The 121,641-nt window shown below is 45.7% G+C and overlaps 7 protein-coding genes and 1 long non-coding RNA gene across 10 annotated transcripts; 3 read left to right on the plus strand and 5 right to left on the minus strand.

Annotated features, from left to right (window-relative positions):
- The first annotated feature begins 3,392 nt into the window (after positions 1 to 3,392).
- Positions 3,393 to 13,470, plus strand: ldlra (low density lipoprotein receptor a). The gene is made up of 18 exons (XM_030089443.1): positions 3,393 to 3,500; positions 7,467 to 7,592; positions 7,683 to 7,805; positions 7,888 to 8,268; positions 8,352 to 8,474; positions 8,574 to 8,696; positions 8,839 to 8,958; positions 9,124 to 9,249; positions 10,035 to 10,206; positions 10,295 to 10,522; positions 10,599 to 10,717; positions 10,830 to 10,969; positions 11,058 to 11,199; positions 11,985 to 12,128; positions 12,217 to 12,492; positions 12,589 to 12,666; positions 12,757 to 12,920; positions 13,006 to 13,470. The coding sequence occupies exons 1-18, from the start codon at positions 3,437 to 3,439 to the stop codon at positions 13,060 to 13,062; spliced, it is 2,706 nt and encodes a 901-aa protein (XP_029945303.1). The 5' UTR covers positions 3,393 to 3,436; the 3' UTR covers positions 13,063 to 13,470.
- An 8,095-nt stretch (positions 13,471 to 21,565) lies between these two features.
- Positions 21,566 to 22,976, plus strand: dynlt1b (dynein light chain Tctex-type 1b). 2 transcript variants are annotated; one of them, XM_030090047.1, is made up of 5 exons: positions 21,566 to 21,614; positions 22,057 to 22,098; positions 22,455 to 22,578; positions 22,657 to 22,734; positions 22,835 to 22,976. In XM_030090047.1, exons 1-5 carry the CDS (start codon positions 21,573 to 21,575, stop codon positions 22,903 to 22,905), a joined length of 357 nt encoding a protein of 118 aa, XP_029945907.1. In that variant the 5' UTR covers positions 21,566 to 21,572; the 3' UTR covers positions 22,906 to 22,976. The 2 variants fall into 2 exon arrangements, with proteins under 2 accessions (XP_029945907.1, XP_029945908.1); XM_030090048.1 differs by having other exon boundaries at positions 22,455 to 22,548.
- Positions 22,977 to 24,876: 1,900 nt separating this feature from the next.
- Positions 24,877 to 30,394, minus strand: kat2a (K(lysine) acetyltransferase 2A). The gene is made up of 18 exons (XM_030090350.1): positions 30,148 to 30,394; positions 29,791 to 29,914; positions 29,533 to 29,678; positions 29,336 to 29,425; positions 29,075 to 29,256; positions 28,782 to 28,973; positions 28,591 to 28,697; positions 27,719 to 27,823; positions 27,479 to 27,615; positions 26,795 to 27,003; positions 26,519 to 26,645; positions 26,207 to 26,317; positions 25,973 to 26,116; positions 25,775 to 25,889; positions 25,667 to 25,703; positions 25,524 to 25,587; positions 25,348 to 25,432; positions 24,877 to 25,199 (listed from the first exon to the last, which is right to left on the minus strand). The coding sequence occupies exons 1-18, from the start codon at positions 30,361 to 30,363 to the stop codon at positions 25,006 to 25,008; spliced, it is 2,385 nt and encodes a 794-aa protein (XP_029946210.1). The 5' UTR covers positions 30,364 to 30,394; the 3' UTR covers positions 24,877 to 25,005.
- Positions 30,395 to 31,609: 1,215 nt separating this feature from the next.
- Positions 31,610 to 40,714, minus strand: rab5c (RAB5C, member RAS oncogene family). 2 transcript variants are annotated; one of them, XM_030090352.1, is made up of 7 exons: positions 40,579 to 40,708; positions 35,542 to 35,550; positions 35,229 to 35,470; positions 34,081 to 34,232; positions 33,767 to 33,889; positions 33,572 to 33,665; positions 31,610 to 32,983 (listed from the first exon to the last, which is right to left on the minus strand). In XM_030090352.1, the coding sequence occupies exons 3-7, from the start codon at positions 35,392 to 35,394 to the stop codon at positions 32,856 to 32,858; spliced, it is 663 nt and encodes a 220-aa protein (XP_029946212.1). In that variant the 5' UTR covers positions 35,395 to 35,470; positions 35,542 to 35,550; positions 40,579 to 40,708; the 3' UTR covers positions 31,610 to 32,855. The 2 variants fall into 2 exon arrangements, with proteins under 2 accessions (XP_029946212.1, XP_029946211.1); XM_030090351.1 differs by having other exon boundaries at positions 35,229 to 35,550; positions 40,579 to 40,714.
- A 2,645-nt stretch (positions 40,715 to 43,359) lies between these two features.
- Positions 43,360 to 57,189, minus strand: kcnh4a (potassium voltage-gated channel, subfamily H (eag-related), member 4a). The gene is made up of 16 exons (XM_030089073.1): positions 57,074 to 57,189; positions 52,765 to 52,998; positions 52,553 to 52,684; positions 52,338 to 52,471; positions 51,028 to 51,280; positions 49,672 to 49,829; positions 48,478 to 48,685; positions 47,686 to 47,880; positions 47,409 to 47,608; positions 46,399 to 46,648; positions 46,098 to 46,312; positions 45,960 to 45,998; positions 44,850 to 45,208; positions 44,681 to 44,760; positions 44,433 to 44,509; positions 43,360 to 44,307 (listed from the first exon to the last, which is right to left on the minus strand). The coding sequence occupies exons 1-16, from the start codon at positions 57,147 to 57,149 to the stop codon at positions 43,360 to 43,362; spliced, it is 3,558 nt and encodes a 1,185-aa protein (XP_029944933.1). The 5' UTR covers positions 57,150 to 57,189.
- A 2,939-nt stretch (positions 57,190 to 60,128) lies between these two features.
- On the minus strand, positions 60,129 to 60,893 carry hcrt (hypocretin (orexin) neuropeptide precursor). Its single transcript, XM_030090354.1, has one exon. The coding sequence runs from the start codon at positions 60,652 to 60,654 to the stop codon at positions 60,322 to 60,324; it is 333 nt and encodes a 110-aa protein (XP_029946214.1). The 5' UTR covers positions 60,655 to 60,893; the 3' UTR covers positions 60,129 to 60,321.
- Positions 60,894 to 64,017: 3,124 nt separating this feature from the next.
- Positions 64,018 to 121,257, minus strand: LOC115387573 (inactive phospholipase C-like protein 2). Its single transcript, XM_030090349.1, has 6 exons — positions 120,461 to 121,257; positions 83,059 to 85,545; positions 77,476 to 77,679; positions 75,479 to 75,554; positions 70,104 to 70,213; positions 64,018 to 65,828 (listed from the first exon to the last, which is right to left on the minus strand). The coding sequence occupies exons 1-6, from the start codon at positions 120,755 to 120,757 to the stop codon at positions 65,397 to 65,399; spliced, it is 3,606 nt and encodes a 1,201-aa protein (XP_029946209.1). The 5' UTR covers positions 120,758 to 121,257; the 3' UTR covers positions 64,018 to 65,396.
- LOC115387578 (uncharacterized) lies at positions 64,028 to 76,670 on the plus strand. The gene is made up of 3 exons (XR_003931395.1): positions 64,028 to 64,106; positions 73,732 to 73,737; positions 76,657 to 76,670. It is a non-coding gene; the product is annotated as an uncharacterized LOC115387578 (long non-coding RNA).
- Positions 121,258 to 121,641: the final 384 nt, after the last annotated feature.

Consider the following 121,641-nt stretch of genomic DNA (forward strand, 5'->3'; position numbering starts at 1 on the left):
TTGTGAGAAAAGCTGTATGGCTGGAAGAACCAGAAAGAGGCGGAGGAGACACATATCAGGGAGGTCTGAGGTGGTCTGCTCCCTGAAGGGGGGAGGGGGGGGGGGGTGACTCAGCTGCATTCTGCCCTCTGATTCCTGGATTTCCTGGACGTGCGTTTGGGTCAAGGACGAATTGCAAGATTGAATCCGACAGTTTTGGAAATCGTTCAGTGTTGGACTCGTTTCCAGCAGAAGCCTGGAAATTCCTCATCAGTTCTTGTTGGAAGCAGCTCGGCGTGCAACGTGTCTTCCGTTAGACGAGAGGTTCACGTCTTCTGTTTCCACGAAACAAACGTGATTGTTCAATAACAACCCGTTGTGTCACAATTCAGACAGATCACACTGCAGAATGAAGCCAAGTCCTCAAGACTTTCAGAAAGCAGATTGCAAACCAGCTGCAGAAAAAGTTGTAAGTTGTAAATCCTGGAATATAAAGTTCTTGGAAAGCGTGTTCATTTCTCTTTTAAATGAAGAGATTTGTAGTTAACATGCATTTGTGGGATGAGCAGCAGAGCTGATTCTGAAGGTTATAATAAAAACAATTCACCGAAGTGTTTGAGGTACGTTTCTTAAGGAAAGGTAGAAAAAGTTCCCCTTCCTGTTTGTTGGAGTGTTTTCTGAGGCTCCCTCTTCAGAACCGAACCCTGATTCCTCACCCAGACCTGCCTGCATTCTGATTGGCCACTGGGCTGTTTTAGTGAAACCTGAAAAAAACCATTGACCTCCTCGTCATTCTAGTAGTCACTGATAGAGCTGTGGTCAAGACCTCCGAACCTCAGACCAAGACCAGAGCATTCAAAGAGCAACACAAGACCAGGACCCAAGACGTCTCAGGTGGGTGTGTCCACAAGTGTTTGGCTTCACTGTGAGATTTTGGTGACTGAGCAGATCTGCAGCCTTTCAGAGACAATCATTCTCAAATGGGAAAAAGATACTTGAGGTAAATGTCTATCTGGTAAATACATATCCTCCAGAATCATGTTGTCTTTGAGGATTTTTAAACATTTTCTGGATTCCCTTTTTCAAAACAGAAACGTTCCTCTTTGCCTTTAAGGTTTGACCGACGGAGAACTTCCTCATCATGTGTCTGCACATGTGCACCAGAGAGACTAAGTCAGCCTGTAAGCAAACAAAAATAACATTTTCTAAGACTTATGACCAAATCCAGTTGTCCTGGCTGATTTTGCTTTGATTTGTCTGAACAGTTTCTCTCATCTGAGCTCCTGAAGCTTCGAACTGCTTCAGAGGATTTGAAGGATCTTGGTTCCCCTTGTCATTTGTTTCTTTGTTGCATCGTCAAGTAGGAACGTTTTCTCATGGATCATCCATCGTTTTATTCATCTTATGATGAAGGGCTGGACCAGCTGGTCAAATGTTGGTTCATTCTCCACAATCCTGTTCGTCCAGACTCGGGTTTTTGTTGTGAATCGAGGCCAAACGGGTCTGCAACGGGACCTGACATGTAGGGCAGTGGGTCCCCCGGGGGCCAGGATTGGGAAACCGTGTCTTTCCCGTCAGGGTGGTCGTTCAGCTGGAGCGTACCAGTCAGGCGCCAGACTTTAACCTGGCCGAGGTGGCGAGGATCGACCCGAAGAGCGCCGTCCGTCGCGGACCTTCAAAACGGGGGTAAACAGAGTCCTGCGGCTGCGGAGCGCGTGACGGGGCGGATGTTTTGTTTGCCACTCCGAGAATCCCTCGTGTGGTCAGCTCAACTATGACTCCAAATATCCGATTCGCTGAACCTCCGACTGTTTATCCTGACCAGTCAGCGCCGGGGAAGAAGCCGAGCGTCACGTGTGGAGGAGCGGGAGCGGCGTGTTTACCCTGAAGGAGCTTGAACCCCACTAAGGAGCCTCCGCTCTCCCTCTCTGCAGAGATCAGTCACAGTCTCCTTCACTTGAAAAGTCCGGACACGGCTTTCAGTGGTTCGACCTGTTCAGGGATGTTGTTTTCAAGCGTTATCTTGTGTTTTTTATCTGTGTGTCTCAACTGGTGTCAAGCTCATTCAAACTTGCAGATCCGTCAGAGTTCAGGAAGTCGACCCGGCAATATAATGTTTATGAGCTGCGGCTGACAACCAGTGAAGGTGATATTCAAAAGGCCTGGATGATTACTTTACAGTCCGCTTCTTGGAAAATTCACACACCGGTCACTCTTTGTTTTCTCTGTGTGGAAAAAGGTCGTTGACTCGATGTCGTAAGAGCAGCACTGTAAAAGAAAAACGGCTTTGTGCTGAACGGCTTGTTTGAATGTTTTGAGGTGAACTGGATTGTAAAACACTTCGTTTGGGGGAAATGTTCTGTGAATCAAAAATCCGGGATTATGTAATTCTGTTCAGTACTCATACATTTTGTGACAAAAAGTTGTATATTACATAGTTTTGATCAGCTGCCATTCCTCCGCCTCCTTTTCTTCACATTTTGTCTAATATTGCAGATTAAAATGTAAACCTTGAACATGAAGTCTGTTCTCCACAATAAATAATGCATAGTTTTCTCACTTAAGAAAAAAATCAGCATTACTCTTGAGATTCAAGATTTAGATTGAAGGAAAAAATCTTGTTCTATTAGTACTTTGTCTCTTTATTTATTCTTTTTTTTTTCTAGTAGTAGAACTCAAAGTCTGCGAGTGGTGTTTTATATCTGTAGACATTCAAAAGTGTGAATGGGGCTCATGTTTTTTAAATATTGGATATAATATGAGCATAAAGGCATGCACCATGTCTGCTGACTGCTCTTTATTACATTGTTGTGTGCATGTGTGTGTTTATATGAGGAAAAGAAAGAAAATATTTTTGTTTTCAAATCAAAAATTAATGGTGACAACAAGCCATACTGATATATGAATGGTAAAAATCCTGAAAATAACTGAATATTAAATCAATAAAGTTTTGACTAAGTCATGGATTTGTTATTCGAATTATCATTATTAGTTCAATTAAAGTTAAACTAACTGAAATAATGAAAATGAAGGGGGGGGGGAAATAATGAAATGGGCTAATTCTGGGGTCTCCGCCTGTAGAGGGGGCGTGGATCTCCCACCCACAGTGTGTGTGTGTGTGTGTGTGTGTGTGTGTGTGTAGGGGTTAACTCCGCCTCTCTCTTGTCGCGGCTTCAGAAATCACACCACTGCGTTTCCCCGCCCCCTTCTCCCCCGAGGCCCCGCCCCCTCCTCTGGAAGCCCCGCCCCCCCCGCTGGACCACATTGAAATGGCTGTGATGTTGTTGTTAAACAGTACAGTGCGCCGCAGCCCCCCTCCGTCAACACATCACCTCCACCTCCAGGAGCAGCATCTCCGCGTCGCAGCCCCGCCGACCCGCCGCTTCTACCTGAGCACGTGCCAGAGGAGCAGGACCCCGGAAGACCGCCCAGGCCCAGCTGCTGCCGGCAGGACAGCATGACACCCCCGACTTTTTACTCCTCACTGCTGCTCCTCCTCTGCTCCCTCATCCTCCACACAAGTAAGTCAGTCCTCCACTCCACTCCTTCCCCCCCGGAGCGCCAGGAACTCCGCCGCGCGTGCAAACGCACGCACCATCCTTCAATAAGGCGCTTTAATAATTGGCCCCATTCAGCAGACAGCTCCGGATGCAAGGTGATGAGGAGGAAAAAAAAAAAGAAGGAAAAAAAAAAGAAAGGGGGAAAAATGGGGGGAGGGTGCAGATTTTTTTTTTTCTTGCAGAAAGTAGGTCAGATCTCCCCTCTGTCCCACTCTCCCTTTTTTCTCTCAGGGTCACATTTCTAGGAAAAGTGCTCACTCAGCCTTCTAACAACCATGCCATTTTTTTTTAACTCACTCATTCATTTTTTTTTTTAATGGTTGCAGCTCTCTTCTCAGTTGCAAGCGTCTTTTTTTTTTACCCTCCCCTCACTGGCTTTTTGAATGGAGCTGCATGTTTGGTGCCTTTTCATGTACTGGCGCTCAGCTTTGTGCAGCCAATGAGGTTTGAGCAACGTGAATACAGTCTGGGTGTTCGGAAAAAAGGATGTCAAGCAGGGAGAGGAGGGCTCCTCTCAAAAGCCGGTTAAAAAAAAAAAAAGTTGCCATTCATAATGTGGGAACCAGACTACAATGGGGAAAAAGCTCAAACATGGCAACATTTCAGAAAGATTGCATCAAGCTGTATTTTACAGGTGCACAGATTGCAGGAGGCCCCAAGTGCCCCCCCCCCCTCCCCCCTAAATCCCAACCCCTCATTCATATACAAATACAGACATTGTCTTAAAGCACATTCCTCTAAGTTTTGGTGGCACGCTGCAGCCGGATGCAGAGCGGCCGTCAGACCTGTTCCCAGTGGGTTCTGGGAAGCTGGTGAGTGGCGAGACGTGTTGGGACTGGTCGGCCGTTCACGTTTCCCACACCGCACAGGCAGATAGGTATCGCATCCAGGCCTCCCGTCTGGATGGGAAATCGCTGAATACTGCAGCATCCAGCCTGAACTCCCAGCTCTATGTTTGGTTAGAAACTGCAGTCACTCTTATCAGTCCGTCTGCTGGTGCCTGGTGTGTTATTACTTCATTTGACTTGTTGCTGGGATGATTCAGAACTGCCTGCCGTGATCCAAATTTTTCACCTAGATTCACTTCGGTAGATTTCGCCTCGGGGCGTTTTCCTCACGATGATGTAAAAAACAAGTTTCAGTTTATTGGAACGGTTTGTTGTAAACAATTAAAACTGTTCTGATGATTTATGCCTCGAGTTCACCTGTTAGAAAGCATTTATGTGAAGGCATCAGTTTAAAGTCAGTCAGCTGGATTGTTACAGATATTTTGAAGTTTTCAACCTGTCATTCAAAACATTTGAAAGAAGTTCAGGACTGACAGATTTCTACATGCACTGGCTGTTTTGTATCAGTGAAGTTTTCCCATTTATCTGGAAGATGAAGAATCCTTTCTGAAAGAGTCAATGATTTTCAAGCCCTGTTTGAAAATATTTCGCTGCGTGGTTGAGACATATTTTGAACTAATTCGATGTAGAAAGAAGTAAAAAAAAAAAAAAAAAAAAAGAACACCAGCAGGGAGGCCTGCTTGTTATTTTTCTCTAATTCGCCCAGAATCAATACGGCTGCCATTCGGTGCAGTTTGTCTCTGGAGGTCTGAACTTTAAGCCCGGTGAGTAAATATCCAGTGTGAACCCGGGTTTGGGTAACTAACACGTCGACAGTTTTCATGGAATCACAGCCGAATCTATCAGACGAGCCTGACATCACACCTCAAGGTTAAATCAGCCACTGGCGTTTTTTCGAAAATGACTCGTTATCGGCTTCAGAAGCTGAGTTTATTGTCGTGTAGGTGACATTTATCTTTATGGTGAGGGCCATAATGCACCTCCTCTCACGTGTGATCATAAAGCTGATTAACGTATAGCTTACTGGAAAAGCAAAGCTTGCAGGGGCTGACGATATAGAGCCCTGATTTATTTACAAACTACATGTGGAGCATTAACCATGACGGGCGGCAGCAGATGCTTGAGGCCTCTGAGATTTTCTGTCCCGTCAGATGAATTCATCCTCCGTTCTGAAAATGTTGCACATAAATGTTTAAAATTGAGGTCAAAGATGCTTCGTCTCAGACCTGCTGACTCAGGTAATGAGGATGATAATTAACAAGCTGCTGGTGGGATTGTAGTTGAACCCCCCCCCCCACCCACCGGCCTCCTGTCAGAAACAGGTGGCCGTCCGGTGCTGTCGGCCCCCGGGGGCCACGGCCAGAAATGGCCTCCGGTACTGTTTCATGAAGTGGCCGCTTCTTTGATGTACAGTCTAATTGGTTCTTCCAGTTCAGCAGCTTCATCGGGTCCATTAAAGATGGGGGACTCGGAGGGGGGGGGTTAGGGGGGCTTCTCTCTGCCTTCCACCGCTTCTGCTGTTAGGGGCCGTGACGGCCGGGAAGCCGCTTCCCCGTTGTGATCGTGACCCCGTCTTATCAGCTTCCTGATACCAGCAGCTCCAACAACTTCCATAGGAACTCCACATATCTGTGTTGGGGTTGTAGTTTAACCGTCGGTTTGGCCTCTTTAAACAAGCAGGCACGTGTCCATGTTTCCTCATGCGTGAGCCATGGCGGAGTGTGTAACGTTGCAGCTCGCAGCCACACACTCCTCTGGACCCGTTTATCATCCTGCATACCTTCGCTGAAGGTTTCCCTCCTTAGAAATATTTCAACTGTTGGATGATTTCACAGGGTTTTTTTTTGGTTTTTTTTGGACACATTCCTGGTTCCTATAATCCAGGGTTCTGCACCGCGCGGCTCTAGAGCCACTTGAAAACTTCACTAACTTGTATATAAACAGATTAATTTAAGAAAAGTCAGCTTGGATTTCCAAACTTTCCAAAATGTAAACTTACCAAAAAAAAAATGTCTTAAAATATATAAAGCTGCAAAAAATGCACAACATGAAGGCTTAAACTACCAGAAAAGGCAAAGGTGAAAAACAACTGGAAAGCTGTAACAGATAAAGTGGCAAAATCCAATAAAATTGGAAAAGAGCTGCTAAAACTGCAACAAGAAGACTGTTTTTTTCGTTGCAATCTAAGTTACTGTTTTTTTTTTGTATGACAAAACTATATACCGTATAAAAGGTTGGTTTTTGCTCAGAAAGGTTGCAGTGATGGGTCATCGTGTCCTGGTGAAAGCAAACTGGTTTGAATACACACCGTCTGGGCTGCCGGTGTTCGGCTGAACATGTGATCAACTCCAATCGTTTTCTCTTAGTTACTTCCTTTTGTCTTTTTTGTCCTTTCACTAAGATAAATGTCTCTTGGTCTTTCCTCCTTTAGAACATTTGAACTGTTGGATGGTTTTCCACCTACCCGACTCCCAGACGGGAACACGCACTGATGGGCATTATTAATGTACACTCAGGGTTGTTGGGTTTAAATAATTTACTGTAATGTCTCTGCCCTGGATCTCATCATCTCCACGATGTGTCTAATCCCACTTGGTCATTTTCTGTGACACTAGGTTGTTTTTTCCGAGTCAGAGCTGTTAACTTTGCCATTATGAGTGCAGGGATACACATTGTAATGAAAAGGCGGTGACGATATCAGTGGCCTTGTGTTGAACGATGGTTTGTAAACAACTGATGTCATGGTCATGTGACCTTTGAAAACCTCCAGCAAGAACAAAACAAGTTGACCGATTGTAACAAAGGTAAAAAGGAAAAAGTTTGCGAGCAAAGCTGTGTCCTCAGAAGGCTTGTTTGCACATCGTATCGTCCAAATCGAATCATCACTGCCACCGCCGTGACTGCCTTTTTGGGACATTCAGTCCAGGTCCATCAGGTTAGTGGGGTTATGCCCACACTTAAAGGATCGTTAACTCTCCTTGTTGTACTGTATTTGCAGTGCGACCAAGCTAACTGGGTAAAATCATCACCACTGAATACCAATTGAATATATGGTTTTGCTCCAATCTTTCTGTCACAGGTGCATTAACATCATGTCGGACGAACCAGTTCCAGTGTTTGAACAGGAGATGTATCACAATGAGATGGATGTGCGACGGTACAGATGACTGCGGAGATGGCTCCGATGAACTTCCTGCTAACTGCTGTGAGTATCCAGCTGAGCACTCCATATAAATTCCACAATGTGAGGATTATACTCACTTCTCTCTCTCTCTCCCTTTCTTTTAACTTCTAGTGACCAAAACTTGTAGTCCGACACAGTTCAGCTGTGGGGGCCGTCTTAACCAGTGTGTGCCGAAAACTTGGCGTTGTGATGGAAAAGCTGACTGTGAGAACGGAGCCGATGAGGACGGCTGTGGTGAGTGGTGCTGCTTCTCTCACAGTCTCTTTAGCTCTTAACACCCGTCTGACCGGTCTCATCTCCGTCTCCTCTGTCTTAGCGGCCAAACGGTGCCAAGCCTCAGAGTTTCGCTGCGGGAACGGCCAGTGTGTGTCCTCCTCCTTCGTGTGTGACGATGAGGCGGACTGCGACGACGGTAGCGACGAGGCCTCGTGCCCGCCCGCCACCTGCACCGCCACATCTTTCCAGTGTAACAACTCGGTTTGCATCCCACGCCTGTGGGCCTGCGATGGCGACTCCGACTGTGCCGACGGCTCGGACGAGTGGACCCAGAACTGCGGCTCGAAGGACGTGGCCTCCACCCCCGCCCGCCGGTGCGGCCCGCTGGAGTTTCACTGCGGCAGCGGGGAATGCATCAATGGGAACTGGAGGTGCGATGGAGGAGCCGACTGCCACGACCGATCGGACGAAGCCAACTGTGGTAAATGCAAGTCTTTACCGAGCGCTTTTGCCGTTTGCCAATAAGCTGTCCTTCACTTCAAGCCATTGTCGCCCGCCCTCTAGCTCGGGTCACCTGCCGTCCCGACGAGTTCGAATGTGGCGATGGAGTCTGTATCCACGGCAGTCGCCAGTGCAACCAGCATTATGACTGCGCAGACATGAGTGATGAGGTCGGCTGTGTTAATGGTGCGAGTCTCTTCTTTCTACCATTGGGGCATCGAATAAACTGCAGAATGTCTAATGGGTGTTGGAAGTTTTTTGATTATTTGTGTGTCTACCATGCAGCAACCCATTGCGAGGGTCCCACCATGTTCAAATGCCGCAGCGGGGAGTGCATTAACATGGAGCGGGTGTGCGACAGGCATCGGGATTGCAGGGATTGGTCAGATGAGCCTCTTAGGGAATGTGGTGAGTACAGAAGCTCCCAACTGGTAACTGTCTGGATAATTACTACTTCTGTGTACTTTAACTAGGGTGCTAGCAGCCTGAGAATGCTGGTTTTGTCCTTGGTAGGGGGGAAAAAAAAAATGCTTTTCTTCTCCCACTTCAGGCGCCAATGAGTGTGTCTTCAACAACGGCGGTTGTTCTCACACATGCAAAGACCTGAAGATCGGCTATGAGTGCATGTGTCCCTCCGGATACAGGCTCGTTGACACTAAACGTTGTGAAGGTACATCGCTTATTCACCACCAGTGACCCCCTCCACATGTTACTCTTATCTAATCTTGACTGAAATTACCAAATGATTCTAGTAATCTGTTTACTCTGACTCAAGCCTTTTCCTGTCGAGCACTGTGACTCACGGTTTGTTTTTCTTTTGGGTTCCCTGAATCAGATATCGACGAGTGCGCCTACCCAGACACCTGCAGCCAAATCTGCATCAATCAGATCGGCAGCTATAAGTGCGACTGCGAGGAGGGTTATCAAGTTGACCCAGCGACCAAAGCCTGCAAGGCCATCGGTAAACATGGACGCTCTCTATTACTCCCATGTGGTTATTTGTGAAATGATGTAGCCGTCAATCAAATGCCTGCTGGAACTATCACTTCCATGCACGTCGCTCTCTTATAAACAATAACGAGTTGAGCTTGAGCTGCATCTGTGTTGACTCAGAAAGACTGAAATGTTGATACTGTTTGTTTCCATTTGTTGACATTGTTTATGGCCATTGGTGGGGTTCTCATTCCTGGTCATCTAAACCAAGTGTGCAACCATTGCCTTCCTTTTAACCCGTGAACAGACCCATACTAACACCATCTCAATTGACACAAATGATCAAGCGAAGAGATGTGGAACGGCCAGTAAAAGTATGGACTGATCATCCTGAAATAATGACCAATACCATTCATATTGATAAGATTCGCATTTCACAAAGAACATGTTTATTTGTCTTTGCATACATAAACAACACTGTGAGAATGTAGGCGTTGTACCAAAAGACAAACAGACACAGTGTACGCTGACGTTGCTGGCCCGTGCTGTGGCGCCTACAACCTGAGAAAAGTATTGGGAACATGTGTAGGTGTGTTGGCTGTGTCAGCAGAAACAAATATACACAAACTACACCTCCAGAGTTACTTTGGCAATCAACCAATGACATTTGAAGTCTTTGATCCTGAGACCTTTGAGCCCGATTCATTGGGAAAGAAGAGAACAAGTTAAAAAAATCGGTGGGGAAAATAAAAATCTTTTGAACAGTTTGGAGACAGATAAATAGATTCAACTTGTCTGCATTGATTTCGTCAGGTACCATTGCCTACCTATTTTTCACCAACCGTCACGAAGTACGAAAGATGACTTTGGACAAGAGTGAATACATAAGAGTGATCCCCCGTCTCAAGAACGTCGTGTCTCTCGACATGAACATGGCCGGCCAAGAGATCTACTGGTCAGACATCTCTCAGAAAAAGATCTACAGGTGAGCAAGAAGAACATCTTAACAGAAAAATAAATGTGTTTCGTGTCTTTCATTCTTATTTAATTCCTGTTGTCTCTTGAAACCCCAGAACTTCGATGGATTCAGCCGACGATGCCACTCACCACCACATCGTGATCGACACTGACATCGACGCCCCTGAAGGCATCGCCTTCGACTGGATCCACCGTAACCTTTACTGGACGGACAGCGTTCGCAGTACCGTCTCTGTCGTGACGGCAGATGGCGACCGCCGCAAAACTCTCTTCAGCCAGGGATTATCCAAACCCCGCGCCATCGTGGTCGACCCCCACAGCAAGTAAGCAAACGGCAGGTACGATCCAGAGGGGTCTGCTTGTCTGAGCTCTTTAATTTACGTCTTTCTCACTTTCCAGCTTTGTGTACTGGACCGATTGGGGAAATCCTGCAAAGATTGAGAAGGGAGGCCTCAATGGAGGAGATCGCTCTGCTCTGGTCACTGACAACATCGTCTGGCCGAATGGCATCACACTGGGTAAACTCCGGCGTCACTGCCTCGCTGCTCTCAAGCTATCCATCCATGTGAGCATAATTTTCAGGTCTGTCTTGTTGACCGTCGCCTCCTCCGTTGCCCTCCTTCCTCCCAGACCTATTAAACCAGCGGCTCTACTGGGTGGACTCCAAGCTGCACACGCTCTCCAGCATCGACGTGCAGGGCGGCAGCCGACGTACCCTCATCATTGACGAGCACAGCTTGGCTCATCCGTTAGGAATCACTGTGTTCGAAGTACGTATATCTTCACTACCTGATCTCCGTCGTCATCTGAATGCACGTGTGAGCCGTTGCTTAATCTCTGTTGTTTCTATGCTTGTAGGAAAAAGTGTTCTGGACGGATGTGAGCAACAATGCAATCCTCAGTGCGAACAGGCTGACGGGCGACGGCATCACACCAGTGGCCGAGCACCTCATGTCTCCAGAAGACATCATCCTCTTCCATAACCTCAAACAACCAGCCGGTAAAGATTAAAAAACAGAATATTAGAAATACGTGAGCACTTTTGATTCCCTACTCGTCAACGCAGTTGTTTTTATGGGTTTTGTTGTGCTGCCTGAAAAACGGCCTCTCCTCAGCACGGACTCAACGAGCATAAAGCATGCCAGTAAATGCATCACTTGGGAATTTTTGAAGAAAAATGCAGTTGCTCACATATGGCCTTAAGGGGATTAGGGACGCTGCCGGAGGCCACGTGTCAACACGGACTAGTTTCCTTTTATCCCCTTCTCCAGTTCATCCATGCACACTTCCAATCGGCTGTAACTCCAACTCTCATGGCTTTGCATTTTTTAGTATTTCCAAAACCACATTTAGAGTTTTGCACACTCAATCAAACTAGATGTTGGATTTTTTTTTACCAGTGGTGATGTTGATCTCATGATCACGTTTGTAGTCTTCAGTGGTGTTCAGGTGCTTTCGACTACATTAATGCACTGATCCAGCCTAGGGTGGCCAGGTGAAGGCAGGGTACACCCAAAACAATTCACCTGTCCCTTGTAGGGTAAATGCAGGTAAATAGACAGGCACACCTAAAAAATCCACTCACACTCTGACAGGAGGTACCACAGTCAAGTCAAGTCTTCCTCAGTCACAGATTATACTTTCTGCTACAAATCTAAGAAAGCCATTGGTATTCCGACTGTCCAGCTGACTAAATCCTAAACATATTATCCTGGGTTTATTCTGTGCTGCAAACAAATTCTGAAAATATAAAGTATTTTAAAATCTTTGTATCTCTTGTTTCAGGAAGGGATTGGTGTCAGGTGTCCAATGGCGGTTGTGAATTCTTATGCCTGGCAGCTCCTCAAGTGGGCCGCCGCCCCCCCAAATACACCTGCGCTTGTCCAGATAACATGATGCTGGCCAGGGACATGAGGACATGTGTGCCTGGTGAGTGAGTGTTCAGTGCATCAGTGATGAGAAAATGATGGAAGTTGTTCCTGCCTCTCACCCGTCTCCTCTTGTTTGATGAAATCAGCTGAGGCGACGACCGAGGCTCCCGTACAGCCTCATGTGGCCACCACCCGGCCCCCTCGCCTGCCGCCGGTACCCCCCAGTCCCGCTACGTCTCGGACCACACCTAAACCCGAGGTCCGCACCACCACCGCCACGCCCGTGCTGATCACCACCACTGCCGCCCGGCCTGCGCGACGCACCACCAAACCTCCGATCAGGAGGACCACGGCAGAACCAACAGTGCCTGCCACCAAGCCCCGGTCCCAGACCACCACCCAGGCTCCCGCCACTTCTCCAGGCAAGTGGCCATTGTTCTGCCTCCCACTGGCTTCTCTGATGCAGCTCAGTTCAGTTGTATTATGAACACCCCCCGTTGCGTTTGCTCGTCCTGCAGATCTCCAACATGGAAAGAAGGTCGTACCGCAGACTGCCTCCAGCACCCCAATAGCACTTTACATCGCCTTACCTTTGGGTAAGTACTTTATGCAGCTGCTAATTCTCCAAAAATAACCGATTATATGGAGCTCAGTGACTCTAAGCCCCCTTCTTTTCCATTTGATAGCAGTCGTTTGTCTGCTGGTCGCGGGTGCTCTGCTGCTCTGGAAGAACTACAGGCTGAAAAACACCAACACCATTCACTTCGACAACCCCGTCTATCAGAAAACCACTGAAGACCAAGTGCACATCTGGAGAAGCCACAGCATCGACGGCTACGCTTATCCAAAAGTATGCCTGTCAGAAGAGTTTAACTCGGTGCTAATCTGTGTTTAATTCACATTTATAAACGTTCTAACGTTTGCTTTCCTTCCAGAGACAAGTTGTGAGCTTGGATGAAGAGGAAGATAATCCCGCCTTCACAGAAAACTGAAACAACGGGGAGGAAAGAGGAGGCTCATCAATAAGCTACCTTTAACGTCTTTTAGGATTTACCTCACACAGCACACAGCTATTGAAGACAAAGCCTGAATTTGACAAACCGGACATGGGAAATCCTCAAAAAGCTTTATACAGTGAAAGAATCAGGGTGGAACTGAAAGGAAGTTGTAGTTCTGTCGTTTCTCAGTCTAGTCAGTGGTGGACATTTTATATTTAAACATAAATCTTAAAGAGGTTAGATCCCTCAACTTTTTTTTACCTTCTAATTGTGCTTTTCCATTTTATATTTCTAGCGCTGCTCGGCTAGTGGACAAGGGGCTTAACTGTGATACAGATGCTGCTGGATAATTTAAAGGTGCTGTAGGCAGGATTTTGCTAGTCAATGCTAATTTTTCTGTGTTTTCTTCGGATTAAATGTTAGAGTATCCATTGATAATCCTTTAGGAGTGTAGCATAATTGCACTACCGTGAGGGCGCAGCGTTTCCATCTGTCTCTGTTCTGAGCTGAAAAGGAATCTCCACAGCTCCAGGTATCTTTGACCAATCAGAAGAACCCATGAGGCTCTAACCGTGATTGGTCGAGGCGCGTTCGTCGCACGTTCTTGTGGGAGGGGCTTAACTTGCGTAAGGGCGTGATGTCAGAGAAAACAGGACCGGATTGGCTGTGCTGGGTTTCAAATGGCCATCTTAGATGGGTGAAATCGCCATCTTGCTTAGGTAACCCTGGGCAAGATGGCGGAGATGCGGAATCCTGCCTACAGCACCTTTAAGTGGCTTCAAAAGCCAGAAAATACTTCCCCTGTGTTTCACTTGAGCTATTCAGCAAAAAATGACTCATTTCATACAGTTCTTATTTTCCAATCTTAGAAAAGAAAGAAAAAATCTCTTGAAATATCTCAGTTTATTCGGGAAGGTATTATTTTAGCTTGCACTATTGATCATTTGAAAGAAAAAAAATAATTTTTTAAACATGATGGAAAATAGGACGCCTGCGATTATGAAAGTAGTCCCAGGAGGCATTAGTGTAACACCAGGAAACTAAGTAGTTTGAAAGTTCCATCCAGTTTAGGGCTCGAGCGGGTGACGTCACCCCGCAGTGCATTGTGGGATTTGTGCCGGCAAAATGGTGATGGTTAAGTGGACTACACTTACATAGCGATGTCAGACTCTCATCCAAATATGAATGAAAGAGTGTGTTACGTTCTGTGACGCATAGTAGGCTGCTAGCATGAGGCAAGCTAGCTAAAGGCAGGAAGTGGTCATACGGATCTACTCCGCTGATCTCGCAAATATTATCGTGGTACTGAGTCTTCAGCTTGTCCATCCATGTTTTTTCTTTGGTACAGTCCATTTTTTCAATACAGTTGAGTGTCTCTCATAACACGGTGTGTAGCAGTGTGCAATGTAAACAACTGCTGTTGTCCGTAAAAATGGCGACCGCGGTCCACAATGCATTGTGAAATGACACAGCCTTTTGATCCCTTTAGGTTTTTTCCCCCATTGCTAAGCTAAGCTAATTCCATGCTTTTTTGTTGATACACAGACTTGATAGAGGTTTTACACATTCCTAAAATTATTTTTTGTTTTTCACAAATAGTGTGATTAGGACTAAAGGAAGCCTAGAAACAGAAATGATGTGCCATGTGGTAGGTTATTTTTACTTCAGATTTGAAGTTAGCCTACGCTCTATTAGCGCGCTAACTCAGCAGAGTATAAACGCTGGAAAAGGAGCTGAATGGGGGGAAAACTATACAGTTAACAACATATTCTTCCATTTCAGAACTCTAAAACAAGTAGTAGGTGTTTTCTGTGGTTTTGTGTAAAACTGTTCTGGTTTGCACTAGGAAGAAGAAATCCGTTATTTCCAGTCTTGAGCTTTTTTTTTTTTTTTTTTTTTTTTTTTTTTTTTGCTAATCTGTGAATAGTAACTTCATATTCAGACTACAGTGAATAAGAAAAACAATTTTTTTACATGAATAGATGAATGTCGTCTCCACAGTGAAACCAACATGACCTCAATACGTCCAAATGAGTGTAATTTCTAGTTTTAGCGCCAACGTCTCTGCCTCATTACCAATAATCATTTTTCAAAGGGACCTAAACCACAGCGTGTTGTGTTTGTGCCTTGATGCTCTTCAGACTCCACATATCCACATGTGGTCTGGGGCTCCTCCAGCAGCTGCGCGTAGTTTTCGGCTGGGCTCTCCTGATTTGTGATCGGCAGCAGTCTTGGAGATTTTTTTTTTTCTCCTCCCCCGCCTCCCGTCCTCTCAGGAGGCGCAGCACATTCCTCAGGACCCGAAAAGCTTTGATGCAGCCATGTGTGGCCAATAGAGCCGTGTCCAACGCTCGGTACCGTGCATATTTATGTGCTCCCTCGGGTCCGTCTCCCCTTACACCAACCAGCGTTTCAGACAAAAACATTGCCATGTGCCCTACTGTATTTCCTCAGTCGTAAACATGGACTGTTTTCACACCGTTCTGTTGATATTGCTGACAGACCTGTGCCTTCAAAATGACATATTTTGTTCTCATGATCCCGTTGGTGCTGTCGAACTTAGCAGATTTGTATAAAGTGTTTGCCTGTTAACTACTGTTTTAGCTAAAAAGGACATTTTTGTGAGTAACTTTCAGGTATTGAATCGGATTGCTAAGTGCTAGTGAGGTTGTACAATACGTTTTGTTTTTTGTTTTTTCTCACCAACATCGCAGATCAAGGCTGTAAATATAATGTTCATAAATGTACATATTTGTTCTTAACTGTTTGGTTTTTTTTTTGGGTCGTGTTTGGAGTTGTTTTGGCATTTGTAAACCTCAGATGCTTGGTGTATATAAATAAATGCTTCTATTTATTATAGAATCAATATTTTGGAGTCTTTTTTTTGTTATTAAATGCCTTCTTGTTTGAGGTTTTCCACTGCACGCTGTGTGGAAATCCATTCTACCTCCCTCTGCTCGTCCTCTGTGTGTTATTATTGCAGTCGGATTGTTTTTGTATGGAGGTCGGATCAGTAACATGAAGCTTGCTGCTACTATTTTTTTCTCCCCCTCTTTCCTTTTTTTTTTTTTCTCTCGGGGGGCTTTCTAGGAAAGGGGTCCTCTTGAAAACGTGACCTTTTCCATGGAAATGCCGACGTCACAGCGGAAAGAAGAAAACACCAATTTTTCCCAGAAACTCTCCAATCGCGTGAGATCTCAAGGAGGAGAACGATGAAGAAACATGAGAAACAGACCGCTTTTCCATGATTTTAGTTCCTGAACATATGAATTTAAGACAGTACAGATTACTTTGCTCATTGTAAGGAACACTTTAGAAGGATTTGCTGGAAATATGGCCACAGATAGCCTTACATACTTAATTATAAAGCACGAATGTGGTCAAAGTGATGTTTCGCTTCAGAATCTGTGTAATCAATCATTAACGTGTACTCGATGAGCTGTGGAGTTATCGCTGCCTTTGTTAGGCAAGATGATTGAAAAGGCAATTTTTAATGTTTTTATGGCAGACAACAATTACTTCAATGGTTTTCAGTCTGACACTGCACGTATTAAAGTGCTGAATGACATCTATGTGAGCAGTAAGCCATCTGGAGCTTCAGTTTTAGTGTTTTTGACCACAACATGCTGCTTGACAGACTTGAACAATGGTCAGGAATTTCTGGCAATACAGTGAATTGGTGTAAACTGTGCACATCAATAGGTAATTATGAATTGGAGCACATGAAAACCCTTTGGGGTTCCTCAAGGCTCCATCTTTGGACCTCTTTTATTAAACATCCACATGCTTCTTACTCCTGGGGTATTGCTGTCTTGATAAAAGCAGTTATAATTGTTGTCCATCTACCATGTGTACAACAACCACAAGGTTATGATGGCTACACTATAGTTGTGACTAATATTCCCCTGCTTTCACACAGTTGTTGAGATGTCTATTGTTTTGGATCTATTGATTTTGGTGGTGACATTGAGGAAACTCTGAAGAGGAACAAGGCACAGTATCACCAAAGTTGTTGCATAATGTTCAATGATTTGGCTGTTGAGGCACCTGCTGTTAGCACCACAAGACTGAAGGAAAGAACCAAACCCTAACGCACAATTATATATCGGACTGATGGTGCCTATGGGATGTAAACTTTTTGCCCTTATTGTGATTCTGGAATTGATATACAGTACGGCAGATGGAAGCCAGTACGTCTTTGGTTCAAAATTCTGATTCCATTTAGTCCAAAATGTATGATTTCAAACCGGAACTTTTTTTGTGATTTCATTGAGAAGTGCAATGTTCCTGTTCACCATCTTGAAAAATGGCCTCCATCTTGAAATTTTTAGGTGACTAACACAACTTAATAGCTTAACCAATAAAATTAAGAAAAAAAACTAGGTTAATTGTTTTTCTCCCAAAAAGGGCCAAGATCAGCGCTCATCTTGACTCCATGTCGCTGTCAGAAATCTGACTCAGACTCAGATCCAGATCAGAAGTGAGAGGAGCAGAAGGGAAAACCTAAACGTACAGTCAGTCGAGATATGGAAAACTGTATTCTATATTTGACCTTTAATGATCTACAGACACTGTGTGACCTGTCCGTGTGCTTCAACCTGTCACGTGTGGAGGTTAACGTGCTGCTGAAACACAGATAAGAAAACCTCGTTTTGAGAAATCCGCATAATGAAAGATGTTTGATTTGAGCGGGCGAACGTCTCCTGGTGTGACTCGGACACGTGTCGCCGGCTTGTGTTTGTGCAGACGGCAGAAAACGCCTGTTTGTCAAATAAAGCTTTGGTCTCTGAGCCCCTGACAGCATTAATGATTGATCCCAGCGTGAGGGGTCATGTTCGACGGACTGGATCGCTCTGCCTGCCGCCGCTGGTGACGAGTGGGGTAATGCTGTCTTCTCCACTGCACACGTGTTTACGCACCTGAGAGACATGTGAACTGTTTCAGAGAAGCAACTTTTTGAGGTTTGCATAACTGTTCGTCGCAGAATAACAGGTTCCTCTCATTTCAGCCAACAGTGCTCCGGATTGCTGGAGCCCACAGGGAGAACATGCAAACTTTATTACCTACAGATTACACAAACCCATGCAGGCCGTTCCCTCTGGAGCTGGGTGAAGATTCATCTTCTCTATTTACCTGATCTGTCAATACACAGCTGATCTTTGCTCAGATGATATTTTTCAGAGAATAACCAGTCCAGTTATAAAAGCCAGACAGCTTCAAAATATTTGTTAACTTTATACATATATACATAAAAAAAGAAAAAGCTGTAGTTTCTTGACTGTGAACTCACAAAATCTGTCATTTGGTAAACTGCAGATTTTCTTTTCTTTTGGGGTCATCTGAGGATTGTTTGGAATTTTTTTTTTTTTTTTTTTTTTTACCTCCCAACTAAAAATGTTATGCAAATTTAGAAGAAAAGGGACAGGAGAGAAAATAATGGTGCTGTAAATCTCCAGAGTGCTAGATGATCAGACAACAGTGATCTGCACATTAAAGACACACATTAAAGATCATTTCTGTTAGTTTCAGCTTAATTTAAAAGTAATATTTCTACATTTTCAACCCTTTAGTGTTGTTTTAGACTTTTAAAAGGTTTAATTCTTAGTTTTAGAACATTTTAAAGTCTATAAATAATAAAATCTTTCAGAAAACCCACTAATGTGAGAAAAGCTGAATGAATAGAGCAAAAATGGCAGAAAGTTAAATCTTTTAACCAGTTAGTGTTATTGTGTTTATTTTATTAGACTAAAGATTTTTTCCTTAGTTTTCATACATTATGTGTAATTTCTAATAAAGTCCAATAATTATACCAACAATTTGTCACATATTTTGTATGAAGTCATAGTTTGTCAAAGTACTTCAGGTAAATTTAGATTTATTTACATTATTGCAGTATTTCAGGCTTCTGTGAAAACAAGATAATGCTGATGATACTGACAATTGACTGACTGCAGCGGAAAATGAATGAAGCACTTCTCCTTTAGTAAACAGGATTTTAGTAAAATAGTAACTGTTAAACGATATGAAATCTGATGCTTGGCTCAGTTATCAGGACACAGAGATGGCATCTCTGCAGATTTTTTTTATTGATTTGCATGTAAAACAATGGTGATCAAGTCATATTTGTTACAGCATTTACAATAACGCACAAAAAAAGTCACATATTTCAACTTGAAGGCCTATTTACGACGTGCTGCTGGTATATCGAGCCTGTTTTGTCTCGTAGCGCAGTACAAGTTGCCACCACCAGATGGTGTATTGAGCCACTTAGAGAAACAACTGAGGGAACATGACACAACAATAGATCAAAACCTGACTTAAAGTAGCTCAGTACCGCCACCGGATGTGCAACAGAGATGTCACTTACAATTAACATTGTGGCCCTGAGAAAGATAAAATAAATTCTGTGCTTTTACTCTCCTGATAGCTTCATGTGCTTCCTGTTATTGGCTTCCCCGAGATGAGCTCAGGGATGAATCTGGGGTTAAAATGGGGCAACAGCCACAAGTGAAACATCAACACTGACACAGCAAAACAAGTTGGAGCCCAACATTTCATAAACTTCTGCAAACATATCCAAAACTGGTTTGAGCGGGGCACAACGTCTCTGGATCCTATAGGACCTGCAGCAGGTAAACATCCCCTCTGACAACACTGGTTATTTGCAGTCCTACTGTAGCTGACGCACTGATGCACAGCCGACGTCAGCCTGATTTCTGAGGTCAGTGTGTGTGTGTGTGTGTGTGTGTGTGTGTGTGTGTATGTGTGTGTGTGTGTGTCTTCAAACAAGCATGTTTACAGTGTCAGATTCATGTTATTGTTCTCAAATACAGCTTCCATTTGAGCTCACTCACAGAAGGACATGTCCAGAAATGAACTAAAACCTGATCTTACATAAGTTATTTATTTGCCTTCACTGTGCAAATTCACAAAATGACCTTTATATTCTGACCCCAGCATTGGTAAAGTGGACCTCCATAGGTACAGGAGCTCCCTCTAGTGCTGAATGAAGGAACAACATAAAGTGAATGAAAGTTGTATAAAGCTTGAGATGGAAAGAGGAAATTCCTTTTTAAGTATTCACTTATATTCAAATATACAAACCTTAAAAAACAAGAGATGCAATCATGTCGATCTACGGCATCTCCATTTTTGGCAAAATGAATAAATAAATAAATAAATAAAAAGATATTGCTCAAATACGCACTTACAGTACATTTTGAACTTTAATACATAAAAAAGGCGAACAATATTACATACAACACAATAAACCCTGAACAGTTTAAGTTCTAACTCATATTTATGGAAGATACTGGTAAATTGTACCAAAAGCCCATCCAGAATTATTTAAACCCTTATCTCATTTATAACCACAGGCGGAGAGATTTGGATGCTCTTTGATTTTGTAGAAGAAATTCAAAAACTGAAATTGTTGATTTTCTAAACCATTTCGTGAAACAATTCATCCCATTGATGGACTCCAATAAATGTATCAAAACTAATAAGAAGACTCCCACTGAAGTGACTTTTTATCAGTTAAACCAGGAATTACTTTTGCAACTGCTGCCAAAGTAACATGTCACTGGTCTGAACAAGGTTGGTAGTTTGAAACCATTTGATCTGTGCAGATATGTGTTTACACCTGTGCAGACTGTCGTCAGGCTTCCTGGAGCTCTTCCTGTGCTCTCCCTTCAAGACTGAGGCCGCAGAGCAGAAGCTCACAGTGAAAGAATGACTTCCAGCTGCCAACTCACGTCAGAATCAGTTCAAAGTTGTCTCATCCAGGTCACGGTCCAACATCTGGAGATCAAAACACTGAAACGTCTGAGTAACCAGACAGAGAGTAAATCAGGACGAAAGGGAACAGAGACAAGATGAACAAAGCAAAGCAGGAGTGTAAAGGAGAACAGCACACGTGACGGCTAAATTTGTTTGACAAAGGAAATAATCCAGACAGTGTTTGTGCAAACTGTGAACTTTTCCACCAGCAGATTTAAAATCCAAGTAAATTCAGATGGAAAATAGTGAGTAAAGTTAAGAGAATATATCTATTGTGAATAAGAATGTGCATCATTCTGGTATTTCTATAATATTGGCGGAATTTCTGTTTGGTGATTCACATAATAACATTCTGTTGGAGCCTTTTGCTTTAGAGAAATTAGCAGCCGATTAATGGATTAAATTCATTTGAAAATAAGGAACATATGTGGACATTCAGTGTATATGGCAGCAAGCTTAAGAAATCAATCATTCATCTGTTTCTTCATTTCTTTTAATTTCCCAACTGTTGACGAAAATGTCAACAGGTTTGGAAAAAGAATATCACATTTTCATAAAGAATTTTAGAACAAATTGTTTCTCTTTTGCATATTAGAGGGTTGGATTTCACTACATGGCGATACTTGGTTAGTATATTAATTCATCACCTACGATTCTTCATGTTTATGTTTATTCAAGGCTTTCATTCTGAAGTTTTCCCACCGGAAGTGTTGTTCGTCTCGGCGATGCAGTCTTTAAACATGGCTTTATTTCAGGGAGAAGAAGAGGTGGGTTTAATACCAAAACACGCGTATTACCTATGTTTTATGCTCCCTTTGAAATACCAATGAAAATATCATACTGTCTTTAAAGATCTTCTTTTTATCAGAGATTGTAATGTCGGCTAATTAATTTTTTTTCTTCGGAAAGTATCGTTGAAGAATGACTGGTGTTTCGAATCAACTGGTTTCTGTGTTAACTGATGACCGACTTTTTTGAATCCGTCCTTGCTGCCTAAGAACAGAAGATATTGAAACAAAACTCTCTAAAGGTACACTACTTAAAACTTTATTTTAGATGCAGTTGAACAGAGTTTTCCAGGGCAGCTCGGGTTTTTAACATCTGCGGTCGCGAGCGGACGCTAAAAGGAAGTCGGTCACCATCTTTCATGGACTCCATTTCATCCACAACACCATTCCGTTTTCAGCAGTTCTGTTCTTCATTTCACAGACTGCGTTCGTCGTCGAAGACGTTAGAGATATCATTAAAGAGGTAAGCAGACATAGAAGGGTTCAAGCCGATCCATAAAACTTGAAGACAGCGGTTTAATTGCTTTTAGTGTTACTGCTACTGCGTGTTTGGTGACTGGACGTTGCTATAGACGCATGGACCGTTGCTAGGCACATTCTCCTTTGTAGTATAAACAATTCACCGCCATCAAACATTTTAGATTAAAGACTAAAACTCGCATGTAGTCACATAACATTTGCACACATTCAGTGACAATGATCCCTACAGATGATCACATTTTAAGTGTGTACTTGGCCTGTTCGAATCTGACATTGTGTGTGTGTGTGTGTGTGTGTGTGTGTGTGTGTGTGTGTGATTGTGCATAAATCTATGTTCAGTCAATAGAAGCGACCATCGGAGGAAACAGCTACCAGCAGAGCAGAGTGAACCAGTGGAGCTCCAGTGTGGTGGAGCAGTGTCTGAGTCAGCTCAGTAAGCTGGGAAAACCTTTCAAGTACATTGGTGTGTGGACCGCTGCCTCAAAGACCACACACAGTTATGCTCTGAAGAAACATCACCCACTTTCCGTCTCTCCTCTAGTGCACTGTGTCATCATGCAGAAGACTGGAGCAGGTCTGCAGACGGCCGCTTCATGCTTCTGGGACAACACAACTGATGGTAAAATCTAAATATGAACTTTCACTGAAAAACTGCAACATGTATATCTTCAAAAGCAGGTGAGAATAAAACAATCTGGTTGTGTGTTCTCACCCAACAGGAAGCTGTCCGGTGACTTGGGAGAACGAGTCGATGTTCTGCATCGTCACTGTTTTCGGTCTGGCCATTTGAGCGCTGTGGAGAGGTGGAAACACTTGGCTCTGCTGCCTACTGTTTGATACCAGTGTATATTTGTAATAAATAACTTTTTAATTCTTTATATGTCCATCAACATTATTATTTATCTATAATTTGGGGTCAGGATGTCAGGATACAGCAGAAAAAATTCAGAAATAGATGGAAATGTAACAAGTTCACATCAGATCAGATCAGAACGCCCAGGGGTCAACAATGGCTCTGTAACTGTTGTGATCCTCAGGGTGTCTCTGGAAAATTGTAAATCAAACTGAATACCTGATTACATTTAAGTGGTCTTTTATTTTCCTCTACATTACTGTTTATGTATTACTGGCTGCCATGCAGTGTCTCAAACCTCCAGCAGAACAAACAGCTGTTATCTCTGTCTCTGTGGTTCACAGTGAAAAAACACGATTTTAATTCACTGGTTTGATGAATTCAAAATTTAGAGAAGAAAAAGATTGGAAAAGAAAGCAGGAGCTTACAAAAATAGTGACAAATTGCTAGTTTTCCCATTGAGTAAAACTGAAGTCAACTTTTGTCTCGTCCCTCTGTAGTTGAGCTTATTTTTCATGTGGCCCATCGGGGGAATTAGTTGCAGACTCTGGTTCACATGAATTGTGAAAAAAATTAAACTGGCTACATACACCACCAGTGAGAGAGCAGTGAATTCAACAGATGTGTTATTCATCTTTAAAATCTAGAAATTCATGTAAGTTCATTCATATTATAGTGAAACTTTTGACATGTCAAGAAGCCGTGAATTTTTATGTATATATAAAAAAAAAACTTTATTGTCATGAACAGTTGTACAGTTACAGTGAATGGCGTTCACACCATAACTCGACTGTATCGTCCTCAAACCGCTGTGAAGTTCACTCACACTGACCTTTTAAAGAGAGTTTGAAATGCAGCATAGGTAGAGAGAGAAGGTGAACGACGTGAGAGGAGACGACCCTGAATAATGCAACACTGACGTCACTTCAACTCAAAGCTTGTCATGTTTCAAGTACAAAATCAACACACACCTGCACGCACACACAGTAAATGAAAATATATTCAAAAAAAAAAAAAAAAAAAAAACAGGCTCAATCAGCATTGGACACTGCTTCCTGGAAAGAAGAGGATGCATCTCAGGAAACACATTGACACCAAACCACTGAACAAAAAAAAAAAAAACAGTTCAATGAAGAAAGAACAGAAATGTTAATAATTACACCGTGAGAAAACCCTGCGACGATGGTGACTAAGAAGTGACTGTAAACCGTCGCTCATGCATGAACATCCACTGCAGCGTGAGTGTGTGTCGCAATAAATAAACCGTAGCCGCCGCCGTCGGACTGCTGGTTAACTTCTCTGTGTTCGGGTCACGGAAAAACTAAAAGTATCCAGTAAACATGAAGTGGAATCAGTGCGATGTCGTGGAATAAAAACCTGCAGGTGGAATGGTACATAAACATGTGCATTTCCGTTTAAGGTATAAATAAGTCTGCATCATCTGTCAACAGTTACGGCTGGGAAATGACCAAAGTACATCAACATTAAAAAAAAAAAAAAAAAAAAAAAAAAACTTTTAAGGGCTGAAAACAATCAGAATGGATGACTTGTTGGTTAATTAAGTGCTGCCCATCGTTTATGTTCGGAGGACCAATCTGGATGTTTCTGGTGAGTCTGGGATGTTCAAGTGTCTGTCAGTAACGGAAGGCAACGTGGCTTTAGGTCCCGAGGTCCGGCTGGGTGTGTGGAACTACACTACGATGCGCGGCGAGCGCCGCCAGGCCGATCACACCACAAAGCAAGGAGCACATTTACCGTGAGGACCCGTCACTTTGGTACACTCAATGAGGCGCGCGCGCGCGTGTGTGTGTTTGTGTGTGTGTTTAAGCTCATCCTTCTCTGAAATGGACAACATGACAAACGATGACTCATCCAAAACCACATTTTCTTTTCTTTGTTGATCTTCAACATTATTATTTTTTTAATTATTTCAATCACTTGAAGGGAAACCTTCTCTTCCTGATTTTTTTTTTTTTTTAACTTAGCTTTTTTTTGTTAGTGTTTGGCAGCTGAGAAAGCGGCTCCTCTCGCTCTCGCTCACTTCTCGATCAGGCCTCCGTCTTTCAGCTTGAAGTAGAAGAACTTCTCCAGGGTGTTGGCACACTTGCAGTACTCGCTGTCGGGGGGGTTGTACTCGCGGCAGTTGGTGATGATTCGCTGCAGGTCGGCGATGAAGAGCTTCTTGGTCACGTAGTATCTGTTCTTGAGCCTCTCCGTCATGGTCTTCAGGTCTGAGAGGACGAAAGGCGGGAAAGGAGCCACGAGCTGAGTCACTCTGCTTCATATATGCTACCACCGAGCGCCAGGCAGCCGCAGTTAGAGGTAGAAATAGTACAAAAATAATAAAAAACAAAAAGGTTAGCAGAAGTGTCATTTTACCGATGGGAAAGCGAATGATCTCGTAATAGTCTGGAGCTTCGGATTTCTTCACCGGCTCCATGAAAGGCCAGGCGTCGGGGTGAGTCTGCAGAGGGAGAACACAGAACAGAGCTGGGCTCGGTCACACTGCTCGCTCGCCGCTCCGGTGGTTTGCGTCTTTCTGGCGTTCGCCCCACCTTGATCTGGGCCAGCAGGTTCTTCAGCATGTTGTAGAGAACGTCGGGGTCCTTCACCTCCTTCCTGCAAAGCGAGTTCAGAGTGAGCGAGCGACCAGAGATGGACGAGAGCTGCTTTCAGACCAGAGGAGGAGGGAGTTTACCCTTTGTCCTTGCTGCTGGGCTTCCAGCCGGTCTCCCCTGGTCAGAATAGTAATGGTTAGTAACGAGAAAGCTCATTTTCGGGGGATTCATTCCGACACTGGACTCACGGATGCCGGGGATGCTCTCCACCGGGATCTGCCGCACGCCCTCCTTGAAGCAGGTGAGGCCGGGGTAAACCTTCCTGATCTGGCTTTGCTTCCTCTCGATCAGCTTCTTGATGATCTGGAACGTTTTAAATAAATTAATACATGAAAATCCTCCAGTGGGATCTCTGCGGCGGCGCGGCGCGGCGCGGCGTGGCGCACCTCCTTCTGTCTCTTGATGATGTGCGACAGCTCGGTGTACGGGATCCGCGGGTTCAGCTCGCACTCCATCAGCGTCGCTCCCTCGTAGTCTTTGATGTATCCCAGGTATCGACTCTTGGGCACTTTGATGTCTTTGGAAAAGCCCTTCCAGGAGAAAGAGAGAGAGGGGTCATCGAGAGGACGGGGGTGACGGGGGAGCGCTTGGCTCGCCGGTCACGTCGGCAGCGGCGGTACCTGCTTCTTGAAGTAGCCGATGGCGTACTCGTCAGCGTAGGTGAGGAAATAGAGGATGTTGTGTTTGATGTGGTACTCCTTCAAGTGGTTCATCAGGTGGGTTCCGTAGCCCTGACAGGAACCACGACAGCGAGGAAATTAGACACACAGCACTGCACTGGGATTTTTTTTTTACAGTTGTGTGATTATTACAGCATCCTGTCTCAAAAATAGCGTTAAAAGAATCAGTAAATAATCCAATATGTTGGGATTTTAACTTCCATGACTTAAGATGAGATGAGAGAACTCGTAGGAGCCACTGGCGCCTCGTACCTTAACCTGCTCGTTGGACGTGACGGCGCAGAAGACGATCTCCGTGAAGCCCTGAGTGGGAAACATCCTAAAACAGATGCCTCCAATGACACGGCCATCTTTGATGAGGGCCAGGGTTTTGTGCTTCCTGTAAGGAGCAGATGAGTCGGTAAAGCGGGATGGCTTTGGGGATGGGTGTGTGTGTGTGTGTGTGTGTGTGTGTGTGTGTGTGTGTGTGTGTGTGTGTGTGTGTGTGTGTGTGTGTGTGTGTGTGTGTGTGTGCGTGTGTCCACTCACGGGTCGAACACCAGCCGGGTGATGTACTCTTTGGGCATGCGAGGTAACTGGTGGGAGAAGACGTTCTGCAGGCCCACCAGCCACATCAGGATCTTCTTGTTGGACTTCTGGGAGAGCGAGTTCCCGATGACGTGGAACTCGATGATGCCTCGCCGCTCCTCCAGCCGGGCGGTCTCGTCACGGGCGGCGTTCGGCGTCAGCAGATTGGTCTGCAGATACGAACCAAAAACAAATGTCGCTTTAAATTTGAAATGATAAAAAAAACAAATGATCAGGAAGTAAAACCAATGCCAGTAATAGAAGCAGAAAGAATTTTCCTTTACATTCAAACAGGAAGTGGGTTCACCAGCACAGAGCTACGGTGGCCCACAGCAGACAAAACCAAACAGAATCTACTCAGAGAATTCATTTCTGCACATTTAAGATAGAAAAGCTGATTATTTTCAACTTCTGATTTCATCTCTTACAAACTGAAAATATTACAATTAAAAGCAAAAACAGATTCAAATACATAAGTTTAAGAGTAATAAATGCAAAATGCGACAATTTCATTGTTTTCATGAAATTATAAAGGAACTGTAACAATATTTTAATCTTCTAAGTCAAACATTTGCCATTAATATCTAGTGCAGCAGGAAGTCAGAAAGCTGAGCTGTTCAGAGGAAGGGGAGGTGACTGACTGACCTCCGGTCCGAGCATGGCAGCAGGATCGGTGATGGTCATCATCACCTCGTTGACCAGCTCCATGGGGATGTCTCCCATCACGCGGATCCGCTTGGCGTCCTCCAGCGTCACGGCTTCTGGAAGCTTCCTCTTCTCCCCTGTTAGAGACGAAGAAACTGACTTCAAACAACCTGCACCGGATTTTCTTTTTTTTTAAATGTGTTTAATAGTGTCACACGCCGCTATTGTCGCACCACTGACCTGTGATGGGCTCCACGCCTCCAGCGTCCACGCTGGCCAGAGAGGAGCTGCTGCTCAGACACTTCGACAGAGCCGGAGAGCCGGAGACCGAGGCCGGACTGATCACTGGGAAAACACACAGCAGGAACAACTCATGAGAATACCGCCCTCAATACGCTGACAGAATTATTAAAACCACATTACAGCCGTGACATAAATCCACAGCAACACTCGAAGAAAGCTTTTACAGTTCCGCCACTTGATAAAAACACAGATTAAAGACCAAATGTACCAACAACTACTTCATAAAGTAATACTACCAGTACTCAGGTCCATAACATGGTAGTAACAGAATTATTACTAAATGAGTCACACTGTTAAAGTTACTGAAGATTCAGAAATGTTGTTTGGAGATTTAAGTTGCACAGCTGCTGTCTCCCTTGGTCGGGACAGGACTTAAATTTGACACCCCTGTTTTAGAAACAAAAGTGTTAGTTTCTGTTTCTGAGCCGTCTGCTGCTGCCTGCATGTTGATCAATATCTAAAGTTGTTTCTTCTTTCGCTTTCAGAAAGAGTAAACCTCCATAATAAACACATTTATTCATCTAACTGGAAATGAGCTATTTAGTTACCTTTTAATTCGACTAAGGTAACACTATTTTTTCACTGGTTTGTAAACTAATTTACTTATTTCCAGATACGAGCACAGCTGAGGAAGTTTCTCTTTCACATTTATTAGTTGGTGTTGATTTTAGTATCATTAACGTCACAATAACCGTTTTAAAATGTTTCATATCAGCATAATGTTCACAGTGGCCTTAATAATTTAGGTAGAGGATTTATTTACTAGTTACTGTAGAAGTTGACTAGAAATTGTGGCGCGCCGGCCTCACCTGTCTGATGCCCCAGCTGTGTGCCGTCCGACGCAGGCATGGTGAAGTCCGCCTCCCATATGGGGGAATTCTCGCCGTAGATTTCCTCCTCCAGCATGGACAAAAACCTGACGGGACATGGCGACAACGTCAACACACATCGGATTTATAAATGAGAACACAATCACGTGCGCAGCGAAAGCCGTCCTCACTTGGGGAAGTGTGTGAGGATGAGTGTGCGTTTCTCCGGGAGCAGTTTGTCTTTCTCCACCCTGAACTTCTCCAGCAGCTGGCGGCGGGTGACGGTGAAGATGGACTTGAGCAAGTTGCGGCCGAACACCTGAGTGGTTTCGTAGCGCGGTAAGCTGTCGTTACTCTGAGGGACGTGGCAGTAGCACAGCCATCTGGCAACCGGAAAAGAAGAAGAAGAAGAAGACACTGAAACAGTTGTCGGCAGTCGACAGAACCTCTGTAACCATGGGCTGCTCACATAACACGCACGCACCTGGTGTAGTCCACTTTGTAAGCCGTCCCGTCATCTTTCTGAGTCCGCTGTCGATATTGCGTTGGCGTCTCGAGCTTCCAGTAATTTAGGCACAAGAGGAACATCTTGGACAGCTCGAACATGGTCTGCCTCTCCTTCGGCGCCAGATGGCTGAACTTATACTGAACAAAGTTCAAAACCCCCTTTGGGAACACATAAGGGCAAAATTAGTAAAGAATTCGAGGGTTTCTGATCACAAAAGAGGTTTAGTTTAAAGTTAACCTGCTCAATGTTGGGCTTCTCAAAGGGGGGGCTTCCAAGGGAGCCCTCCACGACAGGCTGGCTCATCTGCAGGATGCACTTCCTCAGCAACTTCGCAAAAAGAAACAGAAATTACACAAACTGACGAGTTTTTAAATCAACACTCACTTTGTGAATGGGCTTCCTGTTGCATCGGTGTGAGATTGGCGTCCGCCCACCTTGAACAGGTAGAAGTAGACCTGCTTGGTGTCGGTGTCCTCCTCTTTATGCACAGACATGAACAGGTTCTCCACATCAACCACCATCCCCAGCAGCCGGTTAATCTCATCCTCAGACACGTTCTCCAGATGGGAGACATGATCAGCTGTGAACACATGGGACAAGATGTGTTATAAACCCATATGAAGTGTGTAAGAGAGAGAGAGAGAGTGAGTGTGTGTGTGTGTGTGTGTGTGTGTAGGTGGGGTAGTTTGTACCCAGAGCATGTCCACAGCTGCGGCACGGTTCACTCAGGCTGGCTGCCTGCTGCTGCAGATCCATACGTGTAGCTGATGGAGGGTTTGGGTTTTTCCATCCATTGCATTTGCACGTATCACTGGCCTGAAAGCGACAGATGGCGAAGGCACCTTAATCAATAACTCAGCAGCTGCTTTCAACCTCAATGATTAATCAGGGAAGCTAGCTGCTGCGAACTGTGCAGCTAGCTACCGATAAAAGTTACTGGTCGTGTACAGCAAGTACAGCACAGCTTGGTATGTTTGTGATTGCAGACTCCGAGGACGATACAGTCCGTTAAGTGCTTTGTTGTGGTGAACTTTAGCTAGGCTAGCTACCTTGCATGCGGAGAAGACGCCAAGTTTCTCCAGCTTCTTCGCCCGTGGGAAAGCTCGGACCTGGGCTTTCTTCTGGCTCGCACGCTGTTGCTGGCTGAGTCCCGGCCTGGCCGGGTCACTGGTGCCCGTCCCGGAACCTGTGGCGGCGGTGCTGGACCCCGCAGGCTGGGTCTGGAGCAGCCGGGGCTGTAAGGCCTGCGCTGCCGGGTCCGACATCTCCACGCTGCTGCTGCCGCTGCTGCTCGCCTCTTCCTCCGCTCCCTCTGAGCTCATATGCTGCCTTCAGGGGCCGTCGGACAAAATGAGTTTCAAATGGACAGCGCCACATTGAAAGTCAAAATTTCACATATCTTAAATAAAAAAAACTGCTTTAAAACCACATATTTACAGTCATAAATATAAAAAAAATTATGATAGCATTCTGTTTTTTTGCAGGGGCTTGTATATTATTGTGTAGTGAAAAAAAAATTTCCTGATTGATATTTGTCCGACGGTCACGAAGGCACCTTATTTGTCCCGTCATTTAAGACGTCATTTCCGGCAAAACAAACTGCAGCGAATAATAACTCAATGTTTATGATCAGAAACATAAAATCAATGAGGCAGTACAACAAAAGGATAATTTCCAGGTTTCAAATATTCAAACTCAAATTGTGTCTCCTCCATTCCTATGTTTTTATCTAATTTTGATAGGAAAACGAAAAATATTTGTAATTTACTTTGCTACATTATTTTACAATTCTTTTCTCTTCATCATTTAGGTTTCCTGTATGTCATTTATGTCCGGTTGCGGTGAGAAGGAGCTAATCCCACCTAACTAAGGACAGGTCATCAGCCCATCACAGGACATCTGTACTGTATGTGTGTGTACTCTTCATTCCAAATCAGGTGCCTCGAACAGAGGTGTCAAACATAAGGCTGCCACAAAGAAGAGTTGAAATTGAAAGGTTTTAGTGGTCCGGCCCACTCAGAATGAAATAAGGCCGTACGTGGCCCCTGAATGTGTTGGGCAGTCCTGATTTACAACATAAACTGTAGCCTCACTCTAGTTTGAACTATGACATGTCAATTCATTAGAGTGAAAAGATGGACATTTATGGCAAACTCTAATAACAGCCTGCATATTATAGTAATCTTGCAGCACACATACTAAAATGTTAAGGTTGGCACGTACACTGTGCAGTGAAATTACTACATAATCTGAATTTAACACGTTTCTAATAAGTTCAACAACAGAAACGAGTTTGAATTTAAATGTGTTTTGACAAAGAAAATCATAGGACGTAATTAGTTGTGAAAAGACAGCTTATAATTTGTTATAAACTGTTCGGCACTGAAATCAGAAATCACTTGTTTTGTAAATGCTGAATGAATGTTGTTCAGACAAATTCAGTGTTGAATCCAAAGCGATATTCAATAATCATCAAAATGTGCGATAAATGAAGCAAACAGAAAATAAAGATACCTTCCCCTCATTTATTTGTAAAATTACATTATCTTTCCTTTACCCATGACCGCACCCTCCAAGCGTTCACCCATCAGACAGCAGCAGCTGCTATACAGGTTCGGTTGTGCTAGTTGTTGATGCCATAACATGACGACAACATTGTTGAACGAAATCCCTCCCTGATATGAAGAGTAGAAAGACAGAAAAGAAGAAAAAAAAAAAGCTGAGGATAACATCTCAATTCACAAAGATGATGAGACAGGACCAGTGCATTTAATACAACAGATTTTCAGAGAGAGAAAAAAAAAATTAAGACATAAAAAAACAAAAAAACATCACAACATAATTAAGGTTGACACAAGATCATGTAGAGATTCAGAAGATATTGTTTTGACAATAACTACAGATTCATTATAATTTCGAGAAGTCAAATACAGCAAAGATGTTTTCAACACACAGCTGTAGTTCTGGTCAAGAAAACAAGTCTTGCTTTGAGTATTTGCCATTTTACACTGATGATTCAAAAACATCACGTTAATGCTAAAATTACATATGGGTGACATTGTTAAAGTACTACTTTCTGTATATGGTCTGATAACAGACAAAAAAATAAACAATGATTGTAGAACCTTGAGGTGTCGGCTTTGAATTCATACTGACCAGTCTGTGTCAAAAGAAAATAAAGATAGTGGTGATTCAATCTATACAGTTCTATCAAGAAGGAAGTGTGTGTCCGCCGCTGCTCTCCTGCTAGAAGCCGCCTCTCTCTCTTTTCCAGGAACAGGACAGAAACACGGAAGGATGCTGCATGCAGCGTCAGACCAGGATGGAAATTCACAGGAAGTCGATGTTAGAAGAGAAGGAACATGGCCAATCAATCTTTTTTTTCTTCTTTTTTTTTTTAAAACTCCTTCCTGCAGCAATAATCAATTTAATTTTCATCTACACAAACACAGAAACCAGGAATGAACAAGAATTTTGCAATTACTGATCTATCGTTTTGTTTCCTCCATGATTGGTTGCTTCCCCAAGTGGACGCCGAGCGTCCAGACAGGTCGCAGATTGGCAGAGTTGTGGACTTGAGACATGATTGTGTGGCGGTTCTGGGGTGGGATCCGGCGGCGCGGTGCGGCGGGTCACCGGCCGGCGGACTCCGAAACAGTTAACTGGTGCCGTGTTTGCTTGTGGGGTAACTGGTCCGGCCGACCGACGGGACATTGTTTGACGGCTGGTTGATATCTGGTCTGGCTGGCTGGCTGCGTTAGTTTCCGCCCCCACAGCACTGGCCGCTCCGGCCCTGCGGGGCAGCCTCCTGCAGGTCCACGCCTCCTCGGGCTCGACCGCCACCGCCCGCCGCACCCTGAGGCTCGTTCTTTGGAAGCTTCTTGGCTGTTTCAGGGGAGAAATTGATCCTGATGTTAGCATGCTCATGACGCTTTCTTCAACATATTTCAATAGAAGACACATCACAGTGAGGATCTGTTAGGCAATACAAATCACAAAGTCAGCTTGTAGTTCATTTTTCCTTCTAATGTGGGAATATCTGATCAATTCAAAGGCCATGTTTACACATTTCAAGGAAAAATACATAATTTTTGGAGAAAACCTTGCAGAAAAGTTCTGTGCTCACACGGCAATGTTTTTAAAAAGGTATTATTTTACATGGAAATGGCAGGAATACTGGAAGTGATGCAGTTGGTGCTGCTTGCTTTTGTAATGAAGCCAAATACACATAAGAGCAGAGAGCAATACTCCATACAGAAATTTATACGGACAGCATTTTTAAAAAAATAGTTGCATTTCCAGCCCATTTCCAAGGAGATGGAGAGGAGTTCCTCCCTCAGAGGCATTTTCAAATAGTAAAAAAAAAGCAATAACTTAAAAATAAAAAAAGCCAATCATGTTCATGTGTACCATTGGCATAGTAAATATGTAAGTAGATGGACATTGTTTGCAAAAGAAAAGAAACAAACTTACCAATAGCCATAAAAATCTCATTGACATTCATCGCTGTCTTGGCTGAGGTTTCCATGAAGAGCAAACTGTTGTCATCTGCATATGCTTGTGCTTCCTGGATAAATAAAAGGACGTGTTTTTTTGGTGAATCAGTTCAAGGTTTTCACATCAGCCCTTGCGATCTTCATTAACGGGACAGCAAAAGCTCCTTCTCACCTGGAAATCGACAGCTCTCTTGTTGGCCAGGTCTGCTTTGTTTCCGGCCAGTGCAATAACGATGTTGGGGCTGGCTTGTCGCTGCAGCTCCTTCACCCAGTTCTTTGCACGTGTGAATGTGTCCTTTAAAAAAAAACAAAGCGCACACAAGACAGCACTTTAAAAAAAAATAAATAAAACTGACGCAGGAGCAAAGGCGTGAAGCTGTCTCGTGGATTAGGTAATCTTAAACCCAGTCAGGGCGGCCAGAGTCACACACACACACGGCATACGTGTGTGTTGGCTGAAGTCCTGCTGCGGTTTATGTAACTTACTGTGTTGGTGATATCGTAGACCACGATAGCTGCCTGCGCTCCTCTGTAGTACATCGGCGCCAGGCTGTGATACCGCTCCTGTCCTGCAGTGTCCCAAATTTCAAACTTGACCGTCGTGTCGTCCAAACATACCGTCTGTGTGAGGAAGGCCGCTGGAAACGGAGATTACTGAATGAGTCTCATGGCTGCGTTTTAAACTTTAAATGTTACGAGATGATCATAAACCAAGGAGACGGGGGAAGATTTGATTTCGGAGTTATGTAGTAGTTAGCACTGATAGGAGGGCAGGTAAAAGAGAAAAACGAACAGGAAAAGAGCTGTCGGGTGCACGATAAGCACAGAGAGCTGTGGTTTAGGGGCTCCGCTGCATTCATCTGGCTTAATCAGCCAACTGTCACATGACAGAGGAAACTCAGCACTCGCATACTTTAAAGCTTTGTAATCTTTGACCAGGCATGCAGCTGACCACAAGTTCAGTAGAATATGAAAAAATGCTGCGCGTAAGCACTGTGCATCCTGTTCCTGCATGTGGCAGCCACATTACTCACAAACAGATTCAAACCGGAAAGGAAAGTCAAGGAGAAGTCCATTTAGTTACGCCATAGAAACGCATGTCGCTCATTTCTTCGGAAGATTAACAATGATGTTTCCACTGAAGTAACCACAATCACTTTCAAAGCTTCTGTCCTCAGGAGAAGGTGCAGGAAATCCCCTCTGTTGTCTTCATTACGGTTTCCTTCTGCTGTGCAGGAATTCATATTTACCGGAGATGACCCAAAGCCAACTGTAATTTGACTCCACAAAATCAACAATCAAAGGGAAACCGCCTGGTTGACGCGAGTCAGCTGATCTGCTACACAGAACGGGTTCTGCCACTCCTGGTGTATATGCTCCAGCGACCACAGAGATTAAGACCTGCGAGTAAGCAACTCCTGAAAGGAACTAATGCTGTTGTGTTGAAGCCTAATTTCATCTCGAGTGTGCCTGATTGGTGGAGTGAAGCCATAATAACCTTTAAATTTAAACTTTACATGTCTATATTTTCACAAAGTCAAAAAGTTACCACTGAAAATGACCACATAAAGCCAATTTTAATGGAACCTTCTGGGGCAAAATAAAGGCAAATGTCCAAATGAAGGAGCCCTCACCTCCGATGGTGCTCTCCTGGTATTCGTGGAACTGGCCTTTGACGAAGCGCAGCACCAGGCTGGACTTCCCCACCGCCGATTCTCCCAACAGCACCAGCTTGAACTGGCAGATTTTGTTGCTGGCCGCGGTGCCGTTGGTCCGCGCCGGTCCGCCGCGCCCCGCCATGCTGCAAGTGCCAAGAGCTGAGAGGAAGAAGGAGCCGATGGACGGGTGGCTTCAGGCCCGGGCTGGAGGAGATGAGCTGGACAGGGGGAGGACTGAGGTCAGGTCAGGTCAGGTAGGTGGATGTGCTGAAGGAAGAGGAGGCCTCACCAGTGGGAGCTGAAAAACACAGAGAACACAGTCAGATTCTTCTCAAACAATCAGGAGCAGAAGGGTTAACTGGCTAAAACAACGCTCACATCATGAATAATGCACTTATATAATCAACAACTTTGTAAAATGCTTGAATTTATCAGCTCCATTTCATTAAAAGAAAAAAAACCCACAAGGGTCAACAGAAAGAGCCACACAGACATCAGCTCAACACGTCTGTTCCTCTGACTCATCTCGCGACAGTTTTCTCACCACGGGCTGAAACCAAGGGCACATGTGGCTAAACGCTTTGTCATGCTTTCCCTGCAACACCAACAAGAAAATAAACAATCATAATTCTTTTTTTGTTGTTTTTTTTGTAAACCAATAACTGCCAACGTGTCCCCGACACTCTCTTCTGCTATGAGTATCTGAAATCTAATGTTGTGAGCTTTAGGTCAGCCAGCTTCTGCTTGGTCGAAAGACAGGAAACGCAAGTCAGCTAAGAGCAGGAAGTGAAGATTGCAGAAGAAATTTACTGCTGAGCGCATTAAAACCTGGGATGGTCTGGGTTTATCGCAGGGATAAATGCGCGCAGAAACACCAGAAACACACGCAGGAGAGGAATGAGGCGAACTGCAGACCGTCTGGTTGTGCCGGCCTCCTCCTCGGCTTGTTAGGGAGCTAATCTTTAGCATGTGACAGGAGATCATGGCTTTGTCCATGAAATATTCAGACCCCACATGTTTTATTACACAGCGCAGCAGGTATGATGCAGACATTCAGACTGCTGCACATTTACAATTTACTATTAGATTTAGCAGCTCAAAGGAGACAAATCATGTGAAAAAAAAAAAGAGATAGAGAATAAAACTATTTCAACTTGCTACAGCTGAATGTAGATAAGATATGACAGTCCCACATCTATAAATACACAGACAGTAGATACTCATGTGAGCCTATATTTTTAAAATAAAGGCTTTCAACTGCAATCGTACTTTTTCCATTGCTTTTTAAGATTTGTTTTTGTGAAATTCCATAGTGTGAGTTTCACTCATCTCACAAGAGTCGTCGCTGTGGAAAAGAACCCAGAGCTGTAATGCAATGAACTCATATTTCTGTGAATGCTTAATATAAATCACATCTATTTATACAAATTCAGTGTTGCAGGGGTAGTGCAAGCGAGAAGTTTCAAAACCAGGTTCAAGAGAATATTGCTACAGAACATTCACTTAACGTAATTCACTCTGCTGTCATTCATCGCAGAAAACGCTTCAAGTCACCGATTTAATTCCTAAGAAGTTTCCATATGCACAAACAATAATATCCACAGCAGTGCCTCGGGGTTAACTGCTGCTTCTAGCAGATACTACACATCAAATACTGGCACAACAAACCAGTACAGGATGAAATCCAACACACAGGGTCCACACTGACTGGCGAGCATCGCAGAATGAGGAAGGTGGACGCAGCTGACTGGCTGCGAATCAGAGGGTCTTTCTTACTTAGACAGACCTTCACACATCCTCAGCGGCCTACGACGGACGCTTTGATGGCATCCCTAATGGGCCGCTGAACCCCCCCACCTCAGGGAAGTGGGTCAGAGAGAGAGAGAGAGAGAGGGAGACAGACAGTGGGGCAAGGGTCAGAGAGAGAGAGAGAGGGCGGCAGGAAGCGGGAGCAAACGAGAGGGAGAGCCCCTGAAATATTCATCGAGGCCTCCTGTACGCTCTGCTGCCAGCAAGATATTCAAGAAGCTGGCAGGGCATGCAGCGCACTCCACACCTACGTATGAGAATATAGCAATTACATTCCCATGCTGACGCACAAATCCGTGCAAATCATACAAACTGTGACAAATATATAGGGAAAAAAAAAAAAAACCTGAATATGGTTCCTATCCTGTGGTCACCTGTAGCTCCAGACCACTTTAACCGAGAAAAGCCGAAAAATCCCAAAAAGCAGAGCGACGGTTTGATTCTCCAACAGCAGTAGTGTGAGTTTCTTTGTTAAGTCAAACACCAACGTTAAATACCTGCCAGATATTTACTTATCTTGAAAACAGGGACGGGGATTGCACACCTTGACAAGGCGGCTGCCGTAAAACCCATATAACTCTGGGCGTCTTTGTCATAAAAAGGATTAACAGAAAAACAAACAACTGGCTGTGTACATAACAGTGCATCAATGTAATCGCCGTACACTTTGCGAAAATCTTAACTCGGTTACATTCCAGCCGGGTCGTCGTTCAACAACCTGTCAACGATACACCAGTTATTAAAAAAAAAAAAGAAAAAAGAAGAAGCAAGCAGGGACTTGTCTTGTTTGCTTCACATGGAGGGCGGTGTCCTGAAAGACCTGGTGGCATCTGATAGAACGGCTGCATCACTCTGTCTTTTCTCACACAAAACGAACTCTCATGACTGCAAGTAGCAAACAGCACAACGCAACCCAAAAATGACTGGCACGGGTCCGATTAGACAAAATCAAACATCACAGAAACAACAGTGCATGAGATCATGAATCGAAACAGGAGAGGCTCCTAAGTTTCTAGGAAAGAAGGTCTTGAAAGTGACGGCATTGATGGGAAAGTGGTGACATAACACGGGAAAAGCAAACAGGATACTCATCACCAGCAGTTCGCCAAGCCAAAGGAAATCAGAGGGACTTCCTTTTCTTGCGACCTGCCGGTTTAGAGCCGAGTGGCTGAGTCAAGCCGGGCAGGGATAACGAGCAGACGCTCCACCACCAGATGATCAGAAGATAAGTCTGTACACACTTTTCATCCAATGATACTGAAGGGTCACCATGTCTGAAGCACCAATCCTCCCCAAACTGCACCGGCTGCATCGGAAAGCGGATCCAACATACATCGTGTGTCAATTCCAGCATGATTTGCTGTGGTGACCATGAAACACACCACTTGCGGTGAATGCTGAATGCCACTTTATAATCTAATTGTAATTACAGTGTGTACCTCTGAATGCCTTTCAAACAATAATCACACGGCTCATTAAGTTACATAATATCTTATCTGAATCGCTTATTTTAAGAAGGACTTGGTAAAGCATTAGTTTTTCTACTAAACAGCGAAACATTAAGGCCCTAAACACTGAACCGACACAATAACACATTTTATTTTTTTTTTCCCCTCTATTTCCCACATCGCTAAAACAGCAGTCAGGCTAAGAAGAATCAAACCCTAAACAAATATTATGTGCACTGATGAGACACATTCCCAGACCTTTTTTTTTCCTCCCTCCCCCCTCTTCATGTCTGGGTTGTCAAGATAGATGACAGCTTCAGAAGGACAAGGTCCAGTCATCATAAACTGAAGAAACGCTTGCAGCAAGTTAACGGTAAACCCCGTCTGTGTCTCAAAGGTCCGCGTTGCACTCGCCTCATTAAGTCATAAACCGAAGTTATGAAGGCACAATTATATTTTAATACATTTGAGAGAACACGAGCAAATGCTAAGTGTAATTTGCAGAATAACAATACACATGCTGACTGCAGTTGTGACACTTTTACTATGTGACTGCAATGCAAAACACATGCAGGCCTTTACCAGGCTGTGTGACACATGTAGGAAATGAATTAGTCACGCTAAAGTGTTAAAGTATGATGCAAAAGCTGGCTCACACGTTCAACTTTCAAAGTTTTCTATTATAGTAGTAAACCCATGATTACAAACGGATCCAGTAAGGATGAGAAGAGGAAAATGCGGTTCCATCTAAATAATCCCCGATCAGAATGTGCTGTTTCAGCATCAGAGCAGCTGTGGGAGGAGAACACGTTCGTGTTATTTGTCAATTCAAGACAAATAGATTAACTCAGTTTAAAGCTGTGTACAGATTCCATTAGTCTCAATATAAACTTTGCAGATGATTTCATTAAATATTTCCTTTTGTGAGGTAGGTGACACACGATAGGACATATCTAGCTCCTCCTTCCTGATGTACAAATGAATACTAAGGAAATATTACACCAATAAGTCTTTTTCCTTTCCAGATGCACTGAAAACCTGCATTTAAAAGTGGACATTTAACTGGAAACTATATCTGAAGGTGCATAAGCAGGAGCCATGCGTGATTCAGGTGTTATTCAATATGGATATTTTGGACGTTCTTTATCTTTATGTGAATGCTCTCCCTCTCACAATACTCTCATTCTTTCTGTACTTTAATGGAGTTTCCTTTTGTTGTGGTTGATGTGTCATGCGAGTAAGATTGCCTTTCTAAAGTGTTCCGTGTTTCCACGTGAGGACAGTGACTGTCTGAGGTATACTGAGTTTTCAATGGTTAGATAAAAGGGTTTTTAAAAACAGTAGGAGAAACATTTGAAGCTACTAATAGAGTATTTTCTATTCTACCTGGGGTTATGGTGCGTTCAGGTACCTATATGGGTGGCGTAACTGAACACTTGACTAAAGTTTGTTGACTATAGTTTTTGCTAAATATAAAGAAATTAATCTCGTGATCTTGGGGTAAAGGTCATTATGACAAAAATCGATCTTGCAGGAACAAGGTTGAGGTTGTGCTGGTTCAAAAGGCAAAAAAAGCGGCTAGCTTCGAGTCACAGCCGCTAACATTAAGTCGCGTTTGTGAATGAAGGTTAAAAAAAACACGCTGTCAGTTGTTGAAAACAAGCTTCACCCGCTGATAGTGTGAACCGACGAGGGCGAAATGACAGGAGAAGCCAAATCCGTTCTCCTCGGAGCCAAACTTGACTTGAGGTAGCATTAGCTGCTGCTGCTGCTAGCGGCTACACGTCAGGGACAACTTTCCTTTTCTCGGCCGCTCGTCGTCAGCTGTTCGGGAAACTCTGGGGAGCTTCTGCGCGTGCAGACCGTCTCGAGACGACCTCCCGGGCTCCTCGGAGATCATGTTTTCCTCCCGCATGCGTTTAGATATGCTGTCTGGAGCCCTCCGTCCAGACCGGAGCTCAGACCGGACTCGGTCCGCGGCTGGCCACAGTCTGACAGAGTCAGGAAAACTCCGCTCGAAGCTTTCCTCCCCAGCGACACGGTTCACGGCTTCAGTTTCAGTGACTTACATGACTTTTCTCGTCTCTCGCCGTTCACATCAGCGGCGGTCTCCCTCTTCCTCTTCTTCTTCTTCCTCCTCCTCTCCTGCTTCTTCTTCTTCTTCTTCGTCTTCTTCTTGGGCTCCGGCCTTCCCTTCCGGTTAGATTTTTTTTTTTTTTTTTTAACAGGGAACCTCCCACTTTTTGTCAGCGCGTGACTGACCAATGGCAGCCCGACATGCACGTGACAGCAGGCTGCAGCATGGCTTCACAGCAGATATTTTTCATTTAAAGCAGATGTGTCAAACATAAGGCCCGGGGGCCAAAAGTGGCCCAAAAGAGGCTCCAATCCGGCCAGCCAAACCACCAAGGAAATTTCAAAGAAAACATTGACTTTTAAAGAAAAAAAAACAATTTTGATAAGACTAGAAGACATAACACTTGTCTGAGTGAAACATTTTTAATTTGTAGTAGTAATTGTTTGGTTTTGTGAAAATATAGATCTCTTCATCACATATACTCTAATATTTATTAAGGCTTTTCTTTGTTTTGGTGCAGAGCATACATGATTAAAAAAAGTCTATATTTTCACAAAATCTAACATTTACTATAAAAAATGATGTCAATCTCAAAATAAAGTCAATTTCTGGTGCAACATACAATGAAATGTACACAAAACTTCTCCTATAGATGTTAATTTAAGCACATTTCTACAAACTCGCCCTGACACCATGGCTTTGAGGCCAGTTAACAGTCTTTAGCAGCATCAGTGATATCTCAGCTCAGTTTCTGTGTTGTGTTGTGTCTCTTACTCGTAAAAATTTTGTTTAAGCAAAAAATCTGTTTTCTTGAAATTTTTACGATTTGCTTGTTGTTTTGTTTTTTTTTTTTTTTTTTTTTTTTGCGTGGCCGGATTGGAGTGTTTTGCAAGCTGATTTTGGCCCACATGCCTTATGTTTGACACTCCTGTATTAGAAGAACCACATTAGAAAAATAGGTTTCAGTTTTACCCTGTTAAATTATATCGGAAGTGATTTGTGGATGATATTCAGCCCCTCTAAGATTGGCACTGTGATGGCCTACAGGTTGGCGAAATCGACTTATAATTGAAAGGTTACCACAGGCCACCACTGTGGGTCCCTGACCCCTGACCCCTCAGCCCTTCATGCACTCCTCCTGCTGCACCACTGCTTCTCCCCTTCTGTCTGGGTAGTCTTTACACTCTTTTTTTTTTTTTTTGTACTTTTTTGTGTCTTTGTTTTAATCTGATAATTATTTTATGTTTAAAAGCTCAAATAAATAATAACAATATTAAGTCCACAACAGTTGATACAAACTAGTTTCTGGTTTTGTTTCTCTTTATTAAAACAGATTGCAATATTTCTGATAAAGCATCTTCAACCTTCCTATTATAGTCTGAATTCAGCATCATTTTTGTGTGGTAGACAACCTTCAGATTGTTAATTTGTATATTTCACAACACTGTGTTACTTTCCTTCCACAGTATGAACAGGAGCACAGGCCACCACAGAAATTTCAATATTAGATTCTCAAAAGCTACAAATAAAGACGAGTAACTGAAGAGTCTTCCGAATATCTTCACTGAAATGTTAACTTGTAGTCATAAAAAAGATGTGAGTTTGTCATCCCATAGAAATGAAGAAGTAAAGAGGCTCAAAAGAAATCCTTAAACCATCACTAACTGAATCGCATTTACATTCACTTGGCCTCTTTTTGATAAAGGTCATATTTTTCTTTACTTCCATTAAAAGAGACTCTATAGTGAAGTGCATTATGCAGCGTTGAGGACGCGGCCTTCACACTTTGAAGACCTCTTGTCCACACTAAACATCCTGTCAGATGTATTCAGCGATTTGTGAGGTCGTTTCTCAACAGCAGAAGTGGAGAATCAGTGCAGAGCCTTGCTGCCCACACATACACACATGTTAAATCGCAATATAATGCGCACACACACACACACACACACACACACACACACACACACACGGGTCCAAACGGCTCCTACAAAGCTACGGTCAGGCCACCTCAGGGTCATCCTGTCATCTAAATAAACCTCTTAGCAAAACTTACATCTTTACATTCTTTGTTTAGTTACAAGGCAAAGAAGCATTTTTTTCCAATAGCACCTCTGAAGTAAGTCAGTCTCAACCTTTTAAAGGGAACTCATCATTGTGTCTGCAGGATCCGTGATGCAGCACTAAAAACAGCCCTGCTGCTACCAAAGAAGCATGGGCAATGTTTGCGTTACTGCATTTTAAACCATTTAGAAATGTTAAAATGAGTCAATTCAAATGATAAAAAGGCACTGAAATAAAATGGAATGAATTTGTCAAAAATGAGTTTGTGAAGCTTAATATGTCACCATTTCATAAGGCCAAATGTGACTTTTATGAGGCTCATGAACCAGAATGAGTTCAACACCTGCAGTGCAGATGTTACCAGCTGCTTCCACTAAGTGGCGCTGCATGCTTGTAGTTTAAGCCTTTCGCTGTTGTCATTCCAGCGCTGAACACATCAACAGTTATCCTCATTTTTATTGATTTTTATTTTTTTACATGTTTGAAAATTTATGGCTATTACTGATTAAAGCAGTGCGTGGAAAGATGATGGTGAACAATGTATAAGCAAAAATCCACAAATAATGTCTTGAAATGGGAGGAGAGGTCATTTATTCTGTTAAGGCTGTAGGAATAAAGGTCCATGCATTAAGATAAAGGGCATGTGATGTATTAGGAATGACACATTACAGTTTCATACACAACACGCTCATCATTGTAGATATTGACGCCATCAGTGAGGCATTTCCTCCATAGCTAGACTTTTACCGCTCACGCTGTGTATGTCGGAATTGTCCGTCCTCTCCTGATACAGCGAAGCTCGAGCGTCTCTGTTCGGCGCCACACACAGATCGTGTGTGTGGCGCCCGGGACTCGACCCTACCGGCTCATTCTGTCTGGGGCCACTGACCGACGCCCGCTGGCTGGGGCCGTGCCCCGTGTGCACGGAAGCGTGGGCCTTGGAGGGCGTCATGGGGCTGAAGGCAGTGTGATACTGAGGCGGCCCGGTCGGGGTGATGGAGGAATGGATGGGCGTCTGCGACCTGCTCTGGTTAAACGTGGGGTCGGGGTTGGCCTGAGGGCTAAAAGACGGGTGGGAGCAGCTGGAATTGAGCGTGGAGCATAGCGGGTGGGGGGTGCCGCTCACGGTGGGGGGGTTGTAGCCCACCTGCGAGGCCTGACTGATGAGTGGGAAGCCGTTGAAGGCGGTGCTGATGCTCAGAAGGGACGGACCCCCCTGGGCTTGGGAGTGGCCCGTGTAAGGAGAGCCGGGAGTCGACCTGGGCGTCTGAAATGAGCCGCATGGGCTCTGCAGCCTGCGGGCCGCCGTGCCTTCCCGGTCCGAGCAGCAGAGGTGCAGACAGGACGACGCCGGGCTCGACGGGTGCAGCACGGTGGTGGTCCTGCCCTGTGGAGACAGTCCGCCGCAGCCCCACGCGGTTCTCGCAGAGCGGCCGACGGCTTCGCGGTGCAGGTGTGGCCCGGTGGAGATATTCAGAGGGACGTGGGGCTGCCAGTTGCTGGAAGTCGTGACACTGGGGTTGGGGACCATCTGCAGGCCGTAGGAGTACGTTGATACCGGAGAGGCGTAGTGGAGCATGGCCATGTGGGACTGCAGGAAGTGCATTATGTCGTGGAGTTCCTTAGCCAAGCTGGACACCTCTTGATTTAAGCCGCTCACCTGAGAGGAAGAAGTTAAAAGAGGTTATAGAGGTATATCTCTTTGTCTTCACAGTAGATCTTCTTCTAACATGGAGAGAAACATTAAATCTGGAGTAAAACTCATCATGCAGTACTGAACGATACCTCTTTGTTCAGCTTGCTGATGTTCTGTCTGACTTCTTCTGTCTCCAGCAGTAGGTTAGCATTCACCTGCAACCGGTCTGAAAGAGACGAGCAACAGTAACATTAATACAGTTACTGTGACTCTTTTATCTGTGACATTCAACCCTGAATGAAACTGGTTCATCTATACATTTGGCAGCTTTCTATGTCTATTACACGATGGAATTTAAAGTCGAGTCATTTCCACGGGGAGGCCTCCAGAATCTTACCAGAGATGTTCGTCTTTGTCTCGCTGTGCTCCACGTTGAAGTGAAACGTGGGACTGTTGTCCTCAATTCCATCCACGACTCTGGCAAACAGACAAATGGGAGTTACATAACCCTGAACGGATGAAAACCGGCCTGCTGATGTCTGGATGAATCCCGCTGGAGGCTCTACCTGGGGCTCAGGTTCAGAGGACTGACACAAGGCAGGGACGGCATGAGCAGCTTCGTCGGCCGGCGGTCTAAACCCGGGACAGCGGCCAGAGTCGGGGCGGCGAGCTCCTCGTGGATGAACGGCTGCTGGGAGGGGCTGTGGCCGCGGCTTCCCTGAACGGGCGACCGGCAGAGGTGGAGCGCGCTGATGTGCTGGAGCTCCTCTCCCAGCAGCGAGGTGAGGCAGGGCTGGCGGTCGGGGCTGGACATGCCCTGCAGCACAGGCACCCGCCGCTGCTGAGGGTATCTGGAGGGTTCCGCATGCTTTGCATTGTCCGCCTCGATGATGTAGGGCAGTTTTCGGTCCAGAGAGATGTGGCCCTGATTAGGACACGCAGCAAACAATCTCATTTCATTTATATATGATGGGGAAAAAAAAACAACCTTGATTTCTTCTTAAAAAGCTTTTCGGTGACCCACACTTTGAAAATCACTGTTTTTATACAGAACAGGGGTGTCAAACACATTGAGGGGCTACATACAGCCCAGTTTCAACATGAGTGGACCGGATTGATAAAATAATGCCATAATAATAACCTTCAAATTTGAACTTTAAAGTTTTTTGTTGTGGTGGCACAGAATGTACATGACGGAAATGTTGATATTTTCACAAAAGGATAAAATTATGAACAAAAAGCTACAATAACTTTAACATAAAGCCAGTTTTAAAGAGATCCTCTGTGCTAAATACAGTGAAATGTCCCCAAAAAAAACAAAACAGAAACAAACTTTTTTGAGAGCTGTTGCATTATGGGTGCTTTTACTCATCCTGAGAGCATGGCTTTGAGATTTACAATTTCTTTGGTGGTTTGGCGGGCCAGATTTGAGTCTCTTGAGGACTGTTTTTGTTCCATGGGCCTTATGTTTGACACCCCTGCTGTTGCGTGACATATCATTTATATATACCGTTATTTTTAGACAATTTTGAATTTAAATTGTACGAAAAGTCGAACAACTTAAAATAAAAGTGTGGTAATGTCGCTTCTTGAATACGCTAAATTATTTTATGTGAAATAAAAAGAGTCATTCTAGAAATGTACAGGTCAGTTAGTTAGAAATCTTACGGACTCACCTGAGATGACCTGGGAGTCCACACAAATCGTTTTGCTCCCTGAAGGTATGGAAGTTAAGATAAACAAAGGATTAAACGTGATGGCTTGTGGATCGTGTTTCTGTCAAAGGGAAGGCTCTTAAAAAGGGAAAGTCTTACATCAGCCTCGCTGCCCTCTCTCAGGTTGTAGGTGAGGTTGTGGTGGATGTCGGAGCTGAAGCGGCTGCTGTATTCTGGGTACAGGCCCAGGACCTCTCTCAGGGCCCTCACACTGATGTACTGCAGGTCACAGTAGGTCAGCGCCTTCACGTCCGCGTTGGTTTTGATCACCTGCTCCTGATCGGGGAGGTCGGCCCCGATGAGGTCGCCTTTGCCTGGAAAACAAGAGGAAATCGAAGTGAAAAAGGGTGAAAGATAGAGAAGGGATCGTTTTGGGATCAGTGTAAGACTGCAGACTGACCCAGGATGGCGAGAACCATGTCGTCCTTCAGCACCTCCAGGGAGCCCGAGCAGACGAAATAGTTGGCCTGCAGGGCGTCTCCGTGGCGGATGAGGTACTCCCCCGGCGCGCAGAAGGACGTCTTGATGTGCAGGGAGAGCGAGCGCAGACAGCCTCGGCTGGCTCGCTCGAACACGGGGAGCTGCAGGATGTCTTTGTTCAGGTGCATGGCGATGTCGGCCCGCAGCTCGTCCGGGAAGTCATGCAGCAGCTGAGGGAGAGGGGGGGGGGAAACTTTAACCACCATTTGTTACTGTCAAGATGCTTCAGGAAGCCAACGGTACTTTTTCTGGACGCCAGCAAAACTGGATCCTTGTATTTATCAAGTAATCGGAGCTACAAGAAGTCTAGACGTGTCTGACTGTTACAAACAAAACCCTAATAGAGTGTGTCACAAAGTCACTGGCTTGAAAATGTTTACATATTTTAAATAAATCTATTGAGAGAAAATTGATTTTGACTTGCTGTGCACTCGCTTCACTGCTCAGTAAAAACTGCGTGATCTCAATAACCACAGGCTGCGTCTCTCACCTTCCGCAGCGAATTCATTATCTATAAATGGTGACGAGAGGGTGTTAATGAGTGCCCTCTCCTTTTCAGCTCCTACCCTTTTAATTACAGGGAACCGCTCCTAGATCGGCCCCGGCATTGTCACCGAGCGTCTGTCTGAAACAAAGTCTAACTTAAGGAAATGGAATAAGGCTCTGGAGAAAACGAGGCGCCCTACATTTTCAGGATGACATTTCTGAATCTAAAATCGAACGCCCACGCAGACTGTACTTTCTTCAGCTCGGAGGCATTACAGCAGCCCACATAGTCAACACACACACACTGTTTAAAGTTGACAAACCGGCAGAAAAGTCTCCTCGGGGTGAAGGTTTTTATTGCTTTTGAAAATATATAAAAAGCTGGTGTTATCCGCGGCGAAATGAATCACAGCGAAGCTGCTCATTTGTTGTTTTCCATCTCACCTCATTGGCGTTGATGCCGTTGTTGACCGACCAGGTGGCTTGAAAGTACTCCAGCATCCGCTGCTTCAGCTGCTGAGGAAGACGGTGCACACGGATGAAGTCCTTGAGGTCCTTCATGCGGGTGTGGTAGAGCGAGCGGCGGGAGTACATCCGCTGGATGATGGCCGTCACGTTGCCGAAGACCACGGCGTGCATCAGGGCTGGGGGCGGGAAGCGGCCATCGTGAAACATCTACGACAACCGCGAGAAGCTATGTTCATCACTTTTTACAACTCACCTCCCATGAGCATAATGCAGATGGAGAAGATCTTCTCTGCGTCCGTGTTGGCGCACACGTTGCCGAACCCGACGCTGGTGAGGCTGCTGAGGGTGAAGTAGAGCGAGGCGATGTAGGCGCTGGGCATGGACGGCCCGCCCACCGTGCTGTTGATGTACGGCGTCTCCAGCCGCTTCCCCAGCTCCTGAAGCCAACCTGGAGGAGCAGAGCGAAGGATCATCTCATGCAGGGCTGGCCCAGGACACCTCTTCTAGTGGAGCTGCTTTAGGTTTAGACTGACCTACACTGAGCTTCTTGGCTTCTTACACAGTGGAAGCGACTGGATCTACGTCTGTTTTCCTGTTGTTCTCTGTCAAATCCTTTTCATTCCATCCCAACCAGAACAGCAGAAAGTCTCCACCTCTGATCCTGACTTCGCAGGTTTCATCTTCTTAAAAAGTAGTGTTTTCTTTCCACTATGACCTACATTCATGTGGAATTGTGGGTTTTTCTCTGTGAAAGCACCTTGAAATGCACTGTATTGGGTGTTATACAATTAAAATGGGAGTTGGATAAGACCAGAGGTCCTGTTTGGTAAACGCTAAGCAGCATAACAGCTGATATAATATGAAATGACAGGATGGTAATATAATAGAGTTGCTCAGTGACCTCCACTTCCCCTGGACTAAGACGATTCTATGCATCACTAGAGATCCGCGGCGATGCCTCACTGCTGCAGAAAAACCCTTTCCCTGCGTGGGGCTGATGAGGGAGGAGTGAGGAAGCCGTCGAACGCTTAAACAACCTGCTCACCTATGTCAGAGGTGATGGGGTCGCTGCTCTCGATCTCTTTGCGCCCGATGACGTACCAGACGCAGGCCATCCAGTGAGCCAGCAGGGCGAAGACGGACATGAGCAGGGTGAGGACCACGGCGCTGTACTGCGAGTAACGGTCCAGCTTCTGCAAGAGGCGCAGCAGACGCAGCAGGCGGACCGTCTTCAGCAGGTGCACCAGAGAGGTCTGAGCAGGGAAGGAAAGCCAGATAAGAAACATATTTTATCTTTTCAGCTCCTTCGAATTGCTGTATTGAGTGAGTTCAGGTGATCAGGATTACTAGACAAATGTAGAAATATGTCAACAGTAAAGACGGTTTCTAGAATTTGACAAGTTATTCTGATGATAATATGAACAAGCCGACTGTATTTCTGAGTTCCAGCCTCTGTGGTCAGATTGAGTTTGACAGCCCTGGATTAGAAGACGAGCTGCTCTGTCAGCTCAGTCACAGACAAACATGAAGAAAATCTGACCCACCAAACTTTATAGTAAATTTTGGTTTACTGTACTAAAAAAATGCAAGAGAATATTTCTGTAAATTAACTTAAAATGGAAAAAAAAAAAACCCTTCAGATTTATGCAATTTATTGTTGATGATTTAAATTTTTTAACCATTAAGTTTGTAAAAGGGTTCATGATAATGTGATTTAGGCACTGACACCTTTTCAAATAAAGATGCAAAAACTCTTGTGGCTCCCAAGGTTTTGAAGACAATACGACAACTACATCGTTTTCAAAATGCTGCCATGTAAACGCAAAACTTTTCAGAAACAAAAAAATGATGCATTTTCAGTTTAATGGGGCCTTAATAATGGAAAATGCCACTACAGTCTCAATTACACAACCCCAAATTTAAAGTTACTTCAAATGGAAAAGTTTTTTGAACCACAAGTACAGTCCGAGACACGTCCTCGTGTTTTGGCCGCTGCCTTTGGCGATCCAGGGCTAATCCACGAGAAGAACAAGGACCGAAACAAACAGACAAACAAGGAAGCTCAGCGGAGTGCGAGGACGGAGAGGGGTAATCATCGGCAGCCTTCGCTCTGGGGGAACGACACTGAAGCAAGAGTGGCGTGTCTTGAAGTGAAGAGCACTCAGGGTCGCTGGAGGATTTACAGCAGGGGGGGAAAATATCACAGTCGGCCTCCAAACCCAGGAAGTGCGAGTCTCACCACCGTGATGTTGAAAGCGTAGAGGAGGTCGAACGGCAGCGCGGCGATCAGATCCACAAAGAACCAGGTGGTGCAGTAATGGAGGTAGATGGAGCGGGTGTCGTACACCACCTGACCCGACTGGCTCACGTAGGTGGTTCGGAAATTCAGGACGATGTCTGAAAGGGAGCAGGGAAATTCAAAAAGCCTGTTTCTAAATGACTGGATGGGATTCAGAATCATCAGCTCAGGCTTTTCAGGAGAATTGCAGGTGCATATGAAAGCATTTACAGGTGGATAAAGTGGTTTTCTCCATATAGAGAGGGGAGATGACCTCGATCAAATATCTAGTCTTGTTTTATAGATTAATTTGCAGCTTTTTTTTTTTGACTACAAAAACTACAGTCATACAAAATTTATGAGAAAGATGTTAAGGATTTAACCAACATACTTAATTACTTGACGGATTAATTCTGTCATATATTTCTACCTGCCTGACAGAAAATGTAGCAAACGGCACTTTATGATTACTTAAAAAAGAAAAAAGAAAAACTGATAGACCACTTTATTTTATTTACTCTTTAATTTAGAAAAGAAGCTTAAAATATTTTTATTTGGACCCATATTCCTTTAAATTGCTTCTTTTTCTGATGCAGTTAGTTTTAGTCTATGTTTAAAATTCCTCTCTTTCAATATCAAACTGAAATGATGCAATTTTTATGTGCTTTTTCTCCTTTTGCAGTCACGTCCGAGACGCGAAATATAAATAAATAATAAGTTTCATTAGTATCACAGAAGACACAGCTGGCAACAGTCAAGGATACAAATGGAGGCTGAGCCACAGACCAGACGAGGAACAAGACAGAGAAGAAGGAGCCACAGAAATGAGAATAGATTTGAAAAGGACAAAATGGAGAAAAAAAATATCAAAAAAAGGACACGAGGTTCATAACAGACTGAAGCAGCGTCAGGAAACAAAGACGGCGGGCGAGGTGTGGCACGTGGCGTTTGGTGTTACAGTCTGTTCCCGCTGAGAGGAAGCAGGCGAGCCCCCCGACAGATGTGCATTCGCACTTTCTCTACCGGAGAACTGGGACGAAGTGAGAGAAACCTCATTATGATTCATAACCCGGGCCCAAACGGGCGCCTCGTGTGGGCGAGTCATGTGCTCGTCATCGCCACGGAAACCAGCCGATACGCAGCGGCGGCTGCTTTAACACATATCTTATGCACAGAGTAAAGTTAATATCGCTCCTCTTCACGCCGCTGCTGCTCCAGATATTACAACGTAAAGGTCAACCGGCGTGCCCTGTGCCGACGGTTCTCCTCCAGATTCATGAATAACTCATGAAATCTGTTTTGATTCAGGATAAGTACCGAGTATGAAGAGCATCTCCACCGCGATGTCGCTGCCCATGGTGCTCCGGCTGACCAGCGAGCGCCGGTCGCCGCCCTCGTCGTGGCTGACGAAGCAGACGTTGTAAGGCACGGTGACGGCCACGTAGAAGGTGGCCAGCAGGATCAGCCAGTCCCACAGCGCTTTGGAGACGCTGTAGTGCAGCAGGATGAAGCGGGACCTCTTCACGGCCGCCACCTTGTACTCGGGTACGGACGGCTTCTGGAACACGCTCTGGAAAGTCACAGCATTTTAAATGTGTTTTCGTCGGCAATACTTCATTCTGGATTTACTGTGATTCTGATATTTTTGTAGAAAACACAAAAAATGTGACATTTAATCAAACTGCCCCTCCCTTTGCCCCCTAGACTGCAGCTCAGTGTCAAATACTTTGATTAGGCCTCAACCGATGCCTGATCATCACCATAACACCAGCTCGGTCTGATTAAAATGCCACCTGTGTTGAAATATCATCCATCATTCAAATAATTCTCTGTTCAGAGGGAAAATAGTTGATTTGAAGAATAGCTTTAAAAATAATCACGCCATTAATATTAAAATCAATACTGAATTGTTTTTGAGATGAAAGCAGAAGGAGGGATGTTTTGAGAAGAGGGTGGAGGAATCGCATAAAGTAAAAATGACTTTTTATTCCTGGTGCAGTTTGTTCACACAGCATCTCGAGTCAGGTTTCCTCCGTTTGTCAGTTTACACCAAGAGAATAGAATTGATCTTATCTGCAATGTCAGTAAAGTTACTTCAGCAGCAGATTCTCACATCAATTAGTGTGTTTTTGAATCTAAGTAAAGCATTTATGGTGGAATTCACTGAGGTAACTAAAAACCCACCAAGTGACGTGTCGACGACGAGTGCTGGTGAGAAAATGTGGCTGAAATCCTTTAAGAAGACACAGATTTGTTCTTTTTTTTCTCTAATAAAGGAGCTTTTAGTTAAATACTGTGTATAAATTAATTCGTAAAAGCTGTTATTGCAAATGTGGTGTATTGAATGACATTGATAATGTCATTCTACAGCTTATTCAAGCTCTACTTTGTACCATCTCATATTTTTAAACAATCTAAGTAAATGTATTTTGTGGAAATGAATTGATCTACCGCCTCAGGTTCAACCTTTTAGGAAATCTAACACTCAAACCAACATTTACTACTTGATTTGAGGTCATGAGAATCCACAGCATTTTATTTTTATTTCAAAACTCATTGATTTGGTGCATCTGCTGTTGAATAACGGATGAATTTCACTGGTTTTAGCCTCTTCCTGCCGAACTCACGCTGGTCAGCTTCCTCTTGCCCCTCTGGGTGAAGAAGCTGTTCAGCTGGTGCAGGAAGCTCCTCCCTCTTTCTCGAGCTCTGGAGAAGTGCGACCGCTGGCTTTTCCTGCCTTGGTGAGCGGCTTCAGACAAACCTGAGGGAAAATGAGAAATCTAATCAACACCTGATGCCGATTTGATGGCAGACGGTTGAATCAGCAGTGGCTGGGACTCACCTTCTCCCTGAGCGAAGTGATGGCCTTTCCCATAAGCCTCAGTGATGTCTTTGAAGGACAGCAGGAACAGCACCACCTCGCCTTTCTCGTTTTTGATGGGCACGATGTCCAGGAGGCACCAGAACAGGTTTCCTGAGAAGCATTGAAATGTTGTCACACCACTTCCTTAACCAGCCTAAACTTGGGGAAAGCAGACCGGCTGCGAGGCGCACCGTTCTTCCTGTAGAAGCAGACTTCTTCCTGGTACTCCCGCTGTCCCTCCAGGGCTTTGTCCACCTGCTGAGTCACATGCTGGCTGGTCTCGGGGCCGTGGAGGAAGCTGCACGTGCAGGTTTTCTGCATCACCTCGGTGCGGGCGAAGCCGGTCAGCTCACAGAACCCATCAGAGCAGTACACAATGGGGTATCCGCAGCGGCCCTGCGCGTTCCCCAGCAGGAAGTTACTGTCTGCGAGGAGCAGAACATAACAGACGTGCTGAGGTTATCGTGCCCAATCGGGCAGGCGGCTGGAGACACAGCCAGGTCTTATGTGCGTAATGTATTCTCTCTCCTCATTCCCTTTTTATACATCACCCAACTCATGAATCATGATTTCTTGAAAACCAAAACAAATGTGCTTCTCCTTATGAGTCATCCGGTCTGCTTTCAGTTCAGAACCCTGACATAGTCCGGTGCACATCAGAGAGGGTTTTGAAGTTTGTTTTTTGGTGTGTGAAGCTGGAGGATAGATGCTGGGTCTCAGCTGGGGAACCAGAGCCTCCCAGAATCCACGGCTCCCTCATTATGAGGAGGTAACATCCTTTCACTCGGAAAAAGAGCTTAGTGTTTGCACGCTGAAGCAGACACCGATTTACATTTCCCTCTAAGGGATGTTACAATCGGTCATAACTAGAAGTTACCAAACCCTGACCCTGATCAATGAGCCTGTCCGAGGGAGACTTCGGGTTTTGGCCCCATGGTGACGTGACTCTCCTGTGCTCGATCAGGTTCACATCCCGTCAGCATCGAAGCAGGTCACGCGAGCAGACACACACACACACACACACACACACACACACACACACACACACACACACACACACACACACACACACACACACCACACACACACTCTCTCTCACAGTGTGTTTCAGTGGTAACACGTTATTTGTTGTGCAGTTACATTTAAATTCTCAAAGTGTTACAATATGTTCAATGTTGAAAAAAAAAAACACACCAAGGTAAATCAGAAAACACAAAATAGAAATGCTCTGAGTCCTTTTTTTGAAGGAATCTATAGTTTTAATTAAAAACTCTTTACTTTTGTGTTGCCATTTCAGGAAAATGTTGTACTTACGTTAAAGTTTTGAAACCCAAAAAGCAACAAAATGTTTCCGTTGTCACCTGAAAAGGATGCCATGTGAATTTAGTCTGACTTCAGTCTAACCACAGACAAACAACATTTAGTGATTCTTCTCATGAGGCGCCTTAGACCATGGACGCAATTTCGAGAACAAGGAACTTTATGGGGAATAATCAAAACAGAAAACTTCTCAAAGATTTGACCAAAAGCCACAATACAAAGCAATAAAACTGAAGATTATCCAGGTGAGCAAAATAAAAAGACTCAGCTATACAAACATCTTCATAACAGTCAGAAAAATGAGGCCCGGCTGACAACAATCGAGGGAACTCAGGGTACAATAGGGACATATTCAAGATATAACACAAGAAATCTTTGTGATACTTGTGAGCAAGTAGGCAGAAATGATTATTTTTATTCTTTCCTGATTTCAAAAAGCACAAAAGTGACGAATTTCTGAAGATTTCAGTGAGTGAAAAACATTTTTTTTTATAATTCAAAAAGCTGGATTACTTCATGTCTGAGAAGAAAAATAATTTCTTAAAGCTTCTTTTTCTTCTTGACACAAACATGAACCAAAGCGTTATTGGCAAACAGCTGCGGAGATGAGGATCTTTGTGAACTGAGCTTAGTCACAACTTCAACATCACGTCGAGAAGACACAGAAACAAACGGCGACGAGAGGGAATGAAGTCTTCCATCGCTGGAGGTGTGGGTGGACGAGCCAAAGAAAGCCACACTACATTATTCCAAACGGTGAATTCATTTGGCGTGAGTGGGGATGGAATCAGAGGTTACTTTCCACAATGAGACGGACGGCGTTGTGAGGGGGAAATAAATCTGCCTTCGAAATGAGACGTCAGAGACGACACTCACTTTTCCTACCTGGAATATCACACTAAACATTAAAAAAAAAAAAAAAAAATGCAAATAAAGCTATCTTATGTGAGCGAATCTGTTTGTTAACTGAGCTTCAGTTTTCTTTCTCTCTCGATGAGCTGCTGAATATATTTAGAAATAAATAAAGTGGGGTCATGCACTACAGTTGTCAAGAGCAACAAGAGAGTGATATTTTCAGCTCTTTAACTTCCCATTCTCACGTCCTCCGTCATTCATCCGTTCACCTGGCTGCGCTTCAAAAAGAAAAAAAAAAAAAATATATATATATATATATCTGTAATGGAGGTTTTTCTGTTTGTCCATGTGACTGCATTATAATGATGAGCACCTGCTCTGAGGCCGTTCACAATGAGAGCGGCCTTTGTGCTCTCAGAAAGTCAACAAAGGTGCAGTTTATTCAAATGAGCGCTCAGAGATGCGCTCTTCCTCCAGCTGCACGCCACTCCCAGACATTTCTCAACCCAGATCCCGGCGATGGAGGGGGGTGTTAGCAAAGTGTTTGTTTCAGAGGAAAAGACGTGCAATTAGCAACGTGTGGATGGGTTTTTTTTTTCCTTTCTCTCTACCTGATGTGTGTGTGCTGATAATCTCACAATGCTAAATTAAGATCTTTCCACACTTGCGTTGCCATGGAAATTTATGCAGGAAAAGAAAAAAAAAAAAAACATATGGCAATAGTGTAATTTGCATCTCTGGGGTTACGAAGACATCCTGCCCTCTGAAACATATTCAGCAGATCTGCAGTGAGAATTTGAAGCCACGCGGTTTTTTTTTTCCCCTTACAGATTCATTTTCAGAAACTCAGCCTCACTTCCGTCCCAGGTGTCATCTTCCTGATGAAAAAAAGTGAGTTCACCCAACGCTGAACAATCTGAAACTTCTGGCCAGTTCAGGAAATGACGAGGCCTCATATCTGCTGTCCCCGTGGCCCCACGCCACGAGGCAGAAATACTCCAGTATATTTAATACATGCTGACGTTAATTACCCGTTTTGAAGTGGCGAGCGATTAGATGAATAATTTAGGCCGTTTCTTCTGCTTTCAAAGAGGCCGACTGAACAGGACCCTCACACGATGTTTGATTGGCTCTTGGCCTCTGCATGATTCGCTTTAATTAACCACGTCCCCGCAGTGGTATCGGGGTCATGTGGACTCCACAGGCGTCGGTACATGCTGAGGGCCACCTCACGTTCATAAAACAGAGTTTTTTATGTGTGAAGGCTGGAATAAAATGTGAGATTAGGGCAGATTGTTAACATTCCTCCGCGTCTCTGTGTGTCGAGTGCTGGAAGAGATGCTGAACCTGAGGAGTTATAGATAGAAGAAGTGTCATGACGGTGAATTCATAAGTTTGTTAGGGTGTGAAGGACACACGCAGTCTGATCCATTCTCTCCCCGTCAGCTGGTTTCATCAGGAGCTGGAAAGAAATGTCCTCAGCAACTTTCTGATTCACAGCTCTGCTCTGAGTCTGAGGCTGAGCTGCAGCGTGTCAGACCTGAGATAGTCGAGAAAAAGCTCTGGAACAACTGGAATGCTTATCTTTTTGGGTAAATTTTTAATTTTTTTAGATTGTATGAAAAGACATTGTATTATGAAAAACATTTTCGAACATACACACCTGTAGATATACAAAACACATGCAAATATCCCCAAGGGGTGAAATTCAACCAGTTAGACGTGCGCTGGAGCCGCACTCAGGTGATGTGATTCAAATCTGAACCCAGTCGATCTTAATATTTGTGCCAACGCCCGGAACAGGTGAAAAAGAGGCTCAGGAGACGTGAATGCCTAAATGAGGAGTCTATCGCATTCTGTCAGGTAAAAAATAAGCTTTAACCTCATGAAGCTTGTCTGGATACATTTCAATTTGAAGTTTAACTCATCTGATACATCTAAACGTCTGTTTCCGTCCTTTGATGTGATCTTAAACAAGATGCGAAGTGACTATCGACCGATTGACAAAAATTACATAAGAGCTCAACCTGTTGCTCCCTAATTCCGATATATTGTGAAGGCTGGTGAGTGGATGGCTCTGACAGTCGCGCACATTTTTCCACGTCAGTGTTTTTCACTGGCTGTCACAGTCCCAAACTGGGTTATGAAACGCCCCCGGCCAAACTCCTAAAAGCGAGACTTAGCTGGTGCAGTCGAATCTCTAAAACTCAGACAAAACTGTCTGCTGGCAACACAATGGGGATTTTTTTAAGTGCCTCCCCTGAGAAAAGCAGCAAGGTCACATTCAGCATCAGTTTAGAAAACTCATTCTTAAAGGATACTCACGGGTTCCATCAAAGTGGTTTGCGATGGAGTCCAGGAAGGTGTTCTGCGGAGCGAGGAGGCCCTTCATCACCGGCATCGTGGAACGGCTGCAGTCTCAGGTTCCAGCAGTTCGTCACCATTCCCCCAAAGACCAGCTGATCGCCGAGCTCTCTCCTCCTCCTCCTCCTCCTCCTTCTCCTCACGATTCCACTCCTCAACTTCTGGCTCTTCCAGGTGGAGGAGATGATGCCGCTGAGGATCAAGCTGGGATGTGTGTGTCTGTGTGAAGCTCCTGAGTCTGGCGCCTCCAGCCTCACATGAGCATCTCTGCTCCTGTATCACGGCGAAGTCCCGGCTGCTGTTCAGTCAGTGTAACTCCACTCACTGTGGTTCCTGCCATCTCCCAGCCCTCGCCTCTCTCTCTCCCTCCCTCCCTCTCTCTCCCTCTCTCTCTCGTACGAAGCCTGAACCATCCCCCTCTGCACACTGAGTTTATTAGATACTGCTCATCTTCTTTCTCCTCACAAAAAAACCTGACGTCCTCCTCCTCCTCACTCCCCAGAGCAGTTATTATAAATGCCTCTTTTTCTTTTAGCTTTCACACACTCTAAACCTTCACCTTGTAAGAGATCCATCAGTTCCAGCGTAACATTGCTTTTCTTCTGCACAGATTCAAATTTCACTCAGACTGATTAAAAGTGTGAGATATTATGAGGCTGAAAGGGAGAGTCGTCGTGTTCTGGTCATGATGGATGTTTGACAGCAGAGGAAAAAGTGACACTTCTGACCTGTGCGGAAATCCGGTAGCGTCAAGGTCGTGTCAGAGGTCAGGATGATTCACCTCGGACGTTACAGTGTTTGTCCTTGTTGATCCGTCTTTTGAACCCACACACTCTGTCCATGTGGAGGGATGAGGGGCCGTCATGGAAGCTCAGAGACACGTGTGGAGAGAGTCGCGTGTTGGAAATTTAACGATGAAAGGATGGAAGCTCGCTAATAGAGCCGACAAAAAATGTAAAGTGTTTAAAGTGATCGAGGACATGTAAAGCAGATTCTGAGCAAAAACCAGTACGTCCTCCTCCTCGAGCTGCTGTCTCTGTACGCCGATGTAAATGAGGTCTGAAGGACAGAGTTCGGGGAGAGCTGCTGAGTTTCACTGAGAAGAAGAAGAAGTTCGGCTCCTGATGTGCTTTTCTGAGATGCAGCAGACGTTCAGTCACCCCCTGCAGAGTGAAGCGAGACCTTTAGCAGACAGAGCAGCTGACGGAGACAAACCACATGCAACGTTTTCACCAAGGAAAGTTCATTGTGTCTCAAGCACATGGAAATAAATCCACTGAGCAGAAGTGAGGATCGGTGCATGCAGCGGGAATGTCTCATACGTACACAAAAGTATCGTCAAAAGTGAAAATGAGAATGTTTAGCTCTATTTGACAAGGTGAAAAAGGCCTTTCCTGATTTTTGAAGTCATAATTTTCAGAGCCGTTAAGTGGAAGCACGACATTGTTTATTCGGTAACTGTATGGCATTTACGTTTTTAGTAACTGTCATCAGATTATAATATCAAAAACTGATTATTGTAACACACGCCACAAGCCGACAAACACTGATGCATAAATAACAACACCCACAGCTGCGTCTGCATCACATCGATGAATCACCAGGCTTCACGTGTCCATCGAGACTTAACATTTCTAATATGTCTGATGAGAATCAATACCCTCCAAATGTCAAAAACACAGCACAATAACATCAGAATTATTCGTCATCGACTTCATCTGACATGTGGGACTCTGGTTAATGATTCATTTCCACCACTGCCACTTATCATACACCTGTCTGGGTGTAGCGGGCTTCACCAACACACCCAACTGGATAACTCTGCAAAGACGATGAATGGACATGAAATATAGGAAACTTTGCATTAAATAGAAATGGAATACATTTAGGCTTAACTTAAGATCTGAAAAGTAGACGAATGATGGAATAATTTGGGGTGAATGCAATGGTTTTCCTCTGCAGTCGGTCACATAATAACAGGTTTTCACCGCAACAGAGCTGCAGTCTCTCTGAAACACCTCTCTATTCTCACCGATCGGGTGGGTTGGACGTCTCTGCCTGTACAGTCAACAGCGCTGAGAGGCTTTTGTTTACAGAGATAATGATGGGAATATTTCTATCTGTGTGCTTTAGAGGTATCTTGGTAATATTGGATTCAGTAAACTGCAGAAAAGAGCTTCTAGTTTAATAATGTTGTTTGTTTTGAGTCTCTAAATATAAGTTTAAAGCCATTATTCATGCATAATTTTCAGACATTGTGTATTTAAAACCATCGGAGATATTACATCTTGTTCAGAACAGAATTAAAGAGGAATGTTGATTTTTGAGTTACACAAAGTCGGAACCAAAGTTCAATGCAGACGTGTTTGTGTTCTGGTTTGCTGTTAACTGTCAAAAGAGCTGCGAAATACAGAATAATCAAAGGTGACAGTTCAGACCGATGGGAGAGTAAAAGGAATATCATTATTATATCATTGTTACGTTCATTAGAACTTTCTTTTGGTCTTTTTTTTTTTTTTTTTCTTTTTTGTTTATGGGAACTTTTACATATTCTAGGTTATTTTATCAAATTCAAACATCAGATTTCTGGAGTGTTTGTTTGAAACGTGGACTGATAGACTCATCTCCGGAGCGGGAGCAGCTGCTGATCTTTCACCTGGATGCGACTGAAGGCTTCTGATTGCAGCCGAGCGGCGGAGCTGCTTCTCTGGCTTCCGTTCTTTGTTTCTGGAGCGGCGGGTTCAGTCACAGACGTTCAGCGTGGAGGAGGGATCTCAGGTTGGGTTGGATCATTTCAACCTGCCAGCCGACGAGGCCTTTCAGTACGGCGCTCATGTTCTGCACGTTTTCTTCACGTGTAGGGTGTAAAACATACAGTAATAGGGGCATAGAAGGCTGGATGATTTATGTTTATTTTAACAATAACCATGTCAGAAACACATGTGAAACTCAGAAAAGTCACATTTTCATCCAAAAACATTCAAATGAATGAGTGAAACTTGTGAGTTTAGTTTTTTATTACATCTGAAAGCACCTTAGTTAACATATGTACAATATTAAACATTTCTGTAAAGTACACAATGGAAAAAGACACATTTGGTGCGATAGCACTCTTGGATGATTCATCAGGCCGCATTGTAAAAGTCCTGGTCTGCTTCAGGCCTCCAGTCGGGTCAAGGTGTCATGGCCGCACTCCCGAGCTGAGCCGTTCAGTCCACCGGCTGCTGCCCGGCCCCCCGGCCGGTCCTCTTCCCCATGGTGAGGATCCCGGCCGCCTGGTTCCTGGAGCCGTGGAGCAGCTGGTGGAGCCGGCCCTGCAGCCGCAGCTCGTCCTCCGACCGCCTTCCCAGGGTGAGGATCCCCACCGAGGCGTCCCCCGCCAGGGCGCCGGCGGCGCCGGAGCGGCACAGCAGCACGTAGAGGCGGCAGGAGCGGGACGGCTGGCTGCAGCACTCCGACACACTCTGAGCGTCGCAGGCCAGCTGGGACAGCAGCAGCATGGAGAGCAGCAGCAGGCCTTTCTGTGGGGGGGGTGTGTGCATGTGTGTGAGGGGGGGGGACACAAAACATCACATATCACAACATTCTAGTCTGTTCCTTCAACTTGTGTGCGTCTGAACATAACGCTGGTGAAGAATAATTCAAACTTTCAGGTTTTCTTTCATTCAAAATGAAACATTATTTTGTTCCACACACTCACTTCTTTTAAATCAGCCCCTACAACATCATTTAATTGGGATTCAAAAGATTTAACTAATTTTAACTGCCTTTATTTAAAGGGGATATATTATGCTATTTTTTCAGTCACGTCATATCGGTCTTAGAAGCCCAAAAACATAGTATTGAAGTTTTTTCTCCCCAAATTCATCCTTTGTTTGGCGTTTCAGCGGTCTAAAAAGTCGCTCTGACGAGCCCTCCTCAGAAGAGGCTGTTTCTGAGCCTGCTTCCCAGGATGCACTTGAATGCATCTGGCCACGCCCACTCTCTCTCTCACACACACACACACACACACACACACACACACACACACACACACACACACGCATGGTGGGGGCACAGTCGGGGGGAGGAGTTAAATCCACTTATTTCTGGATAAGGGGACTAAACTCAAACTCAACTGTTTCAGCTTCAGTTTCATTTTCAAAAATGTGGAGTAGCGAGACAGGGAGGAAACAGACAGTTTTCCAATTTGAACGTCATAATGAGGCTACGGCAGCACATACTAGGCTACTATAAGAAACTCTTCACAAAGTGAAAAAAGCAAAATATGTCCCCTTTAAATTAAGCTCTTACTATGTTTAATCTATTTCTTTTTGTTCCTTGTGAGGCACTCTGGGTTTCCTTGTCCCTGTGTACTACATTTAAACCCCCCTTTAAATTAGGTCTCAAAAGAAAAAGATGGGTAACTATATGGTAATGTGTTGGAAACCAGCTCACTGAAGAAAATACATTTGGTAAAAAAAAAAAAAAAAAAAAAAAAAAATGTACGTATGGTTCTGTAATTTTCTGTGTTGGTTGTCGGCTCTGTTTTGGTGTTGTCTAGATTGGGGGTTTGGGATTGTTCTAGGTTGCGTGTGGTGCGTCGACAACACTGTTTTGTATTGTGACTTTGTACATAGGTTGTGCCCCCCCCCCCCCCCCCACCCCCTCCCCCTCCCCCCTGTTCTCCCTCTCTTTATCTTTCCTCTCTTTCTGTCCCTGCTCTCTGAGCGTTTCGTCCCGGTCCTGTCCGGCAGCCATGCCGGATGCCAGCTTTAAATAAAGGCAGCAGCAGGAGGAGACTCAGTCTCCTCCTGCTGCTAACATTAAAATCTGTTCGGATAGTAAAAGGCTACAATCATATAATATTGCACGCCCCAGCTGCCGAACAGGACAAGGGAAAAAAAAAAAAAAAAAAAAAAGAGCAAATACATTTGGTGATTGTTTCACAATTCCTGTGTTAAAAGTACTCAAACGCACCTGAAGCACAAAATGTTCATATTTGAAATTTACATCAAGGACCGCCTCAAAACAAAAGGAACTAACATTTCCCATTAGCACGTGGAAGGGATTTTTTTTCTTGTGATTTATTTAAAACTTTAATATGTTTTAGTTTCAGTCCACAAAAACTGAAGCATTTTTGAATGTTTTTTTTTAACCAGGGACTGTAATTATCAGATTTAAATTTTAGAAGAACAGTTTGCTATCATTAGTGGATAAATAACTGAAAAAAATCAACTTGAAGATATTCACAGTTTATTACATATACCTTTTGCTTATGAATTCAGAAATGAATTTTATTTCTGACACTTGACTATATAGTTAAATTCTTGCATTTTGTTACATGTATGCAAAAGTTAGGATGATCATGGAGATGTTGTTTCCAGTTCTGTTTCAAAAACAGAACTGTTGCGTTACTCCTTACTTGCTATATTGATGCAATTACGATGGAAAATAATATGGGGAGTTTACATGTTCTCTCTGTGTGTTCATGACTTGTATGTGTAGGGACATAAAAACAGAGCGTAATAATAAAAGGCAGCAAATGTTATGAGATAAGAAAAAAGAAAGTATAATATGAAGTCAAATGTGTTACCAGTGATATAACATTTTTTTTAAAACTCCAGTTGTCACCCATAGTGCTCGAGATGAGACTCATCTACATGACATTCATTCAAAAATAAAGGAGGAATCAAAAAATAATCTCAGCTAAAAGTGATAAATCTCTATTTATTTTAACATGATGCTAAACGTTGAACCGAAACAAGATTCAGGCGTTCTGCATGAATCTCAGTGAAGACAAAAGGACAGAAAAGACAGAAGAATGTAAAATCATCGTACCCGGGTTGATGCGTCCATCCCTGCAGCTTTCTGTAAGTTGGTGGGAAACCACGTCATTTCTCCCGCTGGTGGACTCTTCGGGTGTCTGATCTCCCTGAGAGGTCTGGTGTCTTATATACACACACATCGCCCGGCGGCGTCCACACCATTAGTCCTCAAGACGTCACTCAGGCCAAAAACCACTAATTCTGCCGCCGGCCTTTAGGCTCATTTGATGTTTGATGCCATTAATTAGCCTCCAGTTTGCAGATCGTCTCCATGACACCTCTGATGAACTGCAGGTATGTCTTTGTGGAGGTTTATTAGGGCATACCATTACCATGAGTGGCGAGGGAATGAAGTCAATTAGCTAATGTGTCCACTCTGCTCAGCTATATATAATATAGATATGTGTGTGTGAGAGAGAGAGAGAGAGAGAAAAACAAAAAACAAAAACTGATGCCCTTTTTCAGATCTAATGATGAGCTTGTTTGAAGGCAGTGCTAATGAGGGGCTCTCATACACCAAAGGCATTTGTACATTTTCTCGTTACTACAAAGAATTTACAACGAGGGTACATCACAAGAACAGGAGTCACTGCACTTGAATGTGATTTGATTTTAAGAGCGCCTACAAGATTCGTTTTTAGATCCCAAACTTTCAGCTGTGTATTTAAGGTTTTGTTGCCATCTTATGGACAACTGAAAGCATTGCTTCACAAGAAAAAGAGGCTGTTTCACATAAAAACAAACGGCCTCAACTTAGTTTATTAATAGTAATAAAAAAAAAAAAAATCTCTAAATCAAGAGAATTAACAGTGCATCACAGTGCATCAAAAGCAATCAATGAAGCTTTCCAAAAGCTTTATTGATTGTGGGAAAGCAGCTTGAAAGCTGCTCGGCGGCGCTCGCCAGGTCCATTTGTGTGCAGAGTGAAATGTTTCGAAGCATTGGGATGTGCTGCTCCACTTCAAACTGTAAGAGCGGCCGATTTAAAAAAAAAACAAAACCCACGACTGGAACACCAGAAAGGAGAGGCGTTAAATGCAAGATGGCCGTTTTGCCACCGAGGGCTGATTCAAAAGAAACAAACAAGAGAAGACGAGGTAAACAATGAAGCCAGTTTTAATGGGCCACTCAGAGGAGCTCTCACAGAAACCACACCCACTCGGGAGTGAAACACGCCAGACCGGCGCGTCGTGGCACGAACCCGTAAATCCCTCCGTCCGGTCCCGCGTGCGCCGGCGGTTCAGACCCCGCGCCGCGGGACGACAGCCATCGAATCTCTCGACATTGTGGCAGTAATGTTAAAAAAAAAAAAAAGAATCAGAATATCAATAAAACTAACAACAGTTATCATAATATCAATCGTTAATGTCTGAGAGTCGTTATAGCAATATATGTTCCCTTCGTACAGCTGAATGTTTTTTGTTTTTTTTTTTAACATACACTTTACATCTAGAATCACTGACAGCAGAACCGCGGTTGACCTCCGACGGGCGGGGGTCAGGTATTCCAGTTGAGAGTGAGCGGTGGGCGAGCGCCACCCGGGAGGTGGGGAGGGGGGGGGGGACCAAGACACCACCTCACATCACGGCGAACACACAGGAGACGAGGAGACCCTGTGGAGGGGAGGGGGGTGCTGAAGATCCAGAACCCTACCGGACGACCGGGGACGTCTATCCGGGCAGGGGTGGTTGGGGGGCAGGATGTTAGTGTGAGTGGAATTCAACAGCTGTAGTTTGTTTCTCCTACGCTCTACAGCTCCCTGGTTTGTGCTGAAATGACTCCTACAGAGCTCACGCTAGTAGAACTGCTCTACTTTGTGCACTTAAAATGAAAAAAAAACGACGTCCTCTTCATTGGGGGGGAGTTGGGGGTTAGCACTTAGCTTTATGTCTAAGATAGAGGGAGGTGTAAAAACTCAAAGTCATGCCAAGGAGTCTTTCAAAATAAAAAGGCAAATTTGAGGCTTTGAAAGCCGGCGTGAAGAAAAGCCTGTACCCACAGAGCTTAAGGTACATCGTGAAGAGTGTGTGTGTGTGTGTGTGTGTGTGTGTGAGTGTGTGTGTGTGTTAGCGGCACGGCCCAAAGAGAGACAGAGACGTCTGAATCATCCGTCAAACTGCTGAGCACTCTCAGAAACACACACGGGTGCCAGCTGCTGACCTTTCACCGCAGAAAAGATGGAAGTTGTAAAACCTTTCTGGCTCAGGTGGAGAATTCTAACCTTCTAAATCCTGCGAAAAACCCGGCGCCATCTTTCCCGGCTTCCCGGCCCTCGTATTGACGTGCGAGTGAGGCTCATCTGCTCAGACCTGCGTCTCGCTCCGAACGCGGCGAGTCTTCCTCGCCACCATCATTTCCCTGATCCTCTCTGCGACTTCCTCCATGTCCCTGACGTGGTCGACTTCCTGCGTCTCTGCCGCCGCCCGGCGCTCTCGGCCTGCCTCTGGGGGGGGTTCTCTGTGGGCACAGGCTGCGGGTCAGCACGATCCCGCAGGACTGTCGCTGACCGCCTCCGTCTCCTTCTCGGGGATGGCGTCCAGGGGTGCGGCCGCCCTCTGCTGCTGGGGCGGCGGCGGCGGCGGGGGCTGAGGGTAGGCCGGCGGTTTGGAAACAGTCTGGGGCAGGGGGAGCGCCGGCGGCTGCGGGGGATATTGCTGATGGTAGGGCGGGAGGTAAGCCTGAGGTTGGGTCTGGGTCTGGTACAGCGGCGGGAGCGGCGGCGGCGGGTGGGGCTTGGCCTGAGGTTGCTGATGCGTCTGCAGCGGCTGGTGGAGAGGAGGGGGGTGGTGCTGGAGCTGCGGGGAGGCCGCGCCGTTTTTACTGAGGCCACAGGACTGGGCGGCGCAGTGGATCTGCCGCAGGGTGTCCAGCGCCTCGCTCTTGGCGTGCTTCAGCAGGTCGGCCTGGCCCTGAGGGGGACACACACACACATACACACACACACACACACACACACACACACACACACACACACACACACACACACACAAAGACAGACGACAATGAGCCAACGCTGTGAACAATGTGTCCAAAGGCTTTGGACCAGAGCGACAACATGCTGCAACCAAACACACAATCTCCTCAGTGGGGGGGAAGTTTTTAGAAGAACTCCGCAGAAATGTGTCTGAAACAGCTTTCATGTCTCCAAGTCTTCTGTCTTTTTATGTGACCGACGCCACGTAGAGATCAGGACTGAAGTTGTCTGTCTGCACGCGCTACAGCATCGTCTGGAATCAATCAGATGTTTGGTTGTTGGTATTGCGGGAAGGAATTGCGTTATTTCACCACTGTTCGTAAATTTAGAGAGAAATAACGGTTTATCATCATGTTCTCATGTCTGCTTGACTCTAGTCTTGTTGGCACAAACTTCATACCAGCCATAATTCTCAAAATTTCCCATAGCAGGAAACTTGCTAAAAATGACCAGAAATCAGAAAATAAAGAGCTTTAAAGGTGCTGTAGGCAGGATTCCGCATCTCCGCCATCTTGCTTAGGGTTACCTAAGCAAGATGGCGATTTGACCCATCTAAGAAGACGATTTGAAACCCAGCACAGCCAATCCTGTCCCGTTTTCTCTGACATCACGCCCTCACGCAAGTTAAGCCCCTCCCACAAGAACGTGCGACGAACGCCCCTCGACCAATCACGGTTAGAGCCTCATGGGCTCTTCTGATTGGTCAAAGATACCTGGAGCTGTCGAGATTCCTTTTCAGCTCAGAACAGAGACAGATGGAAACGCTGCGCCCTCGCGGTAGTGCAGTTATGCTACACTCCTAAAGGATTATCAATGGATACTCTAACATTTAATCCAAAGAAAACATAGAAAAATTAGCACTGACTAGCAAAATCCTGCATACAGCACCTTTAAACCTACAGTGTTTAAGAGTAAATATTCATGGCTTCTTCAACTTCCTTGTCACATATTTGTTACATAAACTTCTCAGGTCCAATAAAAACAAACAGCAATAATGAATTTCTGTTCTTTTTATTACTTTCCACTTGCCGTTGCAATAATGAAAATGTTTCCCATTGTAGAACAAATAAAAGATTATTATTATTATTATTATTTTTTAAAACCTTTATTTATACAGGTTATCCCATTGAGACCCAGGGTCTCATTTACAAGAGAGACCTGTGCAGCAGCAAATAAATCAAATAAATGCCAGGATTTCAAAGTTATCTTGGGGAAAAAGCAAAAGTTGCTCTTTTATAAATAATTACACAGCCTTAGTTTAGTCGTAAGCGATAAATACAAAAGATTTCAATCCCAACATAACTATTCAACAGCAACATAAATATTAAAATAACGTGAAAATGTGCACTAACTGTTAAACTCCATCAGGGGGCAGTGTGAAGCCACTAACAGCAGAGCTGGAGCTGGTTCCCTGCCTCTCAGCTGCACGTGGCTGTCATATGGTGGTAATGTTGTAGTCCATCGCTGCTCTGCATTTGAAACGAATATGTGGAGGAGGCGGTGGGAGCAGCGCCGAGGCACCTGCTGTCCACTGAAGGCTGACGGGGGTAGAGTTCCCGGTGGCGCCAGGCGGGCACGGCGGCCTGACATATTGTGTGCAGAGTAAAGGTGCTGGCCCCGCGCCGCCGAGCGGCCTTTTACCTGCGCCGAGCCGAGCCGGCACGCAAAAAAAACAGCGGCATGAATAAGTCATACCACAGAAAATAACCGACATTATGTAAGTCATGACTCACCGGCGCATAAAATAAGACGGCGAGGAGCTCGTTCTGTTGCTGCCGGAGCCGAATCACGACGGCGGCAGCGTGTGTGTGGATCTAAAGCCGGCGGCCGCAGGGGGGCGAGGCCCCGGCAAGGTCAGCCTCCAAATCCCACAAGTATTTTCTAATTAAATCCAAGTCCGGCGTCCTTCATGTTTATCAGCTAAAGGCCGAAGCCTCTGAAGAGACCCAGGGAGCCAGTCGCACGTCTGGAGGGTTCCTTGAGGAGTCGAGGCGTGACTGAGAGTAATTTCTCCTCCACCTGAACTGTAACGTATGAATTCGGTGGGTTTTTACAGAGAATGAGAACCAGAGGGCTGGAGGATGAGTTCAAAGGTCAAGTACGGTTCAGTTTCATCTTGAGTGGGCCAGACTGGTGAAATCCTGCCAAAATAACCTTCAAATTTAAAGTTAAAAGTTCTTCTTTATGTAAAATCTACAGTCTAAAACAAGCTGTTTTTTCAACTGGAGCCTTTTTTCACAAATGCAAAGCAAAGTATTTACAGTAAATGTGAAGTTACTCAAGTAATGCAGTTAAAAGAAAAGATGGTGGCAAATCTGGAAGAGAACTTTTTTCTTTTTCTTTTTTTCACCACAACCTTTCATGCTTTCAAAAAGAACTGCGATCTGCTTGACATTTGCTTCAAAGCCTCTCTCTGTCTCTCCGATTCTACTTTTCCTTTGACGGCGCGGTGCAGTGAGCGACAGGAATGGGCAAAATCCCCTCATTCACAGTGACAGCTCGGATCCGACTCCACTGTCGGGCCAGAGTGCGTACGGGGAGTTCGGGAGACTTCCTCCGCCGCCGAGCGCCGCCTGGAGGATCTGGACGGGGCGACAGGTGAAACGGCCACGAGCTGGCACCGGGCTCTCGCCAAATGTTCAGCGTGTGGCGGGAGATTTTCAGAACGGGAGGGGGAGAGGAGGAGGAGGAGGAGGAGGAGGAGGAGGAGGAGGACGGATGTGGAGGGGTTGGGTGTGAGCTGGTTTGGGTGTCCATCTGTTAAGTGGTACTTAAGCACGTCCCGTTTTTGGAGTGTCGGGGAGATTAATTAATGCAATTCGAGCCGCATTAGCGCGAAAGAAACAATCACAAAAAAAAAAAAAAAAAAAAAAACGTTTTCAGCTATTTGAATTGGATTAAAAATATTAGCCACATGGAATTCTGGGACGACTTCAGTGCTGCTCACTGGAAGTATTACAATTGGAAGGAAAAGCTGTTTAGTGTTTTTTAGTCAGCCACTGTCTTCATATCAGCCTTTCTTAGAATGTTTCGTCTGGTAGTGGGGATTGAATCAACATTAAAAATCATATTTTTCATCAAAATTTTCCCCTTCTTCATTGAGAACCATGAAATTTGCAACTGAATTGGAATCAGGAATACTGTTTTTTTAAGATTTGTTTCTATGTTGAAACAGTTTTATGGTATAAAAATGCCTCATTTCTAAATACAGCATGAATTAAGGAGAATAACTATTATTTAACTATGAATCAGTCTCAGAAAAGATCGATTTTTCATTAAAGAGGCTCCATAAAGCTTAAGTTATACCACTTCTGTACAGTGGGGAGCGATGTTGTGTAATTCCGGTGCCAGTCTGCTGCTTACCTACTTCTCAAAGTTTTGCTTTCTTCTTCTTTGTTAGCGACTGTAGTCCAGATTAAGAAAACTCCATTTAGCACACATGAGTTTCATCATCTGTTCCTTTGTTTTCTGCACGTTTCAAATGTTTCACTGCCCAGATCATCGCGTTTCGATGGAAATCAAACGACAGATGAATAAAGAAGTGAGGAAGCTTCCGCCCATCCCGACCCTCCCGTCAGGAGAAGCTTCCTCACTCAATATAAATGATTTCAGAGGTGATGAGATAAAAATATCTCCGGCCCGGCCTCGGCCCGTTCCTGCACAAAGTGCAGTTTGAGCAGCATGCGGTGCTTTTTCTTCTCTGTTCCCAGTGTTAGTATTACCGGCAGTATTTATAGAGGCTATGAAACAAGAGCATTGGGCAACCTTATCTCCTGAGTCGGGGTGGGGGGGACGGGGGGGGGTGGCAGAGGAAAGAAAGCCTTTTGCTGAACATCGTCTTTCTGGATGTTTTTTGGGGGCTTCTCTTGAGGAATAACCACAGAGCTCGCTTGCGTCTTCAAACACTGTACAATCTTATCATGTCTTGTCAAGATAGCTACACGAGTGAATAAATAAACCACAACTTGGTATTAACGGTAACTAATTAAGAGATTTAGAGATTAAGAGAAAGGGGGGGAAACAAAATTACTCCAGAGAGCTTCCTTAAGACATCGTGTAGTTTAATCTCAGCTACAGGGTTTAGAAATGCTTATCCAGCTGGTTACAGTCTCCAGATTAATCTCGCAAGTCCGCATGAGCGAGCATAATTAGCCGGGCCCCTGTCAAACGGGGGCACGGCGCGATGGCGGGGGGCGATAATGAGCCGTACCTTCAGGACGGTGATGTTCCAGGCGTAGCTCTCCATGGCCTTCTGGAGTTTGCGGCCTTTCAGACCCTCCTTCGCTCCGATGCGGTGCAAGTCCTCATGGAAGTCCAGACCTGCACACAAGAGACACATTTCCGGTCGCCTGTGAACGTTTGAAGAAAACCAGGAAGCGGTAGGAACCCGGTGCAGCATCAGGTTCCTCCATAATCCATCAGAGCGTCCGGCTTCATCTGGCCGTTCCTAATCCCCGAGTCTTAAAAAGACGCACTCTGTCCTTGACAGGTGACCTCGCTTTGATTCACCGGAGTAACACTGATTTCAGATAATAAGCTGCAAGACACTAGAAAGCCCCTCGTCCAGCAGGTGAAGAAATTGTGGAAATCACTGCTTCAGATGTGGATTTCAGCTCATCCTGAAGTTTCCGAAGAAGTTTGACGTTGTTCATATTCAGTCTTGTGAAAATGTTAAATTTTATAATATGTTACAGTCAATTACATTTTAATTTATATAGAATAAAAACCCTTGGAAACTGTAGAACTCAAATTAAAAAAAACTAATTAGCATTTCCAGGACTTTGTTTAACTTTTATGTACGACTTTAAGAACAGATTCTCTCGAACTTTCCTATTAAAACTCCAAGATATCATTTAAAAAAAAAAGCTGTCTGTGAACTGATGTGTTTTTAACTTGTATCAGTATTCAGTAACGAGAAGTAGCTGAAGGTTAGTTACTTGTACTCGTCCTTTTAAAAAAAGTGGTTAAAAAGTTCATTAAAGGTGCAAAAAATGTCAAATTTAAGTAACACTTTTGTGCAGAAGGGGGCAGTAGTGAGTTGACGACGTGGGTCTTCTTTAGAATTTTGTTCAGCGATGAGATTAAATCTGATAAAATATTGGTTCAGAGAGGAAATGTCCATGTAGACGTAAATAAAATCCACTGCTCCAAGCAGCCATGATATGAAGCCACGGCAGAATATCTGCTGCGGAGCCTGAGAGAGGCTCCGACGGGGATTAGGAGTCGTTTGATCTTGTAATCTGTGGTAGGTATAAACGGGGCCGATTCTGGTTCAGGGCTCAGCCGAGAAAGTTTGTGATCACGGGACGCAGTGAGAGGCGAGCCGGGTTATGAGAGGTGGAGTTAAAGTCGCTTCAGCTTCATGAAGTTTCAGCTCAGAAACAGAATGTCGCACCGTCAGAGCAGAGAGCCTCCTTCTACTGCAGCGCTGTCAAACATATGGCTCAGGGGCCAAAACCGGCCGGCAGTAACACTGAGGAAGAGGTTAAAATGATAAAGAAATCAAAATTGCTCGAAAAACCAAATTCAAAGATTATTTTGCACCAGTTTTATTGATCCTGTAAAGAGAGAGAAAACCAGCCTCCATCTGAGGACTCGTGGACACCGTCTATTTTCCGGTTCGCCGTACAATACGCACAAAAAATGCATACGCACACCGTGTAGAGAGCAGCGAGGGTAATGAGAACGGCGGCAGCGGCTCCAGCACTCAGATACAGGCTTCAGAAAGACGAGTAAATACTGAAATCAAACAGAATCTCCAAACAGGAGCTGATGAAAAGACGTGATCCAAACACAGAAGTGAGCTTCAGCGAGCGGGAGACACACACACACACACACACACACACACACACACACACACACACACACATAACTCTCAGATCAGAGTTTCATTAATTTATGTCAATTCACACACACGCAGCTTGTCGTCACTGCAAACAGAGGGAGAAGAGCGAGCCGGGAAACAATGACGATACAAATCTGGGGAGAGACGAAGAGGCAGGGAGCGAGCGCTACATGGAACATTCAGAGAGTCATCTAAAAAAGAAAAAAAACACAGAGAGAGAGAGAGAGAGAGAGAGAGAGAGAGAGAGAGGCAGACGTCCCGTGTGAGCGGACACTGATAAACAAGCAGAGAGGCGGGAGGTCCGGAGCTCAGACAGCGAGGCTGCACCTGTTCCTGTTCCTGGAGCCACGCCGCACCCAAACCACACACAGCTCAACATTATGCAGGAATGAAAGGGTTAACCTGCTCCGCCACCTGGCCAGCAAAATGAGCTTTATTAAAACTCACATTTCTAGAAAAGAATTTATTCTTTTATATTAAGAACAAAAAGTGCATTCATAAGAGTTGGAGATGGCATCTTTAAGAATGTTAAATATAAAGCATCTACAGTAAGAAGCATGAGGAGGGAAACAGTTACAAAAAATTAAATGGGAAACGTGTCCTCTTTTGATTTTCACACAGCGCAACATGACGCAATAACGTGGCTCATTTACATTGAGAAAACATAAACAGAACATGAAATCTAGTGTGCGTTCCCAGCTGAACGGATTGTGGACGTAAACAGGTCCGTAACGTGTTTAGACGTCTTCAAAAACGCTGAAATGGAGCTCTTAATTAGGAGAATCCGTTTGAACGTGAAGCGAAGCGAAGCGAAGGCTGGTTAGGAGAAGGAGTGAGAGCCAGGCTCCCCAAACACACATTAGATATGCCAGTGCGCACACACACACACACACACACACACACCAAACCCAGCGTTAGCATCTGGAGGGTGCATCCCAGCTGTTTTCCTGGTTCCCCATTAGCAATGTGTGTGTGTGTGTGTGTGTGACGGCCGGCCACCGCGGCGCCCGGGGGGAATCACGCAGCACCTCTCCATCCTCATCAACACGTCAGCCTCACTGCCCAAATTAAACTGATTAGCCGCAATAATGACCGGGCGCAAACCGAACACCGGGAGCGGGGGAGAAGAGGCGCCGTGACAAAACGACCCGGATCAGAGGGTCCGGTTCCCAAAAATGTGAGCAGAGGAAAACCCACGTGCCGATCGCCTCACCCCGACGAGGTTTAAATCGAAAGCCGACGCGGGGAAAGCGAGCGTGGCGTCGGCGCGTCTGGTTGGCGGCCGCAGCCATTACGCAGCCATCGTTCTGATTATACGACCTTTTCACGGCAGCATTTAGCTGATGAGCAGAGCACGCTTTAAACGACTGAGGCCACAGTGTCAGATCTAATCACAGGCCTGAGATTAATGAAACAAATGAACGCGGTCTCCTTCATACTAACGGCCTGTCCTCTAATGGCGCCTCCTCTCGCAGCCGATGCACGCAAATTATAGCTTTGACTCCAGATCGATCGCAGGTACGAAACCTTCAATTCCACACAGGAAGACTCGTCGCGCGCCTCTGTCAGGAACTTATATTAAAACGAAAAAACATCCCCTGACGGTAATAACCGTCCCTCATATATTCATTCTGTACACTTGATGGACAATCGTGACGCTGTGCAGATCTGGAGAAGCGAGAGCGGGCGGCGGCAGACGGAGCGCCGGGAGACGGCGGGAGACGGGAAGCAGATGGAGGGGACACGGAGCGCAGGACTGGGACTGAAGTGTCCGGATTAATATCTGTGAGTAATTAGTTTAGCGGTACAGGTGGGAGATTATCACGGCACATCTAAAAATAATGAGTCACGTAAACATTATCAAACACGGCTATCTTCCAGTCGGGTGATTTTTCTCTTGATTTCTGATCAAAAAACAGCCGTGAGGTGTGAATTTTTTCCTTCTTTCGAAAACCAAGCAGAAAAAAACTCACTACTTTTGGAATTGGTCGAGTTAACTGTACTAACCTTCAGTAACTTTTTCATAAATCATGTAACAAACACAACTCGCAGGTAAAAAATGTTATAATAAGTTGCTGTTTTGTATTCGGATCTGGCGCCACTTTCACACTTTATATTCCCTGTTCGGCAGCAAGGTTAACTTTAATTAAAGCTCTGCATGATTACTTCTCTAATTTTGATTTAGGGCTGCAAGTTGTACAACATTACCACTCCTTCAATGCTTGAAAAGATAACAAACTGGGTTTTTGCAAACAGCTCTGCTGCGAGATGTCAGAGACGTCCGCTTTTCAGGAAACAGGTTTTTGATTTCTTTCGTTTCTTTTTTTTTTTTTTTGCTGTACAGCTACCAAAACAACATAAACTCTCTGGAAGCCTGGGTAGATATACAAAGTGGACATGTACTTTTTAAATTCGGGAGCAGTTTGGTTGGCGGAGTGTGTGTGTGTTTTTGCTGGAGGGAGATAGGGAAAGCGCTATGCTCGGCATGCAGATGAGGGACGAGGCCCCTCCAGGCTGCTGAACCGGCCCTCCGCCTCGTGCAGCCCAACTCAAGAGTTTCTGGGTTTCCTTGTCGAGGCTAATGCCGCTGATGCAGACGGCGACGGCTGCGGTAAGCTGAGCGTCTGTGTGGGGTTTAATCTCTGATTAAACTCTGCAGACGCCCCCTTTGAAGATGGATCCTCCTCCAGGGCCGGGGGTTCTAAGAGCCTGGGGGGGGTCTCTCTGACTGAAGCCCCGGTGTTCAACCTGCAGCTCTGCGTCGCTGCACAGCGAGGGTATCAAAAAATATATAAAAAAAGAAGTAGAGAGAGAAGAAAAGTCACAGGACTCCCTGATTTGAAGTCATTTCTCTCTTAATGATCTTTTAATGGTCCATTTTATTCCCGCTTTGCAGAGGCTGAACCTCTCACACTGAGCACGCTCCTTTTCCTTTTTCTTTAAAGTAATGTAGTGACAAAAAAGCGTCCTTCATTCCATCTTTTTCTCTGCGTAATGCCTTCCTCCTCCTCCTCCTCCTCCTCACTCCACGCTCTGTCAAACCTGTTTTCACGTCTCTCTTCCCATCCAAGCATGTTGCGCTGCCCGTCCTCTTCCCGCTGTAGCCCTTTGTCTGCGAGGTGGGCTGATTGTTTTCACCTATCCGCTGACATGATAACGACTCGCTGCTGATTCACTGACGATGGCTCCTTTTCTTTCTTTCTTTCTTTCTTTCTTTTTCCCTCTCTTCCTGTCCACGGCCGCCGCTCCTGTCGATGTCGACGGAGGCGTAGCCGGAGTTCGCATGCGACGCTCGTCCGGTTGCTCGGGACGACGCCGCAACGTTAAAGGCCGTCCATTTGCCTCCGAAATGAAAATCTAAAAATAAACGAGTTCACGCCACTTTGTTTTGCTCCCTGTTTTTCAAGCTAAACAGAAAAACGCACTCGAAAGTGAGTTATTTGGATTCAAGTAGGATACCTTGTCCTTGAATGGTGAGTCATTCTTAGCAGCACTCTCTCTTGCGTTGGTGTGCGCTGCTACTTATTTTTTTTCCATTTTTATTATATCAGAGGCTTTATGAGGGGAAAAAAAACAACCCAGAAACCATTTCAAGATATCAGAAATGTTCAGTAGCTTACAGGGAAATCGCTCTTATCTGCTCGGCTGAAGCAGCCGGTCTTAATGAGCGTGTGGAAAACGCTACAATCACAGCTGCAAACATGGATTTGGCTGTTGCGGACTCCCACAATGCCTCTCACCTGCCCGCTGTGCTTGTGTGAGCTTGGAGTAGACCACATCGGCCGACTCGATCAGCGTTCTGCTGGTTTGGATCATCTGCAAGGAGAAAAAAAAAAAAAAAGACGTGAAGTTAAGCTGCAATGCATCCTGGTACCTCAAAATAAATACCAAGTGTTGAAAAGTGCATTGCTGCATTGTGACCTAGTTTTTAGGCTGGTGGTCTTCCTGTTTTCGTTATTTTTGAAACTTTGAAACCAAAGAAACCTTCTCTTGGTGCATAGTACAATCAGACTGAAGTGTTTATATGGTGTAAAATAATATCACAAAACCCTTTACAGTATACGTGATGAAAATCTCTATATTTTCACTAAATGACAACAATCTCCACATGAAGCAACTTCTAATGATGCCTTCTGGTGCAAAATACAGTGAAATGTGACAAAAAAAAAACAAAAACTTCAGCTGAAGCTGTTGCATTATGCATGCGACAACGCGGCTCTGAGGCTCGTTTGACATCAACAAGGAAACGATCTTTCATGGCAGCATCCCTGATATCTCAGCCCGGGTCTCAGTGCTGGGTTGTGTTTGCTACTCGTCTTTGGAATTTTTACAACTTGCTCGGTGGTTTGGCGGGCCGGATTGGAGTCTCTTGTGGCCTGGTTTTGGCCCACAGGCTTTATATTTGACACCTCTGTGCTATGGATTGGACGAGTCGACACTTCTGTAAATCTGCATGTTGTAGAATTAACTAAAAAAATAACCAAACAAGTCAAACAAGATGACTTTACATAGTTTGTACAACAGACTCAAATCACTTCCACTCATGAATTTAACATATTCTATTGGCTGAATCGCACAGATATAACTGCTGTTAAAACAATAACTGTATCCCAGGCGACTGTGGGTGCAGTCAGGCTACACGCTGTGTCCATCACAAGCCAATCACACACTCTTACTCACACTAACAGGACGCATTTCTCACACGGTTGAATATTGGCTCTGGATCTCCATGTAGTACCACCAGAGCGGCGGCGGCGCATTACGATGTGTGTTTAGGGCCTTAAATACGGTCCCGCGGCGCCGATGAGGAGCAGCTGGACCGCCGCGACAGCAAAGCGGAGGAGGCTAATGAAGTTTCACACTCCAGTGACAGACAGGAAGTGGACTCTCACTCGCACTGTACACAGACCGGTGTGAGCCTGCGTGTGTGTGTGTTTATGCATGCCGTTTCATGTTTTGGATGCAGACAGTTCACAGAAGTGAGAGTATTTATTTAGGCTCCCTCATTAAGGGAGAAAAAGTTACATAAACTTTCATTTGCACTTTTAAGTATTTCATCAGTGCGCTAGAACAAGAGGCCGATTGTCTGCAAATCACTTCAAACGACTCAATTTCTCACATTTAAGCAAAACAATCCAACAAGCTTAACATTTATATGCTTCACGCTTTCACGGTCAAACAAAGCGGGCAGTGTGCACGTAAAGATAAACATATAGATTATGTGTCTTTGGCTTTTAAAGATAAGCATTGTGCCGGCGCTCTGCACGGCTCGGGGTTATAATGGCAGCCTGCTACCGCCCACAGGCAGGGCGACACGCCGTCATTACGCAGTAAATAGCCTGGTGTTGGGAGCCGTGCTCCACAGAAATCACTAACGTTTACAGGCATGACACATGCACGCACACACACACACACACACACACACACAAACACACAGGACCCTCTGTTCTTGGTCAGAGTGTGTGGCGGCCGGCCAATCTCAGGGAAGCTCTACATGGCGCCGGGTTGCCATGGCCCGGGCATGGGGACCGTGAGACCGGAGGGTAATGCACATGTTAATAACCGCACAAGTCCTGAAAGCGAAAACCTCTTACATAACAGCGGCCTGCCGGGCCATTTGCATGGATTGGATCTGCGCCATGACTTTGCAAGGTGATGCAAGTGAGAAAAGCGGCGCTCTACTGGCAGGTTCGCTTGGTGGAACTCATAAAAAAGTGAGGTTTTTAGACACACTCACCATGTCGTAGGCGTTGAGCACTTTGCGCAGCAGCTCCGGCACCGGGCCCTGAGCCTCCATGGCGGGGTAGGCCTCGCTCAGGTCCACCGTCACCCTCAGAGACCTCTCGCTGTTCATCAGCCAGGTGGACACGGTCAGGATGCACTGCTTCATGTTGGCCGCGGGCGTCAGGCCGCACAGCTCCTTGAAGGACACCATGGCATTCTGGGAAGAAACCACAGGCCATGAAGAACGCTCGCGGACTGGATGGAGATCTCGTCTCGACGTCAGCGAGGCTCTGATGCAGCGCTGAACTGGACTTCCTGTTGTTTTCAACTGCTAAGCGCCATTAATCAAAATTAAGTGTTAAGTGCTCCACTAGAAACAAATCAATGCACGTGAATATTGTGGACGTGGCGTTCGCTTGGCCTGAACACTCACACTGTAACGCAGCAGTGTGTGAGGGAGGACTCGCCCTCCCACACACACTGTGTACGAGTAATTCTATTTCTTTTTATCTTTTCCATTATAGCCATACAGAAACAACCCGACTTCCGCTCTTTCCTATTAAGGCAAATTCCTGCACAGATATTATGCTTGGCCAATAAAACGACTGAATGAAAAATATCCGAACCACATTATACTTCTGACCCTGAGCGGAGGTTTAATGAGGGGAGCTGCGATACTCCCGTCAGGCCAGAAACGACACGACATGTTTGTCTAGTAAAATTATCCATTTCCTGCAACGGCAGCCAAACTACTGACTCCAGGCCTAAATATAATAATTTCTTTAATACTTGCTTCCTCGTCTTTCCTCACTTGATATTTAGTGGTTAGTCTGCCCGAGTCAAACTCTCCTTTTGCACTGCAAGCGAATATCAAGCTTAAGTTATTATTAATATTAAGTAAATACCACATATATGACCAGGGAAATGTCGATCTGCAAATCGCAGAAGGGTCTGCTCTCAATTACTATTCTACTTCCGAAGAGAATGTGAAGTGTCCTGAAGCAAAACAACACATTTTACACTTAAAAAAAAAAAACTTAACTTCTGTTGGTTTTCTCTTAAAGATTTGTCGTTCAAGACAAGAAAGACAAACACATGCACTGGGAGAACATGCGGACTCAATATAGAAAGGCCACAAAAGGTAGGAATCGAACCATTTGGAATAATACGCTATAAAAATGAACAATGGCGAGAACGGCGACAGACGACGAAGTGGGATTTCTATTGCAGGTGACTCTCAAATACAAAACTACCCAGCCTCAGGAGATTACCAGTTCTTCACTTCTTAATCCAGAGCATCTCTCCAGTCTCTGTGAATATGCAACTTTCATTAATGGAAATTTAATCGCTGAATTCATAAGCCAGCGAGAGGGTCAGAGGTCAGAGTGCAAGCGAGCCACGTGGGCTGCGGCACAGGGAGCCGAAACTGGGAAGAAGAAGAAGAATAAAACGCTGAACATCAAGGAAATGTGGTCAGAACACGTGGAACTGAATGAGAAATGAGAGACGGAGGAGCAGAGCGACACAAACAGTGTAGAGAGAGAGAGAGAGAGAGAGAGAGAGAAGAGGCTGGCGGTGGCGTTAGGAAGTCAGTCCACACACCCGGCACTCCGCAGTGTGGGAACCGGCGGTCTCCAGGGGCCGGACCTCCAGGGCGCGCGGAGAAATTGTCATCCCTCAGAGGACACGCTGTCACCGCGAGGCCCGAGCTTCCCCCAGACAAAGAGGGCGGCCGGAGGGAGGGACGCGGCATCTGTATGCCGGTCGGCGCTCGGCCCATCGCCCGGGACAGCTCTGCTGCTCGGGATTAAGACCCGGCGTGTTTGTGCCTCGGTGTGGTCGGAGCCGGAGTTATTAGCATTCATTATGCGTTGAATAATTCCTCGCATGAGCGTACGGGACCACACGCATAAATGTTTCCCTGATAATTGCCGCTGCAATAAAAGCCATACTGTTTAGAAGCGGCCATGTTACAAAACCAAATGAGCGGCTTGTGTTTTTAATTAGTCCCCCCACTCCACCCCCCACCCCCACTCCACCCCCCCACTTCACTCCTCTTCCAACATTCCCCAAACGGGGGGAGAGCTCTGTGTCCGGTTACAACACCGCTTTTGTCTGTTTGCCCCTCTTTCTTTCCCTCCCGTCCGTCCGTCCCGGTCTTCTGAAGCGAGGCTGAATGTGCACATGGCAGTGCGCGCACACACACACACACACACATCTCGGCAGATGAAGAGAGACTCCGGCTTGGCGGCGCCGCTCCAGCTCCATCAACGCTTCGTAAGGTTCACGGGGTGCAGCGTTCGAAAAAAAAGAAAAAAAAAACTTCATTGAAGTCTCCCACGGAAATAATTGATCTGCTGCCTGGACTAACACATGAAACATGGCGGCCTATCGTATCTGCCCACTGGCCAACGCTCATAGATTCTCTCGCTCTTTATTATTATTACCCAAAATGCAGTTCTGGTTTCTTTATTATTCAGAGCAGACCACCTGGAAGCTGCGCTGTTCGAGAGTTAAGAGAGTCTTGAAGGAGCTCAGTGAGGCGGAGGGATGTTTCTGACAGTGACGTCTAAAGTGCCGCAGTGTGTGTTTCTCCGCTCCGCTGGCTCAAGCGGCGATATGTGAACTTTTAGAAAGTCTGCGATTAAAAGAGGTTTTTCCTCCGCATCGAAATTTGGCTTCAAGTCAGGGACGGAAATCATGGCGAAGCCTGGAGGTCGAAGGTCACGGGCCCGATCAGCTTGACCCCATAGTGCCGGCTCCACGTGCCTAAAGCCTTCATCATCATCTACTATTTTCACATTTAAAAGACGACTGCTCCATTCTAAATTCATCCTCTTCATCTCGGCTTCACCTCTTCCATGATTTCGCTCATCTCCTCATTTCAAAAGGACAAATTTACATTTCAAACCGGTCGGCAGTGCGGTGTGCTGGATAAATTCTGAGTAAATAACATTCTAAATCACCTGATACTTTTTAATGTAGGTCTGTAGATGAAGCTATTTGCTATTGAAAAGGAATCACAGAAACAGCACAGATTAAGATCAATGCTGCAGCATGCCTGGGATCATTTCTACATCCACCTACAGTTACTCGGTTTGAAAAAAGAAAAGATGTCTGACTGCTCTCAGTTCTCAGGGAACCACATTTCCTTTCATTTTTCATGCAGTCTGACCTCGAAGCAAAGATTACAACCTAATCACAATCACTTGGAGCGTTGGTTGTTCAAGTAGTCAGAAAAAAAATAACACAAAATGAAAAATAACATCTGAGAAGCATTACTCAGTTTTTTTTTTAAGGGTTAAGAGAGAAAAGCTAAATTTAAAGATCCAGATTTCAGTGCAACAACATAACAGCTATACTTACAAAAGTTGCGGACTGCAAATCAAGACTTGCCACATATTTCAGATCCAAAGAGGCATTTGAGGGGCGCGAACGCCCATATTTTGTAAACTCTCGCTCTATTGTGGGATCAGTTTCACCTGCAGAGCACAAAAAATATTTTCCTCTGTGCTTAGCTCTTGGACAGGAAAAATAATTATGAGAGCGCGCCCGTTTACCCAACTGAAAAATGCATGACAGCATGCCAGAGGAGCTCTAATCACATCTCTGCTTATTTACTTTGGTCTGTCTTTTGTTTGCCGTACCATTAGACTGAGGGTGCTGCTCACTGCAGACCGGCAGACCTCGCTATTTATGACCTGGATACAAATTAAGGGATAAAACCCGAGTATATCCTGGAGAGGCGCAAATAAACCCTTGAAATAGAATATTTTTGATGATGGATTGATATATGTGGATTCTAAAAATTAACCGAAGGGAGAAAGGAGTGATATGGTTTGTGATAAGTCGACACATTTGCGTGGATTCCTAATGCAATCTGTTAAATCTGCTCAATTGAGACTGAATCAGGAACACATCGGTGGTTTTTCAGAACTGCTTTTGAAGCCAGCACAAAAACTTTGTTCAGTAGCGTATTTGCACACGAGTGGTTGAAACTGGGTTATTTATATCCTTCCTTTCACTCAGATGTAGCTCTGTCACACATTAGGAATGCCATTATGTGAACACATTTGTGTTCATTGTTGGTGCATTACCTTTATTTCTGACATCTTTGGTTCGTAATAAAATAATTCACCTAAACAGATATATATATATATTTTTTTTTTTTTTGCAAAATCATAAATTGTGGTCCTTTGTTCCTTGTCTGAAATGTTTTCCTCCACATGTAGCAATTCTATCAACAAAACACTTCCTTTAGTTGCCCGAATAATGTTGATGGAGCCGTTTCAACAGCGTACAAAGACTTTCTTTGAAAGCTGTCAACGAAGACAAGAGCCTGTCACTATTGTGAGGTAACAGCCAAACAAGCGAATGTGTAAAAAGCGCGCTGGCTCCCCTAATGTTCGCATCTGTGGACCGAGAAAAAAAAAGAGAGAGGCTTTGTATCACACCCTTTAGTCATCACACAGCGAAAAAATAAAAACGCACACAAAGGCTCCTTCTTGCTGATTGTCAGTGAAATATGCACCCTGGTTACAAATCTTCATTTGCTCATCTCGGGGACTTTGGAAGTAGTGTGCTAAGTGCCTAGCAACCCAGTCCTCTTCCCTGGGCAGTAATTGTGTCTCATTAATGATTACATTATTCATAAACCTTATAATTGTACAGCAATGTCACTTTATGGCTGCTCTCTTCTACAACACTAATAGAGTGCAATTAGTGACAATCCTCTATCCACAACAGCATGTTCAATAAATTCAACCAGAAACTATTAGATCAGCATGAAGGTACAATAGAAATGTTTTATTTTGGCTTTTAGAGACGTGTATTTTATGCCTTTTGGTTTCTAACCATTACCAATAAACAACCATGTTAGTTTGCGAGTATGTTTGTGATCTGAATAATCCCAACTAATTATGCAACTATTATCCAGTTCAACAAAGGGTGAAGATGTTCTGAAGAGGTTGCTGAGCACATACAAGGACGGCTTTCTTTGTCGTTGCACTGGATTTACACAGTAACACAATATACCCTCTTACACTACTGAAAACAACAGTGTCAGTCATAAAAGTGGTAATTGGCAGATTTCAACACAGAGACGCCATTTTTTAGTTGAGGAGTACTTATAATGAAATGGTTGTTTAAATGGAAAATTATGGAGACAAATTTAAAAAAAAAAAAAAAAAGGTGTGAAATCCATTCAGTAGATAGTTGAGGTCAATTAAAATTGAAACTAGCTTGTGAAATATTTTGAATGCCTAATGTTCAATGTACAGGCTTAAAGGCACGGTGGGCTCCGGCTCAGAAAACTTTCGTTGAGTTTTGAAAAGCACTCAGTTACTGAAAACGCAACAGTAAATAGTTCTTCAGCACATGTGCAGCTAGATGGACAATACCAACAATGGAGGCCTCTGGAGCTGCTTGACTTCGTCTATATTCTCCTGGGACTTGGTAGTTTTATAGCAAAGAGTCATTCTAATAGCAATTCAACTTGATCGTCTGTCGATACAATGTCTGTGTGTATGTGACAAAGGTCATCATTACTGACCTACAGAAAATGCGTCATGTGTATTTTAGAAATGAATCGTCTTACCTGGACATTTTCTCTGAGGTCCGTGGCCTCCCTGAGGGGCTGGGTGGAAGCTCGGAAAAGCTCGTCCACAACTTTGATCCCTGTTGTCTTGGTGGTGGTGTACTCCCGGGCCTTCCGGCCCTTCCTGACAGACAAACCCCGTTTGTGTGCCTTTCCTCCGCCCCGCCTGTTCGTGATGGCTACATGAACAAACAGGGTTGTGTTGGGAAGGAACTCTCCTGTCAGCGACTGTAAAGGGACGTGTCTGTAGCCTGGCTGTAGGCACTCAAACGGGATGGTGTATTGGCCAATGAACTCATCTCCAATGTAGTCATCATCCAGAACCACGAACCGCAGCACTGCAAGTTCCGGTAAATTAATCTGGAATTCAAAACTTTCATCAAAAATAGGGTTGTCACCATTCTGGGACACAGTCTTGGTTCTTTGCTCAGCACAATCAGCTGGTATGCCATGGATCTCCACATAAATGTAGGGCTCCACCACGTCGCCCTTTGCAGCAGAGCCCCGAGGCTTGGGCAGATTCTGCCCGCTGATGACCTTGATGTGGAGAAGCTGTGCAGACACTCCTGGTAGGGAGTCTCGGGCGTTGGCACTAAAGTAGGACACCTCTTCCCTCATGATTGCTGGCCGCAAAACGTAACCGCAGTTGCCATTCTGCCTGAACCAGCCCAGGTTGAGGTCCATCATCAGGCCTGGTGTCTGATAGTTCATCGCCACAATTTGGCAGCCACACTTCCAGAAATCTTGGGGGTTCATGTTGCTGGCATCGATCCTCATCGGCGTGGGATAAACTCTGGAGAGGAAGCGCTTGTTGTAGCAGACAAATTCCTCCGGGAACTCGTTGGCAAACCTGTTTGCATCCACCTCATTGAAGGAGCACATTTCCCAGTATTTTTGTTCTCTCTTAGAAATCTCAAAGTCCCTGAACTGGACAGACTTGCAAAGAGAAATAAGATCAGAGAGTTCTCTGCACAGTCTGAGTCTTTTGCAGCCCAAGCCATTCAGGTGGTCCCTGTCATCGGCTCCCACTCTTCGAGACATTTCCAGACCCTCCTCCTCATCCGTCACATCCCCTTCGGCGTCTGCACAGCTGGGTGGGAGCTTCTTGCCCTTGAGAAGAATTTTACCTTTGAGAGTTTCAGGAGAGGGTAGGTAGTTCTCCTCTTTGTTGGGAGGCTCAATGTGTAGCTTGTCCCCAAGAATCTTCTTCATATGTTGTGCCATGACCCTCTGCTGGGGGATACAGCAATGGGTTACCATGCAGAGAATCAGGGGATACTCAGAACCCTCAAAAGCATACTGGTTTATGATGTCCAGAACTTTAGAGAAAGCCAACTGAGAGGCAACGGAGCTGCCGACGTACACCACCGGTTCATTATCAGGGCCGTCCCATACGATGACCTCAATGCTGCGGCATCCCATCCTCAGAGCTCTGATGTAGCTGCTGATGTCCGACGATCCCCAGAAATGATCTTCCAGAAGGGAAGCATTGTGTGATGAGTTGATGTAGTAATGAGAGAGAGGCTGGGTCATATCCTGGCACACACGCTTGTGCTGGGGATCAAAAATGTGGCATTCGGAGGACAGGAGGTAGTGCGTAAAACCATCAATCGTGAGGTAGACCCTCTCTCGGCCTTCGGCAGATGGCTCAAATTTCTTGACAATATCCCTGCACATGTCTTCTGTTACGCCTTCCACGCCTTGCTCCACCTCGACAAAAAGCATCAGATCTTTACTGTCCAGATACTCCTTGTTACTGGAGAACTGAACCAGCAGAAAGAAAATCTCGGGTCTGGTGCAGAGCTCACAATAGGCCTCCACAAAAGTGTCCATATTAATTGCCTCTCCATATTGGTCTTTAGCTTTCTGTAGTTCCTTAAACTTGAGTTCTATCCTAGACTCTTTCATTCCAGGGTTGAGTCCCTTGATTATCTGTGTGGCTCTGAATAGATCTATTTGTCCTTCTTTCTCCATGTCGGCTAGCTCGAACACCGAGCCAATCCAAGATGTTCGTAGGCTCGGCTGACTCGGTTCCACCATGTCCACCGTGTGACGGCCATAAGATACGAGATACCTCAGTCCCATCACCCAGGTGCTGACGACATCGGCTGTACTGGCCACCAAATCCAGTGACTCGTAGTTGTCCCCGTAAATAATTGAGAAGGCGCATTCATCGGGGAACTGATCTGAAAGACCATTGCTGCGCAGAACAGGGGTTTTCTTTCCCAAACGAACCTCCTTAATGCTCTTGATTTCCAGCTTGGCTTTCTCCGAATCCTTCTTGGACGGCTCCCAACGCAGCCAGTGCATGTCTGGATCCAGCAGGAAGTAGCGGTTGTACATGCGCGAGTTAGAACGCACCTTCTTCATCTCACAACCCTCCATCATGAAGGCCATGCAAGCGGCTGTGCTGTTGATCTTACGGTCGCTTGGCATTGAGCTGAAGGACACCGTTTTCTTCCTCACCTGCTTCTGTTTGGAGCCATCCTGAAAACAGAGAGGGGTGAAGGGGGGGGAGAGAAATCAGAAAAGTGAGAAAAGGCAAACATGTACCAACAATAATTAGGCAAAGAAATATAACTTTCAGCAGTCAAGTGAGCTCCTGAATACACAGACATCACAGAGAATATTAATGGGCCCAGTTACTAACTGCTCGAAGGAATATTCTTTTTTTGCCAGCTGTGCCCGGGCCCATCTTGTGGAGACAGTGCACAGTGGTTGACAGGCACCATGCAGAGTCTGTCTGACGTGTGAAAAAGGCACCCAAAAATATGACTACGGCATGCCACTGGTCACATGGATAAATAGTTGTTTACCCCCAATGCACACCTGCTTTTGTAATTATTCTGCTGGAATTGTATGTTACATAACTCCACATTAAGATAACTGTGGTTTTTCTCCTTTGAGAGAATATGGTCGACTGTATGAGGTCAGTTTCTTTTAAAAACATGACTTCTTGCTGTAATGACAGGGTAGAAAAGTACAGATACTATTTCCATCTTGGCCCAAGTCACACTGGTTTCATTTCATGAATGAAATTAAGAGCTGCAAAACTAGTCTCAAGTTACCTCCTTAACTGCAAATAATATTTGCTGATTAAATATTCATCATGTGGGCAATTTCTCATAAACACACATCACGCCAACCAATTCTGCCATGTTGACCGTGACACCGAGGGGACGGTCTACAGTGACCGAGACAAAAGCCAAACTGGTGAAAGCTGCTGAACAGATGCTCTCCCACCTGCAACGGCATGATCTGAACTCCTGTGTTTTTCAGCTCTGTTTTTCTAGCTCGAAGACAGCAGACAGCGGTGCTCTGATTCTGCACGGGGCTGTGGTTGGATACTTAGCCTGAATGCAGATGGCCGGGTTTGGAAAATTAGTCTTGCTGAATAATACATATGGCGGAGAACGGTACTTCAAACCTGAACACAGTCTTCTTTTACAGATTAGTCGAAAAGCTTCGGAGTGTCGTTATCGAGAGTCCACCGAGTGTCTTTCTTTAATGGCGTGTGAGCGATTATGTTAAATTACACCTCTAGTATTATTTAACTTTCACCAGATAAACTCAGGCATCACTCTTGTTCCATATCTTTTTTTTGTTTCCTTTAGAAACAAGGACTACGAAGCAGAGAAGGCCCCAGGGCTTCCCCTGCATTCTGCTCAAGTCAGTGATTGCATGTGCAGTCCTGATGGATCTCCCCTGTGCAAGGTCCAACTCTAGACACAGTGAAACACCTCGGGGCTATCCGTCTTCCAGCTGACGGCCAGAGGCAGATGACGCTTGGCAACTCATCACGATTAATGAGCGCCATTTGACGCGGAGCTGAGGAAACGACACGATCATCGCTCTCTGGTTTTGCCCTTGTTTCACGACCTCTATCTCTTATCCCGACACGCAAGCAGGCAGTATCATCACTTCAAAATGTGTAGTTACTCTGAACTAAAAAAAAATAGATACAGACAATGTGACTAAAAATACTTGAGCTATTCTTGTTTCTGGTTTCTGATCTTTCACTAGGCGGGACGCTCGGTGATGACGGGACCACCCAGGTCAAAAGATTCCCCTCTGTGTGTTAAAATAGAGCTATTAAAGCATTTACTTTCTCCCCCTTGAGAAATACTCGCATGTAATTGTCGTTAGAGCAAGTGCCAAAACCCACAGGCACATGGCAATGCATAGAGCGCTGCCAAGCCCGGGAGGGTGAGGACACTGCTGTTGTTTCAGCTGAGGGATAACACAAAGTCCCGAGCCTTTCACAGAGGTAACTCTGCACTGAAAAGAGCTTGTCAGCCATTTCACGAGCTCTAAACACACCACAAAGCTGAAACTGATTTAATCCTCATCTCTCTCTGTCTTGCGTTTCCTCCAAAAGCTCTCTTCCACCGCCCCCCCCACTCCCCAGTCGTCACAGTGGGGGTGGGAAATGAATCTGGAGGCCATGACGAAGAGCTCATGTTTCAACACAAATGTCATTGTGTTCAACTCAACAAGCCTGCGTCTTTCATCTCACACGAAAACAAGTTACAGCTAACACTCAAACAAGGTTTACACTTCTCTGTTATTTACAAAGTCAAGCAGATGGACGTTCATGGGTATTTGGGGGGATAAGTGTGAATGAAAGCAGACTGAGCGAGGAGCCGTTTGATTGTTTCCATTCCTCTTTTGGGGAAGTGCTTCAGCCCAAGGAGGTCAAAAGGTGTAAGAGCAGCCTGGAGTGTCATTAACATGCTGTTACAATTAGACGGCCGGCCCGACGGGACCACACGCTGACCCTCACCACCTCCTCTGTGGGACCAGTCAGTTCACCAGTAAAAACAGATTCTCTCTGTCGAGAAGGATACAAATCTGCACCTAGTTAATTAAGTCATGTCAATAAAATGGATTGCATAAACAGAGAGAAAAGAAGACACCAAAATACTGTCAGTCATAATTTCAAGAATTTAACATTTTTATGTTTATTTAAAAAAAAGAAGAAGAAGAAGTCTAATTTCTATGTCTTATTGCAGGGTCTGTTCTCTGTCCTGAACAGGGTGTACCGTGACTCTCACAGTTTGTCAGCTAGGAAAGGTTCCAGCTCTCTCCAATTCTAGTCTGAATAAAGCAGGTACAGGAGATGGATGGTTGGACACTCTTTTTCTGCTCCTCTCTCACGCCAGTTTTTCACAGCCCCTTGGGCCTTTCCTAGTGGAGATGTCAGTATTTCTGTGTATGTGTGTGTGAGCACTTAAGTGCTTATGGCTGGAGCGCCTGTTGCAACAGAGATACAAGGGTATTTTGGTAGCTCTCCACACCTCCCCCCACCGGTTCCTTGCTCCCGTGGGGACACTGGCCGCTGCCGGCTGGGTCAAACACTTCCCCGTGGAAGGGCGAAGCTGCCGGGGACGGCGGCGCCGGCGGCGCTCTCTGAAGGGCGGCGATACGCCACACTCTGCCTCTCACCTGTCACCCCCCCGACAGCGGCCGCAATAAGAGGCACAACATGTGGAACTTAACTCCAGGGAGGCAATTAATGCAACAGGCCCTCAGCTCAAAGGTAGCAACAGCAGCGGCTCTCGGGTCGCCTCGTACGATCCAGTCCCCCGCTGAGTGCAGTGCGGCAAAAACAATAAGGCTGGGAGTCAATACTGTCATAGACATCCCATCTTTGTATTTCAACGAAATAGTTGTGAATATTTGCTTGGTTTTCCAGTCTTTTGTGGTTCCAGGCTTCAAGCGTCATCACACAGAATGACATCTGCTCCAGTGCTTTCGTGTGTGTGTGTGTGTGTGTGTGTGTGTGTGTGTGTGTGTGTAGTACTAGTGGGGACCCAAACTTGATTGCACAGCACACCAACCTATTACCACTCATGTCACCATGGGGAGGAAGATGGAGGTACCCGAGAGAGAAATCAATAGATTTCTAGGTGGAGACATGGTTCAGGCTCAGACTACGGTTCAGCAGGTTGGAGTTAAGGCTTTGTTTAGAACAGAGTGTCAAACACATCTCAGTGCAGAGGCCACAGACAGCCCGATATCATCTTGAGTAGGCGAGACTGGTGAAATAATCCCATAATAACCTTTAAATTTAAACTTTATACTTAATGAAATGTTGATATTTTCACAAAAACAATTACTTCAGAGAATTACTGTCACTTCAACATACAGTCAGTTCTAATGAAACCTTGTAGTGTAAAATACAGTAAAATATATCATTTGTTTGGTTTGGCAGGCTGAATAAGAGGCCCAGTTTTGACCCACAGGCCTTATGTTTGGCACCCGAGGTTTATAGTGAGATTGTCGGGAATGAATGTAAAGCAATGCTCTTTCTCCGTCACACATTGAGAGACACAGTGTCTGTGCATTTGTCAGCAGCCCAAACTGAAGCTCCCACAATGCACTGCTTTATTTAAAGGCCAAAAAGAGGGCATGTGTCGGCGACTCCACTGTCAAACGCGGAAATGACCGAAGTGCCGAGCGGCTCAACCTGCTTTGGAGCGCGCGGAGGAAGACTCTCTCCGCCGAACGCCTTCCTGTGGGACGCGCCGCCTCTTTGACTACCGCAGCCCACTTCCTCCCCAGGACCCCCGGCCATCCCACCTCCTCAGAGCGGCGGTCTTGGCAGCCCGCCACTCGCTCCTATCATATCTCACCTCTAAAAAGGCTGCGCAGAACGCAGTCAGGCACGGCTCAGTTCCCTTCGCCCACAGAGCCACTGTCGTTTGTGTGTGTGTGTGTGTGTGCGTGTGTGCAATGAGAGCCAGTGAATAAGGCAACGGGGGGAGGGTAGGCGGGGGGAGCGTGGGTAATGGGGAGTGAAGACAGAACAGAGTCGAGCTCCAGATGACGTGCTCTCCAAGATATGAGTCACAGTGTGTGTATTCCGTTTGCCTGCATGCGCTGCGAGGATCACAGGATCGCCGGCTACATGCACACACTCCGACAGACAACTAGTCAGCGCTAAACCTCATTACACTGCTAATGCACACACCGGGATGTCAAACGCTGGAACATCAAACACAGACAGACGCCGTTTTTCGGGAAGCGAAACATCGGCGCCGCTTGCGGCGCATGCCTCTTCGCTCCGCAACAGTCAGAGCAAACAGACGCTAAAGCTATGATTGTCTTCCTCTTACCTGTCTAAACAACGGCGGCGCGATGAGTTACACAATTCCAGATACAACGAGAGGCACTGGTCTGACTGGAAAACTGGATTTTAGTGTATACCGATCGGCCATAATATTATGACCACTTGCTTCCTCATCTCCCAGTTAAAATAAACGCCTGATAAGATATAAGTCATCAAATCAGAACTTGTTTTGCTTTGCGGTTTAGCTGTGATGTTCGTGCCTCACAGCTGGTGTCTCTGGTGGTATATAGTGGTTGCAGTGACTCCTCAGACTGCTGTATAGCTGTTTAGACGAATACACAACAAACTGAATCAGAACTACCTTCTTCAGCGGTCTGAGTCTCAGGAGTTCCTCTGTTTGATTTCAGCCTTGGAGATGTTTCCACGCAGGCTGGCCGTCACACTCTGGCCTTTGTCGAATTCACTCAAATCGCTATGCTTTCCTATTTCACTTCTAACAAACCAACTTTCAGCACAAACTGTTCACTTGTACCAGGCGCCATAACAAAGAGGTAATAAATCACCTGCTGTCTGTCATAAGGTCCTGGAGTAATAGAGTATTTTCCTGTACTTTTTGTAGTAAGAGAGATGAAACACTGCTCCTTGCAGAAGCACTAGATGTCATGAATCGGTTGGATCTGGCTTCTGTCTTGAATAATTTCATAGTTCAGTGCGCAGACGACACAGGTAAGACGTCCCCGTTCTTCCACCTCCTCGAGTCTCGGCCGTCCACCATTACCCCGAAGCAGCACCGCGCCTCCCTCGTCCCCGCATCCGGAGACGGTCATTGAAAGTGACATCCAAGTCCTGCCGCGCTGATCTGAGGGCAGACGGCGTTCAGACTCCAACAAACTTCCTGGAAGTATGCGGAAAGAAGCACGCATGGAGAAGACGGAGGGTTGCAGCGGACTAACGTGCGATAAGATGGTGTATGTGAGATTAAAGGAGAACGTGACATTGAGAAAGGGAGGTCCTTTAATCAGATTATTGTTAATTTAATTTGTTTAGATGTTTGAACTCTGCTGCGCAACCTCAATGTCAATGAAGCAGGACTGAACTGTAATCAAATAGGAAATAGTGGAGACATAGAGAAACAGGCATCAACAATAAATAAGGAAGCGTTCATACCTCGGCAACATGCTGACAGCCTGAACCTGAACGCCACATCTGAACAAGCATCATTCCTTTTATTTGTAAACAGAAAACGTGGGGAATAGTAGGAGAGAAATAAGTTCGACAAATCTGGGAAAGAGGGAGAGAGAGGGGGGGGGGGGAACTCATTCCTGTCACCATTTGTCACAGTAATCTCTCGCGTGGGCGGCTGCTTAAATTCTCACAGCGGCCGTCTCCGCTGCGCATCATGCCATTCACCGCGCCACCTCGGCGCGAGTTTCGCAGAACATGAACATAATGCGCGAAAGGGTGAGGAATTCAAGGGCCGGGAGGGAACGTGAAATGCCTGAAGTGAATGTGTGCACACAGAGGGATTTACATTTTCATTCAGGTGCTCCGTTGTGGACGGCGCCGGTTGTGCCTTGAATGTAAAGACCTCGTTCTGCTCGTACCGCGTTTCACGCTTTTATAAGTGCGAAATCCTCCGGGGAACAGCCCAAAGAGCACCAAACAATTTGACTAATTACCGGCCCGCAGAGAGATTAGAGGTCAATGTTATCGAACCACTGGAAAAAAAAAAAAAAAACTCAATGGCAGCCAGTGCAGGTACATCCCAGCCTCTGTGCTCAGGAGTGTATTTCTCCCCGCTATCAATCATGAAACAACTCAATACAGCCTGTGCAACACGTCCGCTCCGGCCATAAAACATATCTCACCCATCTCAGTTCACTGCCCTTCTGAATGCACACATGAGCAGAGACGTGCACGCCGACGTCAGGCCCTCCCGTGGCTTCTCCATCACGCCGCGCTCACTCGCCCTCCCCAGCTGCTGCTCCTCCTCGCGCTCCCCCGACCGCCTTGCTCCACCAAAGGGGCCAATTACAATCCTGCAGAACCAACCTCTTCTGTCCACGCCGTTCAGGTGTGTTCAGCCGTATGTACTCGAATGGAAGAGCGGCCGGTAGCTGATGACTGTCCACCAGGTTAAGTCAGCATGTTTACATGCTGACACTACACCCGTTCTTCATGAAGTTGATGTTCCAGAGGATCCCTGGACAAAGTTACCTGCCGTCAGTGTTGGTCGATGAAGTGTTAGATTCCCTCTACTTTGACTCAGTCCCTGTGGCTTCTGCATGTTGGCGTAATGATGACGCAAATTTGTAAAGAACTGATGTTCACAGCAGCTGATTGTAGCACTTCGCTACAGAAAAACATAACCGAGACAAGAGAATTCAAGTCGACCGTTTCCCTGATATTTGAATATTTTGTTTCTCTGGCTCGGATGAGTCTCTTCCTCTGAATGCAAAAGGCTATAAAGAGAGTTTTATGTGAGAGGACAGATTCCCCCAAGGAGTCGCAGGCTTTTATCATACTCTTTTAGCTGAGTAATTCAAGTCTTATTTTGTTTTTACATTGCTAACATCAAACACAAGCTTTTACTCTTTTTTTTTTTTTTCTGTTGTAAAATCGTAAAATCTTAGAGAGGTGGCGTTGGAGCGCTTCGGCCCATTAACAACCTTATGTTGACAAAGTGAGAGCTGTGTGCCAAGCCCCTGAAGCTAAGTGCTACTGGGCTCACCTACATCTATCAGAAATAACTATGTTTAGTGGGCCCCTGTGGTCGGCGCTGCTTTAATTAAAGAGCGTTGTCTCATCTCAATGCATTCCTCTCATTACATTCACTACCACAGTGTTTTCTCATTTTCCCCAAATGGTTTTCAGCCACAGGCACCGGATCTAAGCTGTGTTTGCCAAAGATGAGGAGGATGTGACGGGTTGGGGGGGGGGGGAGTGTGTGGGCCGTGAATGTGTGTTTTCCCAACTGCTGACAATGGCCAGTGAAAGGATAACAGTTGATACTCGCCTGTTGACACCCGGGCCTTGTTATCGGTTCCCTCCCTCTTTTTCTTTTTCTTTTTTTTCTTTCCTATTGCACATCCTTTCATCCCTTAATTATCGATTTATCTCCTTCGATTGATTAAGCTCTTTAATTAAGTCTGGTTCTCTGTGTCGCTCTCAAACATCTATCTTCATACAGCACCAATCAAAAGATTGGATTGATACCGGGAAGCGACTAAGGTCACACCAGTGGTGTGGTGAATGTTTCCACCCTCTGGGAGATGATCTATCACTTCCTCTATAATATCTGACAGAGGCAGCTGTTGTGAACCTGCTCACAATGAATTGTCTGCCGGAGCCTCGGGCGCAACAGAAAAGGGGAAGCCAGAAGAATTCTGTTGGGTAAAATGCTCACACAGGATGTGGAAATTTGCCCGTCCTCTTATGTTTTCTCCTCAGCGCGTCTGCCGGCTTTAAAATGGGAAGCGAGAACGCCGCAGTGCCACCAGAATGAGGCCCCGCGTCTGATCCACATCCAGGGAAACTCTGCGCCGAGGCGCTGACCACATTCAGCCTCCGGTGCTCGGCGCCGCAGTTTGGCTGAGAGTGACATGTTTATCACACCCAGACAGAGAGAGCCGGGGACGAGCGGGAGGCTGATTAACAACAAATGTCACCCTGCCAGTCCCGTGCCACGCACATCCCTGGCATTTCCCCTCCGCCTGAGACTCAGCGCCGGGGTGGAACCACATTCGGCCAGAGGAACACAGACAGGTCTGCAGGAGGGACGGAAATAAGAGATGAGATCAGCGCAATGCAGAGAGAGAGACAAAATAAGCTAATCTAAGCCCCGGTTACATTTTGAAAGGGCTGGACGGGGATTTGCAAGTCTGATCATGAAGGTCCTTAAACTATATATAAGACCGTGACGGGACGACAAGGCCACGAGGTTCCCAGAGCACGGCTGCAGTGTCTTGGACAGTCTTGCCTGGCGTCCTCAATATTTCAGGCCGTCAGCGCGGCCGAGCAGCGTAACCTTGACTGCCATCTGCATTGCAGCGGCTGGTGAGGAAAGTGTCCCCCTCCTGCCACCAGAGAGCTGTGCTGCTACTGCAGCAGGACAACTCCGATACTCTCCTCTACCCTCCTTACATCTCGCTCCTCCACCCCCACCCGCCTCCTGTACTCCCCGAACGGAACAGCAGAGAGGTGAGGAATAAGAGCGAAGCATGCTGCACCGTCCTCCTGATGTTCACAGACTACCACAGAAACGGGTATTTGCAAACAGCACCACGGCTCGTAGCTCGTCCTTGAGGAGGACTCTCCGTTTGTATTCACCTCTTTCATACAGTACATGCTGGAGAGGAATCCGCAGAGGGGTGGGAAGCTGTGAGATCCATGAGAAATGCCGGCGCAGGAGCAAACACACGTTAAGTATTCATTACTAGTGGGAAAAGTGAGATAGATTCTATTTCTGTTAAAAAAAAAAAAACTGAATAATGCTTTCATTCTCTATACATTCTGATAGTATATAAGCACAAAAGCTGTTAATGTAAAATTCCAGAGGAAGTCCCACATCAGAATTTGCATGAGACCTCAGATAACTGTGGGAATCGTGGAGTGAGTGTGTAGCCCTGCATCATTCTGGTCTGGAAGTACTTCTAAATTCCGTTGACATGGCAAAGTCTAAAGTGAAAATGCATCGGTTTTGCATTTTGGTTTCAGAGACGTGTGGCGGTTAGACAGCTTTGTTTCAAAAAGTTGCACTTCCAATGGCTTCGAGCACCGTTGTCGTGTAAACAGAACCCCAAAACACAACAGAAGTGTTGCGTTTTCACTTGAAGCCATGCGATTAGTCCAGTGTGATGGAGAAAAACCTGAATAGAGCAGGAAAGATTCTACCCCCCCACGACAGAAATACTTCAGTAGGAATAGAACTGTGTGAACCAGAGAACTATGAACCCTCCAAGCAAATCACACGCCAACATTAAAACCAAAAGCTAAACCTGTTTATGAAGTAATACGAATCAATAATCACGCACACGCGCACGCACGCTGCTCGACCCACATACCGCGGAGGTACGTACCTGCCTCTAAGTGCAGCACAGTCACCGTCCAAACACCCACCTGGTGTGTATTTTAAACACCTCAAGCTGTGGAGCTATTTAGACGCTGGAGTAGAGGAAGAGAAGGAGGAGGCTAAAACTGGCAAGTGTTCAGTGAAGTCCCGTCACCTGTGTGGGAGCAGAGGACGGTGTGTGGGCAGAGCAGAAGCAGAAAGGCTCACTATAGCACAGCGCACATGGAGCCTTTGGTAAATGCTATTGTTTTCTTCCAAACCCCCCCTCCACCACCACCACCACCACCGCCACCAGCAGCACCAACACTTTCCATCTCTGCTCGGCGTTTGGCAAAAAAAAAAATAAAAAATAAGACCACGTCTCTGAGCAGGCTTTGATCAATGATGCATTTTCTTTCTGACACATTCCACGCCTGCGTCCGTGAAGCCCACTCAACTCTATAAATAACCCCTGTGAGCCTGATCCTTGGCTGGGCTCCTTCTGTCTCGTCAAGAGGCTGGCAAACCGACTCGCGGCCCGTTCCAGGTCTTGTGGAGGAAAAGAGCGACACTGGCTCGGTATCTACGCCCATGCATCTTTGATCTGCAGGGTGACGAGCCTTCGCACGAACCTCGCCTTTCATTATAGACAAATATAAACTGATTAGCTTCACTTGGACTAAATAAACACTTATTACTCAGCTTTATTATAATTATACGTTAAAGCTAATCCAGTGTTACAGGCGTCACTGGATCGAGGTGAGGTTTATTCACTGTCGCTGCTGCAGAGATGAACAACAGGTTCAACTGTTTTCTCTCCCAGCAGTGCAGACAAATGTCGGACATGCGAGGAAGCCTGTGTGCATTTGTGTAAATGCACTTTGAAAGGAGGGTAGAGGACACGGGAGCAAAGTGGTTCAATGTGCCCACTGTGCAGAGAGGCTCTGGATGAAGGTGACCTCTGTGAATGCCCGCATAGAACGACTGACGGTCTGCTGGACGGAGGGCAATGAAACTCTGGAGGGTCTCTCGCATCAGGAAGACTGTTGATATGCAGGAGGGGGGGGAAAGACGGGGAGATCTGCGCGTCCTATTTTTAGGCATGGCCTCACTTCTTTACCGAGAAGAGGGGGAGTCAGGATTCCCTGGGCGAGAACCGAACAGCAGGAGGGGAGGTGAACATGATGAGGATGCAAAAAAAAAAAAAAAAACTGTCACGCTGATAATCAGGCCTTGATACGAGCTGGCCCAGTTTTTACAAAAGGCCACGGAGGCTCCTGGCGAAGATCTATCATTGTTGCTGAGGAACATGTCAAGGTTACAGGAGAACGGCGACAAGGGCGTCTCTCCGGCTGTCTTGACCGAGAGCAGATTCTGGATGTTGTCAGTGGCAGCGGGGCGTGATTCATCATGCAGCCCTGGAAGATTACTATTCTGTACATGGAAGATGCACTCGGCTCAAAACAATCAACACATTGTACATAATCTTATGCTCGGGAGACCCTCGCCATGAAAAACCGCTGCTTAACAGAATGCAGAATCCAATTTCCTGAGTATCTCTTCCACAAATACCCTCTGAACTGGGGTCCGTCGTGATCACCATCCCAATGCGCTTCCCCAACAGTTATTATACACATATATGTATATTTTATGACTGTCGGTTTCCTTTCACCTGCAGACGTGGTTTCTTTTTACAGACAGAGCTGGATTTCAGCAGCACATGGCTGGATTCTGTTGAAGAGACGCCCAAAATGAGTTTGGTAATCATCATCTGGCTCTTTCTGCCTCCTGGTGTCTTATCTCTTCATGTGGTTGGAGTTTACGGCTCCTCCGCAGAGCGCAGTTCACCTCGTAAAGCCTCCGCTAGCAGCTACAGAAGCATTAGCGTCTGGCAAGCAGAACCACATCAGAGCAGAGTCTAGGGGAGGGCCTTCCCGGACTGGGTCCCGGTCCCTGTCATTGCTTTTTTTCCTCTGCGGGAAACTCGGGGCCTGCCGGGGAAAAAAAAAAAAAATGCTACCGTTTTATCTGTGTTGACATCATTTCCTTGAAAAATACATATGTTGTTTCTCTGGGGACCTTGGAAATGAAATCAAAAGACGGAGGCCTTCTTTCGTATTTTGCTGCCCAAAGACAAACGGTCGCTCACATCTCTCTGAGGACGGCAGGCTTTAGTCGAGCATGTGCTTAATTACAGAGCGGAGAGGACGGGCGATGGCGCTCTACGTCCTTCACAAATGGAAAAAAAAAAAAAAAAAAAAAAAAAATCCCCACTGCGGAGTGGCTGCTTCGACACGTCGGGCTGGAATGTGTGGGTGTTACAAGGGCGGAGAGCGGGGGGAACCAGGGTCAGAGCGGCGGTGGAGGGCTTCAGAAGGGGACTGCAGCGGGAGAGGGAAACGCAACACAAAGAGAGGAGAGCTGGTTAGCCTTCAGCCCGGAGAGGGAAAACAAATCAATGCTCTTACAGTGCAGTGGATTGTGGGGATGACTGTCCACGAGGAATGAGAAATGTTTACCAACTTCTGTACTTATTCTGCATTATCTGAGGCCGGTCAGGTGCTGTGTGTTTACTGGACGCTCCTTCCATTCATCTGCGATTCACACCAACCTCCTGCCGTCCCTGAACGCCCATCAGAGCTAAATATCACCATTTGTTTCGCGTTCTTTCCTCATTTCCCACCACCTGGGCCGTTCAGCAGAAGTTGCTGGACGGCTCGGCGGGGCACTCGGAGGCTTTCTTTGTCACTTCCTGTACAAAGAGCTCATTGTGATTTAACGTGCTGCATCCGAGAGCATCCTGCCTGATTTACTACGCTCATTAAGCCCGGCAGCATCGTCAGCTCCGCGCCGCTCCCCAATACGAGCTGGGCGTGGAGCAGGGAGCTTTACAGGACTGAAACACTGCAGCAGAGCGAGAATCCAACCACTCAGAGGCGTCCTGCGCCACAGACCTGCAAACAAACGAGCCGGCGTTTCACCACGTTCCACCAAATAACAAATAGAACAACATGTTTGGGACGTTTTCAAGTGAAAACGCAAAACTTTTTTTTTCTTTTGTCATTTACACGACAACGGTGCTCAGAGAAAATGCTCTGACTCCACATGTACGAATGTAGACGGCGGAAAACGGAACTTTTGAGAAACGCTGCTCCTGCTCACCGTAAAGAACAGTTTTTCTGCAGATGAGCGAGTTGACAGACAATCACAACATTTACTGCATGTAAAGTTTTTGCCAGATCTACTACCCTCTAGAAGAGGAACATATTTTATTTGATTTTTTAACAGTTTTTGAAGCTGTGCTAAGCAGTTTCACATCATTTTAAAACTATTTTTAAGGTTTTTCATTGGTTAATTACATTAAGCTGCTTTAGAAATTTATACTATTTACCTATAAAACTCTTGTATTTATTTATTTAAGCAATTTTCGTGTCTGGGAGTTTTTTTTCTTACTTAAATGTAAATTTTTGGTCATTTTTATCTATTTCATTTCTTATTTCTTGTTCAGTATTTTACCCATTCTTGCTTAATGATTGATCTCTTTTCACAATTATAACTAAGACGTAAGAGTAGTTTTCAAAAGGGGTCTGGTGAGTAATTGAGGGGCTGAAGAGGGGCACTTTTTTTAAATTTCTCTCTGTTTAACTGAAAATTTTTTTCCATTTTCGCACCTGAAGGGCACCTGAAGGACAGCCACCTCCACATGACCACGCACACACACTTACACACAACATAATGCAAATGCTGGGCAACTAATCTAATCAAACACAGGTGAGAAAGGAGAAAAAAAAAAAAAAAAAAAAGCAAAACAGCAGGCTGCATAATCCTATAAGATAATCATCCACGTGCAAACATGATGCAAGAGCCGGACTGGGGAAGAGGAGTCGAGGGATTCGGCCTCTCAGAGAAAACAAAGAGGAAAACACGATATGAATACATATTGGATCTTCCATTCACCTTTTCTTCAACCACAGAGTGGAACGGAGCGTGGCACACCGACGGGCTCCCTCTGCATCCTGTCCATCACGCAGCGACGAGCGAGCGCCAATCAAAATGCAGTTGATTACATACGAACCCAGATTACCATCGGCTGCCAATTTCTGCCGTGGAAGTAATTGAAATTCAACAGCGGTGACCTTTCTTTAGGGGGAGCGCGGCGTGGCTTCGACGGGATTTTTGGTTTATTCGCAAATCCTGCCCGCGACAGATAACGGACAAATTAATTAACGGGGAAAGAAACGGAGAGCTAAACACAGAGGGCTCGCTCTCTTTCTGACAACCGTCAACATTTTCATTAAATGATAAAGACAGGAATGGATGCAGATCCAGGCGTGATTCGCTCTGACAGTATCTGGTTACATATGATGACTGGACTCATTTTCATCTAAATGCAAAGAGCTTCTTCCCCACACAGTTTAAACGACACCAATACCCGAACGATCAAAGAGTTTGCATGTTCTCCATGGGTTTTTGATGCTCCAGTTTCTTTCCACATTCCCAAAGAATTGTGGAAGGCAGATGGATTTATTACACAAACAGCAGCAATGAAACAAGAGAATCCAGTTTGAAAAAAGGAGAGCAGCTTCTCCAGATAAAGTGTTTTCCTGTGTCTTTCTGCAGGAAGCTTAGCCCACTCACATTCATACTAACTGTTTAGTGTAACAGCTTAAAAGCTTACATGGTATGTGCACACTGAGAAGCACCGGCGTCGTCCTTTAAAAACGCCGTCAAACTGGACTGCAACCGCATTTACTGTTCAGAGGATTAACAGCATCCACAATTTAAAACAGGAGATTATCCAAAGCAGGTAAAAACCAAGAAGTTACATGGCAATGTGAAAAGTGAAAATGGATTGTTTTTGTTTCAGAAAAGTTTGGCATTTGCCCTCTTACAGAAAAACAGACAGAAAAACAACGGAAACACTGAAAACAATGCATTTAAAGGATAAGTTCGGTTTAAACAGTTTTCACGTTGTTTAAAGAACGAAGTAGGACAATATACTCACCCAGAACGGTTTTCTGATCCGATAAGTGGTTCGGGAGAGATTTAGATCCAAAATCGAGCTGCAGACATCCGTATACTGTTAGCCAATGGGGCATGTGTGGCGCCGGCTCCCAAAACAGCTTTAATCGTCTAAAAACTCGTTAGTTTCACCAATATTTCCTCATGGTCCGCTCATGCCACTCCTCCACGACAGCCCGGTGTCGCAAAATACATGCTGTTGCGGTTTTACAGATCTCTGAAGTGAATACGGTGATTAAGAAGTAAACTGAAGTACATTCACCAAGAGACACAGTAGGTGGCGCTGTACACCTAAGTTGTTGGTCGCCACCCGCTCCAAAGAAGAAGAAGTTTGCAGTTCAGAGATATAGGTGCAGAGATCTACTTAGGTGCACAGCGCCACCTACTGTGTCTCTTGGTGAATGTACTTCAGTTTACTTTCTAATCACCGTATTCACTTCAGAGATCTGTAAAACCGCAACAGCATGTATTTTGCGACACCGGGCTGTGGTGGAAGAGTGGCGTGAGCGGACCATGAGGAAATATTAGTGAAACTAATGAGTTTTTGGACGATTAAAGCTGTTTTGGGGGCCGGCGCCACGCATGCCCCATTGGCTAACAGTATATGGATGTCTGCAGCTCGACTTTGGATCTAAATTTCTCCCGAACCACTTATCGGATCAGAAAACCCTTCTGGGTGAGTATATTGTTCTACTTCGTTCTATAAACAACGTGAAAACTGTTTAAACCGAACTTATCCTTTAACATGTCGGCCCACTCGTGGGTGCTGCTGGTTGTTGCGCGTCATGTAGCTTATCACACACTTTAGAAGGGTTTAAAATTCAGGAAAATTACATCAATTATGGAATTGAAGCCAATTTTACTTTCATATAGTAGCCAGAAGCTTGAACTTTGAAGAACTGAGTCATCAGCATACTTTATGATTCTGCTCTATTTATGATGGAAATAGACATTTAAATTTAGGAGTCATGAATAAATCTTTACCTTAATCTACATTTTAAAAAGTGTATTTTTAATTAATTAAAAAGCAAATCAAGAGATAAAGTGCTAAAATGAAGAGTGACACAGAATGTAATATATACAATAAGCACGTTTTTTAAAAAGCAAATTCTTGTCTAAGCTCTAACTTTAATGACTTTAACTCAACTCACATCAGAACCGTTGGAATACTATCATGTTAAAATAGTAGTTCTCCATGAGTCATAACAATTCTTCCAGTTTCTATAAAGGCTGAAACACTTTCTCAAGGAAAAATGGATCCAAAAGTCCCTGCGATCGCAGTTTGGCTGGTGGATTCAATTAACTGTATTCACCGTCCAAACTGTGACGTCTGTGCCAAGGAGAGGAAGTCAAAATTAACCGGGCGGCAAACCAGAGGCTAATCCGCCAATTCTGGGCACATGGAAAGTAACATCTCCTTGAGATACAATTAAAGCAGATCAAATACATACAGTCTGTTTTGAAAAGTCAAAAGAGATAGTTGTTGTAAAGATTGATTCAATGAGGTGAATCAAACAAAAAAGACAACTTTTTTCCAACAAATCTCACATATAGAGATCCTAATCTATTTATTCTAGATTTCATTTCACAGATAACTGAATTAGTTAATCGATAGCTAGCAAAGTGCAGTACCACCAATAGCCATGGGGGCAGTGTTGAGATCATTATAAGTGACGTCTATGAATAATAGACGTATTGGCTGACATGAATGACAACATAGTTGAGCAAAGCTGAGCACCACAAAAAGATCTTTTCAGATGTGAAAACGATGGACATAATTCTAATTTTCTAAAGATAACAATCAGATAAAGCAACTGTTGTCTGTCTTCAGCTAACGTCCAGATTATAGAGCATCTTCCTCCCTCTTCACGGCCCTTTTGGTACCACAAAGAAAGGTCGTGCAGGTTCCCATTGGGCTCCCATCAAGCTTGGATGAATATGTGAAACAGCAGAGGGCATTGAGGCAGTTGTTCACAGGTTAGCCTGAACATCGCGACCACACTTTGAATTTCTCCGTCTCCCATCAGAACCAGAGGAAAAAAACAAGCTCAGGGCTCCGCTGAGTCTGTGCGACGGTGAGTCGAGTTATATTACAGAAACTGCAGCATCATGATGATAGCAATGAACGTGCGTCGTATAAAATAATTATGTTTACATCACGTGCCTAATAGTTCAATTAGGTGCATTTTATTGTGTGTTGTGTTGTGTGTGACCTCCCCTCGCGCACACTCCTGCTCCAAACCGTCCGCGGTGCAGAAAAGGTTGGAGACCCGCTGCTTTACAGTACGTTCGTCTCGATCCACAAGTCCCCCCCGTGATTCACTAATTCCGAACGAGGACAGACGTGTACAAGAAGGTTAATAGAGTGGCCTGGTTGCCTGGCAACACGGGGACGTCTTTCATTTGTTAATTTACACTCAAAGAAGGTCAAGGATTGGAGGGCCGGCGGAAGAAGAAACCACTTTGATCCGACACAAAAGGGACAGAGCGAGTCTCTAAACACGAAGCCGAACAGCGAGGTTCCGCCGTGACGCCTCCCGGCACACACAACCTTGAATCCTGGGTCCTCCAGTGCGACACCTGTCAATTACGCTCATGTATTCAATATTTAAGATCTCCAGGCAGGCGGCATTCATAACATTCGCATCATGGATTCTCGATCGATGGTGATCATTTGCGATGACAAGAAATCAACCCCGGAAAAAGACGCAGCTGAGAACGAAGCGACGCTTCTCTGACAGCGGGGAAGAGCCGGTGTATCACCGAGCCGAGTACATCCAGTTCCTAAGCGAAGCAGAGGTGGTCTGAAGGACGCCGATTTCAGTATAGACGCCGCCGGAGCGCCGGGAAAACAATGGACACGGCGAAATGAGTCATCCTGCCTTAACTCGGCTCAAACAGCGCGAAGATCCAGCGAGAGATCAATACATACGTTGATGGGAGCGTGAGGGAAGGTAGGCAGAGCTGTGGGTGTTTTGCTTTTGCGTTTTCCAGCAGAGTGGACGGTGTCAAAGGTCAGCGAGCACAAAGGGGGCACAGAAGGAGCTCTGCTGGCTGTTTGGAAGCAGAGCCACAGAGGAAAAAAAAAAGAGAAAATCACACCTTCTTTCACACTCTTGGTGTTCTCATCAATTTGTCAGAAATCATTTCAGTGCACGCACACACACACACACACACACACACACACAGTACTGTCACATCATGTTACATCAGGGAGGACGCAGAGAGGAGTGGAGGAGAGACGGAGGCTCTGTTTCCAGCGCTGACTGATGCACGCTGCAAGTATGCAAAGTTTAAAGCGAGACTGACCCGCCGCCTGCAAAACATCCCATCATATGGTCAGAAGACATCCCGCGCCGGCGGCCTGTGTTTAGCCTCGGAGCACGCACATTTTTCCATTCTCCTCTGCCTCTGGGTCACTGTTTGTCCTTTCGGTGAGTCTCTTCCCCAGCGACCCCTGCACACCCACGCCGCCACGGCAACACCACTCCCCCCCCCCCACCCCCCCCAGACTGAACCAGACACAGAGAAAAACCTTATGAGGCATCACCTCACAGATGTCCTGCTTTCTCTGCGTGTGTGTGTGTGTGTGTGTGTGTGTGTGTGTGTGTGTGTGTGTGTGTGTGTGTGTGTGTGTCTCACACACGAATAGAGCCAACTCGTCACTTTTTTCCAGCTGATTGTTCAGCTTTCAGCTTCTGCTTTTCAAAGTGAGGAAAATATAATGTTCACTTGCACATCCTCTTTCACTTTCTGTCACACTCTTAAACTAGACAAGGCTGCGACGCTAAAAATACACCAAAAACATCAAGGAAAAAAAAAAAACAACAACTGCATTAGTTATTTCATCGTCATCTGAGGTTGTGTGACACATTGTGCTCGTACACTGACTCCCGACAGATTGCACTTGGTATCATTCGCCGATCCGTCCATCAATCCGTGCTCGACATTGCTTTTTTTTTACGGCCTGCAGGAAGTTGAAGCTGATCGCTGCTGACTCCCAGGCAGAGCACAGCCTGGACAAGTCCATCGCTGCGCAAATACACAGAGACGGACGACCACAAACACACCGATTCACACACGAGGCTCATTTGGAGACGCCGGTTCAACTAATAGACTTGTCTTTAGACCGAAGGTGTCAGGTGCTGCTGGAGTAGCACACCAGTGAGAGAGCAGTGATACAGGAAGTGTCCAAGAGCATGCGTGATTCCTGCAAAACACTGCGACTAGCCTCTAGTTTCTACCTTCCAATCAACCTGCGATACAATCACAGAACTACTTGGAATCGATAGCCTTTGTTTCTGCAGCAAAAGCACATGTTCACTCTCAAAAATGGCCAAAGACGTCATCCTGGGTTTATTTTCCAGCACATATGTCACTGCTGGAGGAGGGAAATCTACAGCCTGCTTGATACAGATGTGCTTTAATCAGCAAAATGAATTTTGATGGATGGCTAAAGTGGAAAATCGCTGGTTGAACCAGTCAGGTGGCGCCGTCTATCCGCTCAAGGAATAAATCACATTTTGGGGCGGAATAGATGAGAACGTCGGCACACAATCGAGGTTCGACTATAGCCATGAAATTATGAGTCGACTCCATCAAACATTCTGCAAAACGTGGAGCAGTGTGGAGAAGATAGAGCACTTTTCATTAGCTTATCTCTCTGTAGCCAGCCACAGTATTGCTTAATACTTAAAGTAATGCACCCTCCTTCAAGTGCACGCCGCGTAATGTGAATCCTGTTAACAAAACCTGGAATAAAAATGTGGAGGAAAATATAATGCGCTATATTCTGCTATGAGTCGTCAGTGCAAAGCTCCATGCTTCTAGTAAATGCTTTCTATTAGTCTCAGTCTTTTCTCGAGGTTCCTACAGGCTTCTGCAAGTTAAACTTAACGATTTTTAAGATCTTTTTGAGATTTCTTCGAATCGCAGTACACCGCAGACACGTTACAGTTAGATATTTTTCCCAGTTTTATTTACAATTTTTATCTATTAATGTTAATTTGTCTGTTTGAATCTGAAAAGTGAATCAAGCGCAGTAAGACGTCGACCGTCAGAGGTTGACAGAGGCAGAAACAAACGAGGAAGCTGACATTCAGTTTGAGAATTGTCCCTGTGGATCCGTGTTTTTCCTGCAAGTCAAATCGTTTCCAAGCTACGAGATCACGAAAAAAAAAGAATCAATCAGAAGGAAGCCTCTAAAAGGTTCATTAGCGCCGAGTAGACTATTAGCATAATAGAAACCTGCAGGCCCTGATGGGTTCAATCTGTAGCGGAGTAAACTCAACGTCCAATAGAAGAACGGTTCTTAAGGCTGTTTAGATTAAAATAATACAACGTCTCAAATGTGAAGTCGAAGCGTTGTGGTTAAAACTGCCACCGGATCCACACCGAGCGGGGCGAACGCACAGTTAGCGTAAATTGTAAATATGAGCATTTCTCCACGCTCGCATGTTAATTCCAGTGTAATGCGGGGTGGCCTTCCTCTGCTCATGGCGGCGACGGACGGCTCCGTCAATGGAGCGTTCCCACGCCGTTATTCTCCGTTTCCATTTATTTACAGTCAACAGCCGCATCGATACAGGACGCGGCGATTGACCCGTCAGTCTGCCACGCTTCGATGTCCCGGCATGGAGAGGAATCGCACCAGTCATAACAGGAAGACGGACTGGCACATCTACACCGGCGATCACAGGCCCTGTCAGTCTGAAATCAATACCGGGAGCGGGGAGGGGAGGGGAGGGGAGGGGAGGGGAGGGGGCTGTGGAGCTGGGCTGGAAGATGCTGGATGCTGATAGCTGGCTGCCAGGTTCCTATATCACCTATGCAGCGTTGACTCTGGGAAATGTGATCCTCTTCGCTCTCCTCCTCCTCCTCCTCCTCGCTCTCGTCTGGCGGGGAGGCGGGATGAGGGAGGGGCAGCACATCCTCCTGCAAGGACAAACTTCTGCGCGCTGGAAGGAAACCATCAGGCGACATTAGCAAACGGCGCACGCCTGCTCGCCGCCACGACTCGACCCAGGATGTGCGGCGGTGGCCTTCACCTGTGTTCAACTCCGGTGCTTTTAGCATCACCATTTGATAAATTAGCCTCTAATCGGATTGCCGTGCGGTTATCTGCTAATCTCACGGCGGCTGGCCAGCCTAAAGATTTAGCCGAGCAGCACGGCAGCGGCGCTGCACCCTTCAAGTTCCTCCACACCTCCTCCGCCTCCTCATCTGTCTTCGTCTGGCATTCCATTATATCGGCCCCCGCCTCGTAAACACCATTCATTCCCCTCAGCTCTCCGCTGGACCCGATCAGGCCAGATCAGACCAGATCAGACCCGGGAACTGTCTGGTCCACAGGTGCAAAGCCAGTAAGAAACTCTAACTGAAATGAACGTGTGTACAAGATGAAAACATCTGTTTTTGAAAGTTGATCACGTTGATTGTGATTTATTTCATGCTTCTGTGGAGACATTTACCCGTCTGCGCCGCTTTAGCCAGAAGATCCAAGAACTGTTTCCTTGTGAAAGTCACGTCTCAGTGAAGAAAGACGAGCTCCATTTACACGTTTCAAGTGAAAACGCACCGTTTTCATGTCAGCAACATGGAAACACGCCTACGTGGAAGCAGCAGACACGCTGGAAACGATATAATGTTTTGCAAAATGTACAAAATTGCCATGTTAAACATGAAATATTTCTGAAATTAAAAACAATCACTTTGTCATGTATATGGAGCTTTGCTCACCTCTTTTAATTAAGAAATATGTCTATTTTAAATAGAACAGGCTTCGATTTTTAGTTCAACCCTTGTTTTACATGGTAAACAGAGAAAACTAACTGGGCATCCAACTCTAGGAAATCCATTGAAAATGTTTTTTTCCTTCCTTTTTCTTTTCTTTTTGCTCATACCCTCAATTTTAAAGTTTTCCAACCACTCATTTGGGAATGATTTTCCACTTAGTGATGGTGAACGCAGGTAACATCCAGGACAAGGCATTAGTCGATCGCAGGTCAAAAATCAAATCAAAATATGGAAAAATAAAGCTGTTGGTCAGCATTCATATCCAGACCTCCTCTCCTCTCGATTTGCCCCCCCCCCCCCCCTCCCACCGTCCGAGGCAGCAGGCTGTGGGGTCGGTGCCAGCGCACCGACACACACAGTCTGGGGGTATCGAGCCGTGGAGGCTGGTGTGTAAGCGGCAGGTAGGACTGAGGCGGCACCACGGGGGGCATGTTGTCGCCGCTGCCTCCTCTTCGCCAGCAGCCATGTAAACAAAGAGCGGCAAAAAAAAAAAAAAAAAAAAAAAAAAAAAAAGGGAAGCGAGCACCTGTTTCCCACGCGTTCACTAACGCACATATGGGAGGCCTGAGGGAGTTTTTCCAACCGCAGCATGTGGCGTCTGTGAATTCAGTGTGAATACTAATTATCTGAGGTGATACTGATGACTGACATGCACTACATGCATCTGCTGGGGTTTTTCTTTTTTTTTTTCTTCTTCTTCTTCTTCTTCTTCTTCTTCTGCTCTCTCTCGTCAACTTGACTCAGCAGTTCCTCGTAATACCTCCCACGATTCTCAGAACACAAACTTCATCCCGCGATCTTTTGCTCATCTGCAGTCGTTTCACTGAGCGCACATAAATTTTTCAGATAAGCATCAAGGAGGGCGTCTATTCTCTCGATACAGAAACGATATCTGGCTGCACTGGAAAAGCACAGCCCGCCTTGCTTACCCCAACATAATGTCCTTAATGACTCGATTTAGATTCAACACTTTGTAGAGGATTACGATATGAAAAAATTATGATTTTTGCCTTCACGGATCCCGTAGCGTTTTATCCGAGGTGTTTGCATGTGTATTTTTATTCATGAGAGCCGGTTCAGCGACGGCGATGTTGTCCCGGTTCGGTTTCGTAATTGGCGGCGGATCCTCGTTCGGCGCCTCGGCCTCGAGCGTGTGACTGGAATGAAACGATGCAAAAAAAAAAAAAAAACAAACGAGGGGAAAAAACAAGAGATGGAAAAGTTTGGCACGGGAATGAGAACAAACAGACTGTCAATCAGGAGGCAGTTCTGTCACCAGCGTGTCCGGCGAATATGCCAAGAGGAATATCAAGAAGCTCTCTTCTGCTGGAGGCTTCGATATGATCAGTTTCTCATTTTAGAAATTTTAAAAAACAATTCTTGGTTTGCTTTATTTTTTTTTAACCTCGACTGGCGCTGAACTCGGTTTGACAGAACCAAATTAATCATGACTTACTTTCATCGCCGGCTTATTGTTTCGAGTGACTTCTCGAGTGGAAACATTTCATTCCGTGGTTGTTCTTTTGTGGTGAAGCAACGCTCAGCTGCCGCCCCGAAACGAAGCGGCGTGTTAAAAATAACAAAAAGGAGCGGATCACTTCAGTCGAGGAAGAAGAACTAAAGATAAACTGATGCTATGAATACTCGTTTCTGGAGAATTATTTTTAAAGCAAGGACGAATCCGGTAATTATTTCAAAATGAGGAAAATTACTGGCTGATCAATAGGAAGAGTAGCCAAGTTTAGAGGAAGTTGTGTTTTAAATTAAAAACATTGTGTTTGTTTTTACCATCGTCCTATATTTCACCCTCAATTTTAACCCTGGATCAGTTCATTGAAAATTTTCCCTCCTGGCGATGGGAGAAGTTATCGCTACTCTGAATATTTTTACAGTACAACAAGCGAATAATTAAAAACGTGTGACTGAGATTCTCGGTTGAGCGAAAAGAGCCGCTACTCCTCATTTCCAGATGTGACATGTCACACGTTCAGCGGTGTTCGGCGTGAAGCGACTTGACGAGAGCACGCCGCCGTGAACTCGCTGCGCCCGCCGCAGGTTAACCGGGGACAGGAAGTCAGGAAAAGGAACACCCTCGTGGCTTTGGCGAAGAGTGCACATGCAAAATGTATGGCTTCACATCTCTCTCTCTCTCCTTCCCGCCGTGTCTCACTTCCCTAATTCTCTGGCTCTGCAGCCTCCCGCTTCGTGACTGGGCTGCTGGGAGACGACTGCAGTCCTCGCTGCTCAGGACGTCTGCCAACTGAAGGTGCTAATGGCCTGTAGCTGGAGAACACAGAGTGCCCTCTCTCCATCCCTCCGCCTTTTCAAGGCTGTCACGCCGTCTCCTCCATCCCGGCCGAGCGGCCGTTATTTGGCGGGGAGCACGGCGTGTCAATTGGCGGAAGAGCCTAATTTAAATTCACACATCACCTCGGCGCTCAATGTACTCCTTGCACATTTCACTTATGAATTCTGACTCCAGGAAGGTCGATTTTAAACTTTAGCTTCTTTCTTCCTTTCAATTCACTTGAGCTTGATGTGTTAAGAGAAACACGTCAAATGTAAAATACGGCAGTCACCGAGTCCTGAGACAACGCAGCTCCCCAACTTTTCTCACTGGAGCTCCTCCCGCTCGTCTCTGAGAAACGCTGCAGCCCCCCCCCCCGTCGCAGTCCTCTGTGTTTACGGGACGGCCTTTCCGTCAGTCTGACTGGATCCTCACCGACCGGGAAATTGCACCGTTACGTTTACATGAACACTGAATGGAGCCGAGTGTTTGGATTATATACACCCAAGAATATAATCCCATTCAGGCAGTGGATCAGTTCACCAGTGTTTAAATAAACTGACAGTGGGAGGAACATCCAACATGCTGCTCACGTGGACTCGAACCGGGGTTACACCACTGCCTGTGATCCGGGTCAGTACAATCAGATAGTGGTGTTTGCATGAGACACTTCAGATTGGTGTTTGAGCCGATTGGTTCGGTGCCTGTAACCACAGCTTTGCGGGGGACACGCCTACTCTGGGCGGTTTATACGGTCTGCTCTCCGTTCTAGAAAGTGTCTTATCATGGCTTCCTACAACATCTGCCAATCTAATTTTGACAACCTCGTAGCATGTGAAGCCCCGGGGCTGAAAGATCTGATAGATCATGTCGTATTTTGGCGCCACAGACTGATCTTGACTTTCTCGTCTGCCATTTGGGCAAAAAAAATCAGCCCTCTTTAATCGAATCCAAGGCACTGAGTGACAGTCTTCCATTGTTTCTTCCAGTCTTTCTTCTAAACATATGGTCAGTGACAGCAAATATCTGGTTGGTTCCTGTGTTTTCCACCACTTTTACTGTTCAGTTTAGGCTTTTATTGCAAAAACTTTACTTTAAAGTAAATTTGAGAGAAAAACTAGTGAGGATCTGTGACTAAGAGTATTTTTTTAAGTAGCATGTGAGTCACGGCTGGTTTCAACGGCGAGTTCAGGATCGGTGAAATTTATTTTGGGATGACGCCGTGCCATTAACACCTCTCTGCACCCACGGCCCACGAGCAATAAGAGCTACACATTGACCTTAATTCTCCCTGATTACCAAACCGACTACCCTGCTGCATGAGTGTCTGACCTTTTTGCACAATCAAACAATCATGCACTCAAAATTGCACATTTGCGCGTCCGTGCGTCAGCTCCTCCGGTACAGCCGCAGCAACAGGAGAATAAACCGTATTTCTGCTGCAGGTTGTTGTTCTTTGTTGTTTTTGTTTTTTTTTTTTACCCTCTTCTTCCAGTTTCCCTTCTGCTTCTACCCAAATAGCAGTCAATGCCAACAAGTGCTCCCCTCACACACCTCGTCGAAGCTCTTGACAACAACTGGGTCAGCCTGTGCCGAAAAACTGTACCTACTTACCGAGGCTGACCTGCTCCGGTCGCGGCGGCAGAAATCTGCCGTTACGCAACGGGGCTGATAAGTTCGCCAACACAACAAGGACACCTTGGCACTGGGGAATGATTAAAGAGTCGTACTGGCAGCAGTACTGGTTTTTCCACATTAACGGGCTCATGTGCTGCGAAAAGGACGATCACTTCTGGGGGGGGGTTTAATAAATCAATGATGTGTCACATGCTGCTGGAGTCAAAAACTGGATATTTTCCATCAGTGACTTTCAAATACCTGATTTGTTTTGTTTTGTTTTTTTTTGCTCAGGAGATTCAGATGTGCCTGTGCCTGTGTGTGTGTGTGTGTGTGTGTGTGTGTGTGTGTGAGACACGGAAGTCTGTTTGATGAAAAAAAAGTCAATGTTGCATGGCGCATCGTGTATGGATTTTTCATCTTTATTCATTTTTGCTCATTTATCCTTTTCAGTAAATTGAATTTGACTTCCCACCGGCCATCTCGATGAAGTTTAATAGAAAGAAAGATATTCACCCTGGTTTGGCGCCAACTGCTCGAACACACCCGCTCCTCTGCACACCTTCTGATATGTCCGTTTCTATCCGACTCTTTCAAATGTTCTGTGTTGAAGCTGCAGTCGGTTCAAGCTTCTCCGACAGTGAAGCAGTCCTGGACGTGAATTAGATTACCTGAAAGGAGCTCGTCAATTGTTTCAACCCACACCGATAACATTCAGTCCATCAATATCCGGCGTCTTCCTCATGCCTGAAGTAACTTACTCTACGCTCTATACATCAACTCTTTTGGTTTTCTTCTGAATTATTCCAATATTATTTCTATTTTAAACTTAATAAGTATCGTAATTCATTCTTACTTTTGTACATATTTCTGAAGTCGTTTTCTGTTTAGTAATACTCGTGCCACCTCTGGAAAGCACTTTGTACTCTGTCTTAGAATGAAAAAAAAGTCTGCAGGATGTGAAGTGTTGAACCGCAGCCTGCTCCTCGGGCTCTTTGCATAAGTGCAACGCGGCTGAGGCCGATTGAACGCTGAAATTGAGTGAAGATTATTTCCACCACCTCGTGTTTATTTCTGCCTCCGTGGCTGCATCTCCAGCTGAGCCTCTCAGCAGGCAGCAAACACCTTTCCCCCCCCCCCCCCCCCCCCCCCCCTCGCAGCCGCAGGAAAAAATGAGTCAGGAATGTATCGATGAAAGTCACACACACACGCTGAAAGGAAAAAAAAAAAACCACACACAAGTGACGAAACGAAAGCCACGAAAGTGACGATTTATATTTTTTGTACAAACTGCTTCAATTCAAGAGTTCTTGGCAAACTTTAAGATGAGTGTCACCCAGAACCTGGACTGGGAGTCGTGACGCTCTGGAGGAAAACAATGTTCTTACTGTCCAGGTGCAGAAAAACATCTGTGGTCTGAGCAGTGGTTTCAAAAAGTGGCGTTTCCAGTGGCCGTCGTCATGGAAACGGACATTTGAAAACATTGTTCGCGTTGACCTGCAGGACCAATGGATGCAGAATCACTGGAAATGCAACTGGAACCGAGAGAATATCCTCAGCATTGTGTAAATAATAAACATTGCATAATACATGTATTTTTTCTCTAGAAAGATTCCCGTTTCCACGACGCCCCCTCGTTTATCTCCTGCCTGAATCTCTTCATCTTGATTTTCCCCGCTCCGGGGAGCGTCAGCGGCGTAGTGTCACGTTTCGCAGTGTAAAATCTGGCGCTGCGGCTCCCAGGACCCCCCCTCTGCACACGCAACGCCGAGATCACACGTCAAGACGCAGCGTGAGCCGCCGCCCCCCCCCCCCACAAACCGGAGACGTTCAGAGAAAACAGAGACCCGGGCAGACCGGAGGCCCCGGTGCAGACAGAGGACGGGGGATCGCATGACTACGCACATACAGAGCGGCGGTGCACACACTCTGCACAGATTATGTACAGAACAACTGTGCACACACACACACACACACACACACCAGGCCGTTTTTTTTCACTTTAAACACACATGTGGACTGCAACAGAATCATTCAGCGAGCAGAGTCACGATGCAATGAAACAAACGCTGGCAGCCACATAAGAAACGCCAGCAATATGCACGTGTGTGTGTGTGTGTGAGGAGCATCAGTGGAATGTTTGAGTCACATGCCTGTGCTTGCACTGTAACCTGCAGAAAGACGCCTGGGGGGGGGGGGGGGGGCAGCAGCACCGGGTCCCAGGCTGCGTCTGCCAGGACGGACACAAGACACGGCCAGGCGGACGACTCCGGCAACATCTGCCGGGGATCAGCGGCGGGCGGCGACTACGTAACCGATATATCGACGACAGGCGGAAAAAAAAAAGGAGCATCGAGTGTGAGGAACGAGAGACGGGTTCGAGTCCATCTACCGCTCTGCTCACGTAGGTGTTCGCAGATGTTTAAAAACGGCTCCTGATATTTCCTGTGACAAGTGGGCGGCCACCGCAACTACGGGTGAATAGCTTCACAATTCAAAAACAGTGACAAGATAAAGGACGATGCATTATGAATTCTCAAACTCAGTCCTGAAATAAATCACAATATTCAAATTCATTCATATCCAATCAATGTTGGCCTGTTTGCGATTCATCAACTAAATATCCACACTGTGCAGATTCTTCCAGGACCAGATTGGACCCTCAAAATTCTCCCACGAGAGCCGAAAAGGGTCAATCATCGACTCCAACAAGACGATTCCGTTATATGCCACATCTCCTTCCAGTCATAATCACGTTCGGATCCTGAGCATAAAAACCTTTCAAATCTCCTCGTTTGAAGCCATCTGTGCCGGAGCACAAAAGGAAAATGGCTCCATCTGTGAATCACTGGCAAAAAAAAAAAAAAATGTCTGTGGAGACATACAGCACAGTTCAGACCACGGCAACCATCTACACACACACACACACACCTGTATTGCGCTTCAGTCCCCCAAAAGCTAATAAATGCCACTGAATACTGACAGGATCAGGAATTTATTTCCCAACATGTCGGTCTGTTTGCTGCAGCTGCGGAACATGGTCACATGAGTCCTCAGCGCCAGGAAGACCGCGAAGACTCCTGTTTCAGTCTGAGGTTTGTGTAATCAGACGTGCCACATGTGGAGCGATTCCGGCGCTCCTCAGTTAAATAATCCATTCCCAAGGCGCGTGAAGAAAGCCTGGAGTCACTATGGTCCCTCAAAATTCAATCCAAGTCTTCATGTTCGACAGGAAATCACAAAGCTAAAAATTAACCTGACTTTGGCAATAACAGGAAGGTCCTGCAGACTCACAGTCACCCACACACACACACACACACACATCACATGTCACTATTGGACAGTTTTCAATGCTCCGTGTTACAATTTAGTCAGCACCGAAAAAACATTGAGGTTTGACACGCCATCCTCGCCGCGGCGTGACTGTAAATGGCAGACTGATCACGGGACGCAGTAATGGCTTCACGCTGGGCTCGCGACAGCAACGCCAACGCGCAGCAAACTGCTCTTTCGCATACACCTCAAAAGAGGATTCGAGGGAATAAAGACGCCGTGCGGCCGAGCTTTCGATGAAGGTCGATAAAAAAAAAAAAATCGAGCCTGTGCTGAACTCTGAGGCCGGCCGGGTCTCCGCTTGGAGGAAACCCAACAGCTGAAAGCAGGAAAAGACGGGCCGAAGAATAAACAGGGGGAAGTGGAGTTGAAGGATCTGAGAAACACAGGGATCCACATGAGACAGAAACGCAAAATACGTCAAAACAAACAACGTAAATCAGAGGCGTCCTTAAAATGTCAGGGTCAAAACCTCAAAGCGGAACATTCCGTCACCTGGAGAACTCAGACGTTCGCGGCACCATTTTACTTGTCGTATTGTTGCCGAAATAACAACTTCACCACCAAAAAGTCAACGAACGACGGTCAACTGACTCTGATCAATGGAAACTAGCGTTGCAGCGATCTCTGGAGGGGGCGTTACACTCGCTCCGTGTGTGTTTGACCACCAAACTGCAGCCGTTTGCACTCTGAGTTAAAGTGAAAACACACAAGCCTGTGCTGATCGATACGTTCACTTTCTCCTGCTGCAGGAGAACTTTCGCTTCCCTCCAGTACAGACTGAACCTCCTCTGCAGGTCTTTAACCACTCACACCTTCGCGCGTTCCCCCCCCCCGCACTGCTGTCTCCATGTCAGGGACGGCTAGAGTCCACTCAGTAGAAATAGATGAACCTGGAGACGGAGCTCAGCCTCTGGCGGGCCGAAGCCAACAGACAGACTGGCTGAGTAAATAAAGTGACGCCTTTAAGGATATTGGCGATGGTCTTTCCCGTCGCTATTCTGTTTTCCTGCTCCTTTTTAATTAAGTTGTGTAATGAAAGAGACCCCGAAGACACCGAGCCACAGCCGAGGACGGCGCCTCGGAGAGGGAGCGCGGCAGACGACACCGTGTTGACGATGCTGCAGATTAATAAGAAAAGAATTCGCCAAGAGAAAACTCAACATTTGAAGGGGGAATTCTGAACATTCTTCTAAAAAATGCAGCAGGCTCGGGCCGTCGTTCGGCGGTTCCTGCACTTCTTCGTCATCGGCACCATCGCCCAGATTTCCATCAACAGCAGGATTCATTCAGGGAAACCTCAAGACTACAGTATTGCAGGAAAAGATTTTTAATGTGCCACTTCTTTATTTTTGCTTGAGCGTTGAGAGGATTACAAATTATTTCATCAGCCGGAGAGCCCTCTCCTCTGAGAGTACTGTTACATTCCTCTCCAGTCTAATTGCTCTTTGGCGGCGGCAGCAAATACGACACAGGTAAAAAGTGTCACACAGGCCACAGAAACACGTAAGATCAAGGCTTTCACACGCATGTGAGAAACATGTCGGCCCACTGCTCGTGTTTTCCATCAAGATGAGACGCCGCCTCCAACACGCCCGGCGTCCAATCCGATCGATTGTCTCTCGTTTGAAGGAACTCGCTCTTTGTCCGGGCAGCAGTTTGACACGAGGAGGGTAATTGAGGCTCTGGTTCGACTCAATATCCTCAAAGAGAATGAAGGATTAGAAGGCAACTTTAGACGGTCCCATCCACATGAAACAGGAGGGAAAAGGCCCACGAGGACCAGAAACACTCCATTTTCTCTGCTTTTATACAATTTGTAAAGAAGGGAAAATCAGATCTGTTAGAGCAGAGAGATTAGTTAGTCTTTTCCAGTGTTTTCTAATGAGCAGGAGAGCTTTGATATACTGTACCTTGCTGATAGATAAAAGACCGACGACCATGATCTTCCAGAAGGGGCGTTTCTGCTCAAATGTTTGAACCCCGGCTTCAAAAAACTCAGACGTGGACGCCTCATATCTCCAATAAGCCCGATCTATTCAACCCTCCTTCTCCCCAGACGGTGCGTTTTTAATTTCAGGAAGAAGGACGACACATTTTTTGGGGGGGAGGCAAAAATCAAGTGTGTTTAATCAGAATCTCCCTGGAAAAAAATTCAAAGGAAGCGCTGATAAATCACAGCGTGTCTGTCTTTAGATTCCCTCCGCTGGGATGTTAATCGCTCTTGTTCTGCTAATGCACTGGGCTCCGGAGCGCGGCGCTTCTTGCGGCTTTGTGACCTTCACGGAACCCGTCGACGCCGTCTGATGCTCGGCTTTGGATTCGAATACAAAGACGCCTGTTTGAGATGTTTCTATTTTGCAGATTGCTGCTTTGAGGAAACGCAGCCAAGGGAGAGAGGAATGATTCAGCAGCCCGGGACGTCTGTAATCACCACTTCACATCTTCTGCTGCCTCTTTTTTTTTTTCCTTCTTTTCCCAACGCAGTGCAGATCTCTGTTTTCCAAAAATATCGAAGCTATCAGCGCAGGCTGGTGCAGCAGGAGATGAGGGAATTACTTGCGCTCTTTGAAATCCCTAAAAGAGACGCGCATTTTACCTTAACTTCTGTTATCACAACCCGTATTCCATTACTTTATACTAACTCTCCCGTTCTACGTAAAGCCCGCGATGCGAGCGGCGAGCCGTGAAAAAGGCTCTTATTCCAATTCTCATCATCGCCATCATCTCGGATGATCCCGCCGTCCGTAATCAGTGTTATTAGTTCAGGAGGTGTCCTCGGTTCTGGAGGGGGATCAGCCAAATCTCACATTGGAGGGAACGGTACCTCCACGCAGTGTGTGGTGCGCATGCACGGCGGCGCTGGTCCAGGGAGGCTGCGTTTCCAGTGGCTCCAAAGCACTGCTGTCATGTAAATGAAGCCTTGGAGACAAATGTGGAAGGTCTCCAGGGAGAAAAGGTTGGAAACCGTCGTTTTAAACTTAAAATCAGAGCGAAAACTGCCCATTTCTCCACGACGGACGCTCACTTTTTAACGTGATCTAGCTTTAATCCCCTTCTCCAGACGCTCTCATTAGCGCTCCCTTGTCAACATCCGACTCCTTCATGAGGGGCACGCTGTGTCCGTTTGGCTCAAATCTGCTGTACCAGGTCATTGATTAGAAGATGAATTATTATCCTGCCTCTCGGGGCGGTAATGATAACCCAATGTAAGAACAACTGATAGTCCTGCTCTTTATTCCCTTTGAACAGCGTTACTTTAGCCACGCGTGTCGTCGACTGAAATGAGAGAATCAAGAAGAAGAAAAAACAAAAAATTTGGGAAATTACAAACGCTTGGGGGTGTTTGATTAACATGGAAGAGGGTCATCTTGAATTCCTGCTTGCTCATTCCCGGGCCGCGCTGGCTGTCAGCTCCCTCCGCCCTGCAGCCAGGCTGGAACCGGCCTCGCAGCTGTCCACAGTCCAGCATTACATAACCAGGCTGCATCACAACACCCCCCCTCCACCCCCCCACTCCAGCCACTTTGAACTCTCTCCACCATGACACCGTCACCCCCGCCGAGGAAATTACAAGAGGGACGAAGTTGGATGCCGGCTTGAGGGACGGACACACCGACTCCGCTCTTCCGAGATTTGCATGTCGAGGGCCGAGTTAATGAGGTAATGCGGCGTGCTATAATTGCTCGTTTGCTTCCATATTCCCAGGGACCCACGGCCCCTTCACCTTTTAAACCTCCTCCACTCAAACACACACACCCACACACACGCGCACACACGTGCGCGCGCCGCTCAAGTGCAGACGAGTGTGCCGAAGCTATATGTATGAACCGATTCAACAGAAGGAGTGACCCAGTTTCCCAGCCCGCCTGAACCGTACGTCCCGTGCCGGGACCGTAATGCACGAGGCGCGCGAGAAATAAAAAGGATCCCCCTAAAGACTGGAAAACTATCGGCGTTCCGAGGCATGTCTCAGGCATGAATATTTCACACCAGCCGATTGAATATTTATATGTTAAATGCACAAACCTGTTTTTCGAGGCCAGAGTGTGATTGGAGCGGAGCGGGAACCGTTACCGTGTTTACCAACAAGTCGGAACGAAAGACTGCCGCCAAGCTAAGGCTGCCTCCAGGAAAGTGCCACCGGAAGGCTGGAACGTCTGAAGTTTGTTTGACATCTTAAAAATGTGGATTATATAACATTGGATGAGATGAAATTCAGCTGATTGGACTGGACAGGAAACCAGCATCAGACACATCTGTGGGTAAAGTACCGGAGTCGGGGCGTCTACAGTCATTCCTGATGTTTGTTTCTAAACGTATAGATGTGTGCGTGTCTGTAGCCGAGTGCAGCGTTCATCCACACCTACAGGGAATCCAATAATGGGGGGGGTAACAATGAATTAGACAGCGTTGTGTCAGTTGCTAAGCAAACTCAGTCTAATATGACAGAATGCAAGTCTTCAGTGAATCCCACCTACGCAACACTTCTATCTCCACCAAGGACCCCACCATACAGGCTGTCAAGCAAACAGCGTGCACTGCGTGTGTGTGTGTGTGTGTGTGTGTGTGTGCAGATCAAGGCGATCTGCAGCTGTAATAGCAAAGCGGGCTGACGTCACATAAATCACAGGGAAACTTACATCTTAATGCCAGTTTGAGGAAGACCAGTTAATTAGCCTCCAGTAACGGACACATTGATTGAGCCTGGGCAGACATTAAATATACTCTCCTATACTGAAACAGCGAGAAGCACCAAGACGAGGCGCTCCGGGACAAAAAAAAAAAAAAAAAACAGAAACGGGAAAAGGTTTCAAACACACAATCGTTTTCTATGCAACATCTATTCCACCAACAGCTGATCACAGTTCAACCCAGTGGAATATAGAAAAGATCCATCCACCTTCTATTCTGCTCAAGGTCACAGTGAGCGAAGGTCTGTGCTCGCCAGGCAGGTGTGATTTACATGCAGGTCGTTGGACCATGAAGGAAGAAAGGCCGAGAACAACAACACACACACACACACACACACACACGGGACTGAAAAACCACACACAACTCCAGCATGTGGCCCTGGAGCACGACATTATAGGTTTCACATTCACATTTACAATCAATACCCAGAGAAAAGCCATCCACAGGTAGAACATGCAAGCTCCACACAGGAAAGGCTCCAGACACAGACCAAGAAAACATCTTGGGTTTGGAACGTTTTTTTGGGGGGATATTTTACAGTCTTTGGCACCATTAGTTTTCATTAAAATTGAGTTCATGTTGACATTGTAGTCATTTTCTGTGGCAGTCGTTTGATTTTAGGGGGATTCCTGAACTCACATGAGAGTGATTCTCCTGCAGTAGAGACTCCAACCATCACATCCGTATGAAAAAGGGAACTAAAACCGAAGCTTGAAGGTTATTTGAATTGAGAGCGGAGGATTTCAATTTTACACTATATGGTAACTTAGAATGATAAAATGTCATTTTTAAGCTATAATTAGGAAGTCCGGGAGCAAACCGAACTGCAATGAAGAGGCAGATGAAGGAAACAGTGTATCTAAGTGGATTTGTCCAAACCGGTAATGAAGTTGACAGTGGAAAAATGAAGAAGTCATCTGCTCAGGAAAAGACATAACTGGACCAGCGAAGGAATAACCACACAACTGAACTACTGGAGTGTCTGCTTCCACTAAGAAGCAGAGAGTCAGTGACAGTCTCACTCTTGGTCTCTCCCCTGTGCCTCCTCTCTAAAAATACTCTGGACCCGGCCGTCCCCGCTTACATCTAAATCTAAAAAGGCAGACTTATGACTGTTGGCAATCACAGCCAGACTCCATTACAACATCCTACAAACACTGTCAGGCTCCCATTAAACAGGCTGCATATCTGAGAGCTCCTACAATAATATTAGTTCTACAGGAGCATTGTGGTCAACTTCCAGTCAGAGATCAGAAGATTTCTGGTAACTTGAATGAGGATTATCATAAAGATGAGGTGTGCATGGATGTCCAGTCCTCCTCTTATTGGTGTGTTTGAGAATTTGAACTTATGCAGAGTTGCTGAACTAAAAGCAGGCTGCTTTTTAAGGGGTGAAGTCTCCGGGTGGATTCCCTCCTCCGTGTGTGCGCGCCGACCAGCCCGGGCACGCTCTGCTGTTGTGCCACTTGGCAAATTCCCCTTGTGTCACCTTGAGAACGGCAGCAGATGAAGAAGCGCCTCAGTCACCAACCTTCATGATGCCGCAAGGTGCGTTTCCGGCTGCTTGACTCCTCTCCGCCGAATTATCGCGGCTGCCACTCCCGATCCGCGGACTGCTGTGGTCCCGGTACCGGCCATTGGTGTAAACTCCCTCGGCCCCGTAGCCCTGGGCAGCGGCCGACACCTCCAGGTACGCGCGGGTTCCGGAGTGCGGCGGCGGCGGCGGCGCGGCCGCGTCTCCGGCGATCCCCGCCGGGTTCGGCGCGCCGCTGATGGCAGGATCCAAGAAATGTCCCGAGAGCGCGTCCGAAGCGTGAAGCCCTGCCATGATCCGCCGGTGTTACAGCACAGCCCCGCGCCCCGCGACGTCGAAACAGCCCATTCCACCTCCGAGCATGTGCGTGTCGTTCACCGGATCACCGCTGCGGGTTCCATCACCGGGGCGCACGGCGGAACCACGAGCCCCGCAGCCCGCACGCGTCCCCCCCTCCTCCGCCGGGCTCTCTCTCGAGAGGCGCCTGCTCGGAAATGCTGGAAGTCCAAGGCTTTGCTGCTGTCGCCTCTCTCTCTCTCTCTCTCTCTCTCTCTCTCTCTCTCTCTCTCTCTCTCGCTCTCTCCCTCTCTCTCGCTCTCTCTACTCCCAGCTTGCACTTTCTTCTCCCGGTCCTCGGAGATCTGTTCCAGTCACTACGTCCGCCTCAGCACGCGCCTCCGTGCGCATCGCCTCGCGTCCTCCACACTTTTGCAGCGCTTGCAGACGAAGGGGGAGCTTCCTCTCTCTCTCTCTCCCTCCCTCTCTCCCTCTCTCTCTCTCATGCATGATCCGCGGGACAAATTCAAGACTGTGGGAGCGCGATCACGTTCGGTGCACCACCACCATGCGCGTGCACGCACAATTAGATCCAGCATCGCGCGCAATCACAGTTTAATTCTCCGTGCCTGCGCGCTCTTTCCCCCCGGGTCTCGTGTTTGAGAGAGCCCCACTTAGAGGACTACTCCACAGTTTACCAAACATTCAGCTTTTTCACACTTGAGACAGTTCTGGGAATGTTCAAGTCTTCAATGTGAATGCGCAAAAAAAGCGCGCCCACAAACTCCGCAGGGGGGCGCTCGTGAGAGGCGCTGCAAACATTCATCCATCCACTTCTACACCGCTTTATCCAGATTCAGGAGACATCCCGCCACAGAGTAAACACACAAACTTGGGTTCAG

Source organism: Salarias fasciatus, chromosome 4 (assembly GCF_902148845.1).
Source record: "Salarias fasciatus chromosome 4, fSalaFa1.1, whole genome shotgun sequence".
Lineage (NCBI taxonomy): Eukaryota > Metazoa > Chordata > Actinopteri > Blenniiformes > Blenniidae > Salarias > Salarias fasciatus.

Bases quoted from the DNA above. Each gene is read 5' to 3' on its own strand.
- dynlt1b (XM_030090047.1), top strand. From the start codon at position 21,573: ATGCAGTCTTTAAACATGGCTTTATTTCAGGGAGAAGAAGAG. The intron at 21,615-22,056 runs GTGGGTTTAATA...TTCATTTCACAG, and splicing joins TATTTCAGGGAGAAGAAGAG to ACTGCGTTCGTCGTCGAAGA. The intron at 22,579-22,656 runs GTGTGTGGACCG...TCTCTCCTCTAG, and splicing joins AAAACCTTTCAAGTACATTG to TGCACTGTGTCATCATGCAG.
- rab5c (XM_030090351.1), bottom strand. From the start codon at position 35,394: ATGGCGGGGCGCGGCGGACCGGCGCGGACCAACGGCACCGCGGCCAGC. The intron at 34,233-35,228 runs GTGAGGGCTCCT...CTCCGTTTCCAG, and splicing joins CCAGGAGAGCACCATCGGAG to CGGCCTTCCTCACACAGACG. The intron at 33,666-33,766 runs GTGAGAAGGAGC...TTATTTATCCAG, and splicing joins AGAGAGCTGTCGATTTCCAG to GAAGCACAAGCATATGCAGA.
- kcnh4a (XM_030089073.1), bottom strand. From the start codon at position 57,149: ATGCCGGTGATGAAGGGCCTCCTCGCTCCGCAGAACACCTTCCTGGAC. The intron at 49,830-51,027 runs GTACTTATCCTG...GCTCCCTTTCAG, and splicing joins GGAGATGCTCTTCATACTCG to ACATCGTCCTGAATTTCCGA. The intron at 46,649-47,408 runs GTGAGATGGAAA...CCTCTCCCTCAG, and splicing joins ACGGCATCAACGCCAATGAG to CTGCTGCATGACTTCCCGGA.
- hcrt (XM_030090354.1), bottom strand. From the start codon at position 60,654: ATGCACACACCCCCCCCACAGAAAGGCCTGCTGCTGCTCTCCATGCTG.
- ldlra (XM_030089443.1), top strand. From the start codon at position 3,437: ATGACACCCCCGACTTTTTACTCCTCACTGCTGCTCCTCCTCTGCTCC. The intron at 8,475-8,573 runs GTGCGAGTCTCT...TCTACCATGCAG, and splicing joins TGAGGTCGGCTGTGTTAATG to CAACCCATTGCGAGGGTCCC. The intron at 12,921-13,005 runs GTATGCCTGTCA...CTTTCCTTCCAG, and splicing joins ACGGCTACGCTTATCCAAAA to AGACAAGTTGTGAGCTTGGA.
- kat2a (XM_030090350.1), bottom strand. From the start codon at position 30,363: ATGTCGGACCCGGCAGCGCAGGCCTTACAGCCCCGGCTGCTCCAGACC. The intron at 29,915-30,147 runs GTAGCTAGCCTA...TGTCGCTTTCAG, and splicing joins GCGTCTTCTCCGCATGCAAG to GCCAGTGATACGTGCAAATG. The intron at 28,974-29,074 runs GTGCGTGCGTGT...TCCGGTTGCCAG, and splicing joins TACAAAGTGGACTACACCAG to ATGGCTGTGCTACTGCCACG.
- LOC115387573 (XM_030090349.1), bottom strand. From the start codon at position 120,757: ATGGCAGGGCTTCACGCTTCGGACGCGCTCTCGGGACATTTCTTGGAT. The intron at 75,555-77,475 runs GTGAGTGTGTCT...TTCTCCTTGCAG, and splicing joins TGCTCAACGCCTACGACATG to ATGATCCAAACCAGCAGAAC. The intron at 65,829-70,103 runs GTACGGCTCATT...TGTCCCCCTCAG, and splicing joins GGAACATCACCGTCCTGAAG to GGCCAGGCCGACCTGCTGAA.